General features: G+C 44.2%; 4 protein-coding genes and 2 pseudogenes across 6 annotated transcripts; 3 read left to right on the plus strand and 3 right to left on the minus strand.

Moving 5' to 3' along the window:
• Nucleotides 1–985: 985 nt before the first annotated feature.
• Nucleotides 986–1,886, plus strand: LOC144246506 (olfactory receptor 8U9-like; annotated as a pseudogene).
• Nucleotides 1,887–6,940: 5,054 nt separating this feature from the next.
• On the plus strand, nucleotides 6,941–7,849 carry LOC144246505 (olfactory receptor 5B21-like). Its single transcript, XM_077784351.1, is given in 5 exon segments — nucleotides 6,941–7,095; nucleotides 7,097–7,440; nucleotides 7,443–7,460; nucleotides 7,463–7,595; nucleotides 7,597–7,849. Coding segments are annotated over 5 exon segments (903 nt in total).
• A 3,533-nt stretch (nucleotides 7,850–11,382) lies between these two features.
• LOC144246504 (olfactory receptor 5AR1-like) lies at nucleotides 11,383–12,378 on the minus strand. The gene has a single exon (XM_077784350.1). The coding sequence runs from the start codon at nucleotides 12,376–12,378 to the stop codon at nucleotides 11,383–11,385; it is 996 nt and encodes a 331-aa protein (XP_077640476.1).
• Nucleotides 12,379–18,320: 5,942 nt separating this feature from the next.
• On the plus strand, nucleotides 18,321–20,548 carry LOC144246531 (olfactory receptor 5G26-like; annotated as a pseudogene).
• A 3,621-nt stretch (nucleotides 20,549–24,169) lies between these two features.
• NAT10 (N-acetyltransferase 10) lies at nucleotides 24,170–41,877 on the minus strand. The gene is made up of 28 exons (XM_021555912.3): nucleotides 41,696–41,877; nucleotides 40,090–40,181; nucleotides 39,551–39,722; nucleotides 39,134–39,256; nucleotides 38,745–38,806; nucleotides 38,410–38,524; nucleotides 37,012–37,119; nucleotides 36,335–36,468; nucleotides 35,897–35,990; nucleotides 35,437–35,535; nucleotides 34,350–34,486; nucleotides 34,132–34,256; nucleotides 33,697–33,847; nucleotides 33,227–33,323; nucleotides 32,223–32,339; nucleotides 32,040–32,141; nucleotides 31,859–31,933; nucleotides 31,298–31,414; nucleotides 30,996–31,129; nucleotides 30,263–30,311; nucleotides 29,741–29,834; nucleotides 29,534–29,644; nucleotides 29,039–29,211; nucleotides 28,823–28,942; nucleotides 28,121–28,219; nucleotides 27,684–27,757; nucleotides 26,508–26,591; nucleotides 24,170–25,472 (listed from the first exon to the last, which is right to left on the minus strand). Exons 1-28 carry the CDS (start codon nucleotides 41,801–41,803, stop codon nucleotides 25,367–25,369), a joined length of 3,072 nt encoding a protein of 1,023 aa, XP_021411587.1. The 5' UTR covers nucleotides 41,804–41,877; the 3' UTR covers nucleotides 24,170–25,366.
• Nucleotides 41,878–46,870: 4,993 nt separating this feature from the next.
• Nucleotides 46,871–72,878, minus strand: CAPRIN1 (cell cycle associated protein 1). 3 transcript variants are annotated; one of them, XM_021555911.3, is made up of 19 exons: nucleotides 72,681–72,877; nucleotides 72,199–72,404; nucleotides 63,876–63,938; nucleotides 62,611–62,697; nucleotides 60,817–61,055; nucleotides 60,621–60,703; nucleotides 59,451–59,588; nucleotides 58,867–58,919; nucleotides 58,695–58,781; nucleotides 54,158–54,313; nucleotides 53,962–54,070; nucleotides 53,472–53,533; nucleotides 52,122–52,232; nucleotides 51,454–51,603; nucleotides 51,146–51,296; nucleotides 50,298–50,492; nucleotides 49,307–49,407; nucleotides 48,832–48,895; nucleotides 46,871–48,166 (listed from the first exon to the last, which is right to left on the minus strand). In XM_021555911.3, the coding sequence occupies exons 2-19, from the start codon at nucleotides 72,400–72,402 to the stop codon at nucleotides 48,102–48,104; spliced, it is 2,118 nt and encodes a 705-aa protein (XP_021411586.1). In that variant the 5' UTR covers nucleotides 72,403–72,404; nucleotides 72,681–72,877; the 3' UTR covers nucleotides 46,871–48,101. The 3 variants fall into 3 exon arrangements, with proteins under 3 accessions (XP_021411586.1, XP_077640478.1, XP_077640479.1); XM_077784352.1 differs by lacking the exon at nucleotides 58,695–58,781 and having other exon boundaries at nucleotides 72,681–72,878; XM_077784353.1 differs by lacking the exon at nucleotides 52,122–52,232 and having other exon boundaries at nucleotides 72,681–72,876.
• Between the last annotated feature and the right edge of the window lie 30,041 nt (nucleotides 72,879–102,919).

Here is a 102,919-nt window from a genome sequence, read left to right on the forward strand (position 1 = left end):
CACGAGTAAGGACAGCTCATGCTGAGCCACCCATCTCCTGTTGCTTTTTCTTGCAAAGACTTCATCTCAGCTCCTGCCTGGAGGCTCCTGGGCTCCAGTTCCTTATTGTACTCTGGGCTTAGCACCAAATCCAGGTGACTTGCTACAGGTGTGTGTTGAGGACACTCTGGTGGAACACTTGATCTGGGTACTTCTCACTGACCACAAAGGTCTCCTGGATGAGGACTGGCAGCTTTCCTGGAAGGAACATTTATGGATCTTACTTTTGGTGATATAAGGCACATCTAAAGGTGATTTTTAACTTTTTTTTTCTCAAAAAAAGAAATATTTTCAGGAGGAGATTGCTGGACTTTGGGTGTTGCATGTTTTTGTTTGAGGACTGCAGGAATGGAGTAAAGAGCTGGGAAAATCTTTTAGAGCCAAACCAGTGCACCAGGAGGGAAGGGAGACTTCACAGTCAGGAAGCTTTGTGTGCCCCTTCTCTGGAAGTGTTCAAGACCACGCTGGACAGGGTTTAGAACAATCTGGTCTAGTGGAAGGTGTCCCTGCCCATGGCAGGGGGTGCAATGAGATGGTCTTCAAGATCCCATCCAACCCAAACCCTTACAGGATTCTATGGAGAAGACAGATGAAGCAGGTGGTTGGCAGATGCCAACACAAGGAATAATCAATTCTGTTTTATCCTTTACAGCTTTTATTGGTTTTCTCTGTGTTTCAGGTTGTGCTGGATGATTTCCAAGTCCCAGACTGAACACACACAGGGGATTGAAGGCAGCACCAAGGTAAAGCTCCTCAGGGTGTGTAACCTACAGCTTCTCCCTGCCCATGCCAGGACTTCCACCTAGCACTGACTAATCAATCTGTGCCTAAACTTTTTTCATGGATCTTGTGGAATTGTCTCTAAACAGATCCTATTGCAAAGAGGGTTTTTGAGCTGGAAGAAACCTCCAGCAAGGAGTACACACAGACAACACACTTTGAAGGAATGCCAGGAAGCAACTTCACCCAAGAAACTGAGTTCATCTTGGTGGGATTTACTGAGGACCCAGCAAATCAGGTCACCCTCATCCTGTGTTCCTGCTCACCTGCCTTGTCACCATCCTGGGCAACTTGGGGATGATCACCTTGATCAGAGCCAGTCCCCTGCTCCATTCCCCCTTGTGTTATTTCCTGGACAACCTGGCTTTTGTGAACCTCTGCACTTCCACCGTCATCACCCCCAGGATGTTGACTGGGATTCTGCTGGGGAAGAAGGGAATCGCCTGTGCTGGGTGCACAGCTCAGATGTTCACTTTTGGCCTGTTTCTGGTCACTGAGTGCTTTCTACTGGCTACGATGGCCTATGACCGATATGTGGCCGTTTGCCACCTCCTGCTCTACCCCGTTGTCATGTCCCAGAGTGCTGCTCCCAGCTGGTGACCAGGTCCTGGGGCTGACCTATTGTGTGGCCATTGGCGTGTTCAGCTTGTTCTTCTGCAGCTCCAGTGCAATCAATCTGTTCTTCTGTGACGTTTCCTTGCTGATCTTGCTCTCCATCTCTGACACCACCCTCTGCCTTGTCATCCTAAGGACTTCTTCATCTTTGCTGAGTGTTCCTAGCATGTTGGTGGTCCTAGTGTCCTATGTGGCCACCATCTCCACTATCCTGAGCACCAGTTTGGCTGAGGGCAAGCACAAAGCCTTCTCCATTTGTGCCTCCCACCTCACTGCCATCAGCACCTACTATGGGGCATTGATTTTCATGTACTTTTTCCCCAGGTCAGACACCTCCAAGGGAGGAGATAAAGGGGCTGCTGTGCTCTACACTGTGATGACCTATATGCTGAACCCCTTGATCTACAGCCTGAGGAACCAGGAGGTGGAGAAGACTCAGGAAAATAAAATGAGTGTGGACCTTTCAATGTTGTGGCCAGGTACAATGGAGATGTGGGTGATATGCTGGGATTTTTCTGAAATACGTAGAGAGAGATTTTTGAGACCTTCTGCACTTTGATTTAGATTATGTGCTGGCTGATTCAATATCAGCTGAAAATAACAATTTCACTCCAGTTTTGGTGTTTGGATAAGGCTTGGAGCAGCCTGGTCTAGTGGAAGGTGTCCCTGCCCACAGCAGGAGGTTGGAACTTGAATGAGCTTTGGGGTCCCTTCCAACCCAAGCCATCCCAGAATTGTGACACATTTGGTGTTAAAGCATGACATATATGAAAAAACCCCAAACCTCCAATCAGTGCATTATCTCAGCCTGTGCCAGGTCCATGGTTAAATCCAGAGTGATGAGACTCTCCTAGAGACTCAGAACAAGTTGGGATGGAGGAGAAGCTGCTCAGTTGGCTTAAATCAAGCCAGAATCAAGGTAGTTTGCTGATTTATTGATGACACAAAACTCACAGGCACTCATGGTCACTCAGCTGAATCCTTTGTTCCCAAATCTTGCCAACAATTCCCTGGTTTTTATTTATTCTGGTTCCCTGGCTAAATCCTCCTCTTTATGCTCCTGTTCCTCTTTTATCAGCTGTGCTGAGCCCCCATGGCAGGGCCTCAACTCACATGTCCACAGATGTGGAGACAACATCATCAAGTTGCACCAGGGGGGATTCAAGCTGGAAAGGGAAAGTTCCTTCATGGGAAGAGCTGTCCAGCCCTGGAACAGGTTGCCAGGGCAGTGGTGGAATCCCCATTCTTGGAGGGATTTAAAATGTGTGTGGATGTAGCATTTGGGGATGCGGATTTGTGGTGACCTTGGCACTGCTGTGGAAATGCTGGACTTGATGATCCCAGAGGATTTTTCCAACCTAACCAATTCTATGACTCTGTGATCAGGACCATGAACTGGGACCTCTTTGTGTAACACTGACTGTTTTCCCACCCTTCTGCTCCTCCCTGCCACTCTCAGGACATTGTTTAATTTAGGTGCAGACAAGATTGTACTTTTTTCTTTAAATAGGACTAAAGATTATTTTTTATGTTTTATTTAAAATATACCCACCCATAATTTTTAATTTATTAAAACATTAAGGCTTTTAAAACATAAGCAACTCTCTTTGCTCTGGGGCCTTACAGCCATTGTTTGGCAATACAAAAAATATTTGGAAAGTATTAAATATTTTAATAATATTTTGAGAAACCATTTAATGGTTTAAATTTCTTTGTCCAGCTGGTCTTGCCTTGGCCGTCACCTGTCCTTTAAACAGGAAAGTGAGCCCTTAGTGAATTACCCTGAGTCTCTGGCCATGGCGCTGTCCCTGTGCATGTTGTGGCTTTGTGCTGGAGCTGCTGCTCTCAAAACCAAAAGGTTTTGGGTTTTGTGCAAGTGAGGATTGGGGAAATGAGGGTGAACTGTGTCCAACTTCTGTGGGAGCAGCACCTGCCCATGCACGAGAGGAGCTGGAGGCACCATGTGGGAAGGAGATGGAACATCCAGCATTGATGTTTGCTCCTGGTGGATACACATTCCTCAGGGGTCATCCTGTGTCCCTGCCCATGGCAGGGCATTGGAATGAGATGAGCCTTAAGGTCCCTTCCAACCCCAGCCATCCCAGGATTCTCTGGCTGGTACAGTTTACTCCCCATGAAACTCCTGAACCCATTTTGAAGCACGCATTGCAAAATGGCTTTTGAAAATGAGGGTTCCTAGTCAAAAATGGGCAGATGGGAACCAGATAAGCTTGGAAAAGGGAAAAAGCTGAGTGTTGCCCATGGGGAATAATTGTCCCAGACACTGGGACTGGAGAGCAGATGTGGAGGTTGTGGTGGCCACCAAGGTGCAGATGAGCCATCGATGAGAGTTCTGAGTGCAAGGGCATCCACCAGCAGCTGGAGAAAAGCACTGACAGCCACTCAAGTGACTTCCTGCAATGAACCTCTGACTGAGAGCTGGAGGAACAGGGAAGGAAAAGCTTCTTTGGTGTGGGAATCCAGGGCTGCTCTCTGGCTGCCCTGGAGGGCCTGGGACCCTGGCAGGGGGGTTAGGAACCCCCCTGGACAGAGCCCCCAGGGACACTGTCTCTGGTCTCTGTCCATGGAAAAGAGTTTTCAATCTTACAGGATGAATTACAAGCTCTGAGTGTTTGATATAAGTAATAATTAAGTGTGGCACGGGTGCAAAAGTAAAATTCTAGGATTCTAGATTAGGGGTCCAAAGGGGACAAGATGGAGGAAATTGGGTGTGTCTTGTCCTTTTTCTCCTTCTTCATGCCCTCCATGTTTCACTGTGGTGTTGGCATTTTTCTGTTGGTTCAGGCTGGGGACACACTGTTCAACGTAGGTGACAGATATTGGCACGTTATTGTAAATCCAGCCCAGGGAGTTTCTGGTATTTAATGTTTGTAACATCCCACTGAGGGCAGAGCCCCACACGCTGCCCTGCAGGACAGAGCTGGGCAGGGCAGCAGAACATGTTAAACAGAATAAACAACCTTGAAACCAGCACAGACCAATTATGGCTTCTGCTTTGGCAGCGGGGCTGAGAGACAGAGACTTTCTACAATCTCGGAATCATCAATACCTCGGATTCCAACACTTTGGGAGGGTGAGAAGAGAAATATGGAATTAGAGAAGAATTTAAAAATCTTTCAAATTCAAGTCCTTAGCAAAAATCCTTGTTTTGGTGTTTCCTCTTGGCAGTGTTGTGTTCACAAATGGCATCAACCGGGCTCTGCAGGCATCAATTCTGATATGCTGTGGATATCCCATCCCTAAAACTTCAGGGAGAAACCTCAGGATGGATTCCAGGGCCTCTGAAGGAAGGCTCATTGTTTGTTCAAGTGCCTCAGAGACCCTGTGGTAATTGGTCACGTGGGGCTGGGGTAACAGTTAAATATTCCAGCCATGTTAGAGGATGGAAAGGGAAAACTTCCTGGTTTTGGCCAGACCGATGGAGCTTGTGGACTGCAGTTCAAGGACCTGTGAGTATCTTAACAATCAGGTTGAAATTTTAAGTGGTTTTGAGACAAGTTTTTGCTGGATGGGGAAAATTGTCTTCCCAAGTGTTTGCAGAAGGATAGAATAACAAATAACCCCAGGAAATTGTGAAGGTTCTTCCTGATTGCAAAACATGTATTCCAGTACATCTGAACCTTCATTCCTAACTCAAAATTTGGATCAATATCTGTCATATCAGCAGAATTAGGAGGCACACTCTGGGCAAATTGACTGAAGGGTCAATCTGAACCTAAAAGTCTTAAATTCAGCTCATCATTATCACCAGAAAATTTAAAAATAAATTGCAGCAGGAAAGTTCCTACAGAGTTTTCCTTTCATCCTGATTGGCAATTGCAACACTTCTCCAGACCCTGGGCTGTCTCTCAATCACTGAATCTCTATTTCTTACACCAGTTTTTTTAAATTCTCTGTTATCCCAGGAAATTATTTATATATCTGAAGACATATATTTAAATGTATGTAATTACATTCAATATATGAAATAAAATTATATGTATGAGGAAAATATTTCTATGTATTAAGTAATTACTTCTCTAACTCCATATATAAATTAAACCTCTATATTGACTTTATTTATATATTTAAATGTTCATATATTTAATTATATATATAGTGGTAAATAAATCCTCAAGCTGTCATTTAACTTCCTGAAACTAACTGAGTTGTTTTAAGTAATGGTGTTTATTTACCAGTGCAGATCTCCTCCTTAAGGAACTGCTTCCAAAGTCCTCCATTCCCAAGGGAAAATTCCTTCTCCAGGGCAGGGCAGTGACAAACCCCTTGGAGTTCCTGTGAATGAAGACTACAAACAGCAGATTTTTTTGGTCAAGTCTGGATGCTCTTGGTGAGGGTAAATGATTCCTGTCTTCCACACTAATACTGGGAGAAATCTGTGTTTATTTCTCCTTGGAAACTTTGGTCTGGGAGATAAAATCTGATAAAACAAAAAGGGCCCTGAGATGTGAGGAAAAAGGTGAGTTTTACCCAAATTAAGGCTGCAAGGAGTTGATCTGTTACAAGGAGAGGGCTTGAGGTGGGAGGTTGTTGTCACAATAAATAATCATGCAGGCTCAGGCTCTCTGATGTGAAACCCAGGAATTTATGATGGAATCCATTTTGTGTTGGAAGGGACATCTTTATGGATCCTCCAGCAATGGTCCACAGGCAGGGATACCTTGCACTTGCTCAGGTTGTTCCAAGCCCTGTCCAACCTGGCCTTGAAGATCAATCTTAGTGCTGCTCATAGCAGCACTACCTGAATTGTTTCCCAAATTATATCTATTTATTTCTATTTATTTGAACTGTATTATCAGCATCTTATTCCTCCCAGTTAATCATTGCACCACAACATTTTTGGTGCCTCCAGACTTTTAAAACCCTTTTCTTTCTCTGCTTCATACTTCTCATAGGAATGATACAAGTATCACTATATTTAAAGGGCTTTTTAATACAAATATCCAGTCTGAAGCTGAATTACAGTTCCATGGGAAGGCAGGGAAGAAATATGTTTTATTTTCATTTGTTCTGACTCTCCTAAAGAAAATTGTACAGATGTCCTGATCTCTCACTAGTACTTTGTCTCCTTTGGATCTTCTAAACCAATAAGCTTTGGGGTTGTTTTTTGGGTGGTTGTTGTTTTCATTTTTTTTTTCAAATTCATAATGATTTTTAAAGTCAGGATAAATTACTGGGGTTAATGCTTTGAATCTGGTGAGTAACAACCCCCTTAACTTCTTCAGGAGGTAATATAAAACTTCCACTGTGCAGAGTGATTTATCAAACCCAATCAGTGGCTAAAGCAGACTAAAACCATTAGAAACAAGCTCAGTAGTGAACTTTGACTACTTTAAAGTGTAATTTGAACCAAATGGTAAATTCTGCAGTTCCTGTATCTCCAGACTGAGCTTGCTGATAAAAACACAGCCATTTTTAACATGTTTGTGCAGAAAACAGGAATATCCTGACTCCATCTCGGCTTTCCCACAGCACCTGCATCAGAATGGCAGCCAAAGGAAATGGAACCCTCAGTGCTCACTTGGTCCTCTTGGGATTCTCTGAGCTGGGCAATGTCCAGGTTGTCCTCTTCATGGTGTTCCTGGTGATCTATGTGATCACCCTGCTGGGGAATGTGGGGCTGCTGGTGTTGATCCAGCTGGTTGTACTTCCTGAGCAGCTTGTCCTTCCGTGACCTCTGCTATTCCTCCTGCATCACTCCCAGGCTGCCCTGGGATCTCCTGGATGAGGACAAGGTCATTTCTCATGTTGCGTGCCTCAGGCAGTTCCATTTCTACGTGGCCTTTGCCACCACCGAGTGCTTCCTCCTGGCTGCCATGGCCTACCACCGCTACGTGGCCATCTGCCGCCCCCTGCTCTACTCCCCCTCCATGTCCCGAGGGACCTGTGTGCTCCTGGTGGTCGGCTTGTGCCTGGCTGGGGTTGCCAATACCACCCTCCACATGGTGCTGGCCCTTAGGCTGAGCTTCTGTGGCCCCAAGTTCATTGACACTTCTACTGTGAGGGGTGCTGCTCTTCGCCCTGTCCTGCACCAACCTTGCACCCAATGAGCTGGGGATGTTCATCACAGCTGGCTTCAACCTGGCTGCCACCATCCTGGCCATCCTCCTCTCCTACGCCTTTGTCCTGCCCACCGTCCTGGCACGGACGTGGAGGCAAAGCTGCCTCCACCTGCGCATCCCATCTGGCTGTTGTGGTGCTTTTCCATGGATCCCTCATGTTCATGTACTCCCAGAGCAGCTCCAGGAGCTCCTGGGAGCGAGACAAGGTGGCCTCTGTGTTCTACACCATGGTAATGCCCATGCTGAACCCCTTCATCTACAGCCTGAGGAACCAGGAGGTGAAGGCCAGGCTCTGGAGACTGATGGGGAGGAAACACTCAGCTGAGAAATAGTATTTCCTTTTTTATTTGTGTTTGCTGCCTGGCATTTTAATTTCAGGAGTTTAAGCCCCTCTTGACCACGTGTAGAGTTTGAGGACCAGGGACTCTTCATCTCTTCTGATTACAGCTACCTGGGACCATTTCCTTCTTTTAGGGGGAAAAAAAGGAGAAACTTTACTCCATATGCCTGATTGTGACACACTCTGGTTTTTTAGACAGGATCTCCCAGATAATGTAAAAATAAAATTCAGCAGGAGAAGTTTTTAAAGTGTTCTCCCTTCTTCCCAATTAGCTGTTGCAGCACTTCTCCAAATCCCAAGCTGTTTCCCAGTCCCTGAATCTCCATTTCTTACATTGGTTCTTTTTACTTTCCTGTGATGCCAAGAAGCCAATTATAAATTTCAAGGACAAATTTATATATATTTAAAATTAAAAATATATATATATAAAGAAATTATATAAACAAACTTTCTTTATATACATAAGTAAATAGATATTAAGATATTTATAAATATTTATATATATAATTACATAGATATATAAAGAAGTAAACCCTCAGGCTTCCATTGAACTTCCTGAAGCTGATGGTGTTTACTTACCAGTGTAAGTCTCCTGTGGAAGGATCTGCTCCCAAAGTTATCCGTTCTGAGGGGAATTTCCTGTGTGCCCACACAGGGTGGGCAGTGACCCAGCTCACAGCCCAAGCTTGCTCAAAGAGCAGGGAGCCCTCATCTGGCATCTCCTATGGATCATGGTGGAACTACAACCACTGCTCCCTATCCCGGCATTTTGTTCATATTTTGGTTTTATTATTGAACAGGCTTTGCTCAGTTTTGAGCAATTGTGCGACTTCCCCTCTAAAATAAACCATGAGACAGAGAGGAAGGAACAACAAAATGTTGGAACTACAGTGAAACTGAGCACAGAAGGAGGGGCAGGAATGCTGGCCAGGGGCAAATATGGGGTAAAACTGTTACAGAATCCCAGAATCATTTAGGTTGGAAAATCCCTCTAAGATCATGGAGCCCAGCTGTTAAGCCAGCTCTGCCAAGGCCAGCACTAACCCATACCTGAGCCCAGTCTGTAGAGGTCAAACCTGAGAGGCCCTTCCAGAGCCTAAAGGGGGCTCCAGGAGAGATGCACAGGGACTCTGGGCAAGGGCCTGGAGTAGCAGGACAAGGGGCAATGGCTTTACACTGACAGCATTTAGATTGCATGTGGGGAAGAAATCCTTCCCTCTGAGGGTGCTGAGGCCCTGGCACAGGTTGCCCAGGGAAGCTGTGGCTGCCCCATCCCTGGAAGTGTCCAAGGCCAGGCTGGCCAGGAATTGGAGCAGTTAAGGTCTCCTAACACAGTCCCATGCCAACTCATTGACCCTCCAGCTTTTTGGCTCCAGGGCCTGAATCTGACTAACAAAAGCATCTGCAGAAGTTCTCTTTCTCATTAACAAGGAAGAAAGTTTCTTCCTTGTTTTCCTTTGCTAATTTGTCTCTAATGCCTCGTTAGGATGAATGAAAGAAGTTGTTGAAAAGCCCTCTGAGAAGTTCCATGATGATGATTAGGAAAGTTTCTTGGCAAAGCCCAGATGACCTTGTTAAGCTGGTGATCCCTTGAAGGGTGGTTGGTCTCCTAGGATCACTTCTTGCTCTGGGAATGGGAGCAGCATGCCTTGTGCTGGAAATAGCTGTGAGCACCTGTATGGTGGGACCCTGGAGCTCAGACCTGCTGGTGGACTTCTTAATTCTTCATTTAACCTGAAAACCTTGAACTGAAGGAGGGTTTACACTGGATACAGCAAAGAAATCCTTCCCTGGGAGGGTGCTGAGGCCCTGGCACAGGCTGCCTGGAGAAGCTGTGACTGCCCCATCCCTGGAAATGTCCAAAGCCAGGTTGAACAAGGCTTGGTCTAGTGGCATTCCCAGGGCAGGGAGTTGGAATGGGATGACCTTCAAAGTCTCTTCCCACCCAACTTTGGTATCTATATTTAACATTTATACCTTTATAATTTAATTATATCAATTCCAACTTCTTCATCCAGGTTCAAATCTACCTTTTCCCCCAGACTTAAAACATCTCTTCTCCTACTGTTTTTTTCCAGGGGAGAATACTCACAGTCCATTTACTTTTCAAACAGAAGTGAATTCTCATGGAACTCCTCAGAACAATATCAACAGCACAACACCAAAGGGAAAAGTTTTGTTTCCACCTTTCCCTGTGCAGCCAAGGCTTATCCCTCTGCAGAGACAGAACTCATCCCACCTCACAAAAGGTGTCAACAGGTGAGGGACAACCATAATGAGGGGTGAGAGGAAGAGGGGAGGAAGTGTCTGCTGAGCTTATCCAGACCATCTGAATTGTGAAAGAAAGTTGCAGGATTTCACTCAGTTTGCCCCCAAAATGAAGAAATATCCTTTGGAATTTGTTAGGATGAGAAAAAAGTAGGAGGTTTTTTCCATTCTAAGTGCCTGCCAGGAAAAGACGAAGGATTGCTGGTCTCCCCCCCTGTGTTGTGGCCATCCTTGTACCTTCTTTATTGAGCCATAATTCAGAGAACTGTTTTGGCTTTTTTAGGGCCTTTTCCAGACCCAAACAGCTCCCAACTAGCCATAGATAGGTGTTGAGGATTCTTTAATCTACGGAAACCAAGTCACTTAAGTGCTTAAAATTTGGGTGAAATGCACCTGTTAGGTATTCAATATGTTTTGGCACTTGGATACTTGCATTCTCCTTGACATTCCAAGGTGTATCTTAAGATTCTGACTTGCATCAGCTTTTTATCCCTCTAAATAAAAAAAAAAATAAAAAAGCACTTTTAAAGCTTTTTATCTTACTAATTTATCAACCAAATTTTAAAATACTCTCTTATTCTTCCCAAATGCTCCCTCCCACCCCAGCAGCTTGCCTCTAACAAATAACTCACAGGTAACAACGAGGAATTTTATTGGAGTTTAGGGATAAGGACAATAATCTTGCAAGACAAATACATACTGATCAATGCAAAATAAGTTATAAACCAATAAAACTGTGATTTGCTTTTCCTGAGAGAAAGAAGGTTTTAATTGGAAAAATACCCTGGATTAAATCTGGATGATTTCTTCTGACAGCCTCGTGGCCACAAAGGAAATTCAAGTTTTTTGCTCCTACTCCTGTTTCCTTCCAAGGAATATGTCACTGTGGGGTCTATTTCTATAGGATAAATATTGTAATTGAGTTTTGTGAGGAACTATGGAAGAACCTATATAGAAGTTTTAGGTTCAGGGGAAAATCCATATAATTTAATTTTATTTTTTTATTCTTGTTTTAGAGGAACAGATTGCTTTCACAAGAGCATGGAGTGGCAGAACAACAAGGAATGGCTTAAAGCTGAGAGTAGGTTTAGATGGGATTCTGGGAAGAAATTCTTCCCTGTGAGGGTGGGGAGGCCCTGGCACAGGCTGCCTGGAGATGGTGTGACTGCCCCATCCCAGGCCAGGCTGGATAGAATTTGGAGCTGCCTGGTGTAGTGGAAGGTGTCCTTGCCCATGGAGTGTAGGACCAGATTATCTTTAAGGTCCCTTCCAATCCAAACCATTCCAGGACTCCCTGATGCCACGAGCTGCACCTCTCTGATGCTGGCAGAGGTTTAACATCTTCCTCCTGCACTTCCCCAGCGCTGCCTTCACCTCCGTGTTCCTCAGGCTGTAGATGAAAGGATTGAGCATGGGGCTGACCACAGTGTAGAAGACAGAGGCCACCTTGTCCCGGCTGCCATGCCGGGACGCCGGCTGCAGGTACATGAAGAACAGGGAGCCGTAGAACACGGACACGGACGCTAAGTGGGAGGCGCAGGTGCGGAAGGCTCTGGCCCTGCTGGGCGCCGAGCGCATCCCCAGGACGGTGCGGAGGATGCGGCCGTAGGAGAGCAGGATGACCACGATGGTGCCCAGCCCATTGGCGGTGGCCAGGGTGAAGATGGCGACCTCGCTGCCGCGGGTGTCGGAGCACGCCAGCCTCAGCACGGGGCTGACGTCGCAGAAGAAGTGGTCGACGCGGCGAGGCCCGCAGAAGGAGCCCCCAAACGTGCAGCTGGTGTAGAGGAGGGCGCTGAGGGAGGCCACGAGGTAGGACCAGGCCACCAGCTGCCAGCAGGCTTGGGGGGACACCACCAAGGCATAGCTCAGGGGGTGGCAGATGGCCACGTGCCGGTCGTAGGCCATGGCGGCCAGGAGGTGACACTCGGCCGTGACAAAGAGAGCAAAGAGGTGGAATTGAGTCACGCAGCTGGCCCAGGAAATGGTTTTATTCCCAAATAACAGATCCGTGAGCATTTTAGGGGAGATGACCGTGGAATAGCAGATATCAGCCAGGGAAAAGTGGGTGAGGAAGAAGTACATGGGGGTGTGGAGGCTGGGAGACAGCCAAACCAAGACCATCAGCCCAATGTTCCCCACCAAAGTGACAATGTAAATCAACAGAAAGAGCCCAAAAAGAGGGGCCTGTGCCCAGGGAGTCTCTGTAATTCCCAGGAGGATGAATTTGAGCTGTGTGTGGTTTCCTCCCATGGCCAGGTGTTACCTGCTGAGGCAAAGGGAAGAAACACATCAAAATTGTAAAACCCAGAGTCTGGCTTTTGGGTCATATTTAACTCAAATGGATCACAATTTTAATTGCCATACTTTGATATATTCCATATATTTTCCAAACATAAATTGTATACTATTTTATTTATCTGTTGAGGTACCTAGGAAAGAACACAGAGCTTGAAGAAACTCAAATTTGCTTTTCTGTGCTTGGATACCTAAAATTATGGGTTTATTCTGGCACATGTTAATTAATAATGAAGAAAAGAATCAGATATTTATTCCCTTTTGGTTTGAAAGAAATTTGTTTTAGAAGACACCTTGGAGAAATTTCATTGGAGATAATGTAAGCCTGGAGTGGGAGAAAGTCCCAGTGCCAGTGAAATCCCAGTTTACACCACATTAAGAATATTTTTCTTTTGCTTTTAATTGTTAATGCAGTCCATCAATCTGTTCTATTATATATCACTCACATGGATAAATTCATGTTTTATACCTTTCTGAGCTCCAGCAGGCTAAAACATCCAAAAAACATGGGAATTAAGATAAAACTTACTTGGAATGGGAATGAATTTTAAAACCATCCAGTTTCAGAGGCTGATTTATTAACAACCACATTCTGCTGACAATTCTTTCTACCTAAATAAGAATTTTTCCTTAACATTTCCATAAATCCATTTATTTTGCTTTAGCTGTCTAAGGAAAACAAAAACCTATTTGCAGAAGCCATTACTCCCATTTATTATAAGAAATCCTACTTTTGGAAGGCTGTTTTCCAGCACAGCCCCAAAAAAAGAGGATATGAGGACATGAAGAAGGAATCCAACTTCTTTCTCTTGGATTTAGAGCTCTTCCTGTGCCCTCACGGCGGTGGTGGGAGCCAAGGGTTTGTCCCAAATGCAGCAGAGAACAGCCAGGCTGATGTGGAGAGGGGTGTGCTCCTTCTCTGATTCCAACTCTGAGTCTGAGGGTGACAGGGCTGTGAATATGTTCCCTCTGCTCTCCTGGGACAAAACTCTCAGGGCTCCTCACGGCACAGCGCAAAAACAAAGAAAAGAGGAAAAAGAACGGATAGAATGGAATTCTGAAATCCATTGTGCTTCAGGGATCTGAAATCCATCACGTGGATGAGCCAACATGTCACATGGACACACGGCACCAGCTGTGACCGCTGGTCAGAGCATCCCCAAGTGTCACACAAAGCACCTGTGTCTCTGGAGCTGCTGATGTCCCTCTGTGGACACCAGACATCCCAGTTTTCCTTCAAGGCTGGGATTATCCACGGTGAGGTTCCTGCAGCCCAGATGTCCACACCTGAGCAGGCAGCTTTCAGACAGTGATTAATTGTCCCAGAGTACACTGATTTGCATTAATCACCCCATCTGGGGGTTCCATCCACACCTTGACCCTCAAACTCTATTTAAGCTCAGCCCAGGGAGGTTGTTCCCCTCCAGAGAAGTCCTGGTTGCCAGTTTAACAACATGTGCACATCGCTGGATTCCTCTAATCTGCACCTTGGTCACAGATCTGACCCTGGCCAGGGATTGAGGTGGTTGTTGGATGTTTCAGCATGCTGAAGCTCAGAAAGGTATAAAACATCTATTTATCTATGTGAACTTTATACACTGTGAATGATATATAATATAACAATTTGATAGACTGGATTCATAATTAAAATACATACCTGATTAAAAAAAACCACATATAGAATTTAAGTCAACCTTGGACCTGCCTCATTGTCACCAGCTCTCCTGGTGGTTTGGAGTCTTGGCTCAGAGAACATCAGGAGGCTTTGAATAAAAAATCTGGTTCTGATTTATGAAGAAAGCTGTAAGGTAGAAAAATAAGGTTTTTGGGGAAGTCAGTGGTGATTTGGAGCAATGCAGTCCTGGAGAAAGATAAAATAGGTCTGATTTGTGTCAATGCCAAAGAAATGAAGCAGAAATGCTCATGAAAGCAAAAATTACCATTTTTCTTGGAAAATGCACAAAGGCAGAGGAAGGATTTAGTGATAAACAGTTCAAAGCTTTATACTTAATTACCTGATAATTATTTCACTTATTTTACAAGCCGTTTTGCCTTCTTGGTTGTTCATTTCTAAGAATTATTTCTCATGGAAATAGCTAAATTTCCTGGTTTTATTTCTTAATTTGAGAAAAGAGGGTGTGTTTGAAGATGTGCCTGGGGGATTGGGAATACAGCAGGAACTAATGGGAGTCAGTGGTGAAATTTTGGTATGGAAACCCACCAAATTCCAATGCTGATGTTAAAATATTGTTGTTTGCAGAGCTACACCCACCCAAAACATCAGCACGAGTTGAATGATCTTTAGGGCCCTTTCCGACCCAAAACATTCCAGGGTTCTGTGACCCTGAATGGGTCTCCTTTGGACATGGCATATCCTCTTGCAGCCTTCCTGGAGTCTCTTAATCCCTCTAATTCCACCTAAAATATCATGGTATGTGTGCTTGATAATTGATAAATCCCATCTGTGGATCCAAACTGTACTTTGTGGGCAGCTGAGATATTCCTGGGAATACCTGGAGCAGAATAGGAAGGTTTAAAGGACTCTGGGTCATGTTCTGACAGGTGGGTCCTGTACAGTGTCCCAGTGCTAGGCCAGGAGTAGCCTGGAAGCCTTTTGGGTTCATTCCTTACCTGGAGGCTTGGATTAGCCCTCACCCCCTGTAATCCCAGCTGGCTGCTCCAGGGATCCATCCAGGACAGCCTAAACTGTTTGCAATGGATCCCTGGAGCAAACCCACCCATTGACCCTGAAGTAATGTTCATTATAAAAATTAAACAATATTTCCATTATGTTTTGCTGATGGAGAGGGTTCCTCATTGAGCCTTCTGATCCCGATGCTCCTCTGGTGAGGTAAGAATTGGATTTTTTTAATCTTTAATCCTTTTATTCTGATTTGTTGTCGACAGGGAATTCTGTCTGGCTCTTTTTTTTTTCCCCTCCCTCATGCCAGGGCTCTCATCCATCCCTTGGTTTCAGCTGGAAATGAAGTGGGATTCATGGAGGTTTGTGAGGGAGAAGAAAATCCAGTAACATGTGGGTGTTGGTGCACACATTTAACCCAATAATGCTTTGCATTTTATGTATAACTATATGGGACAATGTACATTTGATATTGGATTTTAATATATATTTATGATTTTGGATCTGAAAGGACAGACATCTAGGAGATCTCTGGCCCTAGGATGGCAAGTTATCCATTATATTCATATACATTTATGGATATGGGGCTTGGAGCACCCTGAGCTAGTGGAAGGTGGCCCTGCCCATGGCAGTGGGCTGGAACTGGATGATCCTTCAGGTCCCTCCCATCCCAAACCATTCCAGGATTGTGTGAAAGTTTTCAGGATCCCCTGTATAAAGGTTAAGTGGGTTTAACACATGACACATTCCAGACTTCTGTGATTTCTGGGCTGGATCAGGGAGGCAGCTCCCAAGAAAAACCCTTTCCAGGAAAGATGGAAGGACAACATTCTAAATGGGTTACTTTTCAGTTTTAGTGCAGTTTGGAGATAATGAGATAGTGCCCATAATCCATGTCGATGAATGAATTAATAAATAGCTTCATATTTGAAAACTGGGTAAAATTCCAGTTTTCACTCAACTTTGCCCTGTCCTTTTTCCACCCCCAATTTCTGCCTTTCAAAGCCTTCAAACAAAACTCTAATTAGTTTTCCACTTTATGCCCCTGGTGGTTTGCCAAAAATAAAGTCAGGGATATTATCAGTGGAGTTTGTATCCAGAGATTTGCCCTTTGGCAGTGGGGAGAAGGGACTGAAAAATAACAAAGCAAAGCAAGAAAAAACCTGAAAACCTGGAATTAAAAGATGAAGGGTGATAATTATTTAAAAAGTCAAATTTTTAGGCAAAAAATAACTCCTGACCAAAATTGCAGCTCCCTCATCTCTCCTCATTCTGGATGAAAACTTGGTGCTGCCAAGGATGACAAATCAACCTGGTTTTTGTTGTAAAAAAACCCCCTTTTCTTGTAAAAAGTTTCATTTCATCTACTTCCAAAATAATTTAATTCCTGTTTTTACATGAACAACTGATTTTTGCTCCTTTGGTGCACTGCGGTGCTCTGTTGTCAATCCCAAGGGATGTTAAAGAGCCACAAAAATAATTTTAAGGTATGAAATAGAGAACTGGAAGGTGAAAAAGGTTAAAGAATATCCATCGGTGTTTCCTGTATGTCACCACCATATTGGACATTGCTGGGAACATGATCTCCTTTTTATTTTATAGACAATCTCCTTTTTCCTGTAAGCCTTGGGTAGCAAAGTGCCTTGTTCTTGCTCGGGAAACTGAGAAGTAGGCAATAAATAAAACAATGGCACTGTGTGCCTGATCCCACCTGCATATTTTATTTTCCAAGCATCATCTGCTGAGCCAGTTGAAAATATTGGGTCTTTGAAGTTCTCACATTTGGAAACAATGCCTTAAGCTGCATTTCATTTTTGTCTTAGAACAATTTTCAACTTCAAGTTATCTGAATCCTTCAGGTGGAGTTAGATGGAATATTGGGAGTAAATTCTTCCCTGAGAGGGTGGTGAGGCCCTGGAATGGATTTCCCAAAGAAGCTGTGGCTGCCCCATCTCTGGAAGTGTTTAAGTCCAGGTTGGATGGGGTGATCTTGGTAAATACTAGGGCAGCTCCTTGGAAGCTCTTCTCCTGCCTTGCCCACAGATTTTATGGAGTTTGGGTGCCACAATGGAGATCCTCACCACAGGATGAACACTCCATTAGTTATTCCACACCAACCACCTGCTTCTCAGCAGGAATAAAATATAACCCATGGGTTTTAATTGAATTTATTTCCATGCCAGATGTCTGATCCATTACATACAGTTAATTGGGTTGGTTAAGTAAGAAAAAGTGAGGCTGGACTTTAGTTAAGCAAGAAACCGAGGTCAATTATCTGATGGCAGCAAGTGGATTCTGCCTCTGGGGGGAAATTCAGCCTCAAAAATGGTTTTCCTTTTTTTTAACACCTCTGTCATCTCCATGGGGGTAATGAAAAGCAGCTCTAAATCCTCCTTAATAACTCCAGGAGACCATGGAACACCTGAAAGGAGACGTCGGGTTCTGGGAGTGAACTCAGTCCTTCAACCAGGGCTCATGCAGTAATGAGGAATTCCAGGTTTGGATCCATTTGTCAGGAGCCAGCAGTGCCTACTCTTGGTTTACTCTCTGGTGTAATTCCATCAAGCCATGGTAATGCAGGAGAAAAGTCCATGTTTATTTATTCTATCTGTTGTAGAGTGGGGTTTTAGGAGCTGCTGATCTCTCCCTGGTGAACAGCAAGATGGAACATGAATTTATCTTTTACCTCCAAATCAACCATCACATCTAAAGCAAAGTGAGGTAAGACAAATCCCAGATCTTATTCCTACACCAGGAAAAAACACATTAAGGGAAATCCCATTTTCCAATGCTTTCACCTAGAAAATCTCTTCCTGGGACACAGGGAGCAGGTATTTATTCCTCAAGTGTTCAGACTGGAAAGGGAATGGTCAAAATATGAGAAGTAATTTCATTTTCCCAGGAATTATCAGGAAAGTCATGGAATTACATGTGTAAGTGGATTGAGAGTACCAGGAGGAAGCCTTGTAACTTATTCATTTATTTATTTAGGTATGGTATTTCCCTTCTTAATGGCTTAAATATGCCCCTGCTTCCAAATACTTTGACTAAACAGGGATACTGGTGCCAGGAACTTATGTTTTTTCTCTTTCAAGAAGAATTTACCTTTTATTGACTGAAGGTTTTATAAATGCTTGACAAAAATTAACATTTTTATCACTATCAGTGGCTTTCTATGCATTAAACACTTCAATCTAAAGACAGCAAGCAGCTGAACCGCATATATAAAATGTTCAGTGTGGCTGGAGAAAATGAGATGTTTGCATCTGAATTTTTTCTCCTGGACCTCACCACCTGAACAGATCTGCAGGTGATGTTTTTTGTCTTGTTCCTTGCCCTCTAGGTGGTCACCCTCCTAGGAAATCTGAGAGTCATCATTTTGATCTGGATCCATCTACGCCTCCATTCTCCCATGTACTTCTTCCTGAGCCACTTGTCCCTGCTGGACATCTGCTGCTCCTCCACCACCATGCCCCGGAGCCTGAGGGATGTTTTGGCAGAGAAGAAGGTGATTTCCTTTGTGAGATGCATCACCCAGCTCTTCTCCTTTGCCACCTGGGCCACCACCAAGTGCCACATGCTGGGCACCATGGCCACAACCTCTACATGGCCTCCTGCAGGCCCCTGCTCTGCTCCATGCTCATGTCCCAGAGGATTTGCATTGGGATGTTGGCTGGAGCTCTCAGCTCCACTCTCCACACGGTTTCCATGTTCCACGCCCCGTTCTGCCACGCCGGGGCCATCGAGCGCTTTTTGTGTGATGGGCTCCCGCTGCTGGCCCTGTCCTGCTCCAACACCGCACCAGCGAGGCTGTGGTGGTTGCCACGGTGGGGTTCAACGTGCTGAGCACCACGGCTCAGCCGGGTTCATCCTGGTGTCCTACCTGTCCATCTGCTTGGTGGCAAGGTGGCACGAGGCCTCGTCCACCTGCGCCTCCTGCCTGGCCTCCGTCTCTGTCCCACAGCAGCTCCGCCCTCACGTACCTGCACCCATCTCCAGCCGCTCCCTGGAGCAGGACAAGTTCATCTCCCTGGGGTATTCCGGCACCGTCCTCATGCTGAGCCTCTTCCTCTACAGCCTCAGGAATGCGGACTTGAGGAATGTCGTGAGGAAAGCAAAAAGTCGGATCCTCGCTGCCGGGTCCATCCATGGCTCCTGGTCAGCTGAAAGGAGAGGAAAACCCTACTGCTGTGTCAGATTTTGGACCCTAAGGAAGAGAGGTTGGATATCAGGCCCTCAGGATTCCAGGGTGGTACTTCCAGGACTCATCTTCAGGACGCATCTTCCAAGCCATTGGTGCCATGGTGTCCGTGCAGGAGCAGCACAGGGTAGGGACGAGACGTCTCCTGGCATTGTCTGGAGTGCAGGAACCGAGGGGAACGTGGCAGAGCAGAGCCGGAGTGGCTGTCTGGGACACTGCCTGTGCTGCAGGACAGGAGCCATGGAGATTCCAAACCTTCGGGGAGCTGGCCTGCCCTCCCTTGATTTTCCCCCCCTTTTTTTGGGGTGTGTCCATGTGTAAGGGCTTTTATGAAAGCACCGAGCTGTTGGCCAGGGTACCTGGACTAGTTTTGTGCCTTCTCTGGGGGAGAGGAAAAAGGGAGATGAGGGAGTCCAGGGGCGGTGATGGTGTCATTTGGGACACCCCAATGTCAGTGGAGGGGGAGCCAGGTAAGTGAGAGATGAGTGGGATCAGGAGAGGTCCTCCTAAAACCCAAGGGAGGCTATAGCCAAAAAATGCCAGAAAATTATTGAGGGGTTTGTGTGTAAAATACTTAGATCTGCAAAGATTCTAATTTCCTATATATTCAGAAATTATCTTAATTTATCTATAAATTTATTTTAAGATAATCCCCCGTAGCTGCTGTGTTATAGTCAGGATTCTAGACTGTAGGAAATTCTGAATATGGATTTGTAGGGCTTGAAAATACAAATAAAACATTTGTGTACGTAAACGAAAGAATAAAGGGTTTGAAGCGGTAAGACACGATGGTCTGTATGCAGAACCTAGAAACAGCTCTGCGTACGCGGAGTTCTTTGTCCCTCCCCGCGCTGGAACACCCGAAATCCGGGATCTGGGATTGACCGAAATTGGGATTTATTGGCACCACTAAAACAGATGCGCATGCGCGCTGGCCGCTACCCCTCAGTGCTGCCGCCTTGTGGGCACACCCGGTACTGCAGCACGAGAGCTCCGAGCGCTGCCCGCGGCTCCGCCGGGACCGGGACATGGAGCTGGAGCGGGACAACCACGGGGACCGGGACATGGAGCTGGAGCGGGACAACCACGGGGACCGGGACATGGAGCTGGAGCGGGACAACCACGGGGACCGGGACATGGAGCTGGAGCGGGACAACCACGGGGAGCAGGCGCGGAGCCGGGAGCGGCAGTGGCGGAGCCCGGGGAGCAGCGGGGCCGGACCGGGGGCACCGGGAGCGGCGGCGCCGGGCTCGGAGGTGAGCGGGGAACGGGAAGAACCCTGAGCGGGCGGCGGGGATGGCCCGGGAGCTGCGGGCACCGCAGCCGCCTCGGCGTCGCTCCGGGGCGGATTCTGTACGAGCAAAATGAACATTTGGGGATACAATATGAGTTGATGTGCAGGGGAGAGAATGGACAGTTTGGGGTAAGGATGAGGTGGTCGGTGCTCTCCGGAGGGACCGGCTCGGGCTGGCTCTGTGTTGCTGTGATTAATTTGCTTTATGGAACGAGACACCTGAGACTGCCGCGGGAATCCAAGGCTGGAGCCGGGAAGTGGGACATACTGATTGTAGGATTACCGATAAGGATACAGAACGGATCTACAGAACGACCGTATAACGAGATATGTATTTTAAAAGCCCGCGGTCATCCTTCTCCCAGCCCCGCTGTGTTTTCAGGATCCTGGGGGAAGAGCCGGGGTCTGGACGAGGCTCCCGGGCACAGCGGGGGATTCTTGGGCTCCTGTGCGGGGCCAGGATTTGGACTCGATGCTGCCCGTGGGTCCCTTCGGGCTCGGGACCTGCTGCGGTCCTGTGCCGTGCAGGGTGAAATCAAGGGCATCGGGGGGGTTTGCCCGCGGTGCCCGCGGCCCCGCCGGGCCGGGCCGGGTCAGAGCCGGGACCGGCCCGAGGCAGCGGCACCGGCCGGGCCGGGAGCGCCCGGTGCTGCCGCCCCGTGGGGAGCGCCGGCACTGCAGCCCGGCACGGCGCGGGGTCGGGCGGAGCGGCGTCCCGGGAATTCTGGGGCGTCCCGGGAATGCTGAGATGTCCCAGGGAAAGCCGAGGTGTCCCAGGAATGCTGGGTCATCACAGGGAATACTGAGGCGTTCCCTGTCCGGTGCACTCGGCAGCACATCCCTGGTGTGATGCAGAAAAAGAAAAGTCCTGGGTTAGTGGGAGGATGTTTCTGGAATGGAGCTGGGAGAGGTGCTGCTCATGCCATGGAATCACGGGCTGCTTTGGCTCGGAAGGGAGCACAGGATCATTGACACTCTCTGGTCTGATTGCACAGCAGAGAACATCCCAAACTGCCTCCTCACCTCATGGACAGCAGGAGTGTCTTCCATAGCTCCTGTTTAGGAATGGCAGTGGCTGTGGGGAGCTCTGGCAGGAGCAGCTGGAGACCAGGTAAGAACAGAAATGGGATCATTCCGGCTGCTGCTGGAGGCGGTTTTCCCTTTTCAGGATGTTCCTCTGATGGCTGTTTTCACAGCAGTGTTCTAGGGCATGTGTGGGGGTAATGCCAGGAATTTTGGAGCAGTTGAGAAGCAGAGGAGAAAAAATGTGAAGCTGATCTGTTTCTAGTAATTCCCAACTTTTCCTTCAACACCATTCTAGAGGAGATCTGTGTAAGAGACAAAGGTGCAGAGGAACAAGTGTTCTAACCCCCCCTGGATTTCTGACAGAGCAAACCTTCCAGTGATCCCAGCTGATGTCTCTGAGAAACTGTGGGGTCCTGAGAATTTCCAGGAAAGAAGAAGAAAGACAGAGATGAGGGAATAGGCTTCCAATTAATAATGATTTGATTGACATGGAAGTGTTTCTTGAATGCTTGATGCTTCCCTTTTATTCCTGGAATAATATTTAAATGATTCCTTTAAAAAATCATTTCAATTTGAAAGAAAAGAATACAAAATAGATGCATGGAAAGATCAAGGAATCATCCTGGAATCCCCAGATGATTTGAGTGGGAAGGGACCTTAAGGATAATTTCATTCCATCCCCTGCCATTCCATCCACAGCCCAGGCTTCTCCAAGCCTCATCCAGCCTGGCCTTGGACACTTCCAGGCATGGAGCAGCCGTGATTTCTCGGGGTTTATGGGCACAGGGGGAAATTTCCAGCAGGAACGGAGGAGTTCTTTGCTCTGTCCAGCCCCAGCAGGGCTGTGGGAGGCAGAGGATGTGGGAACAGGAGCTTTGCCACTGCCTCGGGGCAGTCTCTGCTGTCCCAAAGCGCAGCAGAGCAAACGTTTGTGGTTTCACATCCCGTTCAAAGGAGCTCCGAGCCGGGCACGGGAACGGGGGCGGAGCAGGGCTGGCACCAGGCAGAGGGGTGACATCCAGAGGGTGCCACCAGCCTGTCCCTGCTGTCCCAGCCAGGGTCTAGCTACCTGGTGACCCTGGGGGAACGATCTGGACAAAGGAGAAGGGTCACCAGGTGATGGACACATCATCTGGGAGGAGACAGGGGGATGGGTTGGGGTTTGATGGACATACAGGTACTGATGGGAAAGCTGGGATGAACAAACAGGTACAAAGAGGGGATATGGAGGGACAAAGCATTATGAGGGGATATACAGTGCAAACACAACTCTACAGTGAATGGCCCATCCAGTGATTGAACCCACAACCTTTGGTGTTCTCAGCACCGAGCTCAAAATAACTGACCTGATCTATGTGTCATGTGGAAGTCCTTCCTGGGATGGAAATACTAGCAAGGAAATTCCTATGCCAATGCAACTCCTTTTGTGCTAATGCTGCTTTAAACACCAGCCCTTGGAACATCTATAGGGCAGAGCTCCATGGCCAGCCCCCGACCATGGAACAGCACAGGTGAACAGTTGTGTGACAGCGCAAAACTCTTCCAATAACCCTGATTTCCTGTCCTTTCCAGCATTTCTCCAATAGCTGCACAGGTACTCTTTCCAGGGAGAAATGAGCAAGACAAGTCCTGAGGGTTCCCTTGGTCCATGGCAAGTGTTCTGGTCAATGTTCACAGCTGGGTGAAATGCTCCATGTGGAGCTGGTTTTGGTGTAGTGTTCCCACTCATCTGCTGCCCAGCTGGGAAGGGAAATGGAGTCAGACATACCAACTGTTACCTGTTACCCATCTGTAGCTGCCCCATCCCTGGAAGTGTCCCAGGCCAGGTTGAACAGGGCTTAAAGCAACCTGGGATAGTGGAAAGTGTCTCTGCCTCTGGCAGGGGGTTAGAATGGGATGAGCTTTAAGGTCCCTCCTGACCCAATCCCCTCCATGGTTCTATTATAACCACCCCATTAGATCCTAGTCTGAATGTGTGACACTTGGGAGCCATCACACACTCCAGTTTTTTTAAGCTTGGGCCCCAAAATAACAAACTGCTGTGCTGTCAAAAAAGGAAGGCCAGGAATTCAAAATCATTCCCTCCCCCTGTTGTGTTTTTGTTTTGTTTTTTTTTTTGTTTGTTTTTTTTTTTGCAATTTACCCCTTGCACCCTGCTCACCTCCACAACTGGGACCAGCCCTTTAAGTGTCCACTTAGAGGTGTCTGAACTGCATGGCCCCAATTCCAGTTGGGAATGTCTTAGCTACCACCCCCTCCCCGTCACAACCCACCACTGGGACAGCTCAGATTGAATGACTGACTTTCTGTGTTTGAATTCCTTCTTTAAAAAGCAGCATTGTAATATCCAGAACTCAGAAGGGTCCCTGGAAGCCACAGGTCAGGGGCAGAGTCACATGAACAGTCCTGAACTGGTTTTCAGGGGATGTATCCCCAGCCTGTGACTGCAACAACTCCAAAGCTGTTCCTTCCACTTGGTCCCAATCATGGATTTCTGACAGGAAAAACCTCTTGGCTCCTCCCAAATCCAGCCAGCACTCCAACAGGCTCCAAGGAATAAACAAGAAGACAGACCACCACAGGGTGCACACCACCATTTTTAACAATAACAGCAAAACACTCACACTCACTTTTTCTTCTGCACACTTCCTAGGCACAGCTCTCCAGAACCTCACACTCCTTGCCTTTCACATCTGCTCCTTTTCCAAGATCTTTAAAGTCAGTTAGGGCAGCCAGTGGCCACCACAGCCCTGGCCCAGCCCCTCTCTGAGAGCTCCAGATGTCCCTGCTTAGGGATGTGCCACTGCCACCAACTGTGCTGGCAGACCACAGAGGCTTCCAAAACCACAGGCAGGCACAGACTGTGTGGTGCAAAACCTGTGTTTAATTACAATCAGCCTCCTAGAGAAGGATTTGCCAGGAAAAGGAGCTGTGAGATTTGCAGGTAAATACAAAACAGCTGTGCCTCAGCTGCAGGGAGGGCTCTGTTCCAAACCCCCACTGCAAAAAGTCACAAGGATATCAAGGCAATGCACTAGAGCACTCATCAGGATTGGGGACTGGGACACTATGGCAAATGTTTGCCCTGGGTTTGAAGCCCCTGGAGTCTGAGAGGCAGCAGACCCAGAGTCACAGCAACTCCCAGCTCCAGACTGGCACAGTTATTGCCAAGCTGCTGGGAATTCAGTGCTTGGCTGCTGAATGGTTCCTGAGCTCAAAGAGGAGATCACACAGCCAGGTTTTGGTACAATAATGCTGATTTCTGGCAACCTGAACACAAAAGTTTCCACCACAGCCAAGGGGCAGCTCTAGGCCAGCAGGGAGGCAGCGTGAGTGTGCAGACAGCATCAAATACAAAGTACATAAAAGGCCTTTCAGGCTCCAAAGGACCACCAGAACCAGCAGCTGCAGAGATCCAGGTGTGCTGCAGTGCTAAGGCAGAGTCACATTTCTGTCCTTTGTTGTCCAAACTGTTGTTTAATACATCACAGAACCATTAAGATACAGGAAGTTTACAGATCTGCCCTCCTGGAATGGGAATGTTGGAGCTGCTCAAGCACCTTCATCACATCCCAGTGCATTCCAGTTCCTCACTCACACTCTGTAGTCACTCTTCATATAAAAATCTTCACACAAGCACTTGAACCACTGCTCTTCCCACAATACAAACACTTGAAAAATGCCTCTAAGGATTTTTCTTCCCTCCAAAATATTCTCCAGCTTTAGAGGAGAACAGGACTTCTTAAGTACAAACCCAGTACTTGTTCATAAAGTTCATTGATTAGCTTTTAAGTAATTTCTTCCTCTTCTGCTTTAGATCTTTAGTATTCTTAAATTTTTTCTGTTGCTTGGGTCCTCGTGCTGTTTCTAGTTTTCTTTTCTTCTCACTGCAAAACAGGAACAAAACATCTCTTAAAAATACACTGGCTTGCCATCCAGCAGGGAATTTTTTGTTGCAAAATAGAAGTGAGAGATAAAATTTAAACTTTGTGCTAGAAAAAGCAGAAACAAGAGCCTGACTTAGATTTTCTAATATCCTGATAGTCTCTAACCCAAAACATCTTGACTTTTGTATCTTGTCTTTGCTTTTCAAAACTTTATCTGTCCTAAATGGGGCATCTGGATTTTAGAGTACCTAGAAGAGAAACTACTACTGATCATTTTAAGCATTCTATTTTGTCCCTGCACTGGATTGACTCAAGCAAACCACAAGAGAATTCCAAGCTCTGATCTTTATAAGCAACTGCTAAGACTCTCTCCTTCCTGGAAGGCTTTTGGAAACTTACAGCTTCCAGCATTCATGGAGAGAAACCATGAAAGGGTGGAATAGAGATCACATAATTACTTGAGCTGTCAGGCACTCCAGGAAGGGAGAATAAGTGAGCAGGGAAGTCTCAGTTATAAATCTCCAAAGAAAATTATGGGAAGATTACATGCTGGGTAAGGCAGAAGAAAGAAGATGGATGAGAATTAGGGAATTGCAGAAACACAGACATTTTCCAGGGTCAAGCTCATATTTCAAAGAATTCGTCTTCCCTGAATTTGTATTTCCTCCACTGGCACCTCCAGGGGTTCCCACTCAGTGTTAGATCCCAAAGCAAATTGGGCAGTCAGGTGGAATGAGTGAACCAAGGGAGGAGTAGTCCCAGGTTCTGTGTGGGATCAGGATCAGATAATCAGCAATAAAGTCAGAATGAAACAAGTTAATGAAGAGAGGACTATCCTTAGAGCAACACACAAACACTGGGTAGTGGAGCTCACGGCTGCTCACACTCCAATTCCCCCAGAAAAACTGAGGATCTAGCCAGGACACTGAGTTCACTTAACCTGCATTTAACCCTTAGGCTTCACTCTTTTGAAAAACATTTCAACAAAGCCAGCAGGAAGAGGAGAGATCTCTGGAATATTTCAACTTCCTTTACCTCTTCAAGCTGACGACGGAAGCGTTCTGTCCTGCCTTGCTCAGCACCTCGTTCCACTCCTCATCATCCCCCCGGATAATGTACCTAAGTGGGAAGGCCAAAGGAAAAGTCAAGCCAGATTGTTAGCATAGAGGGAAAAAAACCATAAAATTAAGGTGTTTCTTACTGTCAGGCTCACACTACTCTGCAAACAAAGCCACTGTGCCAGCACCCAACCAAACTGGGAAACACACACCAAGGAAAGCTGGCAAGGAAGAGTTTTCCTAAATCAGTCTGAGAGAAAGTGAAGAGCTGCAGCTTGCTTTTGAAAAGAGAAATGAAGATAATAGTTGCTACTCAAATAAGCTCATGTCCTATGGCCCTTGTCTGGGTGTTCAAGCACCCTGGAAATTACACCTAGATTTTAAGAGGCAAGGCAATTGTGTAGCAAAATGGAGTAACAGCTCTCCATCTCAAGTTCTTGGTGATTTGGAAGAGATAAGGCTTTGTGCACAAACCCTCACAGTGTTGGACAAAGCCTCACAAGTTTTCTACAACCTGCATTCAAAAGTATTCAAAATAGATTTTTGTGTCTCTCTCATTGAGGAGAACAAAAATCTATTTCTGGCTGAGGGGGAAAAAAAAAAAGCAAACACAGTCCAAAATGATAAAAAGCTATGTAGCACTATCAATGCTCCAAAAGAGAATTAATTTTAAAACATTCTGGTTGTATTATTTTCCTTATGTGACTGACTTGCAAGACACTTCAAATCGCATCCATTCTTGTCCTTTCTTCACACACAACAACCAAAGATTCAAAGAAGTTATTATTCCTTTTGCCAGATGTAACAGAGACCAATTTATAGCCAAGCCAGACAACTTTCCTGAGACATCAGCACAGTGAACAGTATTTATAAGACAAAAAGTGGGAAGGGAGAGGGAAGAGAGACAATCAGTGGCATCTGTAACTCCTGTTGGTCCAGAAAGATAGAAGTCTGCTGACATTTAAGTAAAAGCTCTGGTTAGTTGCTCTTTTTGTGTTGATTTGGGCTTTTTAGGTTTTACCCACTGCTGACAATACACAATGGTTCTTATTTACTGATTGTTTACTGCACCTACAGTGCACAAATCCCAGCAAGACCCAGCATTTCACCCAGAGAAAAACCAGATTTGACACCAAGGCAGATGATTTCTTACTGTGTAAGGTCCATCTCCTTCAGCTTCATCACCTCCTGCTTGTGCTTTTCTTGGAATTCCTTTGCAGCCTCCTCCTGCAACAGGACAGCACAAGATGCATTAGGTCCTGATGGCAACAATGACTTTGTAATCAGAGGAAAATGCCTTTTCCCACAAATATATCCCCTAAAACAAATACCAGCTGGTCCTGAATAGCTTCTCTCATTTATCTAATTGCATTTTTACATTATTTGTACACAAAAACTTGTAATTTTCCGTGAAAAACCCATATTGCAGCTTAAAGCACAACTCTAGCTGCACATAATGCAAACCTGACAGGTTTTACAATGCCAGACATGGTGTGGAACCCTTTCCATCCAAGAACATTTAATGTTTCTACCCTCAATGAAACTTCCTGAAGTGCTTACATATGAACCAGGAATAAAGTTTGCAATTACCAAATCGTCATTTAAAGATTTCAGCGTTGGCTCCATCACAACATCCTTTGGTGCTGCCATCTGCTCTTCCACAGCTTTTTCCTGGACTGTGTTGAACAGCTGAAAATGAAACCAGCCACCACATGTCAGACTTTGTTTTTAAAACTCCACCTATCACCTCTACAATGAACTCCTATATCCAGACTTAAGGAGCTTTGCTATCCTAAACCTTAGAGAGAGAGTAAACCAGGAACCAGTTCCAAAACTTTCCAATTATTTCACTGGATTTCAAGTCTACCTCTAGATAACACTGGAAAATAATTTCATTTTTTCCCCAAGGAAAGCTGAGATGCCACCAGTGCTCTGAACAATGGCTCAGGCAACAAGTATTGTCTGCTCCGCAATCTGGTCAGGGCACTTCAGCATGGAAAACCATAAGATAAGCATTCTTATCTGGGAAATCACCACACAGATCCATGAAGTGGTTTGGGTTGGAAGGGACCTTAAAGATCATCCAGCTCCAAACTCCCAGCCATGGGCATTTAAATCATTGCCACACATTTTCCAGCTGGGGTTTTTCCCACCTTGCAAGAAGTTTATGGTCAGTAACTGGGGATGTGTTAAGGATGCCCAGCTCTGATCCAGCTCTCTCTTTGTGCCATATTTTCTGTTAATGCTGGAATTATGGTCCCACATGTCCAAGGCTTGTCCTGCTGCTCCCACCTGCACCACTTTGCGGATGATCCTGTTGAAGAGTCCCATCAATTGACTGCTGGGCAGTTCCAGCTCCTTTTCCAGCTGGTCCAGAGATTTATGCTGCAGGCCAATCCCTAGGAAAAGGGCCTGAGGAAGAGCCAGGTATTTCAGTCCCAGACACATATCCCCCACCTCACTCCCCATGCTCTCCCCAGCTCCTCGCTCCACCCCGCCCACACGCACCGACTGCGCAGCCGAGAGGGAGATATCTCCCATCTGGCTGAGGAAGAACATCCTGGCAATGGTGGGAACCGTGTCCATGATGAGGTGATAGTCCACCATGTTGCGGGAGTACATCTCCAGCCTCTTCAGGTCGTACGGAATGAACGCTGACTCCAGCTCAGCACGGCTGATGGCTGGTGGGGACCAGAGAAAGACAGCAAGGTTGGCAGTGTTCTTCAGAGCACCCAGGATCTCAGTGTTTAGCCTTTATTCAGGTATTTAATACTTTGTCTTTAACAATTCACATTGGTTTTGCTGTAAAAGAGGTTTGTTCCCTTGCTGCAGGAGAAAAAAACCTCTAACACAGGACACTAAAACCCCACAAGACACAGGTACACACCCAAGTTCTCCCCAGAGAATTCTCCTGTTAAACATTTGAGAAAACAGCAAATTGAGGTGCCAGGCTCCAGACATGCTCTGCCACACACTTACAGCTGTCCCAGTCAGGGTACTCACGTGCTTGGGGCTGCTGTTTGATATTTTTGTTCTGTAGAATATTCAGTGCCAAGGAGGGAGAGAAAGTGCTGAACTGGTAGGAAAGCAGGGAAAGGAAGCGCCTTCTAAAATCTACAGGGCAAGAGGACAAAATAAATTACCCCAGTGGACCTCTAGAATAATAAACAGCCCAGAGGGCTCTTGCAGAATCAGCAGGATCAGAGTTACCTTTCCAGAAAGCAGTGAGCCAAGGTTCCTGCTCAGAGTCCTCTTCATTGAGCATCTTCAGCATGATGCAGGAATGCTCCCCTGTCAGGTCATTCTGATAAATAAAATACAGTTCTGTGATTCTGTAATGAATTTCCCATCACCCCATGAACCTTCTGCACTCTGTGCTCAGCTAAATCAACACCAACAAATGCATCAACTGCTACTGACCACCTCCACCTAATGGAAAACCTATGAACTTCTAGAATTTGGTAAATCTCAGCTATTTTACCAATAACCAGTTAATAGCCCTCAACAGCTCTAAATTTTTACGTGCAAACTACTTGGAGGTCCACATTCACAACCCTAAAACTCTACTCCTTAACTATAGGCCCAAAGAACAAAAATGAACATAAATCAAGCCTTAAAACCAGCCTCAGTAAACCTTCCTGCCCCAAACCCCTCCTCACAGAATCTACTGTTATGCATGCCCAGGGATTTCAGCAGGGTTGGATTTTCACTCAGGGACAGCGTGGTACTTACAGGGGTCTGCCTCAGATAAACTGGCACAAATCCAGCACGCTTCCAAAACCTGGGAAAAAGAGGGAACACACTGAGAATAGCACACACACTCATAAATTGTTTTTGTACACACAAACTTGTAATTTTCTGTGGAAACCCCATATTGCAGCTTAAAGCACAACTCCAGCTGCACATAATGCAAACCTGTCAGGTTTTATCTCCCTTACAGTGACAAACATGGTGTGAAACCCTTTCCATTCAAGAAAATGTTATGTTTCTGCCCTCAAGGGAATTCCCTGAAGTGTTCACATATGAACCAACTGAGCTGTTGACCACACAGTAATAAATTGTGGTTAAATGTAATTTATTTGCTGTACAAGGACAGCTGGTGACAAGCAAGCACAAGTCTCCAAGACACTCCAACAATCTCTGCAAATAAGCACTGTCAGGAAGCAGGAACAGCACCCACCTGACAGAGGGCCCAGCTCACGGGGAGTGAAAAATGATGACTGTGATGTCAAAAAGTGCACAAACTTTCAAGGTGCTGTGAAAAGCATTTATATCAGTCAGGAAAAAACCCACCAGCTCTGAAGTCAGCAGCACCTCAAGTTTCTACAGGTCACAGGGATGAGAATTTAACCATTCCCTATCTATCACAGGCTGTTTTTACTTCTACATCCTGGAAAAATAGGGCAAGTAAAGCTTTCAGTTTAAGAAGAGCAAGATGTAACTGGGAAATAGAATCATGTCCTACTTGAGCAATCTGGGTGTCAGGCCATAAGACACCCCAAGATAGTCCAGGTGCTCAGCTTGTCTCTCACTCAGTTTGAGCAGCAAAGGAGGCAAATCTTTCCGAGGTGTCACAACCTCTTCCAATAAACCAACAGTCTGGAAAAGAAAGTGGGAATGGATTTGCAGCAATCCCCACAGAAAACTGCAAATTACAGCTCTTCTGCATGAAAATCAAATCTGAGTATTCCCTCCCTACAGAGTGGAGACTTACAGGGGAAATGACACAGCTTAGCATGACAGAAAATAAAAAAAAAAATACCACACCTCACTGCTCACAGTTGTGATTTCTTTTGGCTTTTGAACTGTTTCTTCTTCCAAACACGGGAATTTGCCCTCGTAGTACATCTGCAGCAAAGTCAGAGCTCTGCTGCCATAGCCCATCTGTGAGGAAGCAACAATACACTGTAAGCAAAACAAGGTCTCTGATTTTTAAACTAGGGCAACAACATTCTCCCCTTAAAACCCATTAACAATCAGCACTGCAGACATCACTCAGTCCCTGCAAAATTTTTTTTTGGCCACATGGTAGCACCAGGGAGAAGGACAGTACAGAAATCAGCATCAGCCCTGGTAGTTCAGGGCTGTGTAGTAATTCTTGGGGCTTAACTCTGGCACTCAGAAAATGCCAAACACTTGGTAATGTCACAGTAAATATCCCTGGATATGTGTATGGTGGCTCAGGATGCTCCCATGCTGCCTAGGGAGAACTGGTTTGGTGCCCTGAGCTTAAAATACTAAAAACTGGAGGAACTGCAGTGTTAGCCCTGAGCTCTTCCTGGAGAGCCATTTCCCTGGCCCCATCACAGCTGGTCCCAGGTACTTTACCCCCTGGTAATCCGGGTGAACCGCGATGCGAACGACGCGCCCGCCAGAGAGGCCCCCAAAATCCGGATCCTGGAACTGCACAAGGGATAAAAAGTCCATTTAAAGGACACAGCTGGGCTCTCTGGAGACAAGAAATACAGAAAATACACCCTGGGTGCTAGTGCACAGCCAAATCACCCACCTGCTCTGAAATGGTCCAGGGAATAAGATCACCAGAGGCTTTCTTTCCCCTGGAGAGGCTGTTCATGATGGACTGGCGGGAGATCTCTCCCTCCATGCACACCTGCCCAGAAAGACACAAAACCATGAACACAAAATGCTTCCTCCTGCTCAACTAGACCAGGACCAAAATTGACACTCTTACCTGAACAACAGCCAGGACTTCTGGTAATGAATTCTGGGTGGGTGGAACAGGCGGCAAAAGGCAGAAGAGATGATGGGCAGGGGCATCAGAGAGCATCTGGAGGTCATTGGGGGAGTTCTGGAGGGTGAACACATCAGAAAGATCAAAAGCTGTCCAGAGAATCACAGAATACCCTGAACTGGAAGGAAGCCATCAGGATTGAGTACAGCTTCTGGCCCTGCACAGGACAACCTCAAAAATGCCACAAATGTGCCTGAGAGTGTTACCCAAATGGTTATTCCATGAGGAGAGCTTCAAAGTCCAGCTGATTTCTAAACAATCCCTCTATTTTCCAAATTTAGAGCTATTAAGAAATTTGGAACTTGTACAATGCTGAGGGATGGGGGAGCTCCCAGGCCAGCCCATGGCTGTCACACCCCCAGACAGCATCTGTTCTCCTCCAGGGAAGCCTTGTGCTCTAAGATGTATGAACCTGAACTTCCTATTTTCATATAGCTCCTTACCTCCTAAGTACCAAGTCCTATTTTTTTTTAAGCCTCAGATTTTTAGAACTCAGTAGATCAGCACTTCTGGACTTCCACATTCACATTTACCAATCATCCCTGGTCCTGAAACCTTGAGATGAATTATTCCTCTTTTCAGTCTCATAATGGTGCTGCTCTTGATGAACTTGAGGCCACCAGAACACGGTAAAGAGGAACTGCAAATGAGGTTCAGCACTGATAAAATCCCCACAAGCTTGGAGGCTTATTTAGAATTTTTTAGAATTTTAGTCTTCACATTTTCTCAAGGCAAAAATATTCCAGACTATCTCAAAATCCAGTATGTACAGCCAGAACCGAGGCAGAGACCTCAGAGAAAGGAGAACGCAGCTCTGTACACAACAAGAAGCAACAGAAGCTGTTGAGCAATCTCAATCAAGTTGTCAAAACAAGCACTGCTGTCTCCAGAAAATTCCCACAGAAACTGGGAATGAAATTGGATGGAAGAAGCTCAAGCCCTACCTTATAGTGTGAAGCCACATAGAGGGCCATCAACCTCTGCAGGAAAACTTCTGATGCTCTGTGGTAACAAAAGAGTGTATCTCTATTTACATAGTATCTAAACACAGGGATTAAGGAAAAAACCTCCTTGGGAGCCAGGAAAAAGCTTCCTGTTGGTTTATTTTCAGTATCTGGGCCACAAACTGTCTTGTCTTAGACCCCACAGCTTAATCTACAAGAATAAATGATGTTGGGCAATGTTTGCAGCTTTCACACCCTTCACCTGTAAAGATAAACCTTTCGTAACTCCAACAAGGGCATCCCTTAAGGCAGCCCTTCCTTGAGGTTGTCTCTGCAGCAAGACTGGGTTTTGGTGATGTCCTGGCAGCACACACCACCAGTGCCATGAGAGCATAACTCTTTATGGAAAAGATCGTGTGCTGAGCTTATCCCAATCATCAGCCAGGCTGAGAAGCTTTCAGCGAGGATACAGGTCACAGGTGTCTGGCAGAGGGCAGCCAGAGATGATCCTGGTGATGTTGAGGCAGTCCAAGCACAGCAGATCATTCAGCCACTTCTCCACGGGGTCCCCAGGGGCGTACCTGATGGACTCGTGCAGGGACACCTCGTGCAACGTGCGAGCTGCAAGGGTTGCAAAGGACACTCTGCTGGAAGCCACAGCCAGACAAGCACCCCACAGGATCCCTGTGCTCTGAAGGGCTCTCAGGTTAGAAAGCTCCCAGTTGCTGATTTTTCACCTCTTACAAGCCTTCCAGCTGAAACTTGTGAGGGAAAGCCAGCAGAGCTCTGTCATTTCCCGACACAAGCCCCTTCCCACAGCTGCAAAGCACATGGATGGGTGGGACAGCCGTGGGACCAGGCTGACAGCAGCCCCAGGACACACACACAGCCCAGAGATGCTGTACCTGAGGTGAGCTTGGCAGTGGCTGTGGACTTGTTCTCTGCTGTCAGGGTCACCTGGCTCTGGGCGCTCTGCTGGCGGAGCTGCTGGATGAGCTTCAGGGACAGCGACCGCCCGGTGCCCTCGTACCTGGGAAGCAGGACACAGAGAGCCTGAGGGAAGCCCAGGCAGCCACCCAGACCTCTGGGGAAGCCCAGCACGGAGTGGCTGCTCCAGCCTTACCCATTGATGGTGGAAGCCATGAACACCAGGTAAGGGCCCAGCAGGTTCTTCACCAGGGGCAGAGGAATGGCAGCAGCTTCATCAATCACCACGAGCTCGGCCTGGCCCAGCTTCACAGAATCAGCAGGGTGGATGTACTGCAAAGGAGGGGACACTGTCACTACCAGCAGCAGCCACCAGAGAAACACCAGGATTCACAAAGCTCTTTGCTGTCCCTGTTCTCCTCAAACACCAAGCCAGTGACTGAGATGTGGAAAAACAGAAAGTCAGGAGAGGGTTTATGTTGCCCTAACAAGGACTGATTCACACATCTTGTTTGGCACAACTCCACAGGAATTCATCTGCAGAAGTGAGGAAAATAAAGGAAATCTAGTCACTAAAAACTCTTCCTGCACTGCTCCTGATGCCTTGTCAAGGCTGACCTGGAACAGAGGTTAGACAGAGTTAAAAATAAAGTAGGGATTTATTCAAAGGCCTCAATAGATACACCCTGGGCAGCACAAGTGCCCAGCCAAGGCTACACTCCAGATGAACCCAAAATGGTCACAAAATGGACAACTGGTCATGGGATCTCTCACTTTTATAAATGCTGCTCCATTTGTATCTAATTACAGCTTCAGGTCATGAAGTTCCATCCTCTTTGTTTCCTTCTCTTCAATTCACCATTGTTTATGCTTTTTGGGCCTGAGGCTGTAACAGCTGTCCTTGGTTCTCAAGCTGGAAAAGGAATTGTTCTGTCTGCCTACCCTGTGAAGAGACCTTACTAACACTATGAAGTTTTAGAGTTACACACTAAAGCAGCACAGAATCTGAAAAATATGAAAGCTAAAACTTAAGGCATCACTCCTTTCACCTCCCTTTGCTTTTGTTTTGTTTTGGGAGAAACCCACAAGGGAGCTTTGTAATCTACAAGTTGAAAGAGAGAAGGTATTTTGAGGAAGTCACTCCCTACAGATCTGCCTTACAGCAAAACCCACCACGACAGTTCCACATCACACAGAATGAACATGCTTAAAATCAAAACAGCTTCAACACTGGCAAAAACTATAGCCAGGAATAAAACTGGAAAGGCAAGAATGCCAATTACCTGGATGGTCTGCCTGTGCTCCTTGAACACATTCACTCTGACCACTGCCTTGTTGAACTCTGGATTTAAGGACTGAACAATCTCATAGTCCAGGTGTTCCTGGAAAATCACATTTTTAAACAATACAAAAAGCCAAGATCTAAGAAAAAAAATAATTTACCATCATCAAAGTAAACTCAGACACTGTTATTTCACATTCTAATAAAAATTTCTTATAAAAGCTTCAAAGGCCTGAGAATTAGAAAATTATTTACTGATGTTAAAATCTGCTTCACAAAGAAATTGGTTTAGCCTGCTTAAAACCAGAGAAAGAAACCCAACTCTACCATGATTCCTCTTCTTGCAGAACATGGTAAAAAAGGCTGGTAGCAATTATATGTAGCCAAAACCACATATGAGGTGTAAAATTTCCTAAGCAGGAATGCTTTGAAAATATTGTAAAATAGTCTGCTCCCCTCACCTGATACTGCAGTGCATCAAAGCCTTTAAATATAAACTCAAAGAGAGTGTGAAGGTTGTCAGGGCTGGGAGATGTGACAAAGATATTGGAGTAACTGCAAAGGAAAAAAACAAAACAAGAGCTGAACCATTTTTCTAACAAATTTTACCATGTTAAGTACTAAATAGGATGGGTTGACTTCACCTAATAACCAAAACACAGCAGATTCCTATAGACACTTACATTGATTTATGTGTGATTATTGTGAGTTTTAAGAAAAAAATGACCAAAAAATACAAATCTTATAAAGATACAATCTTGTATCAAAAGATAACAGATTAAAAATGAGGGATTTAAGATTGGAAATTACAAATATATTCAGATCCTGTCATCTTGGTGTTTTTTTTTAACCCAGGGATGCAGATAAGGCCTGGGGGATTGGAGTGGGGGATCACTCACCCAAAAGCTACTGCTCCAGCAATGGCCAGCCCCAGAGCAGCAGATTTCCCTCGTCCCCTGGCTGCTGTTAATGCCACAGTGCTCCTCAGGGTCTTCTCAGAAATGGCTTCAATGAATTTTAGAACTGCTTTTGCCTGAGGATTAGAAAAGCCCCAGGAAAGTGTTTGAGTTTCTCTCACCCCGGGACCTGCCACACCCAGAGAACCTCAGCTCTGGCCAGCACACCTGATGCTTTGAGAAGGCGACCTAGAACAGGGGCTAGATGGAGTTAAAGAATAAAATAGGGATTTTTTTAAAGGCCTCAGTGTATACACCCTGGGCAGCACAAGAGCCCAGCCAGGGCTGCACTCCAGGTAAACCCAAAATGGTCACACAACGCGTCACCAGTCATGGGGTCTCTCACTTTGATAAGTTCTGCTCCATTTCCATATTGGAGTTAATTGTCCAATTACAGCTTTAGGTTATGAAGTCCCATCCTTCTTGTTTTCTCTCTTCATTCTGCCATTGTTTATGATCTTGGGCCTGAAATTTGGATAATTTGTCCTCGGTCTACCTATCTTGCTTTACCTCCCTACTCTGCGAAGAGAGTTACTCCCACTATGAAGCTCACAACTACACACTAAAGCAGCACAGAATCTAAAAAATATACAAGCTAAAAGCTGAGTCATCACACCAACCTGATCCAGGGTTTTGCAGCCATCCACCAGCACTCCCACAGGCTGTGTGTCCTGCAGGCTCTCCTTCAGCTCCCTCAGCTCCAAGTCCTGGGGCCCCAGGCTCTCCTCCTGTGGACACACAACAGGATGAGCCAAGGATATTTTAGCACAATCCTACCATTGTGGTGTCTTCTGACACCTTTGGTCAGCCAGAGAAAAGGATCTAGAAGGCAAAGTTACCACAAGAAGAATGTATTCCCCAAAATCATGAGAATTTATATGGACAGACGTGTTTAACAGTTACATTTCCAGGCATCTTCAGGAGAATGGTCACAAAGCAGTTCCCAATCCTGACTTCCTCAGGCTTGGAAGGAAAAAAGGGAAGGATTTTGCAGTACATAGTAATTACAGAATGGCATTAATAGGAAAAACAAATTAAAGTGTTCTGAATAATTAAATTAATTTTTCAGTCTTTGGACATTCATGATCTTTGTTACATGTGTCACATGAAGTGTCCATGCAAGGGGAAGAACTACTGCAGCACCAATACCAAAATAATATCACGACCTTCAGAGACAAACAATAAACTTGGGCACAAACAGAACCAGTTTTAGATGGAAATGAAGGCTGATTTTCCTAGTTGTCACTTAAAATTCCAAAGGCACCAGCCTCTCCAGCCAACAGATAATCATTTGTGCTGCTGTCAGTGTTGTCCTAATGATAAAAGGAGGTTGTTTTATTTATTATTTTTTTTAATCAGTACCCTATTAGAATGTTTTTACCATCTCTGACACAACCTGTGTTAGTTATTTCTTAGGCCACACAGCACAGCTTAAATGCTTCAAGATTCTGTTTAAAACTGGTTCCACTTTACTGCAGTAACGGGAAGTGATAAACTGATACATTTCTAACAGTGCAAATACCTGTCTGGATTATCCTCAGGGAATTTTTCCTGGAATGTGACACTGTAACTCAGAAACTGAAACAGCTGCCACAGCTTCCACCTGTGTCCTGAGCCTGCCATATACTTATTTCCAAAGTGTTCCCCCACCCATCAAGTGCCAAAAAAGTAGTTTTATTGGTCTTGCCCCATCCGTTCATCAGCTTGAAATCCCTCCAGGCAACCCCAATCAAGCTCCACCTCACTGGGCTGAGCAGCAGTACAGGAAAATTAATAAATATGGGCAAACACAAAAAGAGATAGGACAGAAAATTAAAAAAAAATTAGCAGAATATAGAAAAAACAGCTTCCCAAGCTTCACCCATATAATTTTTGCAGTTCTTCTTCCTCTCTGCAATGCCATCTTTTGATATAAATCAGGGTGAAATTAAAATAATCCCCGTTTTTAAATCTTTAATATCCCTTGGCCAACTCAGAGGGATTTGTTCCAGGGAAAAGGGCTGGGATCACTCACTGACCTGGGACTGAGGGGGCACAGGAGTGATGTTGGCAGCGTGGCTGGAGATGGGCAGGATGTTCAGCTGGTCATCGATCACCAGGCAGGTCTTGCACGAGGCCAGGGACAGAATGAACCTGGGCAGGCAGAGAAAACTCAGTAAAAACCCCAGCAGCACTCCCTGGTGGTTCATCTGAACTCTCTTCTAACCACAGAGTATTCACAGCTCCTCACAGCTGAGCTGCAAGTCCAGCTTCCAAAAAAAGGCCTGCTCCAATGCAGACCTGTGGGATGTTTTCCCATCAGGTGCTTTCCTTGGGCTGTCAGCCCAGATCCTTTGCACTCTGAGTCACTCACCTCTCATTGAACCTCCCCACCACATCCTGGTGGGCCTCTGTCCTGTACCGGGAGTGAACATCCTGAAAGAAAAAGGGAAAAAAACAAAGAAAATGTGACAGTGACATTTGCAGGATTGTGACCCCTTCTTTCCCACTTTTGTCTCTCCATTTCCATCCACAGCACATCCCAGACAGGATCCCGACTTTGTGGTGGAACACTCACATCTGCAGCATTTCAGAAATGCCTGAGTGTAACCAATCCCATCCCATCTCCTCCCATTCCTGAATGAAGGAGCAGGAAAGATGATGGAAGGAAGGTAACAGCCCATAACAGAGTCAATAAATACCCATCCAGCATCACCTCAATGCAGCTGCTGGTAGAGAACAGACACACAGTGCTGCACATACCATGGTCATTGTATAGAGCTGCTTCAGGGAGTTCATAGTTCTCAGCAGGATCACCACAATTCCACCACCTTCCACTGTCTCCACAGTTCTGGCCAACAGGTTTGGAGTCAAGGCTTCAAAATCCTGGGCAGTAAAAAGAACTTCAGAGTTGCCCAGAGTCCAGCAGTGCAGCTGGCTCCTACTGAAAGGCACAGAAAGCTAAAAAACTTGATTCCTCAAAGTTTAATCTACACATAAATTTGCACTAAGCAATACCCTGTTCCAACTCCTGTGTGAGGCCACCTCACCCTCATTCACACAGCTCGTGAGGGATAAGCAAGGCCACCAAAACAGAAGTGACAGAATCAACAAATCCCATTCCTGCAACATTTCAACTGATTATTGTAGAGCCGTTTTGGGAGGCAACGAACTCCTGACCTGAAGGACACACATTCCAAAGGTGTTCCCAAGGATCTTGTGAGTTTCGTTGTAGTAGCAGTAGCGGATGTTTGTGGCTGCTATGAACAGCTCAAAGGGATCATCGTCCTTGATGTTCAGAGTTCCACTCTTAATCTTCTTCTGGAGCTGCCTCATCCTCTTCTTCCTGTGGCTGGGGGGGAAAAAAAAAACACACATGAGTTTTCTAGAGAAAGGGTTTGAGGAAAGTGTGCTCTGGAAGTCAAGAGTTCAGTCCTAAATATGACTGAGGTTAAACAGCTGAGGAACCTGAGCTTTGAGATTAAAAAGGTGAGGGGGAGTTTGGCCCAGGGCAGCAGAGTCAGCATTAGAACTAAAGAGGAAAAACCAGAGGTACTTTCTGCTGGTGCCAACTCTGTTATGGAAGCCAAATTTCAGTCTTGGAAGAGCAGATTTCCCCCAGCTGCTCCAAGACCAGCCCTGGCTTCCCCTCCCTCCCAAGCCCTCAGCCTCCAGCACTGCCTCCCCGGGGAGCAGCAGGACACCCGGGGGTCTCTCACCTGCTGAAGCCCAGCTCCTTCTTGTAGCACCAGAGAACAGAGGGCCTGGCCTTCACCGTGGCCTTGGACAGCATGTGGTGAAGGATGACGACCTGCCAGGGCACACAACACTCACAAACAGGTCCCAGGGAGCACCACAAAGCAAAGTGCTCTCCTAAAGTTAATTTTACAGCTGTATTTCTGCCGTGGGGAACAGAGGGGTTCCTTGACACAAAGCCAAGCTGTGTCTGTGCCTTCCCCAGGGCTGCAGGACACCGGGTTTTACCTGTTTTCCTCAGCTCCCTTCTCTGGCAGAACCAACACTGATAATTCCAGGCTAAACACAGTTTAGTCTCTTACAGATAATCCATTCCTATGAATTTTCCACAGAGAGTTCCAGTGAACACAACCAGACCTGGGAGGTGCCAGAACCCATCACTAAATAATGCCAGCACTCCTCTACTGCCACCTGAATAACTCATTCTTTTTGAAGCTTTTTTGGTGGGTTTTAAAAGATAGTTTATTTTATTTGCCCACAGACTGGAAATAAATGAATTACCAGCTACACAGCAGCTAGAACAGAACAGCAGAAGGAGCAGGCAGGGACTATTCCCCTCTGCTCAGCACAGGTGAGGGCAAAATCCTGGGCTCAGTTTTGGGCTCCTCATTGCAAAAAAGACACTGAGGGCAGGCCCCAGGGAAGGGAATGGAGCTGGGGAAGGGGCTGGAGCACCAGGAGAGGCTGAGGGAGCTGGGAAAGGAGCTCAGCCTGGAGAAAAGGGTCTCAGGGGGCACCTTATTGCTCTCCACAAATCCCCGATGGGAAGGGGCAGCCAGGTCAGCTTCTGCTCCCAGGAACAAGGGACAAGAGGAGAGGAAATAGCCTCAGGCTGTGCCAGGGGAGGTTTAGGTTGGATAGAAAGCAAAATTTCTTCCCTGAGTGGGCTGTCAAGTCCCCATCCCTGCAGGGATTTAAAAGCCACGGAGATGTGGCACTGGGGAACATGTGTTAGTGGCTGCTTTGGCCTTGCTGGCCTCAGTGATCTGGGAGAGCTTCTCCACCCTGAACAATTCTGTGGTTCTGTGAATGGCCTTATCCAAAACCATCGTGGGTTTGCCGTGCTGTTTTCTTCCTCCCAACTCGAAAAACACAAGGCCAGAGTCCCTGAAGAAAAACACGTTTAGCACTTAATCTCCTCCACATTTCACTGAACAGGTTCATCTGTGAGACAGCTCAAAGCCCCCTCCGAGAGAGAAACCATCACAAGGCAAAACCGAGGGGAAAAATCCTCCAGCTGGCTAAAAAGCTTAATAATCTTTGACTCAGTTAAAAAAAAAAAAAAAAAAAAAAAAAACTAAAACCAAACCAAACCTACCAACCGCAGCCTAAGTTTCACTTATGTTCATGAGCTTCCCAGACAGGAAATGTCTCAGGGAGGTCTCACACACCATTTCCAACTCCTCTGTCCCTGCGAGTTCCCTCCCCCTCAGGCCCCATTGCTCTGCCTGCGCCTGGCAGGGTTTGTAATTCCAGCTGGAGGCAGAGCGGAGCAGGGACTGAGAAAGTGCGGCAGACCCGGCGGGTCTCGGCACCCGCAGCCCCCGCGCCCCTCCGGCACGGCGGTACCTGGTCCTTGCCGCGGTCGCCCACCACCACGAACAGGCTGCGCTGCCGCTCCGCCACGCCGTTCTCGATGAGGACGCGGATGCGGTTGTCCACCTTGCGGCGCTGCATGGCTGCGGCTCCCGGAGCTCTTCCCGCCGCCGCCGCCGCCGCTCCCGGCCCCGCTCCCGCTGCACCACGTGGGAGCCACGTGGGGCCGGGCGCGGGCGCCGCGCACCGCGGAAGGACCCCGGGGCTGCCCGCGCCGAACGCCGGCCAGTTCTAAATGCGCATTTCTGTAAAAATAAACATGGAAACACACACTGATGTGTACGGCGAGCTGGCAAGCAGAGTCACTGAAAGTAGTATTCCACATAGGAATGGGCTCCTGTGCCCAGCCTGCTCCCTAAATCCGTGAGAGACACAGAGCAGCTCCTACCGCCCACAGCTTCCCTTCCCTTTCCTTCCCCAGTTTTATTTTTTTAACGATTTATTCTAAGCAAATCCCACCTGTGCCCCCTCCAGGCGTGTGGGCACAAAGAGCAGGTTTTATAAACTTTAAATGCTTAATGTTACAAAGATAATTTCATCTCCACACCAGCCAACTCTGCGTCTGGGTGGCCTTTGTTCCTGAGGGAGAGATGTCAAAACCAAATATATATATATATATATATATAAATATAATATTATATATATAATATATATATAAATATAATATTATATATATTATATATAATATATATATAATATATGTTTTATATATATATATACACACACACACACGCACACACACACACACACACACACACACAGAGGCATTTGGAGGCAGTTTTCCCAAGGAAAGGGTACAGGACACTCAGTGACCCCCAGGGAATATTAGGAATTCTGCTCCTCAGGAAGAGGAGGGAGCTGCTAACATTTAACTCTGCTTCTTAATAAATCCACCAGAGCTATTTGAAAATTTTCCCTGCAAAATCCCAAGCTGCACAACTGTGGAGCAGCAACAAGAAAAAGATTTATCAATTTGAGCTGAAATTCCAGCGAGGTTTCAGAAACATGGAATTTTATTCTGAAGCTGACAGTAAAGCTGTTCCTAACCTTTTAATACCAAAGTTGAGCCGAGCTATTTGCATAGATATATTTATTCTTAGCTTTTAATACTGCCGTTTTTTTAAACTTGAACATTCAAACAAAGAAGTATTTAAAACCAGGTGACAGCGTAGGAAAAATGTGTTTAATACCACCGGATGTATTCGGGTTTGTTTTAAAATATAACAAAATATGATAAAAATACTGACTTAATAATCATAAAGGCAGTGGAACACTTTTTTTTTTTAGGTGAACCCAGATAAACCCAGTCACTGAGACAAAACCACCAATGCAACAGAAGTCTAACAAGACAACCCCTTTAGCTATGAAATATTTGCTTAAAAGGGAAGGACATAAAACATTTAAATAGATTTATTTTTCAAGTGTTTACATAAGCTATGGACCAATTTGTTTCCAACGCTGAGTTAAAGAACTGCAAAGACATATATACAGGTATGTTTAAGGCCATCAGAAAATTTAAACCTGACAACAAACTAAAAATTCTCAACACTTATTTTATGTGCTAGAAGCATTGCTAAAATTCATTCTAAAATCCAAGAGCTTCAAAAGAGGAAATACATTTTCATTTCATAAAAGTCTAAAGGATATTTCCTAAAATTTAGCTTGAGACCAAAATTCCAGGTGGCCTCTTGCTCCTCCGTTGGGTAGAAATGGGCCAGCAGAGTTGGAACCAAGCCAGTTACACCCTTCTGACTCTTCTGTGAGTATTAACAAGAGAGGGGGAAGAGAATCTTCTTTTAATAAAACTCCAGCAAAAGCAAAAGTAGTTAAATTCAGAACCAAATGCCAAGTTAGGCTCTGGTTTTCCTAATGCAGTTCTCTTACGCGCTACTGTAAGTGGCTTTTAGGAAGCAGATTTTGGAAAACTTCCTAAAATTTCCTTCCCTCCATTAAGGCTGGATCCAGAGAGCCACGAATTTTAATTTAATTTTAATAGCATTCTATTCAAAAAGCCTCTGAAAGTCGTTCATAGAATAGCACCTCTGCCCTTAGATGAACAGTCTAGAAAAGGAAGTTTCTCATCACACTTTGCCACATCATCAAAAATACACATCTGAAGGACCTTCCCCACCTCCCTCCCTCTGCAAAAATGTATTGGCCAACAGGAAAATGTTGCAGTTTCAGCAATTATCCCTCTCCATGACTCAGGTGTGCTGACAAAAAGAAGGCAATGTTCCCAAAGTTCCTTCGCTGAAGCTGTGCCACTGACTCCAGCCAGCCAAAATGAATGGAGGGCTCAGATGCATTTTGACAAATTCTGTCACTTCAGGAAAAACACAATTAGAAGGGAGCTGCACAGCGTTGCAATGCTGGAGCTTCCCACAAAGCTCCAGGCAATAATCATAAATATATTTAAGTCCGGATTTAAATAAGGAAATTATCCTCTAGGTTCAACACGAGAATTTTGTTGTTTGGGCTCATGTCCTACTTGCTCTCCAGAAGTTCTGGTCTGCCACATCTCTGCAAGTTCACTGTGCCAGCTCAAGTGAAGGGAAACCTTTTAGTCCCATCCATGCTCAGTACAGATGGAAAACTGGAGAAACAGGTGCTGATTTTACAAAGTAAACCAACCTACTTCACACCGTGACAAACCCCAGATCCAGCTCAAGCATCCATGTCAGCACTTTGCAATAAACTTTACCCAAGAAGTTTCACATCAGCAAGAGGGATGGTCTGGATTTCCAAAGATGTGACTGCAGCCTCATGAACAGGGTGAGTGGAGTATCAAGATTCTTCCAACCAACCGGTTCTGTATCTTGCTCTGCTGCACCACAAAGATTTTGCCCTATTTGTTCTTAATCATATGAATTTTAACTTTTTCAGTATAATTTATCACCTTTGCAATATTTATCTGCAGTTAGAGCCTCTTCACTAACTTCTCTCTACTCAAATGCCACTTAGGAGAAAGGGAAGCTCAATCCTTTCTCCAAAGACTTGGAACACAACCAATCTTCCTAAAAATGTAAGGTTGGTGGGACATTTTGAGAAGACACATTTTGAAGGACATGAGGTTCTCTGAGTTAAGTCCCAGCAGGATACATTGCCTCGTTAAGTAACAAAAGCCAATTATCCTCTTCCAGCTACTCTGCCTGATGATTTAGAGATGGCTGCATACAAAAGACAGGATCTGGGGAAGGAAACAGGGGTTATGATGTTTAGAACTCTCTCCACAGCAAAATCCCTAAGTTGCACTGGTGAACTGTTATCAGAAAACAGCCTGTACACAGTAAAAACACAGGAGTAAAATCCAGGAGCAGGCTGGCCTCAGGTACAAGACAACAGTTCATGATTTCTGGGTCAGCTTTCAAAAGGAGTATGTCTAGGAAGGATCCAAGTTTCCCAGACACAGTAACAATATGAACAAGGATCTGAAATACTTCACGGATTTATAAACCACTTACTCAGAAACCCTTGAATTACAGTCAGGAGGAAGCAAAGAGGCTGAAGGCAGAAGTTTGGTTTTGAACAGGCTCAGGCCCAGCCCTGTTCCAAGCTCTCTTTCCAGCCACAGGATCACACCCCAGCTGCCCATGGAATAAACAGCTCATCCCTGCATCCAGAGGGGGCTCAGCACCAGAACCAGCCCCAAACTGCCACAGCTCATGCTCCAACATAAACGTCTTGCAACAGTCTTTGCTCTAAACAGGACCTTTTCCAAAAGAAACATACCTAGGAGTGCTTGGGATGTGGAGAGCTCCCCCGAATAGGCTGGAGGAGCAGCGAGGGCGCTGAGTGTACAGGGTGACCCCAGCTGATGTTTCAGACTTTATTACACCACGGGTGGAGATCAAAGGGGTCTGTGCAGGTTCCCAACTCACACCTCAGGGACTCGTTCCACCTCTCCCTCCACCAGGAAACAGTAGGGCAGCTGCTTGTCTCTCAATGAAGAGGCCCAGTGTTTTATTAATAAATTCAAGTAGAAAAAAAACCCCCAAACTCAAGTTGGAATGTTTTGATCTATTCAGAGGTCTCTGACTGAATATGGTGCACATTTACAGACAAACTACAATTAGTTCCTTAAGGAGCATTTGGTGTGCAATGGAGAAAGCTGAGCAGCTTGTGTTCTACCAACCATTTAAAAGCTGATGCATGAAGAAATTATTAAAAGAATTCACTGTTTTCCTACATCAGTTTAACATTAAAAGGTTTGTCTTTTTATTTTTTTTTCCAGTTAAAAAACAGTTGGGACTATTATCTCAGTAATAGCTTCCTAAAAAAGACACAGAACAGCAACTTCTCACCGGACTGCAGTTTAGGAATGTTCTAGGCCTTGACTCAAACTGCTGCTTCCAGACATCAGCCCCGTTTCAGGATGCCTGGTGTGGAATATGGTCTTCACAAGCTTATCACTTCCTGCAGTGAAAACATTTTTCATTTGTGCTCTTCACACAGGACATGGAAAAGTGATATCCCACCCATTTGTATGGAGTTCCAGACTGCTTCACAACGAAGTCAAAAGTATCTGACTGCAAGTTCTGAAAGTTCAGTTGTGATACAAAGTAGAAATGACCCTCTGAGTGAAAACAACCTTCAGTTTTGTACAGAACATTTGAACACCACGCAGCTGTTCCTTAATTTCATCTTTCCACAGGTAGGAATTATTTGATGAGCAATACTTAACAGAGAATATAGCACTTTTCTTCTCACACGTGCTATAGAATGCAACAGAACTACCAACACCTCTATGGAGGCAGCTATCAAAATATTCTCCCCACTGCAGAGAGAGTGCATGTGCGCAAAAGGCAGGCACAAGTGATTTCTCCAAAGATTATACCACAAGAATGCAGTAAAACTTGAATATTCAAGACTTGGTATTTTCCAGCTCCTAGGCTTATGCCATTTCTTTTATACATTGCTGCCTTGATGAAGATACAGAAAAAAGGGAAAAGTCCATCAAAAAGAAAAGTTTCCCAGAAGTCACAGCTAGTAGAATAAAACCAGAAAAACAGAAGGAGGGTTTACATCTAATCACAAAAAAGAGACTATTGGGGCAAAAAAACAAAGGAAGAAAGGAAAAAAAAACCTTATGAAATGTCACCCCATCACACCAAATCTGTTTCAGCCGTTGAAAACCAGTGTTCCAGGATACAATTTTTATAAACATGTTTTATTTATCTTGCTTATACCATTAGAACTGTAACTGCTGGCTGTCATTTCCCTGAAAAGGGGAAATCAACTCAAACACAGACCGGTGCTTTTCAAAAGACAGCAATTGGAAGGGCAGCAGCAGCAGGCATTTGAGATTTCTTAAAACCTTCAAGGCTGCAGGAAAGACAAAAGGACATGTGACCAAAAGTGTTATGATTATCCATTAGGGATTTCCATCAGTACCGGCATCAGTTATTTAGGTGATAATACAGCAAGGTCAAGTATTAGTGACAGACAATGTGCAAGTCATAAGGAATGATAGAGAATACCAATCCTTACAAAAGTCATTGCTATCAAAGAAACTTAAAAGTGTTTCAAAGAGATATCTAAATACTTCACGTCAAATATACAGTGGCCATCCAGATTACAACTCAGGATTTGTTGCAAAATTTTGTCCAAGTGCCAAATCAAAGCCTTTTTTTTTTTTTGGGTTTTTTTTTTTTTTTTTTTTGCCTTGTCTCCTAAAAAAAAAATTAATTACACAGTTACATTAGCAGTTATGCAAGCACTCTTAACTCCATAGCCACAGGAATCAGGGCCCTGGTGATGAGGAGTGCTGCAGCTAAGGGTGCCTCTTCTTTGTAACAAACTGCCTCTAAGCCCACCTTTCTATTCAGGGCAATTGCATCACTACACATCTTGAACTTTTCAGTGCTTCGATTTAGTACGAAAAAGCTGAAATGCAGTTGTTCTACCAAGCCACACTTCACCTTTTCCATCCTTTCATGGGAACATTTAAGTTTTTTTAACTGCCACCACAGTAAATATTTATGGATTTGCAGATTTTATCTGAATTTTGTTAAATCACTTTAAAATGTCAGAAGTGAGTCTTTGCTTTTTCCTGCCACTTCAGTTAACCATGGAGATTGGATCACCCTGAAAATTGCCTTTTTTGCTTTATTCTTAGCAAGGGTGAGGAATCTGAATCTCATGTGCAAGGCTCAAGATGATGCTTAGGACAGAACATGCAGAGTAAACGTTGTTTCGTTCCTTTCTATATCCAGGGAATATAAAGCTGGCAACTGTAGTCCTGTCATTATGGGTAATGAAAATAGTCCCTTTACAACAAACTTCCTGTAAGGGAGAACAAATAGATAATAACTCTTCTGGTAACATGTATTGTACACTGGCCAGCGTGTTTTTGGCGTTGAACGGAATCCTGTGAATGTGTTTAATTCACTTGCTGAGCATTCATCTGAGGCATCCCTCTGTTTGGTCTAGGGGGCCCTCCACGACCTACAAAACACAAAAAGGGCATTGAATTCTGCAGGAAATCTGGTTAGTTTAAAAGTAGTCCTAAATCTTCTGGTCTGAACTCAGTCAGACTTAGCTGTGCTTCCTAAAACACACTCTCAGCCCAATGCTGCACTGAACTCCAGAGGCCTCAGCTCCACAGCTCAGGGCTTTTAGGACCAAGGCAGGGACAGAATCCCTCAACACTGAACTACCATGTGGGGTTTCACAGATGCAGGGCACAGCCTTGAGCTGCCCTCACAGCAATGTCTGTACTGAGACAGAAAAGTCCCATCATCAAAAATGTACTAAGAAAAAGACCAGAGGAAATGTGATAAAAATATAATTTAGAAGGTAACTACAGCCTCATTATCTCTGTCAGATTTGTTTCCCGAGGCTTTCCTTAATAAAAGACAGTTAAGTAGTTCTACTATATCTGAATGTCAACAGCAATTGCTGTTTTAGCTTCTTTTCCAAGAATTCTGCATTTAACAGTCAACTTAACTTCCACCACCAGTTCACAGGATCCCAATAATTCAAATCAGCTTATTATTAATTGTGAGCTGCTGAGTAAGGAGTGAGGTTGCTTTTTAAGCACAGAACTTTTAAAAATTGGCTCAGTAACTTCCACTCAACCCAAACCAATTATTCCCTACTCAAGAAATTACCTCTAGGAGCTCCCCGAGGTCCACTTTGTCCAGAGCCACGTTTGAAATTTTGTTGATATCCATCCTAAAGCAAAGCAATTTACAAAGTTACAACATAAAACGTAGGCACTGTGTTATTAATTGCCAGCAAAATAAGGACCTAAATTGAACAATATGCACTGACGAAACACCTGTAACTTCAACATGGAACATATTACTAAAAAATAATCTTTAAATCTTTATTACAGCTGCTAGGTGCTTCCACTAGTGCCTAGCAGCTGTAATAAAATGTGCAGTGACAAATGCTCTCTCCAGTTACAGGATGTGTTGCTCAATATAACTAAGAAATATAGATACATTTAGTGTTCAACTTTTTCAAACTACACAGGGGCAGTTTGTCTTCCTGAGCAATAAAGTTAAGTCCCAGAGGAAGAAAGATGTCACTAACAGCTCTGAGTGTTTTTGACAGGTATTTCCCTTCCCACAGGTAGCTTACCCTCTGGTAGTTTGAGTAATCCCGAGGAGCATTGAACTGGGGCTGTGTGTAGCCACTGTTTGGAGTGTTGGAAAAGGAAGGACGGTAGCCATCGTATCCCCCTAAGGAACAGGGCACAAGTCTTTCACTTGGAAATCAAAGCTGCACTTAATACTTGACCTTAAAAAAATCCCATCCCTTTAGCAAGGGCTGCTTACCTGCAAATCAAGTAAATGCCTCCAACATCAGGGCTAATATACCACAAGAAATGAGAATGAACACCTGGTAAGGACTGGGAGGAGGCAGCGTTCAGTGCATTTCTCACAGTAACCCAAGGTTTGATTTACAGAACATTGAGTTCTGAGCTACATGTGATCCTAAGAAGGCTCTAAATGCCCCATTTGTGGTTACTGCAGTCACACTCCAATCAGCTGTATTTTTATTACACATATTTCTTCTCTACTCCCCAGCCACAAGAGGGGAAGAGAACATGGAAGACAGTACCTGAGTCTGTAAGTAATCCCAGAACACCTGACAAGGAAATCTCTGTCCTATTCTAACATAAACCTCTTTGTAACACTGATAGCCACACGTGTAAGGTCCACGAATCATAAACATTCTCTTATCTATCACTCTTCCACTCCTGTTAATTCCCTTGGCCTAATGACTTTTGGACTCTTGTGCTCCTGTACTTCTACATAAACCAGCCTATTCTCATTCTGATGAAACACAGAACTACAAAATACACTGTGGAAACACTAAGCATTTTTGAAATACCAACTTGCATCCAAATTCCTTGCTTGATGGGTTTGCACTAGATGCTTACTATTGTATTGTAACAGAGTCCAAACATACACTTGAATTTTATGTTGCTTATCTACAACCAATAAGATTTTTTACTACAAGTTTTGCTGTCTCACAGGGCTGCCACCCCAGTCTCCCAACAGCTGGTCAGTTTAACACTTGCTCTCCTGACCTGGTGGCTCCCCTAGGGTCAAGCAGAGCTGCTCACCTCTGAATCCGTTTGCGGGGCCCCTGTAACCGTTCATGAGGCCCCGGGCCCCGCGGGATCCCCCCCGGGACACGCCCCGGCTGTTGTAGTAAGGCTGGCTGTTCCTGGGAAATCCAGTGCTCTGCTGGGGAGGCTGCTGGTGGTTTCCTGCCACTTGGTGACTCTGGTCCGGGGAACCGTGGTAGGTACCAACCACTGCAGGACAATTGAGGGGAAAAAGAAAAGTCTGGGTTTCTTTATGTTCCCATGTATCTCTCTTTAAACCCAACATTCTGTTACAGAGGAAAAGGATGAGGCTTCTTCTTGCTCCACATTGAGTACTTTTTAGCACTTCAGTGGAAACTGAAGGCAGTGCTGAGAGAAAAATAGCTCTGGATGTAGACATTTATTTTTTTAAGTTGCTAATCTGGAAAGCATTTTGCCTGCTGAATTCAAATAATTTCTCAATGATTTCAGCACAAGATTCCAGGCCTTTGAGACCTTACATCAACTGTGAGAAGAAATTCATATTTGCTCTAATTTCTGGCTTACTATTTCCTTTACAGAATGTCACCTCAAATTGCACTGTTTTTTAAAAGCAACCTTAACATCAGCAGAGCAAGCACTTCACTCTAGTGCTTGCATCTTCAGAATAATCCTGTTCATGTTTTTTTTAAAACCCATATAAACCTCAGTCAAGTGGCTTAACAGCTCAAGTAATATACTGAATTTCACTCCCTGTTGGATATTCAAACCTAGACAGAGTAACAAAATCTGGTACTGCTCAGAGGAAAGGTCTGCAAAGGAACCATATTTTGCTCCATCATCTAGGACTTCACAGACTTATCACCTGCTCACAAGAATTTTACCTGTCTGGAGTTGTTCTTGCTGGAGATCTGATTGTTCTACTTGGTGAGGTTGATTGGAGAAACTCTGGTTGTAACTGGCCTGGTACTGGTTTTGCTGCTTAAGGGTTTCTGGCTCATTCACAGGAGGAACAGGTGCATTCATGTTGAATACCTGTAAGAGCAGAAATTCCATTTTACAGCTCTGTAAAGCATCATCCAAGTCTCAGAAATGTGAATAACCAAGGACTACCATATGTAGCTGCATGACAGATTCTACCACAAGGAATGAGCACCAAGCCAAAGGGATCCTGGACTAATTTCATACTCACTGTTTGCATGGATTGGAATGGAGCTGCATTGACGTTGATTCCGCTGCTATGCAAAGGCTTGCTGGATCCAGCCTGGAACACCTGTGGCTGGGATGCAGTGGGAAGTGATGATGAGGATGGGGTCTGGTCTGCATTCAGAGACATGGAAGCCTAATAATTAAAACAAACAACATTTTAGCAGCTTTTTGAGGTACCAAAAATTTAACTTCAAAAACTTTGCTTAAAAAAGTGGCAATGCCTCAGCTTCACCTCTACTAATGACTGTTTTCTACTTCAGCTGAACAGCCTAATTCACAGTGGCATAATGAGAGGAAAAACCTAACCATCTTCTCCTTCATTAACTTGAAATACAACTAGAAAAAACTAGAAGGGGGAAATGAACAAGTTTCCAGGCTAACTGCTATGAAAAAATAAATCCCATTTCCTAAGCCAACAATACTGATGCTCCCATGGTGATGTTGGCATGCTGCATCCAACTAAACAATCTTCCAAATGAAAAGTCTTGCTATGGAGGTCTTACTGGTCACAGACAGGCTCAGAATTTTGAAATTAAAGGGAAATGAAGCACCCCTATCAGCTAAAAATAATGTTATTCATGAAGAAACAGACTAACATTTGATGCCACCTGCAATCAAGAGTTCTTCCCACCCCTGTGAAACCTGACTTGCCTGAATCTGGTCAATTGTTTCTTTCTGTGGCCGTTGCTCTGCTGTGTGAGAAGGCTGATACATGGGTTGGGAAGCTGTATATCCCTCACTTGTAGAAGAAACCAAGGGAACCTGACAAAATAAACCCCAAAGCCCCCAAAAGTCAGCTGATGCTCACGCACAGTTTTGTAAAAAGTATCAGAGAACTCTGGAGTGGATGGTACTCTCTAGTCTGTGTGCCAGCACATCTTCAAATCAGTACAAATTAATTACTTTTTAACCACCAACATTCTAATACCACACAGCTCCAAGTTCAAACACAAGTGGACAAGGGCTGGCTTCCAATGGCCTGAATTTATATTTTACAAGCTCTGTTCCCACACAGAGAGCCTAGGGAAAAGTCCAGCCAGCAGAGCAGAAAACCTTGCATTAAAGGCTGTACTGGGGAGTTTAAGAAGCAATGGATAGTAACTGATGGGGGTGTTCACATCACACTGGAACGTTCCAAAGCCAAGAGTAAGTTTAATTACTGCTTGCAAGATCCAAAAAAAAAATAGTCTACTCCTAGAAGACAACAAAACTGTGGAGAGCACCAGCACTTCAGGAGGTACGTACAGAGGAAATTCAAGAAATACCTCCCTCACTCCTTTTTCTATATAAATGAGTGACTTAAACCTTGCAGACCTAATCTGGACAAGCCAAAGGAAGCAATTTATACTGCCTGTACTGTGAGATCCATCATCTATCCAGATTTTTTTTGGTTTGCAAATACCTACAGGGATCAGACCCATTATTGAGACCAGCAGAGTCCTCAGAGATGCCACACATGCTTAAGAAAAAAATCTTTCATCACCAGACAACTGAAACATCTTAACAAGGAAGTGACTACTTCATTCATGTAGTGCAGAAGCAAGTTTAGGAGATTCCACTTAAAGCTCAACTGGAAACAACATTAAACTCATGCTGACTGCTCTACGACTCCAGGGTAAAATCCCAATTCAAGCAACTGGGAATAATCAAACAGAACACAAACTCTATATAATTAATGCATGAGATCTACTTGTGCCCTGACACTCACTTGAACAGACAAAGGCTGCCCTGTAACCAAGTGGGTTTTGTTTTGGCATTTCTGTTGCAAATAAGTAACAAATTACCTGCTTCCCACTACTGGAAATCTGCAATGTCTGCAGAGACTAAAACTAGGAACTAGTAATGCCTGTCAGCAACAATGGAGATCACCAATTTCCCAAAACTGGAACCTCATCTTTTTCTTAGGAGTTTCTCATGTAGTTAGGAAATAAATCCTTTTGCAACTCCAATTAGACCTAATATCAAACACAAATCCAAACCAGAATTTACTAAACATTTTACCTGTGTAGCTTCTGGTTGCACAGGAACTTGGGTAGGCTGGGCAAGTCTTGACTCAGCATGAACTGGAGGAAAGTAATTTCACTTATTACATAGTAAAATCAAACCTTTTACAGAATAGCATTATTACCTGCTCTGAGCACTTATGTGAAAGCTGATCATCATGAAGATGATGAAGCCTTAAGCACTGCAAAGCTATACTCAAATTACCAACTCCTGTTTCCATGTAAAGAACATTTTCTGTAGTTGTCCAAAATAATCCAAAGCAAAACTAAAGAAGCTTTAGATGTTCCATATTTCAAAGCAAAACCTATAAGCAAGTGACAATTGAAGTCTAGAAACAGCACAATCACATTTCTGAGAAAAACACACTATAGCAGGATTGTACTATTACTTGTGGTGACCTTTTACTATGCAGCAGCAACTGAAGCATTTCTAAGAGATGACTTGCAGGCTTTGCCAGTATTTGTCTTTAGGATTTACCATTACAAACCTGGAGGGCAAACCATCTGAGGCATGTCCAGACTCTGTGCTGGGTTCATGGGCTGTGCAGATACAATGGCAGGATCAAGTGTTTGGTTCTCAAATTCCAGCATCGAGTCCTGGGGAGAAAAAAATAAAAAACTACTAAGAAATTAAATCCACACTGCTGTGGGTTAAACAGACGAATGTTCAGAGCACAGAAATACCTGCATGAAGTTGTAGGGGCCCTGCATCTGTGCCATGAGGTCCTGTACTCGCTGTCTCCTGACCAGGGGATCTGCCTGAGCCACAGCAGTGAGCGCGTGAGGTTCCGGGACGGGAGGAGATGTCGCCTGTGTCTGTTGCTGCAGGGAATTTACAACCTAACAAGAGACAACAACCAACTGCAATTTCAGCTCAAGGCAGTGCTGCACTCAAGTGACTCAGGAGTTCTTGCATTTCTGGCTATTGCCTAACTAGCTATGGATGATGGAATTGCTGCAGTGGTGTTGAAGGACAGTACTACATCCTAGACAGGTCAATACTGTGGCCAGCTACTCATCCGAGCAGTCATAGGATTACACAGCTCACACTCTGCTCTCTTTTCTCTCCATCTACTCTTTTCCTCATGAAAAAAGTATTTGTTCAGTAGTACAAGGAGGTTTTAGAGCAGGATTTGAGACAGCAATTTATCACCATTTGGAAATTTAAAGGAAGTAGGGGAAGAGTAAGCTTCAGAAATATGCACAAATGGGGAAAAATTATTTTCTCATCGCTTTTTGGTAAATGTAAGTGGAGTTAGATTTTTTTGGTCCTTCTTAAGACTTCATAATGGTCAATCTTCACAGCCACTGTTATCCTAGCTTCCTGATTTACTGTCTCAGGAACAGCTGGCAGCATTGCATGACAAGGATTGCCAGACAGCACCGTGAGGGAACACTAGAAGCCCAGAAGCAGAAGCACAGATCAGGGAGGGCAAGAAAGCTCAGATTCACAAGACATACCCCAAAGTGGCAAGCATCAACAAAAGAACAAACTGCAATGGAACCTTCAGATAGCAGCTGATTAAACAGCAGAGCAACCAGCAAAGCTGGACATGGGCACCTCAAACATCCATCAACACACAGTTAGAAAACAGACAGTGACAAAGATGGTAGAGCTGCACTTTGATGGCCCTAACCAGTCTCTCGCCTGCTCTTTAGGCAGCTCCTGAAATCCACAAGTGCCATTTTCAATGTCAACAAATGCTCTTTAAAAATATCATTGTCTCTTATCATCACTTCTCTATTTCAATGAACTTCTAACATTGCTAACATTCCAGATAAACAGCTAAGTCTTAAAAGTTGGTTAAACAGGATATAAATTAGCATACAGGCCCTTGAAAGTTCAAAATATTGATGTAAATGACCCGATTTCTTATTAGAACTGCAGAAACAGATTTCTGTATGCAGTCGTGACACTTCACAAACCAGTCCTAAAACAAAGGTCTGAACTTTAAGCCTCACACTGCCACTATCCACCCTCAAAGGCTGCACATTTCTTTTTAATTTCTCCAAGAAACCTACAGCATCTTCCAGCATTCCTACTACCTGCCCAGATTTTCAAATCTTGTTTGTCCATAGCATTCTGCAAATACAGTTGCATCACCAAGTTCAATGGCTTGTTCCTTGAACAAATCCCCAACAGAAAATCTGAATAAAACTAAAAGCTAACCACAACCTATAGTCCTCTTTGAGATCCACTTCAGACCCAAATCACTACTGGTAGCAAACTACAGAGAGGCAATTTGACAATTCCCATGAAAAATAAACCCTGAGGCAGTTCATACCGGAAACCAAGCACAACTCTTGTCTATCAAACAGTCCCTGAATTTCATATTATAGACTGTTTCCAAATTAAGAATTAATAAGCCTTGTGAGTAGAAAAAATTATCTAGAGCACATATATAGATAGACCTTTTGCACATGATGAAGTTTAATAATTGAAAAGTGCAAGCATCAGGTGAAATTTGAGTGGTAAAACTGCAGCCACTCATCCCCTGCATAATTGTTAGCAAAAGTACTCTTAGTTATTTGAGCACTACCACTCAACTTATGGAGTCCAAGTCATTCACAACAATTCAGTATCTTCAAGAAAAAAAGAAGAGTTGATGGAATTACCAAGAACCCACAACAGTGCCAAAAATATCCAACGTTTTCCTTTTCCACAAACTGTACAGCAGTAACTTCATATGGTATTTCATAATTTACATGATCATTTCCAATACTCCTTTTCTGATGTCAAAAGGAACAGTTCAGCACCTATTCCTTCTGTCTTATTAGCACTATCAGGTACTCTGACCAAGTAAACCACAGTAGGGTGAAACAACTGAACAAATTTCAAGTTGTGTGAGGTAAGTTAACCTTGTCAGCAGGCAGAGCTGCCAGACACAATACAAGGAGACTGACAGAGGACAGGGAAAAAAAGAGAAGGAAAGGTAAAACCACAAGTTTAATGACATCACAAACCAACAGAACGAACTTGTATTATCAGTCTGATAACAGTTTTCAATTCTACTCAAAATCCATTCAACCAAAGTGCTACAATCTAAGACACAGAGAACTTTGTGTACAATCACAGTCAAGCATTAATTACAGAAGAAGCAGTTTAAAAAAATTTAAACCCCACAAAACAACAATAAAAAAATGTCCATGAATACTATTACCAATAAAGGACATCTTCACCAAAATTAGAACATCATATAACCCAAACACCCTTGGAAAATTCACAAGCAAATGATTTAAAACTTATGGAAGGACCACAAAAAACGTCCTTGTGAAGACATCATTACTTCTAATCTAGAAACACACCACAGAAATCCTGACTGTATCACATCTACTCGAAGGCTACTGAAAAAGAGAGGAGTTGATGATATCCTCCCCCTTAGTGAACAATTACAGAGATCTTCTGAGCACATGTTCTCTTTCAGATTTCAAAATTCACAACTATCAGTGCACATTCTGTATCATGATCTTGCCAAAGCACAATTCAGCTGCATTCTCCTGAGAAAGCAGATAGTGGTGCCAGGAAGAGTAATTTTACAGGCAAATATTCTCAATTTCCCTTTTTTGTGTTATAGCTGAGAAAATAAAGTTCTTTATTATGAAGAAACAGGCTTCAACTTTAATTTTTTTCTAATTTATTCCTTTCTACCATGTCCAAGACATTAGGACATAAAGGGCAATTCAAGTACAGATTCTTTGTATTGTCGTAAGAAAACAAAGCTGATCCAATTCCAGATTCAGCTGACTAGGTAACTATGAGTTTCTGAAATCTGTCTGATACCAAACTACAACTTGAATTATGTCTTCATCCATACTCCTTCTATTAAGAACTACAGAGAACTGAACCTGGTAGAAACACAGATATGAAATGGGCATAATTGAAGCCAATCAATCATTACTTTTAAAATACTGTGCCTTCTAAGAGTACTCCAACCAAGCATGACTTTAATGTGTGGGTTTGGAGGATTTCTTCAGTTTGTTAAGATAATTCTTAAAACACATTCAGTAGCAGGGAGTGGCAGTGATAATTTAATAGTTTTTCAAGTAAGTAAATATCTGTGACAAGATACTGTGACAAGGAACTACCAAACTCCTTCACATACATGGCAAAGCTGTCTACTCCGTTTTACCAGTCTCACAACTCATCCTCAGTATTATTAAATCTCTTAGTGGTCTTCAACACTGTAAAATAGGAATTGCAGCCAGACTCAATGTAAAATCAGCCAGATTAGTTTATCAGATCAAAACAGCTGCTCTATTTTTTTCAGCACTTCACAGGATGAAGAACACTTAGTCCACTCCCATACTTAACAACAGCCAAAGGCACCAAGAAAGTCTAAACTGACCACACCTGCAATTTGCTGCTGCAGAAGGCTAAAATCATCAAAAATAAGCTCTCCAGCACCTGAAAGAAACTGCTCATACTTGTTTTTACCAGACAGACACAACTCAAGCTCCAATGTACCAAACCGGGGGGCTTGTCCTTCCCATACACAAGGACCACAGGTTCCAGTGCAGTAAAATCACGGACTTGTACACATAGCAAAGTCTGAGTGTAAATCCCCAAACTGGGAACAGATCCCAACACCAGTGCACCACAAACAGCACAAGTGAACAGCCACTCAAGTGCAAAGGAGTAACAAGTGAAATACTTGAGGAGCTGTAGTTCTGGGAAGCAGAGACATACACACATACAAGCATATTTTAACATCAAATGATGCACATAAACAATCTGGAGTAGGTATTAGTTGAGTTACTCATTTTCAGCTCCATCTCCAGGGACCTGTTCTTAATGAAAGCACAACTACACCACACTGTCATCAGCCGGGCAGATAAACTTTCAAGTTTGACATTTGAAGCTAAGTTCTCCAAAAAGAAAGAATACTTAAAAAAAAAAAAAAAAAGTCTTTAAAGTCTTCTTAAGCACAAGACTCTTATGTCTTGTTTTCCCAAGCAAGCCACTAATGAAGAAAAGCAAGTTCTCTGCAAACTTAGACAGACTAAATAGTTTTTTTTTTTTTTTTTTTTTTTTTTTTTAAAATTTTAGGTACTCCTGAGCTAAGTATGCAATTAAAGAATTGAGTAGTGAGTCCAAGCCTCCTTAAATAAATGTATTCTTTTATATATTGGGGGAAAAGGGATGCAATACTAACACCTATCATGAACTGTGAGCCAGCAGAAACAGGGATTGCAATTTTACCTGCAGTACACAAGATCTTACCTCAACCGTTTCAACTGTCCACTCATCTACCTGTTCCTTCTCACTACTGCTGAACTGAGTCTCTGCCATGAATTGTCTGTTTACATACTAAAATAAAAATAAGAAAGGGTATGAAAGTAAAAGTAAGTGGCATTGAAGGTATACAAAATGACAGTGTTTCAGTGAATAATACCTCAGTTGATTCAACTTCAGTTGGCTCAGTAAATTCTTCTGCTGGATCAGGTTCTGCAAGAAAAATAAACCGTTTATGTGGGAAAAAAAAAACCCCAAACAACAAAAATAGACCCCAACCACCCTCACATTATAGACCTAGAAGATACAAAGCTACATGAGAAAATCTTGTGTCTCAGAATAAAGAAACAAATAAACAAAAAAAGGGCGTTAACAGAGAATTAGTAATAACAAATATTCTCAGAGTTTTGAATTAAAATAAACCCACATTAAATTCTTGATAGGGAGAGTTATGTTCAGCTATGCCTTCTCCACCAAAGGGAAGTAAGTCCTGAATTGTCTTAAAATTGGATACAACATTCCCACGTTTCTTAAGTATACAATCACACTATCTGCTTCAGAAACTGCTCCCTTCTATCTCTGTTTAAACTGGTGCGAACAGCCTGAGGCAGCCAGAACTTTCGTCTTGGATGGTTTCAGTGCTAGAGGTGAACACTGCATTTGCAATTTAATCACTCTGAAGACTGCAGTGACAAGACAGAACAACACAAATGTGTCAGTCACAAGGCATTTTCCCCTTCTCACCAGCCTCTGCTGCAGTGTCTTCTACTGCAGGTGCAGGTGCTGCCTCCTCTTCCTCACATAGCCCATTCTGGTGGTTGTGGGTGCTGTCGAAGTAACTGGTCTGAAGAATCCGTTCAACAATCTCCTTCAGTGCTTTATCTGGGAAAATGGAGCAGGAAAATATCAGCATCCCCTCAGTCCTCATCATCTTCTCCTTCCTTCCCTCCCAAAGATTGTATGTACATGTTATGACCCTTTTGCTGGGAAGATGTTGCTGCCTCAAGTCAGTCCATGAGCACTACTGGTCCAGGATTTCTTCTCTTACTGGGTCACATTCAATAAATCCACAAATAACCCACTGTCATTCAGAAAAATCTGAAGGGCAAGAAGGATCTTTAGAACAAATATAACTCTTCAGAAGCTTTGTGAAGCACCTCACAGTGAGATCAATTTTACAAATTTAATTACTAGACTTTTATTCCTGTTACTTAAAACCATTACTGTAAGACAATTTCTTCCAAAACAACTAACTGCCAAAAATAAATCTACACAGGTTCCACCTGATTCATGAGGGTTCTTCCCCAAAAGAGCATTTGTAAGCAAAAAACACTTGCCCTCAGTGCCTCAGATGAATGCTGGGGCACTTTAACCCAAAAGACATCAGCCCCATTGGCAAAGCAGCATTACTGGCTGCCTAGGCCAGGCATTTGGGAATTATTTGGGAATTATTTAAAATAAAAGCAGCCTGGCTGGCATGGTCACACCCTGATCTGCAGTTAATCAATGAAAACAGGACAAAACCACAACACTTTTGGCAGGAGCTAGGGGGGAAGAGAACATCCCCACTAAGGAAGGCCATGTCAGTGTATGTATTACACTGTCACCTTGTTCACACCCAGGTTTGCAGAAAACAAAGAACTGTTACTGAGTACCACCAGCAGCAGAGTACTGCTGAAATAGCAGGAACAGACTGAGCTTCAGTACTGAGCAACACTGAGACAGTATAAAAAAATACACCATAGACAGAGTACAAACTTCACAAGTCACTGTTACAGTCCAGCTAAGAGCTGAGAAAAAGTAGTTCCTCTAAGACCTCAGAGATAATTAACTACCCATGTTCTCTTATATATGTGTGTTTTAGTTCAGGCATGAATTTAGTGTGCTGTCTTTTCATGCAGAGACTGTACTTACAGGTTGTTCCACAAACTGGTTTTTCCTTCCCCTCCAGTAAGTCCCACAGGTGAACAGACGCTTGCTCATACTGCTCATTCAACCTTAAAAATTAATTAATAAGAGTTAATCTCTTACTGAGTCTTTAAATTACCATACTAAATACACTGTTAACTGACTGGCAATTAGAAAGAGGAGCACTTTGCTGTTACCCTACCTCATGTTCATGTCTCGTTCAGGGTAAACCAGCTTATAAAACTCATCCAGCATTGTCAGTTCCTCCTCTGTCAGCACTGGCACGCCACTGGATCCTTGTTTGAGGTCACTGCGCACTTCATCATCCCCCAACTTCTCCAGAATGAACTGCAGCTCCAGCACAGTCTTTAAACGCTTCTGCTCGGCCTCCTCTCGCATCAACTGCTCCCTACGAGCTGTCTTCTTTATTGTTTTCTGGATCTGGAATGGACCCAAGGGAAAAACAGTCTGGAAATGTCTTTAATTGCTAAGAAAAGGTAAAGAGGAAGGCAATGGAAAAGTCTAAGTGTTGAGTTCATCCATTTGCAAAGGCTTGGGTGATCCAGATTTTTCACACTGGCCACACAGAGAGCAGGAACAGAGATGTTATTCACCATAGCTCATGAGAGTAGGAAGCATTCATTTGAACTACCAGGAGATCAGCTTAAAACAGATAAACAAAAGGACTGTTTTTTTCATGCACCACAACAGGGAACTCATGGAATGTTCTGCCATGAAAGGCTGGGGAGAAGCAAGTCCAAAAAAGGATTTCAACAAATTCTTGGACATGAGATCCCCAGTCACACACCCCAGGGAACAAGCATGTACATCCATTGCAGCATTCCCAGTGCAAGGAACACGGATGCAGTCAGGGAGAAGATGATGTATCATCAGCAGCCTTATGCTCTGCACTGAACCTTCCACAAGATCTAAATGCAGCACCACTCTGAACCTTCAGGATGTTTCTTCCACTCTTCATCTTAATCCAAGCATCCAGCATCCCAAATTCAGCTGGAAATGTAATATTCTCTTCCAAAAAATCTATTGTGATGGTAACTTTCCCACTTGAAACATTGAAATTTTGTTTTTAAAAATCAAAGACGTATCTTAAAATCAATAAATTGTAGTCCGGGAAAACTACAACCAATTTGAAAGCAGAGCACTAATCTGGTACTCCTGCATTCATTGGCTTGTCTTAGCAGTCAGCTGATGAGAGAAACACTTCACAACAGACTTACCCAGGAAAGGAATGTTCTCCATTACTAACATTCCATAAACACAGATGGAACTGTGATGCCAGAAAATAAGGAAACAAGTTGCCTTAGTCCTACAAATTGATTTACAGCCACTGCCAATGTAGAAAGCAGTTTATAACACAAGGATGCTGCTAACATTCAAATTATCCCAGCCTGTTCACAAGATGACTACACTCTCCTTAGAGCAGTCAGCTGTATTAACATCCACTCAACCAACTGCTCCAAGGCTGCTGCTCTTTCCAGAACTCCCAAATTTTTAGAAATTAACTCTTGATTACAGTTATTATTCTGAATCCTTTATATAACACCAATTCAAAAGACTACCTATTTCACAATATCCAGTTAATTTACCCTTTAAAAAAATAATATTGTCCCATAATGTAGTTTCAGATTGTATTACCAAGAAATGAAAACCCTATGAAATCCATTTAAGAAAATGTTACCAATGGCAGTAAGTGACCATCTTTAATGTTGCATGGCAGATCTGGTTCTGTAATCACCATTTTCAACACTTGTGTTGTGTCATAAAATTGCATTATTCTTGTTTCCATACATTTATGTAGTACATCAGAAATTCTTCAGAAAACCTGACATCAACTACCATAAAAAGTAGAAGAAAACAGTCAAACATAGAAGACATCAAGGGCAGTTCATCCTTGAAAAGAGAAGTGACTACTGCTTCAGTGGAAGAGTTTAAAGTGTCTGGATAACCCACGTAGTAATGCTTGATCTTTACTTACATCTTGGCTCAGAGCCATAAAACTCCTCTGCAGCTCCTTAGCAAATTCCAGATTATTTGTCACTTCCTGGTATTTTGACACCGCATCCTTAAAAAAAACCAGAAAGACCACAAATGTAAACAATCAGCAACAGAATATATACTTCCAATAAATTCACACAGTTCTTAGCTCTGAACTGAGACACAGGATCCCTGAATGGGACTGCAACTGTGTTAAGGCAAATTTAGATTTTCACTGCCTCAGATATCAAAGACTTGTGTAGGTCCTTGGGGTCTCCAGTTTCTTTAGATATGCTAAACATACATGCCTTTATGTGCTCACATGGATGATGGACTGGTTTTATGTTTGGCTGCAGCCAGTTCCTGAAAAAAACTAACAACTGGGAGAATGGGGGAGAAGAACAATCTGGCAACTCAAAACTTCTCAAGAGTTTGAGAATTAATGCATTGTTAAATGAAGTCAGAGTCAAAATCAGAATATACAGAGCATAATATCCCCTTCTCCAGAAATCTTTGCTTTTGCTATCTTCTTAAACCTAATACTCTGATCTGCACCAAAGCAAACCAAATTCCTCAACCCATTTGGTATTTCTGAGAATTTACGTCAAATCAGAATCAAATCAGGGGGATATGGCTGAGACATTTACATTCCTGCCGTGACAAAATAATGCATTTCTCCAAACTAAGATTATTTTTATCAAGCCTGGTAGTCAAGCTTCATAAAAACCATGAGCTTCCCTCCTCAACATGTTGTCAGTTCTCTATCGTGGTTTATCTTCACAACAGGCCATTACAAATTAACAGTACGCAGATCTCATATTTCAGTTTTCAGGTGGCACAGAACTACCAAATTGAAGATTACATCATCCAAAGGATCAAGGGAAGCACTTCATTCTTTTAAGTGTCAACAGCTGCATTAGTAAGAGGGAACATTTTTGTCCCTTCACTTTCTCAGTGTTAAAAATCATCAACAAAACACTGTTGATCCTAAACTGGGAAAACAATTGTTAAGGATTCAACTTCACGTAAGACTGAGCATCTGGTAATTTCTTGAAGTATCAATGAATATGTTTGGACCATACAACTGAATTTAAATTGATACTTGCTTTTTATTTACAACTGCAAAACTGCTGCTGAATCAAGTTCTGTAATAACCTACTTTAAGAACCAGCCCCAAAAAGAAGAGAGGCAGGAAAAACTCATCCCCACAAAGACAACAAAACAATTTAGCAGAGATCTGGTTAGGATTTTTTTAGTTGTTTTTACCAGTTGATCTTGATTCAGACGTTCTCCCTTGTTCATTCGTTCCTGGTAATCATCAAGTTTGCTCTGAAACAAAAGAAAAATGCTGTTATGAAGAGGCAAAAATCAGTTTAAAGATTTTTTTCTACTTGTGCTAACAAAATTATGCACTGTAATATTACACTACACAGACTGTACCACGTTACACAAGCACGTAACTGTCCTGCAAAAAGTGTAATAAGAAAAACTAGGTTAAAACACAAGTATTTTCCCAAGAGGTAAATATTTTTATCTTCTTTATTTGGCAATTACAGTGTCTTCATGGCTAGTTGGAATTTCCTCCTTCACATTCCTCCTAAGGGAACAAGCACTCTCAATATACATGTCCTTCAGTCCAAACACCAGAGAGCTGAACTGAGAACTGAGGTAGAGCTTATCACCATTTTATCACTAAAATACCAAAAATCTGATGGCAAACCCCCACTGTCAATGCTATTAAGATTCAGAACTGTAATTTTCTTTAGCTCTATCACTTAAGATAGTTGTAAAGAATTTTAAACAGTTTCTAATCCTCTGTGCAAGAATGCCCACCAACACAATTCATATTAATAGCTCTAAAATAGTTTTTGTTCAAGGGCATTAGGATTTTTTTTTCCCACAGAAGAAACTGAAAAAAGAATCATTAGGCTACTTTTCAGCAGGATCAGTTTTCTCATCTGCTTAAATAGAAACCACATGGAAGAGTGGCATCAGCCAGAAGCAGGTAAAACTCCTGTGTGATCCAGTGACAAATTCTACAGGCTAACTACAAAGGGCTGCAAAAGGAAGCAAAGCCCCTAAAGATAATGCACCTAATTGTTCCACCGTTTTCACAATTTCCATACTATCACAAATTACTGTATTTTGAATGAGTTTGCCATTATGTAATTAAAAAAGTTACTAAAACAAATCCTTAACCATTATCTTCCCAATCTAGGATGACAAAACACAAGAAGTAGGAGAACACTTAACTTTGAATGTCAAAGAATCAAAACCCTGATACCACCACTGCCTCAGGGTTTACATTTGCCACTAAGTGACACCTTGTTTGGTTGCTGCTGCTCTTCACTTCAGACTTACTAGTTAAAACATTTTACTGGTATTTTTCTAGTTAATTCAACTTCTATACTCAGTCTCAGACTTTTGGAAAGATCAAAGTCTGTGGAACAGTTTATCAAGCAAGCTCCTCTTCTGAAATATTTGATGCTCATCATTATTTCCTGAAACCCTATCAACCCTTATGAGGCTTAGTCCTTTTGATATATTTTTTGGTGCTGGATCTTTTCAAGTCCTCCATGTCAGACAGAACATTTAACTACTTCACCTTCCAGTGTATCAGAACCATCAATGGCCTAGGCAAAGTCAAAGCAAGAACTTGCAGAGCTCCAAAAATATATTACTGGGAATTTCATGCTGGGGACAAACTACATGGTAACAGTTGTTAAATGCAGCAGCCACAGTTCCTAACAGATCAAAAAAGCAGCCTGGAGAGCATTTGGCACAGTGCAAATCTATCTCAACAGGAAGCAAGGTCAGGTTACTCTTCCCCATCCTGATCTCAGAGCAGATGATGACATGCTTGGACAATCACAGGACAGTCTCTTGATTTGGGAGAGTGTGGCTGAGCTGTGCAGCCAAAAGGGAGGTAAAATAACTGAACCACTGCAATGCCCCTGTGCAAAGCCAGGTCAACCCACACCTCTGATGGTTGAAATCCTAAAGCAAAGGGACTTTGCAAACAAGCACATTTCAAAGGAAGTTCCTACTTGCTCAAATCACTGGCTCCCCTGCTGCAGATTGTAATTCTCTTGGTCACCCTGATGCAATTGTTTGTGAGGCTGCTTAGTAAACAGACTGCAAACAAGGGCCAGCTTGAACAGGGTCTACAAAAATGCACTAAAACAAATTCTGTGATCCAGTTTCCAATACAAACCCATAAACAACAACAGTAAAACAAAATGGGTGGAACACTGTAATCCAGAACACTACTTTGACTTTGTTGAAAAAAACAACATATATTGCAAAATTACACTGTGAGGCAGAGAATCCATTTTGGTGGCTGAGGGCATAAGGGAGGGAAGAGGCAGAAATACCCTAAATAACTACAATTTTTTTCTGTATACGATTTCCATGCATGGTTGGTCCTTTCAGATTAAGCTATTGCAGTAACATACTAAACAATGCACAAGGTTTTTCTTGAATGGTCAAATGTAAATGCTTTGCTTATTTTTATTCAACTAAAAAACCAAGGGTAACATGTCTCTTCCTGTTAGGAACAGAAGAAAAGTTACTTGTCCTCTCATTTCCTTCTTACAAAATATTCCTGTTGGGAAGGTAAAAGCAGAGGAAGGAAAGCCCTGTCAGCTGCAATGCAGAGGACAAGTCAATGTGCATTTAGTTAAATGTTACCACAAAGATTCTGACTGCCAAGTAAGCATTTTTCTATCATTGCAAAGCACTTGTAAGATCCAAAGCTGCATTACACAGAAATATTAAGTAAAATGCTTTCCTTTTTAATCTGCACTGTCAACTAACAGCAGTCCAAGAGCAGCAATAGAGCTGTAAAACAATTAGAGCTGCAGTGAAATTCCTGCACTGCCTGCAAGAGGGGAAGTCTCTCTTCATCCTACCTCTCCTTACACTTCACCCTCACTGCTCAGACAGATACCTCTGAGCATGAAAACCAAACCAGCAGGAAAAAAATCATCCAGGGGCAAAGTGAGCACATGAATTGTGTATTGAACAGCTCATGAGTCAGCAGCTCCCAGTTCTGCAGGCAGCAAGCCACTCTGCTTCAGCTTTTTCCACTGGGATACCTTAAGTATTTCAGAGTTTTCTGAGGAAAAAGCACCGCTAACAGGCTCTTGGGACTGTGGTGCTCATTGCTTAATGAGCCCTGGATTTTACTTGAATAGGAATCCAAAACTAGTTACTTCATTGCACTAATAGACAATTATCTTCACCTCCTCTGAATTGTCTCAAAAAGATCATCCTGAAGTGGAAACAAAAACTGCAGTTACCTGGCATTACCCTCCAAACCTACCCTGGTTTTAGAAATGCCTGACCACTGAGCCACCATTTCCAGTGCTGTGCTGCAAACTGGATCACTGGAATCATCAGATTAAAAATAACCCTTAAAAAAGGGGGTCAGGAGCAGGAGGGAGGCTCTATATTTAACCAGATAATTTCAATGCTATGGTTCTACCAATTACAGCAGCACAAGTGTGCACAACAAACTGCAAGGGGACAAGGTAACCTCTGCCAACAGCTGGAGTAAATCTTTAGTAATTCAAACTCTACTACAGGTTAAGAAAAGATGGAAAGGACATTCTTAGTCTCCTGAGGTATCTCAAAAACTGAATTTATGTTTTTGACAGCACAAAAGCAATTATGATAACCCAAACTTTAAAACAGCTGTGTAATACAGTTCGCATTGAAGCCAAATAAATGCTTAATAAAGTTAAAAATCAGAAGTTTATTAACCTGTTTTACATCTCTGCATTGCAATTTGTCTGTCCTCCACCATCACCTCCACACTTATTCATGGCTTTGCAGCTAAAACTGCCCAGAAATGACCAAATTACCAAAAAACCCCACCAACCAAAACCTGTCTTCTATTTTTTCAAAAAAACAAGCCCAAAAAAAATCAAAAAGCAAGGAGGTTCAGAACCTCTCAAAACCCACCAGTTTTGAGAAGCTGTTTCACTCCTGAGTTAGAACCAGGAAGATGGAAGGACACAATAACAACACTCCAGAACACAAAGCATTTACATGTCTTCTGTTTAAACGGAATTGATTTTTTTGAGTAACAGTAGTAGATATTCTGGTGGGTGCATTTTTCCCCACAGTCTGGGAAGTTTGATGGTTTAGAAAAAAATATCTGCATAATGTATTAGTTTTAAACAAAGGACAAGGACATATCAGTTCTGAGACAGCAGTTTCATGATCAGTTAATCCCAGAGACAGAAAAAGCTTTCAGTAACCAGAATTAAGTCACAGAAGAGTGGAAACCCACGTTTTGGTGACTGCAGAGATGCTCTTTCCAAATCACCACCATACAGGATTTCCTACAGAAGCATTCAAAATTTACGGGGAAGTTGACTACACTGTAAGAAACGTGGATTTTGCTCTACACATCATTTTTGTTCCAAAAAGTTACTTTTACAAGTGAATTCTAGAAAACAAATGTGTCTTCCAACATTCTGCATGTCTTTTTCTTCAAACAAAAACCATGATCCAAACCCCAAAGCAGCATCTGAAAAACTGAAACTAGATGTTTCACAGTTCCTTGGATTCATCACGCATCTAGTTAACTGAACTCACTGTGAGACAATCCCTATTCTACAATAACCAGTTAAAACCAAAACAGACCAGCCTGAAACCTCAAAGCACCAACTATCACAAGATTTCACATATAAACTGCTTGGGTTTTCAGACCTGAAGCTTGATATCTAAAATTCCTACTAAGAGAGGTTTAAAAGAAAGATTCAGGATTATAATACACTGCCTGAAATGAATTTTACTATTTGTTCCATGCTAAATCTTCAAAGATTAATTTCAAACCAAACCTCCCAAGGAGACATTCTGGAGCCATTCACAAGTCTGAACATACAAGTGGCCCAAATCATAGACAAAAGCATTGAGAGAGCTGCTACCAATGGGCAGCTTCAAACTTCCTGCTACCAGAATAGAAAATTGATCCCAGCTTTTACTACAGGTTCTTGTTCCCCTTGGGAAATCCAACATTTTACTGAACCAAGTAACATCAACTTCAAATGTCCACCTGCTGCTCTGTGAGAGCTCTAGTGTAGCAAGGACAGCAGCACCTGTGAACTGCTCATTTTGCACCCCAGCCAGGGTTACACTCAGGAGGAAACTCAGACAAGCTGATAAAGTGACAGCAGCTCAAGTTACCAGGCACAGGCAGTATGTGCCATCTTTCCAACTCCAGACACCAAGCTCACATCAAGCTTGAAGCTCACATGTTACCTGTGAACATCTGCCCATCCCCTAGTTCATGTGTTAACAAATTAATTATTTTGCCCCTTTGGCAGAACATTTGTTTGACGAACTGTTCTTACATGGCTCATGCCCTATTACACAAGATGAAAGCAGAAACAACTGGGTTTTCTTCATTCAGCCCCGAAACAAAACCAGAGTTTGATCTACATTCAATTGACTTAAAATTTGGAAGGAATTTTCTCCTCTAAAAACAAAAAACAGAAGAGCCAGGGAGAAGGAGAAACTGAAGGTGAAATATTTTCTCCCAGAGAACCTGGATATCTGGCAGGATTCAAACCCCAGACACCTGACAAACACCTGGAGGAGTCCAGGCAACTTTTAAATTAACTAAGCTTGTCAACATAAACTTCAGCTGCACACCTGAAGGTCCTGGAGAGAAAATATCCCTTTGATTACCTAATTACCCCCTTCCATGCACACAAAAAAAATATCTTGTCATCTAAGAACAGAGAACAGCAACCCTATCTTTTCCAAATACAAAGAGATGAGGGGAACACAGACATTTTCAGGCCATGTTTTCACATTCATTTCTGAATAGCAATTCAATTTATCCCAGTCCCTTTTAACAAAAGAAATACTCATTCTTTCAAAGGATGTCACATTTAAGAAAAGAAAATGGAAGTGTAACTAATAATCCAGTGGTTTTAGTTTATACAGAAACATTCAAAATAGTGTAGACCAAAGTTGCAAATATTATTTCAATTTGTATTTTGGTAGCCACATTATTTCATCCTCTGTGTTTAGAGGTAAACATGACAAACTTCACTCCAAAATTCCAAATTCCTTTATGAAGAGTGACCTTTCCTCTGCTAAAAGCTGCACACTCCTTTTATTTAAAACCTAAGATGGTACCTCTTCCAGAGCAGTAATTTTTCATCCTTCAGAAATGTGTCTAAGTATGTATTTGTGTTCATTCTATGACACAAAGCTCTGAAAACCATCTCTACTGGCCTTCGTTAGCAGCTGCTGACAAAGAAAGGATTAACTGTCCAACTGAGCACAAGTTCCCAGTGAGATTTACTGCATTTCTCATCCACTCCTGTCTGTGTAGTTTCCAGAACAATTTTACTTTCTGGATGGTTGGGAAAATTAAAAATATATTCTTGTCCAAAGATGCAAAATACAAGGAAATCCTGATGCGTACAATGAGCTTTGTTTTAAGACACAAAGCATGTGCTGCTCTCTTTATTAAAGGACAGATTATTTACTACGGAACCCTTGGCTCCCCCACCAAGGGAGAGGCTGAAGCCCACAAATGAGTTCCTCTGCTTTAATACACCAAACACCATTTCTCTCATGACTTTTGTAGTGCTTATGAGTCCTCCTTCAGGAAGTTTCAGAACTTCAGTCCATTAAGACTTAGGAATCTTTAAACTTTAATTCATCAGTGAGAAACAACACAGAGCTTTTTTTTCTTTTTTTTTTAAGCCCCAGCTCTTGCCTGTTCTTTAAGCCCACATTGCCCAGCACAGAGTATTAAAAAAATAAATGCTTTCAATAATTTTCATGAAACATCTTCCAACAGGAAAAAAAAGGGCACTTTGTCTCGTCTACTCACTTGTAACTAAAACTTCGCTCAAATAGAATGGAATGGCTATGGCAAGTGTAAATTATTTAAAGGTAAATAAAAATACTGCTCCCAAGCACCCTCACACCAGTAACACTGCTTTATCCTCTTGATTACTCCCAAGTACAGAACAGGTCAGAATGTTCACTTGCTGATTTTGTTTTTTAAAATACATGCTTTTAACATAATAAAAATATTTTCAGAGGATTTTTGTGTATATTGGATACAACAGTTAATTTTCAAACAATTTTTTTGTATTGAAAGAACCAGAGACAGAAAGATCTGCTCTCCTTCTCAAGCTGAGGACCAGTATTGGCTGTGCAGATATTCCTGTGTATTAGCCAAGTTTAAAACAGACATCTTGTCCTGTCTACACGCTACAGACACAGAGAAAAAGCTTCTCTGATTCTAAAACTTACCTAAAATGTCCTGGCTTGCTGCTTTTTGCCATGTCATTTCTGAAAACCAAGAAAACCCCACACCCAGTTTTGAAGTGGGAAGCTACACTGTATACAGTGTATTTATGCAGTGTATTATTGACACACAGTCTATTATTTACAGGTAAAGCACAGCTTCTCTCCTTTACAACCCACCTGTACAGACTAATTTACTGGGAATACTTCCACCTTATACAATACGGAACACTATGAAAAATATCAAAAGTGACAGTTAAAAAAATGAATAGAACACTTACTGTGCTTATTCACTTCTAAGGATAATAAGAGATTTAGAGGTCTAGCACAAATACAATTTTTTTTGTAATTTTAACTTGGACTGTGGCATTTTGAGGCAAGTCTTGAGGCTATGTTCTTTTTTTGACGGACGCCTCATGCTCTGGAGATTGCAAAGCCCTGCAAAGCTCATTTAATCTGCCACCACCGAGAAGGTACAAAACACGCCAGAAGGAACCACGACAGCCTTTTTCTCTCGTGCCACAACTCGAACCGTCCAAGGACCAGGGATTGAGTAGCTGCTCTTTCTAAAAATAACCCGTGGAAGGCTGCTTCCAGCTGGGCTCAGGCTCCCAAAGAGTTGAGCTTAGGGCGATGGAAAGCGAGCGGTGACATGGGGCGGGGTGGGGTGGCCCCGGCTTTGTGCGGGCGGCACAATGAGCTCCGCCGGGGAGGCCGGGCCGCCGCCATGTTACAGCTCCGCGTCCATGTGCCCGGCACCGGGGGCACCGCAGCCTCTGCCCGCCCGCTCCGCCGGCCACGGGCACCGGGCGCGCTGCGGCCGCTGCACGGAGCGGGCATGTGGGGAGCCGAGCCCCGGGATGGCGCGGCTGGGAAAGGCCCCGCCGCGGGGAACAAAAGGCGGAAGGAGGGGGAAGGGAGCGGCGCCGCCGAGGGGGCTCCGGGCAGCGGGGGCGAAGGGGGGGTCGGCAGCCGCGACCCCGCCGGGCTCTGCTCCGCGAGCCGGGAGGAAACCGGGCTAGGTCCCGGGGCGACGGGAGGGCGGCCTGGGAGGGGGCAGGGGGACGCCGGGAGGGGAAGGGGACAGGCCGGGGGAGCGGCGCTCGCCCTTCTGGAACCTTCCAGCAGGCGGCCTCTGGGGGCCACGCCGGGAACAACCCGGGAGGGCTCGGCGGAGGGCCCGGCACAAGGGAGCGGAAGGGAAACAGGCCGGACGGGCTCGGGGGCAGGGGCGGCCGGAAGGCGGGGGACAAGGCGGGTGGGCACCCCGGGTGGGCTGGAGGATCAGAGGGGACGTGGGGATCACCTTCTTCTTCTCCAGGTTGCGCAGCTTCTTGTCGATCACCCCCAGGATCTGCTTCATGGCCTCGGTCTGCACCGTGGTGATGTTCACACCCGCCGCCGCCTGCGGGGCCGCCGCCGCCGGAGCAGCCTCGCTGCCCGGTCCCGCTTTGCCGGTGCTGCTGCCGGTGGTGCTGCTCGCCATGGTGCTGTTGGTGGCCGAGGGCATCTCTGTGAAGGAGGGAGGGCGGGAGAGAGACAAGAGAGCGGAGAGAGCGGCGGGCGCGTCACGGGGGGAGCGCGGACGGCGGGGACGCGGCCCCGCGCGCGCACGAGCCGCACCTGCCCCGGCGCGCGCGCCCCCCCCCAACCCGCCCCTCCCTAGCCGCGCGCGAGGCGGCGGTCACGTGACGGCAGCCTCGCGCCCAACGGTCATTTTCCCTTCACGCTCCCCTCCCCCCCCCGCCCCGCTCGGGGTGTCCGGAGGGGCCGCGCCGCCCCCCTCACCCTGTGCGCCACTGAGCCCGGGGGGGGATACGCTGCGCTCTCTCTCGCTCGCTAGGAATGGCCGCCTCAGCCACGCTCCAGCCCCGCCGCCCGCGCTGCTCCTGCTACCACGGCAGAGAGAGAGAGAGAGAGAGAGAGAGACGGAGGGAGGGCGAGACAGCGGCGGCGCGCACGCCGGCGCGTAGAGGCGAGGCGGCGCGGGAGCGCGCGGGGTCCTGGCCGGTCCGCGGGTGGCCGCAGAGAACGCCTGAGCCCGCGGCGGCAGCTGCTGCGCTGCCCGCGCGGGTCCTTCAGGCGCGCGGCGGGCGGCTCAGCGCCAGACACAATAGCGGCGCGTCCCTCAGCGCCTCCCGCCCGCTCCCGCCGCGCACCGGCCCCGGAACGCCTCTCGGTGCCCTGCGGCGAGCCCCCGAACCGTGCCACAGCGTCACGGCTCTCACTGAGCCCTAAGAGCCGCAGCTCACTTGCCGGGAACACTTGCTTCATCTGTGTGTCAGGCTGGGATTTGTGTTCCAGATACATCCCTGCGATCCCCACGTAGCGTGTTCAGTCACCAAAAGCTGCCACCGCTCAGTAAACCTTCTCTGCGACCAGTTTATTGTTTCAGTGTTAATAAATAAAATGCACCACCGGGGTTTCTGTGAGGAAAAGGAATTTTGGGATGAGTGCTCCAGATGCTTCGTGCGGCACAGCTGGAGAATGAAATGCCGCTGCCTTCATAAGGCCAGGAGCTAAATGGGAAAGGATTTGGTATTGAGTTGTCCTGGAATTAATGGGTGCAAGACTCTGGGAATAGAAATCCCTGAAAATCTAGCTGCACGTGGACATTGAAAATTTTGGTTATAATACGCAGTTTAAGACTGTATGTACTGTTATTTTTTAAAGTGTTGGGTATTTTTCTTTGATCTCTTTATTCGTGGATACACAGAATCAATGACATTGAAAAGAAGGAAAAAGCCCAGTCTTGAACACCTGGCCCAACCTCATGGGAGATGTCTCATGGCCCTTCCTCACCAAATCCTTGCCCTTGTTTCCATCCTGGTTCTTGCTCCCCAAGCTGATAATGCAGCAAGAAACTGTTTACTCGACAGGCAGATTTCCCCCCTCCACTCCATCTGTAAATGTTGCTCCTTACACTTCTGCTTTCCATGTATCTCTGCATTTTCTGGAGCAGCTCAATGCTTTGTCATATTGTATTTAGATATTTGCTTTACAAATCACTTCATTTTGCATAACAGGTTATGGAACATGTAATAAAGCATGCATCCCAATTATTTCTGTTGAATAAATGAGGTATAAAAACAAAATCTTCAATTATTGAAAGTCCTTTTCACTGTTCAACAAAAGGATTTTGGTAATACCACTGCATTTTTTAAATTCCATTGTATTTATGAGATTTAATTTCTATGGATTTACTTCTCCAAGCCCCATTCATGGGGGTTGAAATGACTTTTTTTCCCCAAGCAAAATGCAGTTTTTCTGTCAACATGTGAAGTGCTTGAGGCTTTTTGACCACAAAATACAGTGGTTTAAAATAACATGGAATTGTCTCACCGATTCCTATTAATTTCTCCTTTTTCCTCACATTGCCATTGCTATTCTCCATAAGTTCTGGGCACAGTTTAGGCAAATTTTTCAGCCAAGCTCTGATAGAGTTTGTACTCAAAACCTTTCAAGGTGTTTATTCTTCACGGAGAAGTGAAACATGAGGTAGCAAACGTTCATTGTCCCAGAAATAAAGGAAGTTAAAAGGCTGCTCTTGAGAGCAGTTATTGCACGAGATTGCAGTTAATCTCAGCTCCTGAAATATTTCTTACTACTTATGTGCTCATTGCTTCAGGCAGGTCTTGCTGTGAGTTATTGATCTGCTCCTTTCCCACCATTCCTGTACAAACAGTGACCACAAATTCCTCATCCTTCTGTGCCAACAGTATTGATCACCAGCACCTGGCAGAGGAAAACCCTGCGGAATTCCCAGTAAGAGCTGAGACCTTTGCTTGGAGGAAGTGTTGCTGAGCTGTGGGTAAACTCCATCCTGGCAGCTTCCAGCGTGATGAGTTTGTAATCAGCATGTGGGTCTCAGCATTTCCATCTCTCAGAGATAATTATCCTTGCATTTTGTGTTTGGGAGCTTTGCAAAATGAAGCTCAGCTCCGGAGCTGCTGGGTTTGGAGTCACGTTTGTCCAGTCCCCAGGGAAAGGCCTGAGAGGAGAGAAGGCCCCCCAGCAGAAGAACTTCCACAAATGGGAACCTTTAGAACACAGAACTGCTCAAGATGAAGGAAGTCACATTCCCGACCCTTCCCATTTCAAATTTCTTCCCTTTTGCCCTCTTTGCTCCCCTTTGATCGGGGATTTTTGACCAAGCCAAGCCTTGCCACTATCTCTGGGGAAAATCCTACAAGGAAGTAGTACTAGTCCTCTACTCCCTTGTCCTATTGCCAAGCTGAAAAGAAAAAAGGAAAGATTACAGCTTTTTTTTTCCCCTCCAATGCCCTAAAAATTATTTCCAAACAAAAGCAATGTGGCAGGTTGTGGGAAACGGATTTGCAAAGAATTCTCAAAACCTGACAGAAAACTCACAGTCTTATATATCTGTATACAAACACTAAGATTAAGTGTGCTAATTTAAGAAAGCCATAGAATAGAGATTACATTGTTAAGAGAGAAATTAAACTAAAACTAAATTTCAACAAGTTTCAAAATGTAGCCTTACAAAAAGACTAGATATTTTAGAAAACTAGAACGGTGAAAGATGCATTGTAGCAAGACCAAAGAGGTGATTAGTGTTAGAAATAATGGCAACATTGTGTGGCAAAAACAAATAAACTGAAAAACATTTATAAAGCATTGTAACCAAGAATAGGTTAGCTTCTGACAGAATAGCCTTTTTACATCTCATCATCGAGACTGATAATGGAATAAAATCTTTTAAAATGCCTCTCAGATGCCTCATCTCTGTAAAAACTTAGAAAACCAACACTAGCTTAGCTCCTTGTGAGCCCCAAGGATGAGCTGTGTCTCCCTGCAGTTCTGCCAGGCTCTGACCATTCCTGTAGATGTGCTCCTGTCTTCCCAAACCTGGCATCCCATCCCTATATCCTTCCATCTTCTGGTTCCCCACTTGTCCAAAGCTCATCAGCTTTTCCACCCTGCTGATCTGTTCCAAATTTCCCCAAACCAGGAACTCTGGCCCACTCAGCACTCTCTCCTTAATCACCACATCTACTCCCTGGTCATACTCAGAATTATCCTGAACTATGTAATGAAAGGAACATAATTAATAGCTTCCATTTTTTTCTGTGCTGGATTGTTTGGGGTTTTTGGTTTTTGGTAGTTTTTTTTTTTTTTAATTGGATTTGTTTTAAATAGGCTCCATAAGACTAAAATGAAATTTTGTTCCTGCACATCATTACAGGTCTGTTAATCAAGCAGTTCCCTGCCTGAGCTCATGGAATGTTATGGGATTTCAGCATTGCCAGTGTTCTGTCAGGTTATAGAGATAACCACAGCCTAAATTGAAAAGCAGATCCCATTCCACCTCTGGAGCACAGAAAATGGAAAGGACCAACCTCAGTTTCCAGTTCCCGGATTTGTTATACGAGGATTAGGGTTGCTAGGTTTTGAGGGGGTCCCAGTCTGCACATTTCAAAAGTTGGGGCTCCTGCTTATCAGACTGTTTTAGAAAGGTATCGCTTTATTTTTATTTAGGTTTCCTTTTTCCACAGGAATTTGCTCAAAGGAGAGAAATTCCCGTTCTATCTAAGCCCACAGGCTGGCTAACTTTCATAATAAAATGAGACCCAGACAAAATAGACTTCTCTGAATAAGGATTGAAAGCTCAGTGTATGTTTTTTGCCTGAATAAGATTAAAATACAAAGTTTTTATCAGAAATGTTAAACATTGATATTTTGGGAGACAAGTCAATAAAAAAATTCAGAAGGTGTTTGAGTTCAAAGGAGATTAAATGAAGTCTAATGGTATGATTAGTCAAAACTGACATAATTCCAATCCAATGCAGTGAAAAATTGATTAAATGCTACTAAATGATAGATTTCCCTACACAGCCATGGATGGGAAATCCTCACAAAAGGTATTTCTGTTTCAGTTCTTCTTCCCTTCCATGAAGCAATTGTTTACTGAAGTCTCCAGCTGCAGAACCAGGCTGGGACACTCCTTTGCTCCACTTTAAACTTCATGCAAAGCAGATCAAGCCTTAGTTTATGGACAAAGCCCTGGCACAGGAAGGGAGGAGGAGGTTGGTCACACATGCCAAGGAAGCTCTGAAAAGCAGCCCAAAACTGCCCAGGGCTTTATATTTGCCTGACTTAGCTAATTTGGATGGGCCCAGCTTACCACACTCTCCAGGATGTTTATGCCTGTCCTCCCTCTAATTTACTCTTTCAGTCATCTTTTTTTTATTTGTAAATTAGATCAAGTAATTCTGTCTTTATTTCCTCACTGCTAAGGAAAATATTGTGACAAATGCTGCAGCCCCAACCAAAGCATCCTCTTAAATAACAATCTTCTATTCAATTTCTTTTTTTCAGCCGCTTTAGTGTATCACAGCCATTTAAAGAAGAATACCCTGAGGCTATATGTCAAATTTAGGCTGATCATAGTCTGATTGTCTTAGATCTTTAATTCTGGAGAGCATCTACAGAGGTCGTCATCCCAAACTTTTAATCACCTCAGAAAATATTACTTTTTTTAACTCTTTTTTTTTTTTTCCTCAAAGAGATGTGCTTTGTAACTGTGGAGTTAAAAAAAAAAGGCTCTTACTGAAAGGATATTCAGCCCAGTGCTGAAATATATCATGAAAATCAATAATTGAAAGGCAAAGATGCTGCCAAAGGCCAGGTTTTACTGTAGATGGAATGGGTAACATGGGGCTTATGATGTGCCTAATAGCAACTTTTTACCTTTATTTCTATGAATAGAATAATTTTATCTTTATTTCTATGGCTCTTTCTATGAATGGAAGAGTCCAAATAGTTCTTGACAAATGAGCAGATCCAATGCCTGCCCTCTTACCCACCCCCCTGGGAAATTTGTATCTGAACCCGTCATCTCTTCAGCTGATTTGGTCAGCACAGTCATTAGAAAAACAATGGGTTTTGCTAATTATATTCATAATTTATTCATGCTCATAAGACCTGAAAATTGCCAATCAAACTTTACATTCTCCAAGGCATACCGCAGGATTTTCCTGCACATCACATACATAAGAAAGGTAAAGGAGGAGCAAAACTGGAAGTAACTGAAGGTGAAGGATGACTGGCTATTTTAGGGAATTCATAATGCTGATGTAGGACAAATTCCTCTCTTGAAACCTCCTTTTGTTTTGACAGGGAATGACTGGAAATTATTCTTTATGTAGACTGGCTTTGCACCCACTTTACTGTGGTTTTCATTTGGGTCATGATTTCTTAGGCTGCTTCTGAGCTGTGGGAGAGAGTAGCAGAAACCTTATAAAAGTCAGGAGATCTTCCTCTGATTTTTCTCTCCTTCTCCTCTGTCCATCTGTGGAAGGAAATGAAATAGCCTGGTACAGTTTGGTTGTGGCAAATTCATGTTGCCTGTTACCTCCTTTTTTCCCCAGTCGCTTGGGATGTTCAATGAATAAAGGTGGAGTATCTCTAATCTAATTTAGGAAGACACAAGTACACAGCTTAATTTGCAGGTGGCCACATCAACTTGCTGCTTTAATTTTATTTCTTAGTTGAAAAACTCTTATTAAGAACTTAAAATAGCAAAGTTTCTCCCGGAAACAGCTGAGGCAGGAGATGCCTCTCAGCAGTCTGAGTCCTGTGCTTGTTTGTACTGACCTGCTTAGCTCGGGCTGTATTATATAATTTACATTTCTTAACCCAATATCTCTTTGCCAGGTAAGAAAGGGACAGGAAATACTTAAAGCCTCTTCTTCAAAATCTCCTTGGTGTGGAGAAAAAAAGTGTTTTTAGCGAGCATGGCTGAAAGAGCTGGAAGCAAACAACCCTTAACAAGAGGCAGGTAGGGGCTGTACCTTCCAGCTCCACTGTCCCATCTTTGTAATGTAACCACGGAACAAAAGAGAAGAAATTCCCAGGATGCTTTACCATTTACTTCCCATCATATTTAAGCCCAAAATATGGGCTCCTGTCTTTTGGAGGTTCTGAGGATTTCTCCTGTAAGTCAGGTGTATTTTTAAGGTTGATAATATGTTGACTGTATGTGAGTATTCTTCTGCCTGTCTGTGAGATGTTAGAGCCTACCCATCAGCCTGTTTAAGAGGTGAAGTGATAACAGAGATGTCATTTCCCCACAGTGAGCAGAATTACATCTCACAATAAACACTGGCACGAGGAATGCAGAAAGCCTTTACCCCTGCAGGATAAAAGACCTCCAGCCCACAGGAGAGCAAGGAAGGGCTGGCAATTCTCACACTCCAGTACTGGAGTACTGGAGGCTCAGCTGGGCTATTTTGAGGAAGACTGATCCCAGACCCAATGCTAAAGAATTAATGATTGCTTTAAACAAGTGTTTCCAAATCTGTTGGTGTGACAGCTGCCTTTCCACATGTGCTGGCTCCAGGAGTGCCCACTGGCACTGCTGCCCTTCTCCTTCCTGTGTGCTCAGCTCTCTCAGAGAAACGAATTTGTGTGTTCCTCAGGGCCATATCCACCCCAGGGAAGCTGAACTAAAGAATTCTTCCACTAAAACACCCACCAAAGAATTGCAAGTGCTTCAGCATGAAGAAAGCCCCAAGCAGACCAAAAAAAGGCCAAACAGAGCAAAACCCCCCAAGCCATAAAAATAATGTGAAAACAGGTGAGATCACCTACATAAATTCAGATTTATTCCTAATTTTTTGCCTGTGCTTCAATAGTTTTTTTACTTGAAGTCCAAACTCTTGAAGCCCACCAGGCAATTCTATTCCCCAGCACCCCAGTGATGAATGGATCATAAATGTGTTTCAGGAGCTCTAGAATTATTCAACAGGTATTTGCAAACACACACAGGGTAAGACCCTGCTGCAGCAGAGGAAATGAGAAATTTAGGAGCACACCTTGCTGAGGAGCAATGAAAGTTTTAAAGTTAAAAAAAAAACCCAAACAAAACAACGTGTAATTTTTATTCGCTGGCATTAGTAACTAAAACATTGCAGTAATAACACGTTACACTCTGAGAGTTGCAATGGCAGAGCAATTATCTAATTGGAAAGTAAAATTAAGGACACCGTATTTTAATGACTTAATAAGTGAGAAATTGTCGTCAGGCTGGGAAATGTAATGAAAAATTAGCAGGGAGTACAATTTGCTGGCTAGCAGAAAGTTTTCCTGGCAAACATGAAGTTTTGGAGCTGCTTTGCATCAGCTGCTCACAGAGCCATCACTGAGCTTTGTTTTATTCTCCACATCTGTTTGAGGACAAGAGGGCATGGTGGACCTGAAGAGCTGAAAAATGTGGGATTTGGAATAAATATTGGAGATGCAATCCTTACAGACCCAGGATTTTCTGTGAAGGATTGTTACTAGAGTGATTTCCTAATCTACTTGGAAAGCAGCCTGGTGTTTAAACTGATGATGATGAAGAAAGCAGCCATGAGGAGGAAGGCAGCAAACAAGAAGGCTCAGTCTTAAAATAAGCAGACAGCAGACAAAAATAAAAGCAAACATTCAAATAACGTGTGTCTGTGAAGCAGGGTGTTTGTTTTTGCTGGACAGGTTGCAATTAAACTGTGAAAATGTATGTAAATAATGCTCCATGCAAATATTCCTGTGGACACAGGCCTGTGATCTATTAATTATTCCAAGCCAACACCAGGATTTTGTCATCACTTGCTTTAATCTGTCCTTTGGTCTGAGAGCTGCCAGATTTCCATAACTGGGTCACCCAGTTCTTTCTCAACTTTGTTTTCTGCTGTGAAATAAAAAATTAGCATTTTTCTGTGACATACATTCAAAACTTCCGTGAAGACCTTGAGTGGCCACTCCGGAAATCAGGAATCCTGAAACAGGTGGGAAAATAGACAGGGAAATATTCATAGTTTTGGATAGGATGAATTTTCAGCGGGCAATCACACAGTCTGGATGAAAATTGTTGGTTATTCAAAAAGGTAAATGTTATTTTGATGCACAGGAGTGATGTTAAACTCTCTCTTCATTTTGCACAGTGAAAAACACCACTCCAGTGCCTAAGAATAAATTGTAACGAAATCTTACTCTAATTACAACAATAATTATAACCTTAATTTAAGAATCTTTTTATCTCTGAGAGGCATGAGTCACAGCGAGTGAGTTATTGATTAAAATTGAGGTGATGAAGGTGCCATTAGCAGTAGTTGCTCTTTAACCACCAGATAGCGCTCAAGAACTGCTTTAAAGCTGCATTTTCAGCTCATTCCTTGAGCTCCAGGAGTTATCTGAGGGACACCACGGGACAGTCACGGTGATTTGAAGGAGATACAGGGAGATGTCTCAGTTCTGGCTGCTGCTGGTGACGGAGAGTGTGACGAAGGAAAGGAGGCAATCCTCGATTATTCTGCGTTTTTCCGTGATTATTCCCACCGAGTGTATCCATCCCTAGTGGCCAACAGCACATCAGAGATGGCCATTAGGAAAAAATAATCTTGGAAGTGTTAGAGAAAGGTGAAGTTTTTATTTCAGTTTTCTTGGGAGAAGGTCTGGATTGCATATTCCAAGGATGAGTAAGCAGTGCCATTTTATTAACTCAGTGCTGATAACATTTGTAGTTATTTGTAAAATTCATCATCCTGTGAAGAGTTTTGGCTAAAACTGCAGCAGGGTGCCCAGAGAAGCTGTGGCTGCCCCATCCTAGGAAGTGTCCAAGGCCAGGCTGGACAGGGCTTGGAGGCTGGAATAGTGGGAGGTGTTCCTGCCCAGGGCAGGAGGCTGGAACAAGATGTTCTTGAAGATCCCTTCAAGCCAAATCATTCTGTAACCCTAAGATTACTACTGGGACCTCCACAGGGAATTAAAAAATGCATGGAGCCCTTCAGTGCCATGACTGCTGCACTTTGTCCTTCCTCTTTGGAGTGCAGTTTCCACAGGGGTTTCTACCCTTATAATATGTGGAGTCAGGGTGAGAAGTGAACACAACAATCATTCTTAGAAGTAAAAAACCACAGGGTTTCCGCTGGAGTCTTGTTAATTATGATGTTGAGGAGCCCAAAGCTAATTTTTCATTCAGGAATTGTCACTCCTGCGCTGCTCTCCTGTCTTCTCCCCACTAGAAGGCAGAAGCGAGGTTTCGTGAGAACATTTACCAAAAAAAAAAAAAAAAAATTGTCCATCAGGAAGTTTTACAGCAAACTGACTGCTGCTGGTTTTCTATGGTTTCATCACCTTCTCACTTCCCATTTTCCAGGGTGCCAGGGCCTCCCCAATCCCAACCTGACACATGGGCTTTGTGCAGCACCCATGGTATCCATTGGTGGCTCTGTGGTGAGCTCTGCCTCCTCCAGCCTCACAGGGCACACAGGGAAGGATGTATTATCCTGCTGAAACTTCAGGGGGAATGTTAAAAGGAGGATTGTAATTAATTGAGTTGGAATTTGGCCAAGGCAGAGACTTTAATATGTCTTCTTCCCTGGCTCCTTTTTTTTTTTTTTTTTTTTCTGCAGGCACAGGAGTTGTATAACACCCTTGTCTATACCTTTGACAAATTCCTGGCAGTCCTATTCCCAGCAGGAGGGTCCAGCCATGTGGTTGGGGGATCCATTCAGCCCTGTGTGGGTACAGGAATGTCTTTGCTGTTCCCTCACCCAGGTCCCTTAAAGATAAAATTGATGTGTACAGCCTGTAGTTAGTGAGAGCCTATAGAGTGTTAGTGCTCCCTTTCAGCACATTGATGTTTTCATGTTTTAAGCTTCTTGGCTAAGCAAATCTTTGTACTTCTTTCCTCCTTTTCCTTAGCAGCAATTAAACACCCCAGGCATATTTATACAAAAAATCCCTGTTCTTTCCAAGGCAGAAACATTTTCTCTGTCTTCCCAACAGATTTTAAACCTCAAGATGACTGCAGCAATTTTGCCAGTTAGCAGAGAGAACCAACATTACCGCATTTCTCTGGCAATTCTGCAATGCCATTTACATAATGTGAAGTTTAGATCTTCCACTGTCACATGCTCCCACTCATTTACCACCCTAATGTCCATTGGAAGTGCTTGATGGAAGTGCTGGAACATTCCTAGTTCTTTGTTTCATATCAGCCTTGGATTGAACCAGTTGCTTAATTTTCCCCAGTTTCTGCAGCACTGCAGGAGTTCCCAACATTTGTCCTCCCAATGTGCTTGTCTGAATTGCTGTATCGTTTTTGCTGTGTTCTCTAATGACTCCCTCCAAATAAACTGCCTTTATAGCATCAAGGAAAATAACAACCATTTTTAAGCTCCATTCTTCCTTAATCTTTCCCCCCGATAAACTGTGAAAATCTGCATATCTGATTGATGCAACTTCATCCTGATCTGAAGCCATGCTGCTTTTCTCTCACCACTCCCTCTAAAACTGTCTCTGATCTGCTGGCTACGATATTTGCAGAGTTTTTTTTCCCTCTGTACTGACAATAAACTTTCACCTCCATAATTATTTTGATCAGCAGAGTCACATTTTGCCAGGATTGAGGCAAGGATTGCCTTCAGCCAGGCACCTGCAAGCCTCTCACTCCCACAAGTGTTTGTAGTGGGGTTATTTTTGTACATGTTCCACAGCCTTTCTAATTTTTAACTGATTCACTGCTCTGGTGCCCCTATGATCCTGGCTAAATATGGGTTCAGCACTGCCTCACAACCTGTTGAGTCTGTTCTTGCAAAGTGTTGTGGAGTCTTTCATACACAAAATTATGCTGGGTCTGATCCTGCATGTTTAATATGCAACCATGGAATCACAAGATCATGGAGTCACAGAAGGCTTTTGGTTGGAAGGATTGGAAGGGAAGGTTAAAAATCATCTTATTCCACCCCTGCCATGGACAGGGATACCTCCCACTATCCCATGTTGCTCCAAGTCCCATCCAGCCTGGCCTTGAACATTTCCAGAGATCCACAGCTTCTCTGGGTAATCTGTGCCAGGATCTCACCACCCTCATAGGGAAGAATTTCTGCCTAATATGCAGTCTAAACCCATTGGCATTATCAAAAGCCTTATATGGGCAAAAAAAAACCCAACAAACCAAAACAAAACAAAACAAAAAAACCAAACCAAAAATGAAAAACAAAAACAAAAGCCCAAAAAACCCCACTACTTTTTAATTGATAGATATATTAAGTATTTAAAACCTGAGTTTTAAAGTCCTTCTGTTTATTGTTCCTACAAGCAGGGTTGATGACAAAAGCAGATGCACTCCATTACTCCTGTGACAGCAAACCATGTGGCTTCTTTGTGTTCCAGCTACATTTTGGACTTTAATTAAATGTAGCATCACATTCCTTGGCTTTTCTCTCTCCTGTGTCCCTTCACATACTTCCATTTTTATTTTCCCCTTGTCTTCCCCCACCCATATTTTCCTCTTTAGAACTCCCCCTAATTTATGATATCCGTGTGTGTGCCTTGGGTGGGCTCTGAGCCCCTGCAGCTCCCACAGCGCTGAGGTGGATGCGATCAGCACTTGCTGAGCAAGGATTTGGGTTTCCCGGAGCTCAGGACATTTTTGTACACTTCCCTTTCCTCCTGCCAGCGTGAAATATATGTGACACATAACGTGATGTGCGATAGGTGGGCATACGAAAAAAACAAGAGGTACCCTCAGAGGTGCCTTCAGGTTTTGAAGAAAAACAAACAAAAGGAGCAGGAAATAAATTCAGCGGCTCTGCAATGTTGGTGGCAGCCCTTCGCAGGGCAGTTTCTCGTTGCTATCGCTCCTCGGGGCGCTTTGCAGGCCCCGCGGTGCCCGCGCCTCTGGGTGCGCCGATAAGCGCGGCCCGGGGCGGGGGGCTCGGCCCGGCCTTTGCCTTCCCCTGCTCGGCCGGGGCAGCAGAGCCGTGCCCCGTTATCAGCGCCCTGCACAGGGGCACCGCCAGCACCTCCGTGCCTGCCCTTCCAGCCCTTTATCAGCGCCTTCAGGGGCCCGCAGGGCTCTGCAGGGGCGGCCTCAGCTGCGCCAGCAGAATCGCTCCTTGCTGGGGATTTCTGTCCCACATCTTCAGGGTTCCCTTCCAGCAGGTTCCTTCAGCAGTCAGGGGTGTGCCCAGAAATATCTTTTCATCCTCCCACCATGCCGCTTCAAAAGCTTTTTACCCTCTAAGGAAGGACCTCGAGGGAATACCATACACAGGGCTGATTTCCTCCCAGCTTTCCCCATCTGGGATCCAGTGGGAACAACCATCCATCCTCTGGGAGCTCCCGCCCCAACAAGTACCCACAGCCATGGCTGGTGGGCGAGCAGCCATCCCATCTTCCCAGTGACATGGCCCAGTCCCTCTGTGCCAATCCATATTTTATATTGCTTAAATATTGAGCCATGGGAATTCTCTGAAATATCGGTTTTGAATACAGAAACTGATATTCTGCTTGTTGGTGTGCTGCTGACCTGGAACCACTCAGGCACATAAACATCCAAGAGATTTTACACAGTCCTATTGAGTTCCACCCAGATTTTTGCACATTTTTTTAGCGTTTTTTAGGACTAGGTTTTCGTCTGCAGAGGTTTTAGGCCAGCAGCCGTGTTTTTGTGGTGTGGGTGGTATGATAGGTGAACACCTGAGAGCTGAAGTCTCTGCAGACTGCTGTGCTGGTATATCATAAAATCATGGATGATTATAGATGTATGAAGAAATTCAGGGAACAAGGGAGGTGTTGGATTGTGGTCCAGGTGACAAATTTCACCTGAGTCTCTTCCCTGCTGTGTCACAGACCACGGGGAGGAGATCTGTTTTACTGGATGCACGTACACGTTATCAGCCTGCCTTGGAAAACCTTTTATTTTATTCTCAGTTTTATCTCCAAGTAATCTTTCAAGTATTTCTACAACTGAGCAGATGTTTAATACCCAGGGACAAGTCTAGAATTGAAGGAAAGATATTTTCCAAGTAATTTGGGGGAACCTGACAAGAATCCCTTAGTGCTGGCTGTTAACTGTGTTTTCTTCCTCTTTTGATAGATCTGGTTGTGTCAAGGAGAGTCTCCATGGACTTGGTCTAACAAAGGCATGATGGATCTGACCCTTTGTAATCTTTGCCAATAAAGCTGGAAAAATGTTAGGTTTTTTCCTCTGTTGCTATCCTGCCAAACATCATTTTGCTCCCAGGAAAGCTTGGCTTTGAATCATGCTCAGTGCAATAGTTACCCACCTGGGCTTGTATCTTTTACCCAAGCATGCCAACTATTTTTTTTCCCTTTGTATTGCCAAGGTTTTTTTGATTTATTGTGCCTCAGCTCTTTCTGAGGTAACGTGAAAGAAGATTTTCCTGATCAGTTGCTGTAATAAACATAGCAAATCTGCCTTGGGTGATTGCAGACATTCAGCACACTTGGATCCCTGTTGCTCAGGATTTATTATGGACCATAATGTGGCTATGGGATGCATGCAGAGGAAACTCAGAGGGGGAAAAGGGCTCCTATCCCAATTAGGCTGGTGAAACTAAGTAGGTGAGAATGGTGAGAGACGCAGAAATAAGGATGTTATTTCAGATACTCCAATGAAGAAGGAGAATCTGAACCAGCAGCTCTCCCAGAATTTCACTGTTCACTTAAAATGTGCTTGCTGCTTGTTAGGAACAGCCTCCCTCCAGGCTTGCCGGCACTGCTGTTGTTAATTACTGACTCAGAAGCTGTGTGAAGGAGGTTGAGGATTTAGATTCTTTGGCTAATATAGAAATTCAGAAATGAGGGATGTGCTGCACAGGTTTATGGCTAATGGAGGCCTGGACTGCTTTGGGTTGGAAGGGATCTTAAAGCTCATCCCATTCCCACCTCCTCCCATGGGCAGGGACACCTTCCACTATCCCAGGCTGCTCCAAGCCCCTTCCAACCTGGCCTTGGACACTTCCAGGGATGGGGCAGCCACAGCTTCTCTGGGCAGCCTGTGCCAGGGCCTCATCACCTCACACAATTCCTTCCTAACTTCTCACCAAAATCTTTCCTCTTTTGGTTTCATTTGTCTCTTATTTTTTATTTCCAGCAAGTGAGCCCACAATGACTCAAGGATTTAAAATTAAGTCTTAGTGCAGTACAAAATATTCTAATGTTTTTGTCTGGTTGAACTACTCATTTTATAAATAAGATTTCCTATTGGATGTTCTTCCCACCAGATCATTAATTCCAGTGTCCTTTGTGATCGCCCCTCAGCAGGGACCACAGTGTGATGGATGCTGTGCAAACCCAGGTCTGGGATGGATCCTACACAAACACTTCCCAAAGACGAGGCAGGCAGAAGGTGCTGGGAAGGAGGCAGCACCTTTAGACTGTGCAAGTGGAATCTTCCCAAGGCAATCTTCCCAAGAACACCCTGGGAACCTCTGGCACAGCCAAAAGCTCAGTTAACATCTGAGTCCTTCAAAGACGACCTCTTCTCCCCAAATCAGTTTTATTTTTTAACAGAGAGCCAGTGGAAAGAACTCGTTGATTTCAGTGATTTAGGAAGAGTCCCAAATGCTCCCAAAAATCCATTACTGCATTCCCAAGCCACCTTATCCAATGCAGAGGAGAATTTTAACCTCTGTTTCTGCTGAGTTCTGACTCAAAGTCAGGTAAAGGGTGGTGGCTTAGCAGGAGCTCTGGCCCCTCGCTGGCAGTTCTATGAAAATGATTTATTTTTGTCACTTCTTGTGATTAGTCATGTCTCACATGGGGTATGTTGGTACCATCTCTCTCTCTTTTTGCTCTGCAGTTTGAATTCAGTATGGAGTGGGTTTTTTTTTTGGCTCAGCACACATCTTGTATACAGAACACTTCAAGGAAAGTCTTTTTCTGACCAATCCTTGTGATGAGAAGACCCAGTGTTTAATCTGTATCATTCTCAATAACCAGAAACCATTGGAGGCCGATGCTAAAAGTTTGTAGCCCCAATTTCCAAGAAGAGCAAAGAGCCATATTCTCTTCCTCTGCTCTATCCTCATTCTAATCCTTGTGCATTTATAAATGCTTAAAAGCAAAGCATGTGCAAATGCTCATGCCGAGTCTGTTTGGTTATCAGCTAATTCATTCTCAGGAGTAAAGCCCACACTGGTGAAGTCATCCTGGGTATCTGGGCATCCTGAATGATTCTTTTTTTTGTCAAATCTCTTTCTGAGTGATGTATTAATTTTTTTTTTTTTCTTTGTCAGAAAAAAAAAAGCTGCTTTGTCAGCTTTCAGGTTTCACTCAGGAGGTTTTTCACATGTCACTGGTGATTTCTTTTGAAAGGAATATTTGAAAATTCCCACATCCAAATTAAGTCATGCAAGGATGCTTTTCATTCATGTTTTTTAGAGAGGGACTTTGAGCAAGGGTATGGAGTGATGGGAGAAGGGGGAATGGTTTTAAAATGAGAGAGGGTGAGTTTAAATAGGATACTGGTAAGAAGTTCTTCCCTATGAGGGTGGGGAGGCCCTGGCACAGGTTGCCCAGAGAAGCTGTGGCTGCCCCATCCCTGGAAGTGTCCAAAGCCAGGTTGGAAGGGGCTTGGAGCTGGTATAGTGGGAGGTGTCCCTGCCCTGGCAGGGTGTGATTTTTAAGGCCCCTTCTGGGATGCAGTGGAAGTTGGCCTCGAGGCCCCGCGCACTTGGTGAAGCCAGAGCAGGTCACAGTGGCCTTCCTTTGTCACCATGAGCTGCTCTCCTGTCAAACCCAAGGTGAACAAACGGGGCCATTTGTTGCCGAGCTGCTGCCCAGCTGTTGCTGTGTCTAATCAGAGTTAATTATGGCCCTGCAATGCTCCCATCCCAGAGCTCCCAAGGAGCCACCGCTTCATTCCGGTGCCTCCACGACCAATTTGGGAGCTGCCTATTATCCAGCACCAAAAGGTAGAAATTGCACAGGATCCCTGGCAAGCAGCACAAAGTATCCCAGCTTAATACTAAAGCAATGACTAATCAGGGCATCCCAGGAGAAAGCTTTGCAGTAGCTCTTGCAAGGGTAATGAGGACAATTTCCATAGCTGTGACACTTTCAGCCAAGCAAAATGCCACAAATCTTGTTTATTCTTATTTATACTCTCACGGAGCGTCAGGTAACACAGAGCCAAAAGACAAGGACTTTTCCTGGGGGAGGGATTGCAGCAAACGCTTTGCAGGATGAACAGTCAGAGTTGTTGTTTTATCATGGCAGCACTAATAGCTAAATTCTATTAATTGCTGAATGTTGTTTTGTTTGGCAAATACAGGAAGCAGTTTACATGGCTACGCAAGTGCTCTGGTTCCCAGTCCTTCTGAAATGGTATTATTGTAACGGGATAATACTGATTAAGGACAGTTCCCTGAGGAAGGAGGGCCTTTTGATGACTGAGTCATTTCCTTTCCCTGCTCGACTCCAGGGCGATAGCACTTCTCTGCTACTGCACACACCCTTTGTAGCCAGGGACTTCACAGTGGAGGTCCAAAGCACAGCCTCAGCCTTAGGTGGAAATGCCTGAGGCCATGAGTCCTAAAGAAAGCACTGGAGCAGCAGAAATACACCAGCAGTCCAATCAGAAACTACTTTTTCTCCCCAGAATATTTCGCTTGCCAGTCCCTTTTCAAAACCAGTGTCTTTGGTTACACCACTCTGCTGGAACAGTCTGTCAACCCCTTAAAGCTTTGATTTTTGTTCCCATAGAGGTTTGGCAAATTAATTTGCTAAAGCCAATTACATCTCTGCAAACCGCAGCAGTGCAGCCTTCTCCTTCTGGACATGGTCACCTGCCACAAGTGACCACCAGGCCAAGGCCACCAGGTCAATTAACACAGGTCAGAAATTCAGTAACAGCAAAACTTTTCACTCCTAAACTACAGAAAATTCAGAGTAAGAGCCTAGAGGAAAAGATTCCATGTCCTCTCACAACTGATGGACATCAACACTTCCCAACCACTCAAGCACCAGGGGAACTGATCCTAGTGGAACATGGTTGACAAGAACAGCCCTCAGCGTCTCTTTCCCTTTGATTTTTTCATGTATTGCCATGGGAGATGCTCAAATGAGCTCAAGTCTAACCACAGCTTAGCAAGAAAATGTTCCTGTTATCACTTCCGAGCTCAACCCGGGCCCTTCTCAACGTTTTCCCTTTTGAGGTACAGTAATTGCTCTCCGATTAGGCAGGAAACTGTACCAGGGTTATTGCTCTAAAGGAGCCAGTGTTATCAAAAAACAACACATCAGGGCCTGTCCTCACAGGAAGGGAATCACAAGTAATCAGCAGTGCTATAATGCAATTGGCTGCTGCTCCCTCCCCGCCGAGCCCAGAAAAAAAGCAGCGTAGGACATTTTTTTTTGGTAGCCAAAGTGTTTTAAAAGAGCCCTGGTTCCTCTTTGCCTCCCTGTTTGGCTTCTCCAAACATTGCTGTGTTTCCTTAACAGGACATAAAAAGCTCTTGGTGTGTGCAAGGATGGGGGGGGGGGGGTGGTTGGGTCTTCCTTCCAAATTGTACTGACTGGTGCCATCCCTTCCTTAAATGTCTCCCCCAGTTTGGGAGCAATGCTAGTCAAGGGGGAAGAACTGTCCTAGAGAAGAAAAATGATGAAGATCCTTGGGTGATGTCCTTCCTGCTCTTTGCTCCTGTTCAGGTTCCCTCCCTTGGAAAATAGATGTTCCCCAACACTTGTGAATACCCACAGGGGCAGTGGTGGGTGTAATTTTGGTTCTTTTATACAACTACTCACCATAATGGCCTTTTAACCCTGTCCAAAGTGGCAAGATGAATTAATTTCATTCATCAGGAGCTGTATCATTGAGCAGGAACTCCATCCACCCATCCATCCATCCATCCATCCATGAACACATCCACAAGCACGTGTGCACAGTACTTACATCTATGTTACAGAGCTCAGCATGTGCTACAAAAGGAAACAGAAATATTGAATTTGGTAATAATACAGAATCCAACTGGAAGAGATGACCAGAGAGCAAAGGTAGGTCAGAAAGGATTTCCCATATTGCTGGACCACAGGTGAGGATTTCAGGGTCCCATCCTGGTCAGGTGGTCAGGGGACATGGGAAGGCGTGGTGAAGGAGAAGCTGTGAAATCTGTAAGAACAAATTCTTTTGGAGGAGCATTTTAACAGCTCTTCCTGCTAGGCTGAGTCTGCCCTCAACACAGAGCTTCTGACAATCCCTGGTGGATAAGGAAATGAAGGAATAAAGCAGAAAACAAGAAATTATTTCAATAGACCTTTTTGGAATGTTTTAATATTTTGCTGTGTGAGTTTAACCATGGGTAACAAAAAGGACAATACATGATCCTTGAGCTGTCAGAGGAGAGGCTGGAAAATCAGTTGGTATCAGCAAGAAAGGTCCCAACGTTTTATGCTTATCATGTGTCCCCAGAAATAGAAATATTTGTCCTTTGGTTGCAGCTTTTCCTGTCTGTTTTTCCCCCTCTATTAAACATGGAAGTCCTCACTGCTTAATGGAGCCCCTGGATGAGTTGGAGTCTGGACACACAGGGATCACATCCCCCCTACAACTCCCCAGCCTCCGTGGCAGGAGCTGGGCTACTCAGAACTCACAGATAAAAGTCTGAAGAGCCCAAGTAGGAACATCTGCTTTGCCAGGAGTCACGATTTCCCCATTTGGCCTGATCCAGGGGTCATGGTCCTTCAAACCTCAGCAGAGAATTTTTACCTCAAGGGGTACTTCAAATGCTGAGCTGCTTTTACATCTCAGCTGCTTTCCCCAAAACGACTTTTGTCAGTTTGGTTGTTTGTTTTAGTGGTGATGTTTTAAAAGGAAAGCCTGCATGCCCAGAAGGCACATAAAATAAGAGGCTTTTAAAAGCCAGAGGATAAATAAAACACAACCTTGAATAAACAACAGGCTTTTGTCCTAATTTCCTCCCATTCCTTAATGGATGCTGATAAACTATCTCAATTTCTTAGTGTATTAATGCCACAATGACACCAAACCCACGACTTCACAATAGCAATGATTTGACCAAATTGAGGCAAGCAATTATTTCATTCCAAGTGGGTTGCAGGATATCATGTCCTTACCAGGCTGCTCCTTTCTCTACCTCATCACAGACGGTTTCAGTAAGAGGCATTTGTCAAAGAAAACCCACTCAGGGCTAATAGATTTCCTGGAAAAAATATCTTGTTTGATCAGGTAAGACCGTGCACATCATGTTTTGTCACTCATTTTATGCTCAGCACTTTTACCTAAAGCGAAAAAGTGAAACTGTTAAATTTTGCTGTTACTTTTTTTTTTTTTTTTTTTTTTTTTTTGCAGGTGTGCCTGGAAAAGTGCCATGAAGGCTCTGGCCAGGAAGACCTTTCCTTTGTTGTTCCTGCTCACATGGTTAATTCCTCGCCTCACCCAGATTTCTGTATTTATAGACTTTTCCCTGTGAGGGTGGTGAGGCACTGGCACAGACTGCCCAGAGAGTTGGTGGATGCCCCATTCCTGGGAACACTCAAGGCAAGGTTGGATGGGACTCTGAACAGCCTGGTCTAGTTGAAGATGTCCCAGCTCATTGCAGGGGGTTGGACAAAATGAGTTTTGAGGTCCTTTTCAACCCAAACCATTCCAGGACTACGAGCCATGACCTGTGTTTAAGCACAAGAACTTCTGCACTGTGAACAACACGGAGCCTTTTTATCCCTCCAGCCCAGTGGGGATCAGAGCCCCAGCCCAGGATTTGTGCTCCTATCAGCTTCCATCCATGAGTCCACTCACAAAGTGCTCTCCTCTTTGCACCAAGGGCAAGGCCAAACAGCCTGAACACCCACCCAGAGCTTTGTTTGGAGAGCATTCCCAGAGCATGTCACGCCCAACCCATTTTTCCTTCTGTAAGTCTCGGAACAAAGCAGGCAATGCTCGGTAACATTAACACACACATGCACCAAACACAGCCAGAAATAGGCAGTAAGAAAAACGAAAGTCACAAGCAAAATAAATTTACAGAAAAACACAACTTTGGGCATGTCGAGACTCAGCATTAATTTGGTGAGTGTATGCACTTAATCTTTATTGCTTGGTGAGAGAAATTGTTCCTCCCCTGTATCAACACATTCCCTTTTGCTTTTTATTTCAGGACATGTGTAATTTTTACTGAAGGGGGGTGATAATGTTCACAACCAGATTTAATTTTGCTTCAGAAGCAAGGAAAACATTAAAATGGGCCAATTCATAAAAACACACTAAAATATTTCATGTCATATAACCTCACATCCAGGAATGAAAGCTGAGAATTCACATGGAAAGTACAATGATTTGTTACAAGGGGAGCAGATGGATATCATCCTAAAGAGCAGGGATATTTGCCCATCCACTGTTTCTTTCCTAAAGGATTATTTTCTCATTCAGCAAGAAGAGAAGCCAGACCTTACATCATAAGAAACAATCTCTGGGCATCCACGTGAGAATCAAGCAGGGCATGGATTCAAGTACTAGAAAGAATACTGGGGGGTTCTTAAACTCTGATTTTAGAGAGAAAAAGGGCTGAAAGAAGAGATTTTTAATTTGTAATTAATAGGCATTCCAATCTCCAAGGCAAATTAAAGTTCTCCTATGCACAGGATTATCCCAAACCCAAAAGAAATGGAAGGTGAGCATTCCCCTTCCAGTCACTCTTTGATCCCTAAAAGCATCCTGGGCATCACAATGTGCCCTCAGTCCATCCTTGGGAGCTGACAGACTGGCAAAGGAGCAGGGCTGGGAGCACCAGGCCTGGCTGTGTTATGATGAATTCTCTGTTTTAATGATTTGGAGGAAAATATTGTTCGTGAGCTGCATAAACAATTTTAATTGGCTTGGGTGCCCAAAATGTGCTTTTTTTGTTTGGCTGCCAAGGTTGCTTTCTCGCTTGCTAATTATGTTTCACTTTAGCTTTCAGCAAAAACAGGAAATAAAGCATCCATTACTCGAATGACAACTTTTCAACAAGCCAACATTTCAACATCTATTGTGTAATTTCCGACCCCGAGCCAGCTAGGAGCTAAGTGCCTTTAGAGCCTTATATCCCCTCTCACAAGGGCCTTTTGGGCCCCTTGTGCTCCTAAATAATGTTTGTGTGTCTGAAACAGGCCAGACACATTTGCTGCTGCTACCCACTGCCCAAAGAATTCCCTTTCCTACCACAAGATTTCAAGGATCCTGAAGAAGATAATTTTGTTTTCCAAGGTCATGGAGTGTTGGGAGAAGGGGGAATGGTTTTAAAATGAGAGAGGGTGAGGAGGAAACTCCTGTGAGGATGGTGAGGCCCTGGTACAGGATGCCCAGAGAAGCTGTGGTTTCCCCATCCTAGGAAGTGTTCAAGGCCAGGTTGGACAGGACTTGGAGCAATCTGGAATAGTAGAAGGTGTCCCATGGCAGGGAGGTTGGAATGAGATGGTCTTTAAGGTCATGGTCTTTAATTCTGTGATTCCAGGTGTCAGACCAAAGGCTGCCCACGTGTCTGGAAATCAAACTGCAGAGATTTTAGGGAAAGATTAAATGATGGTTTCTCCTCCCTCAGGTCCCAAGCCCCAGCACCACAGAGGAGAGTTGGACTGATGAGTGTGTGTGTTTTCCTTTTACATCTCTGTTTCTTTAATGCTCTTATTGATTCTAGGCTCTTATTTGTCAGGGTTTTTTTACAAGTCTTGTGAGTTGGGCTTTTATTTCCCCTCCTGAGATGCCCTGTCTTTTGTGGTTTCAAAACACAACTTTCAAAAGCCTCCAGAATGGATGCTCTGAGCCATTTCCCAGCTCAGCTGTGGAAGAGAAGCTCTTCTTCCTCATGTTCAGCCAACTGAGATGTTCTCAGCAAAGCAAGCAATAGGTACCTACCACATGGTGGGGGTGAGTGAGGATGCCTTTTGAATTACCTATAAAACCCTTTGATTCAAACTGCTGATGTTGCCATAGGCAATTTGCTAAGCTTATTGATCATCTTCTGTTTAAATTAAAGTTTGATGTCCTGGAACAGGCTATTCAGCACTGAGAGCTAATGGGATGGGATGAGATACAGGGAGCCAGAGAAACATGCACGTGGGGGGAAATGGATTGTGGTCAAAAAGGAAAAAAAAAAAAAAGGTTATATGCTGAATAAGTTCCATGGGTCAGTTAGCAATAAATATTGTGGTTGTAAAAGAGTCCAGTGTGGATGTTGGAGGTGGGGGTTTGTCTGTGTAATTAAAGGGAAACCAGCAGCTTGTTAGAAAACTAAAAAAATTTCAGGGAAAGGAAGTGAAAAAACTAGTCTTATGATTCATTATAAATGTGTGCTTAGTGAAAATTCCAGCTGCCCCAAGGTTTTGGTAAGCTGGGCGAGATATGAGCCAGTACAGGCAAAAGGTGATTGAGGTAAATGTTGGCCAAGGAACCTGGGAGAGGTTGTCCCTGGTAGATGTGTGTCTGTCTCACCATATCTCAATCAATCATGCAATCACTTATGCTCACACAAAGTAAAGCTTTGGAATGAAGAAAAATCAGGCTTTCATAAAGAATGCAAGATTCTTTGATGGAGCTATACCCAGCAAGACTGCAGCTTTTTTTCCCCCGCCATGAAAATCAAGGTTGATTTCCTGGTTTTAGATTAGCTTTCAAACTTTTCATTACACACCACCGTGTTTGTCCTAAAGTTAGTGGAACATGTGCTTGCTGAAGGAAAAATCAAGATAAATTCTATGGCCAAGTTAACCAGAGGAGTAACTGAGAGAACAATTAAACTTTTCCAGCCTAGGCACTAAACTTTGCCCACACAGACCTAGGAAGTAATTTCATAGCCCCCCAAACATATTAGAGCTGAAATAGTGTTGGTAAATAGTGGTCCTGTCAGATGTTCACCAGCAACCTGGGCTATAGAAGGTGTCCCTGTCCCTAGCAGAGGGTTGGGATGAGATGGACTTGAAGGTCCTTTCCAACCCAAACCATTCTAGGATTCTAATAATATCTTGAGATCAGCTGACTGCTGCTTCTGATTTTGGTCAGATGTTCTCTTTTATCTACAATATTGCTGTAAATCTGTAAGCTCACGAATCCTTTAAAAAGGAAAGACTCGCAAGATATGAACTTACTCATGAGCTATCTAAGCATCCAAATTTTTGTTTCTGAGCCCACCCACTTGGCATCTACACCTTCCCTGGGCAACCTGTTCCAGGGCCTTAGCATCCACTCAAGGAAGGATTTCTGTCCAGTATCCCACCGAACTCTACTTGTCCTGTCCCTCCAGGCCTTGTCCAAAGTCCAGCATTTCTGGAGTCCCTTTAGGCACTGGGAGGCTCTAAGGTGTTCCCAGAGCCTTCTCTTCTCCAGGCTGACCATGTAGGTTTTGGGGGCACCGTGGTGGCCAGGAGGAGCTATCGCAGGAAGCCATCTGTGCACAGGCAGCTCTGCAGGAAACCCCGCCAGCCCAGCACCCATCTTTTATTCTTATTTCCCTCCCTGACAGTTTTTCTCCTTGACACTTTCCCCAAACGACGCTGGGGAGGAAGTGAGTTGTCAAATGAGCACCATGGCCTGTTCCCAGCCGTGGAATGCAAAGTGCTTTAGTTAAGAGGCAGTGTCTATTTACTGGACACTTATTTCCTGTAGGCAGGGCTAACAGGAAATCTATTGGAAATAGAAATAGTTAGAAAGCTACAGTGGGTGCCTCTAGAATCATAAAAATCACAGAATCATCTAGGTTGGAAGAAACCTTTAGGATTATCAAGTCCAACCACCCAAGTTTTCCTGAGAAATTTTCCTGTGTCTGGCCAGAAATTGTTTTGGTGACTTCTCAAGAACACAGGCAGCTGTGAAACAGTGGGGGGAAAAAAATCAATTACTGGACAAAGCCTGATAAAAACTTCCAACACGTCAAAGAAAAGCAATAGTACAGAATGCACCTGTAGGACCTTAGTGGACACTCCCCTCTGGAAGCAAAGCCAATCCCATCTTTCAAATTAAATATATCTTTTCCATGTATCTATAATGACTTGAATAGCCATTACTTCTACAAGAATGGTCTTTCATTCTAAAAGAGCCACAGGGTGGTGGGAAGAAAACACAGAAAATGTTGCTGAGATTGCAAACCATGCTATTTTCGTATTGCCAGTGCAATATTAGGACACTAATCCCACCTGGAAAATACTTTTCCCCTGCCCAGGCCAGTGGTTATGCAATTATTGCATTGCCTCTTATGTAAAATGAAAGCAATGTCTTTAGAATATTCTCTGAACAACTGATAAAAATCTTCTTCAATTGAAACTGAAAATCTATAGAACAAATCTAAAATCTAAAAAAAAAAACAAGCAAGGTTTATCAATTCAGCGTAGAGAATGTTGTTCTAAGAGTCTGGTGATACTACTTGTGCTATCTTTTTTAAAAAAATATCATTATTCAGCCTTTCCCCAGCTATAAGCTTAGAGTAAGCTTAAATCCTGTCAGGTCTGGCCTCCCTGCTGTGGGGGACACCACTGGATTTTGTTTCACCTGAAGAAGGCAGCAAGAAACTCCTCAAGAAGTTGCTCAAGAGCAGGCTGCCCACGGCAGGGCTGGAGTTCCTGTCCCTGGAAGGATTTAAAAGCTGTGTGCATGTGGCACTTGGGGACACAGTTTACAGGTGGCCTTGGCAGTGCTGGGAGAATAGTCGTAGAGGGTTTTTCCAGCCTAAATTATTCCAAGAGCTAAACTGTGGCTGCACAGTCAGGATTTTGCTGGGGCAGTGCAATAGCACAGGCAAATATTCCCATTTAGGTCTGTCCTAAGTTTCCTACTCAGCAGGTAGTAAAGGAAATGAGAAATCAGAGCTCGGGAAGGCCAAGAAGACATCTCTGAGTCTGAAGGAGAAGTTCTCAAAGCAGAAATCCCTCCAGTCAACCAGGATGCTGGGGACTGTCCTGCCCTGCATCAGCAGGAGGGGCAGAAATTGTGCAAGAAGCTCAATCGGCGCTGAAATGAGGAAGGAAATAATGTGTTAAATGATTTAATTCTCTGAGCTCACTTTGTTCCTTACAGATAGACCCAGAATTGGGGCTGATTACAGTGCCTTGTTTTGATTAACGGAGGGAGATCTGAGACCGAGACATTTCTATCAGTTTCAAAGAGTTCCCATATCATGTATTTCATTTTCACAGTGGGGTCAGGAATTCAAAGAACATTTATCTTTCATTCTTTATAGCTAAAAAATTATTTTCAATGATGCCAGTTTAATGCTAGTCAACTCCACTGACCTTATACTTCAGTGGAATTACTCCAGCTTTGCACCAGTGGAAATAGGTGGACTTTATTTGATGCTAAATGAATTTATGGGCTTCAAGTACTCTGTATATGCTTTTTCTACTTCTTGGGGAGTTTGATGGGATTTAAGGGTGATCAATTATTTTAGTTGTGTTTCAGCTCTACATATTCCATCAGTCAGGTAATGCAGCCAGAATTTGGAAGTTAATGGGCCAAGTGCAGCCTCAGATGCAGCCTGGGATGCTGTTGAGGCCAGGCTCCACACCAAACCATCACTCCTGCTGCCAGCACCTGACAAATCCGAGCTCCTCTGTGCTGCTGCAGATTAAAGCAACATTTCTTTTGTACTACCCAGTAATCTTTATGTTGGGTGGTAAAGTTAATGTACGGGATTGTCACTCAACCCATTTCACACCAAAGAGCCCAGAGCATCTCTGAGCCAGCAGTCTGGAGGTGAGAGCATCACCCACTCATTCCTCAGTCTCAGAGGATGTGTGAAGCCACTAAATGAATCATTAAAAAGAATTGAGAATTCCTGAACTGTTGTAACTACTGAGAACACCTCCACCCCCACGAGTCCCCAGCTCTCAGGAATGGCAACTCGCTCTTGGCTTGGTGGGGGAAATGGGTTTTAAACAACTCAGGTTTTTAGTGCATGTGTTCCTCTTCCCAGGGAAAGGAGACAGGCTTGCAGAGCCCATTAGCTGTTCCACATGCACATCTATTGGCAAGGGGAATTAGTTTCTGGCCAGCACACAGCCTCTGGGTAACACAAAGGACAGACTCCTTTAATCTTCAGCAGCAGCATAGCAGTGTCCAGGCTTGTCAGAAGCTGCAGGAGGAGTGATGGCCGTGCTGCTGACAGCCTTCTAATTGGGTAGTAGAAAGCAGCCCTAAAGGATGTGTTTGTGCCAACAAGTGTGGCTTGACATCAAGAGAGATCTGCCGAGGAGCCGAGGGGGGAGCGCAGCAGCGCTGGATGCGCTCCGAGCCCGGCAGGGCTGGGGTCTTGCAGCCAGCAGAGCCGAGCTTGGTTGTGCTGCTGGAAAGCTCCAGCAGGGAACACATTGCTCAAGTGCAATCAGGAAAGGTTGGCCTGGCTGCTCTGCCAAAATGAGCTGTCTCTGTCTTCGAGCTCCAGAGAATCATAGAATGGTTTGGATTGGGAGGGACATTAAAGACCATCGCGTTCACACCACAGAAGGTGGGAGGTGTGAGAGCCGCAAGCACTGGAACCCATTTGCCCACCATGGGTTTGCCCACCCGTCCTGATTCTCTCGCTCCATACCCCAGAGCTCCCAGTGCTGCCCGCTGCACTGCTGGGATCCAGCAGCCAGGACCTCCTATGACAGCCCCTGCTCCTCCAAATCCACTGCAAAGCAGCACCAGAGCTGACAGGAGCTGAAAAACACAGGCAGCTGTGTAACACTACCTTCACTTAAATATTAATAGGGGATGCTGAATAATTCCACCTTTAGACATCGCTGGAAGGCTGGATGATAAGGAGTGTGTGATAGGAGCTGCTGCACCTACCTGTCACTGTGCTTAGGTGATTCTACAGTTCAGTCAAAGGAGAATTGAAACCACAAATTAATCTGAGAGCACTCAGCCCCTGTGGTTTTGGAATTAAATGCCTGCTCTAAGTATAAATAAAGGCTGATGGACTTGCTGCCTAAAATATCTGGGAGAGAGCTGTAGCACAGGCAGGGTGAGAGGCACCTGGTGCAGGGTCTGGCTCAGACAGAAAATGCAGGGAAGCATGTCCAGTCTTCCCAAGGCTTTGTAGTTGTTCCTGATGATTTCTGGGTGGGGACATCTGTGAAAAGGTCCCCAGAGGGACTAAGAAATCAGAAAGGAGAGCTCCAGGGAAGGCTGCACTCCAAAGCTGATATTTTTCTTCTTCTGGGCTTATTCCCACCTGGGAGTGGCCCAGTGTCACCTGGTCCATACATGAGAGAAGAAAGCTCAGCAGTGGGTGGATGGTGGTGGCCAGATGGGGTGGGGCAGGACAGGATGCTCTGCCAGCACACCACTCATCATCCCATCTCTCCTGCTTTGGCACACCCCTGCCCTCCCCACGTCCTGCCAGAGCAGGGACATGGCACTGCTGGCAGCTGTGCAGGTGCTCCAGAGGTGACTGGAGCCAGGGGCCCAGGGTTCCTGAGGTGTCTGGTGCAGAGAGAAGAGGTGTGAGGATTTCACAGCAAGAGGACTTCACAGAGACTGTCTATTTAAAAAAAATGTGTCAGGATTGATGAACACTCCAACGAACATGATTGGGATAGGGTCACTGTGAAGAGATGCAGCAACAGCATGGGGAGACCCCAGTTGTGCTGGAACCAATGCTCTTTTCTCCTTGAAATGACACTTCTTCACAGACTTGTGTGTGTGGGGAGGGAGCCAGACAACTCATGGCATCCAGAGGCAGCTAATAATTCCCTCAGTGGTGGAGTGCAGCATGTTCCACTAACATCTGCAGTAACTGGAAATGTACCCATCCAATTTTCTCCTTTCCCCCAGCCACAAAGGGAGACCACTCCAATTATTTTTCAGACAGAATTAAGGCTGATGTTTACCATTATCTCCCTGGTAACCCTCTCCTCATGACTACATTATGCAACATAATTGTAAAGCTGTCTCAGCTCACTGGGGTTGTTATTAAATGTACTATACTGCTTTTTTTTTTTTTCCCCCAAGGTCAAGGTTAGTAATTAGGTGGCTAGTATGCTTGGGACAGAGCCTTGTTAGGTAGGAAAAAAATTAGAAGGAATTTAAAGGATGCATCAGGCATTCCCAAGAGATGAAATTTCATCAGCAGAAGGTAGGCCAGTGAAGGAAGGGAATTAAGGGATGTGAAGTGGTCCAGCACACAGGTCTGTGGATGAAACTTGGGCAGACTCAGAGCGTGAGACGTATTGGATGAATTTCCACAGGGAACATGGGAAAGCGAGCGCTGATATTGCAAGCTGAGGTGAGCATGGCTCCTCTGCGCTGCAGCTTTAATTGGGGCTGCTGGAAGAATAGTGAAACGAGCTGTTTGTTTTTCTTCTGGCTGGTTTTTCTCCAAAGGTCCACAGTGCTTGCACATGAAGTGTCAGCACCTTATTGTGCACAGCAGGGGAGCTGGAACGAGATGGGCCTTTGAGGTCCCTTCCAAACCAAACCACTCCATGATTCTATAATTCCACTGTCCTCAGGCCATGTATTCTTAGGGATTTGCTTTTCCAATGGGATGGGGCAGCCACTCAGTAGCTCTCGCTGTTTCCCTGGCCCATGTGAACTAGGTGACACCAGACTTCCTCATTAAATCCACCTCCTAATATATTTAATTAGGGAATATTGCTTTATTGCATGTTCAACTTTAGAAGGAATTAAGAGCAGAAATAACAGCTTTCCACGGGGGAACGAGAAGATAGATGGCTTCCTGGAATGATGTCAGATTTCCTGGCAATATTGCTGGTTTGTGCCAAGGTTATTGAATCTACCTGGTGGTAACATGAAGGAGTGTGTTGACTAGAGCCTGTAATCTGGAAAAATGCATTTACTTGGGAAACATCTTGGAAAGGAGCCCAAGATGAAGACCTGCAAGTCTGCAAGTGTCTCTGTGCTCACAAATGCGTAATTATATACATACTACATAGAAATGCGTAAAAAAACCCCAACCCCATAAATATATAAATATATCCACATATCTGTGTCTATATATACACAGGAGTGCTTGAGCTACAGTCTCTGGTTGTCTATGACTCCCTCTGAAATTTTCCCTGAGGGAATTGCATTCCCAAGTCACCGTTTATTTTCTAAACTGGAAGTATTTGTGGGTCTCTCCCTTGACATGAATGGGTTGGGATGAGAAGTTTAATGCCAAAGTCAAAACTCTCCCCAGTGCCCTACTGGGGTCATTCCCATGCATCAGCATAGGAAAGAGTATTTGCCATGGAAAAAGAGGGAATTACTTGAAAGGACTGTACTGTAGAGCTGTAGCCTTATGAAAACCATGACAGAGTAATTGGATCTGGCTTGCGTGCAAGGCAGCAAGAGAAATCAATAAAAGAAGAGGGAGGAAATGGGGAGGGGGACCTTTCACATTTTTGCAGTGAAATATCCCTTCATCTGACTGCCTGTAACTAACTTTTCATCATCCCTGATGTGATCTGTAGTTGAAGATTTCTCTGGGCTATAACCATAGTTGCTGGGGTGGGTGGTTTTATTTCTCTCATCTTTGCTGCTTGTGGGAGAAAATAAGACAAAGCAAAGCAAAACAAAACAAAACTTTGTAACTGCCCAGGCCTCTGTGTGCACCAGGATCCTTATCTAATGTCTGGACCTCACAGTCCCAGGGCAAACCTCACCCTGAGTGTGGTTTTTATTGTTCTGGTTTGTTTTCTTCCAGTTCAAAGGAAGGGTTGAGCCCCAAAAAGAGAAGTGTGTCCTTGGTCAGAAGTCTGTAAGTTCTCTGAGTCACACTTCACCAAAAGCCTCCAAAGTATAATCAAGTCAGTCATGTGGTCATCACTCAGTGACAGCTCCTTATCCTCTCTATCCACCTCTGTCCTCAGGGAGGTTAGAAAATGTGTTAATTAGAAGAATGATGAGGAGGGATTTATATAAAAAAAAAAAACAACAAAATCAAAACAGCACTTGTGGAGAGCACACCGACTAGAACAGAACTTACTGGCTGAAACAAAATTTCCAGATTCATGAAAAGGGAATAATTTTTTTTTTTTTGTCTTTGAATTATGTGGTGCCCTTCATGCCATTAATATGACATTGTGGTGAAATGAGTAACTATTGATACTCATTATACTCATCATATATTGATAGCATTGGTTCTCCAGTGGCACAATCCCACCTCATTGGCAGCAGCTGGTTTATACAGAATCATGGAATCACAGAACAGTTTGGCTTGGAAGGGACCTTAGAGATCCCCCAGTTCCAGCCTCCAAATTCCTCCCCAAATATTCTGTGTTCTTTAAGAGAGATCAAGGTT

Source organism: Lonchura striata, chromosome 6, assembly GCF_046129695.1.
Source record: "Lonchura striata isolate bLonStr1 chromosome 6, bLonStr1.mat, whole genome shotgun sequence".
Taxonomy (NCBI): domain Eukaryota; kingdom Metazoa; phylum Chordata; class Aves; order Passeriformes; family Estrildidae; genus Lonchura; species Lonchura striata.

Excerpts from the sequence above, each read along its gene's own strand:
- LOC144246504 (XM_077784350.1), bottom strand. The coding sequence starts at position 12,378 with ATGGGAGGAAACCACACACAGCTCAAATTCATCCTCCTGGGAATTACA.
- NAT10 (XM_021555912.3), bottom strand. The coding sequence starts at position 41,803 with ATGCAGCGCCGCAAGGTGGACAACCGCATCCGCGTCCTCATCGAGAAC. Across the intron at positions 35,536-35,896 it reads TTGATGCACTGCAGTATCAG|GAACACCTGGACTATGAGAT; the intron begins GTGAGGGGAGCA and ends GTGATTTTCCAG. Across the intron at positions 33,848-34,131 it reads CACTGCCAAGCTCACCTCAG|CTCGCACGTTGCACGAGGTG; the intron begins GTACAGCATCTC and ends CAACCCTTGCAG.
- CAPRIN1 (XM_021555911.3), bottom strand. The coding sequence starts at position 72,402 with ATGCCCTCGGCCACCAACAGCACCATGGCGAGCAGCACCACCGGCAGC. Across the intron at positions 60,704-60,816 it reads GAACGAGACATGAACATGAG|GTTGAATGAGCAGTATGAGC; the intron begins GTAGGGTAACAG and ends TTAATTTTTAAG. Across the intron at positions 53,534-53,961 it reads TCAGATGGTTTGCCCTCCAG|TTCATGCTGAGTCAAGACTT; the intron begins GTTTGTAATGGT and ends ACTTTCCTCCAG.